The 120,660-nt window shown below is 51.7% G+C and overlaps 6 protein-coding genes and 1 non-coding gene across 18 annotated transcripts; 2 read left to right on the plus strand and 5 right to left on the minus strand.

The window, feature by feature from the left end:
- Positions 1–19,169: 19,169 nt before the first annotated feature.
- Positions 19,170–30,551, minus strand: SLC5A5 (solute carrier family 5 member 5). The gene is made up of 15 exons (XM_061188642.1): positions 30,195–30,551; positions 29,250–29,315; positions 28,821–28,872; positions 28,571–28,638; positions 27,499–27,653; positions 26,924–27,064; positions 26,714–26,843; positions 25,777–25,865; positions 24,944–25,056; positions 24,799–24,869; positions 24,250–24,336; positions 23,991–24,184; positions 21,326–21,450; positions 20,458–20,573; positions 19,170–19,334 (listed from the first exon to the last, which is right to left on the minus strand). The coding sequence occupies exons 1-15, from the start codon at positions 30,549–30,551 to the stop codon at positions 19,170–19,172; spliced, it is 1,929 nt and encodes a 642-aa protein (XP_061044625.1).
- Positions 30,552–36,062: 5,511 nt separating this feature from the next.
- RPL18A (ribosomal protein L18a) lies at positions 36,063–39,544 on the minus strand. The gene is made up of 5 exons (XM_061188643.1): positions 39,457–39,544; positions 37,937–38,116; positions 37,208–37,337; positions 36,432–36,541; positions 36,063–36,218 (listed from the first exon to the last, which is right to left on the minus strand). The coding sequence occupies exons 1-5, from the start codon at positions 39,472–39,474 to the stop codon at positions 36,126–36,128; spliced, it is 531 nt and encodes a 176-aa protein (XP_061044626.1). The 5' UTR covers positions 39,475–39,544; the 3' UTR covers positions 36,063–36,125.
- On the minus strand, positions 36,618–36,750 carry LOC133091608 (small nucleolar RNA SNORA68). Its single transcript, XR_009700942.1, has one exon. It is a non-coding gene; the product is annotated as a small nucleolar RNA SNORA68 (small nucleolar RNA).
- Positions 39,545–55,215: 15,671 nt separating the features above from the next.
- On the plus strand, positions 55,216–71,138 carry JAK3 (Janus kinase 3). 3 transcript variants are annotated; one of them, XM_061190252.1, is made up of 24 exons: positions 55,216–55,320; positions 57,613–57,809; positions 58,272–58,395; positions 58,716–58,827; positions 59,005–59,150; positions 59,558–59,852; positions 60,405–60,527; positions 60,627–60,784; positions 61,235–61,346; positions 61,533–61,719; positions 62,339–62,466; positions 62,696–62,827; positions 63,413–63,497; positions 64,312–64,439; positions 65,141–65,273; positions 65,356–65,507; positions 65,647–65,797; positions 66,444–66,583; positions 66,655–66,844; positions 67,353–67,477; positions 67,764–67,936; positions 68,260–68,377; positions 68,742–68,852; positions 69,802–71,138. In XM_061190252.1, exons 2-24 carry the CDS (start codon positions 57,626–57,628, stop codon positions 69,907–69,909), a joined length of 3,315 nt encoding a protein of 1,104 aa, XP_061046235.1. In that variant the 5' UTR covers positions 55,216–55,320; positions 57,613–57,625; the 3' UTR covers positions 69,910–71,138. The 3 variants fall into 3 exon arrangements, with proteins under 3 accessions (XP_061046235.1, XP_061046236.1, XP_061046237.1); XM_061190253.1 differs by lacking the exons at positions 57,613–57,809; positions 58,272–58,395; XM_061190254.1 differs by lacking the exons at positions 55,216–55,320; positions 57,613–57,809; positions 58,272–58,395 and adding an exon at positions 58,405–58,576.
- Positions 71,139–73,154: 2,016 nt separating this feature from the next.
- Positions 73,155–74,377, plus strand: INSL3 (insulin like 3). Its single transcript, XM_061188644.1, has 2 exons — positions 73,155–73,344; positions 74,166–74,377. Exons 1-2 carry the CDS (start codon positions 73,155–73,157, stop codon positions 74,375–74,377), a joined length of 402 nt encoding a protein of 133 aa, XP_061044627.1.
- A 2,954-nt stretch (positions 74,378–77,331) lies between these two features.
- On the minus strand, positions 77,332–93,987 carry B3GNT3 (UDP-GlcNAc:betaGal beta-1,3-N-acetylglucosaminyltransferase 3). The gene is given in 9 exon segments (XM_061188645.1): positions 77,332–78,510; positions 78,512–78,572; positions 78,575–78,795; positions 78,797–78,828; positions 80,307–80,783; positions 80,785–80,909; positions 81,960–82,155; positions 83,543–83,610; positions 93,837–93,987. Coding segments are annotated over 7 exon segments (1,278 nt in total). The 5' UTR covers positions 82,138–82,155; positions 83,543–83,610; positions 93,837–93,987; the 3' UTR covers positions 77,332–78,326.
- A 4,016-nt stretch (positions 93,988–98,003) lies between these two features.
- On the minus strand, positions 98,004–120,094 carry FCHO1 (FCH and mu domain containing endocytic adaptor 1). 10 transcript variants are annotated; one of them, XM_061188648.1, is made up of 26 exons: positions 120,039–120,094; positions 115,061–115,152; positions 113,921–113,995; positions 112,627–112,768; positions 111,320–111,433; positions 110,974–111,078; positions 109,825–109,923; positions 109,636–109,732; positions 108,499–108,543; positions 108,305–108,383; positions 107,543–107,567; positions 107,094–107,151; positions 106,433–106,611; positions 106,326–106,350; positions 105,900–105,951; positions 105,243–105,334; positions 104,562–104,837; positions 102,574–102,686; positions 102,377–102,464; positions 102,113–102,221; positions 101,238–101,393; positions 100,788–100,920; positions 100,146–100,345; positions 99,441–99,496; positions 98,762–98,926; positions 98,126–98,202 (listed from the first exon to the last, which is right to left on the minus strand). In XM_061188648.1, the coding sequence occupies exons 1-26, from the start codon at positions 120,063–120,065 to the stop codon at positions 98,183–98,185; spliced, it is 2,622 nt and encodes an 873-aa protein (XP_061044631.1). In that variant the 5' UTR covers positions 120,066–120,094; the 3' UTR covers positions 98,126–98,182. The 10 variants fall into 10 exon arrangements, with proteins under 10 accessions (XP_061044634.1, XP_061044638.1, XP_061044631.1 ...); XM_061188650.1 differs by having other exon boundaries at positions 104,562–104,723; positions 105,246–105,334; positions 111,320–111,472; XM_061188647.1 differs by having other exon boundaries at positions 100,146–100,324; positions 111,320–111,472.
- Between the last annotated feature and the right edge of the window lie 566 nt (positions 120,095–120,660).

Consider the following 120,660-nt stretch of genomic DNA (forward strand, 5'->3'; position numbering starts at 1 on the left):
TCTTGAAGGTAGATGTGATACCTGGACATGCAGCAGCCATTTTGCAATCAGAAGGCAACAAGCCTTGGGGATAAAGAGGACACACTAAAGATGGGGCAGCCAAAAAAGAAAAAGTCTGTGGTATCATGGAGTAGGTGAAAGGGCACCTGGAGCTGCCTAGTTCTGCATTCTGGACTTCTTGTTACATAAGAAAAATACGTCCATGTGTTTAAGAAAAAAAAAAAAAAAAAAAGACCAGAACGTGCCTTCCATCTTGGGTGTTCTCTCTTGGAACACTTATCCTAGTGGAAGCCAGCTGCTGTGTCATGAGGAAGCCCTGTGGAGCGAGTGAGCATGGAAGTGGATCCTCTAACCCCAGTGGAGCCTTGAACTGACCTCAACCCTGGCTGCAGCCTCATAAGAGACCTTAAGCCACAAGTACCCAGTGTGAAACTGAATAAAGGAAACTTCATTTAAAATGGAGTCAGGAGGCCAGAAGGGGGAGCTTTCATGCACTATCATTTGATGTCAATTACACATCCCAACAGGAAGAGACCTACCTTGCATTCCCAGCAGGAAAGTGTCTCTACTTTACTGCCCCAGCAGGAAGAAGGGAGTTTTCTTCTTGCCCAGCAATAGCCCAGCCAGTGGGAACTGTCACAACTTAGCCAACCAGAAGCCATCACTGCCCTGAACTCTTACTGTCCTCCAATGGACTGTCCTTCAAAGCAACCCCTCCCAACTTCCCCCTTTTCTCTAAACATAACATTCCTCTCCTTTGTTTGCTGGACTTGCCTACAGTTTTTGCTATGGCATGCTTGCCCCAAATTGCAATTCTCTGCTATTCCTGCATAAACCCATTTTGCTGGTAAAATAACTGGCTGTTTTATTTTTAAAGTCAATGCCAGCTAAGCCACTCCCAGATTCCTGACCCACAGAAACCGTGAGATAAATGTTGTTTTCTGCTGCTAAGTTTTAGGGTCATTTGTTACGCATCAGTAGATAGCTAATATAGGGCCTAATAAGCTAATATAGGGCTAATATAGGGACTATTAAAGAGGACTTCCCTGGTGGCGCAGTGGTTGGGAATCCGCCTGCCAATGCAGGGGACACGGGTTCGAGCCCTGGTCCGGGAAGATCCCACATGCCGCAGAGCAACTAAGCCTGTGCGCCACAACTACTGAAGCCCACGTGGCTAGAGCCCATGTTCCGCAACAGGAGAAGCCACCGCAATGAGAAGCCCGCGCACTGCAACGAAGAGTAGCCCCTGCTCGCCACAACTACAGAAAGCCCACGTGCAGCAACGAAGACTCAACGCAGCCAAAAATAAATTAATTAATTAATTTAAAAAAAGAAGGACTAATAAAGGGTTTGTTTCTGGGTGTTGCTATGGTGCAATTAGCCAACATAGCCTGTCCGGAGTCTTAAATTCTGCTGCAGAGCCAATTGTCTTGTCAGGTGATCCAACAACTGCAACCAAAAGAGCAGGAAGGGTTAACTCCATCCAACAACGTTTTCTGGATAACCTCATGAACAGCAAGATCTCAGCAGGGTGAGGTGCTGGATATCGTGGATTACTGTCCCACACCCTGACTTCATGTGTATTAGTCAAAAGGAGGGACTGAGAAAAAAACACAGCCTGACTGCTGTTAGCTGGAAGTTGATCTGGCTCTACCAGCTTGGCTAGCAACAATGTCACAGAACCTCAAGTGAGGCCACTCTGTGAGCAGCAAGATAGAAACAAGAGGCCTGTAATCGAGTCCCACCGCCTGAAGTCTAGTTAATTGTGCTGTGCCAACCTCAGTTTCCTGGTTTGGATAATGTACTAAAGTTACCTAAGATGTTACTATTGGAGGTAGCTGGGTGGTGGGTACTCAGCTCTGTACTATTTTGCAACTTGTTGTGACCTGTAGTCATATTAAAGACCTAGACTTAGAGAATGGACTTGAGGACACGGGGGGTGGGGGGCGGCAGGGAGGGGGAAGCTGGGGCAAAGTGAGAGTAGCAGCGACATACCTACACTACCAAATGTAAAATAGTTAGCTAGTGGGAAGCAACAGCGTAGCACAGGGAGATCATCAGCTTGGTGCTTTATGACCACCTAGAGGGATAGGGTAGGGACGGTGGGAGGGAGGGGATATGGGGACATATGTATGCATATGGCTGATTCACATTGTTGTACAACAGAAACTAACACAGTATTGTGAAGCAATTATACTCCAATAAAGATCTATTTAAAAAATACCTCTTCATAATCACGTCTGAGCACAGACAAAAACAAGAACACTGTGCAAACCAAAACTATGGCCAGAAGTCACACACCCTGGCTACCAGGAGCAACCATCATGTCTCACACTTACTAGCAGTAGCCTCGTGCCTTTCGTCCTGTCTCCTAGATAAAAATCAAGAGGCCCATGGGCTTCCCTGGTGGCGCAGTGGTTAAGAATCCGCCTGCCAATGCAGGGGACATGGGTTCGATCCCTGGTCTGGGAAGATCCCACATGCCGCGGAGCGACTAATTCCGTGCGCCACAACTACTGAGCCTGTGCTCTAGAGCCTGCGAGCCACAACTACTGAGCCCACGTGCCACAACTACTGAAGTCTGCGTGCCTAGAGCCTGTGCTCCACAACAAGAGAAGCCACCGCAGTGAGAAGCCCGCGCACCGCAACGAGGAGTGGCCCCACTCTCCGCAACCAGAGAAAAGCCCACGCGCAGCAACGAAGACCCAACGCGGCCAAAAATAAAATAAAATAAATTAATTAATTAAAAAAAAATCAAGAGGCCCAAATAGAGAATTGTTCCACTTTCTGTTTGTGCCCAATTCAGAGCAAAACTACACCTCCTTGTTATAATTTTTTTTTTTTTTTTGGCCTTGCCACACGGAGTGTGGGATCTTAGTTCCCCAACCAGGGATTGAACCCACGCCCCCTGCACTGGAAGCATGGAGTCTTAACCACTGGACCACCAGGGAAACCCCAAAACTACACCTCCTTGAACCCAAATATAAGAACAAGGCCCTTCTCGAACTCTGGCTGAGATGCTCACAGGTCCCCATGGTGTGTGTCTCCCTGGTTACGAGGAGCCAGTAACCCAACATACCTAGCATCCTTCAACCAGAGTTCCTGACAGGTCTGCCCAGGCCACTGGGAGAGGGTGCAACAGACAGCTGGTGCTGCCTGCCATGGTCAGAGCCTGGAGTGTGGTTAGAGGGAAAGGTCTTTACCCCTGAAGTCCCCAAATTCTAGGAATCTGACACTTAAAAACTCTAGATTCTTTTTTTTTCTTACATTGGGCTAAAATATACATAACAAAAAATGTATCATTTTAACCATTTTTAAGTGTACAGTTCAGTGGCACATTAAGTACATTCACACTGTTGGGCAAAACCATCACCTCTATCCATCCACAGATATTTCGAATCATCCCAAACTGCAACTCTGTCCCCGTTAAACGCTAACTCCCCATTTCCTCCCCTACAGCCCCTGGCAACCCCCATTCTACTTTCTGTCTCTATAAATCTGATTACTCTAGGGACCTCATATTAGCGGAATCTTAGAGTATTTATCCTTTTGGTATTGGCTTATTATACTTAGCATAATGTCCTCAAGGTTCATCCATGTTGTAGCATGTGTCAGAATTTCCTTCCTTTTTAAGGGTGGCTAATATTCCACTGTATGATATACTGCATGTTGTTTATCCATTCATCTGTCTGTGGACACCTGGGTTGCTTCCGCCTTTTGGCTATTCTGAATAATGCTGCTATGAACATGAATGTGCAAGAATCTGTTTGATATTTGCTTTCAATTCTTTTGGGTATGTACCTAGAAATGTGTTGCTGGATCATGTGATAATTCTATGTTTAATTTTTTGAGGAACCCCCAAACTGTTCTCCATGCTGGCTGTGATTCTTTTTATTTGGCTGCGGCGGGTCTTAGTTGCAGCATGTGGGATCTAGTTCCCTGACCAGGTGTTGAACCTGGGCCCCTTGCATTGGGAGCATGGACCTTAGCCACTGGACCACCAGGGAAGTCCCTGTGATTCTTTTTTTTAAATCAAATTATTTTGTTTATTTTTGTTTATTGAGGTGAAATTCACACGACATCAAATTCACCAATTGCAATGTAAAATTCAGTGACATTTAATACATTCATGATGTTGTGCAACCCTCACCTCTATCTAATTCCAGAATATTTTCACGACCCCAAAAGAAACCCAGGCCCCATTAGTAGTTTCTCCCCGTACCCCCTTCTGCAGCCCCTGGCAACCACCAATCTGCTTTCTGTTTGTATAGATTTGCCTGTTCTGGACATTTCATATGAATGGAATCACACACCCTGTGGTTTTTTGTGATTGGCTTCTTTCACTGAGCATGACGTTTAAAGGTGCATCCATGTTGCAGTGTCTATCAGTACTTCATTCCTTTTTATGGCGAGGGCTCTAGATCCTGAGTCTGTGGCTCTGAACGGTGCGTGTTCACCCACCACAGAACTACTGGCCCCAAGACTCAGGCCTGGAGATAAGCCCATGGGTCCAGCCACGTGCAGCCTCGTGAAGCCCGGGCCCTGTGCCTCGCTCCTCCTCCACCTCGGCTGTGGGCTCCGACCCTGGCTAAAGGGCATGAGGCCTCTGCAGGCGTCTTGTCTTGAAAACAAATGTTTGAACAAGGGCTGAATTCAGCAAATATGCTGCACCTTCGTGTGGATGTCAATGACCGAATGGGCTGGGGTGGGGAACCAGGCGTTAACATGTGACCAGCCCCCTCGAGGACACAAAGTCACTGTTTGCTTTCTGGGGTTGACCCTTCTCCCTGATAGATGCAATCTGTGGGTTCCCTGCTGTCCTTGCACACCTCGGGTGTGTTTTCACTTTGCCCCGATAATGGCCAACCTGGTGCCTCTTTCCCTACATCAAACATGGGCCTTTACCAACAACCCTGGGCTGGGGTCCCCTCAGACCCTGTGGTCACCCTGGCAATGCCTCCGGTCAAGGGCAGTGCTTTTACACTGCCCTTCGAACATGCACCCATTTTTATGCACCAGAAAACTGAAGCTTCTGGAAAACTGAGCTGCCCAGTCACTTTAGCTAGTAAACAGCAAAGTCAGGATTTGAACCCTACCCTGGCCTTACATTCAGAGTCCTCACCACCTCTCTGTGGGCCGGGATGAAGAGGGGAGGAAGGAGGGAGAGCAGGGGGTCGGACAGATTTTGTTCCAAGGCAATAAAGATCTATGGAGGGTGTGTGAGCTGGGGAGAGAAGTAGGCGTTAGATCCCTCGGGAGTGGGGGGAGGGCACGGTAGAGGACAGAGTGCTGGGACGAGAGACGGAGGGGCTGGTTCAGAGCTTGAATGACAGGGATCAGGGGACCAATGGGGGCTGGGAGTGGGTGAGAGAGAAGTTCATATTTCTCCCCTGATTGTGTTTTTCTTGATTTCATCAAACACGGTAACTGTGAGGGGCTATAAATTGTTGTAACAAGGCTTCCAGAACAATCTGGCTCTTTAAATCTAATATGGTGTGATAAAAGGTAACCAAAAAAGCCAAAGTTTTTATAAATCAAAAGATGAATAAGATTTACAATTACTGCTCATGAAACGTTTCTATGATTTACTTTTTTTAAAAAAAGTAATTTTTTATTATTATTTTTATTTATTTTATTTATTTATTTTTGGCTGCATTTGGTCTTCGTTGCTGCACACGGGCTTTCTCTAGTTGCGGCGAGCGGGGGCTACTCTCCGTTGTGGTGCGTTGGCTTCTCATTGCAGTGGCTTCTCTTGTTGCGGAGCACAGGCTCTAGGGCGTGCGGGCTTCAGTAGTTGTGGCGTGCGGGCTCAATAGTTGTGGCTCGCGGGCTCCAGAGCTCAGGCTCAGTAGTTGTGGTGCACAGACTTAGTTGCTCCGCAGCATGTGGGATCTTCCTGGACCAGGGCTCAATCCTGTGTCCCCTGCATTGGCAGGCAGATTCTTAACCACTGTGCCACCAGGGAAGCCCCTATGATTTACTCTTAAAGGAAAAAAGTAGATTTCATGGTAATGTGAATAATGTGATCCAGTATTCAGTTTTTTTAAAAGGAAAAGAAAATCTTTCCCTCTTTAGATCTTTTTTCATTACGTAGGGGCTTTGTGTTGCTGGGCTACTGTGAGTTTGACCTGTTCTTTGAGTGACTCATTGTCGGGTCAGGATTTGGAGGAAACAATGTGGATGACCCAGAGAGGGGCAGCAGACTGCACAGCAAATTTCATCAGGATTCTATACTGGGTGGTGGGTGGTGACCTGTGAGGTGAGCTGCCTCCTGAGGAGCTTCTGCTTTAGGGGGCATCCCAGGTCCCAGTCCCAGTCTGAGACCTGGCGCTGGGGAGGACAGATTTAAGGGCGGATCCTCCATCCTTGCACTGTTGTGCCCCAGGTGCACCTGAAACCAGCTGAACCTGAAGGTAACACAAGTAGTTGACCTGGCGAAGAGGTAGGTGTGACCACGCCAGTGGAAACTTACCTACTTCCTGTCCCAGGTCCTGTCTTCTGCTCAGTCTGGCTTCTTGACAACTCTCCCACCGCACCAGAACAAACAAGAATTTGGGTCCTCTGTCTTGGCCTCAGCTGCAGATGCCAAGATCAGCAGGGGAGACTGAGACACGCCTTCAGCCCTGGGGTGTGTGTGTAGGGGGGCGGGGAGCTGTGTGGCCTGTCCCTTCCCCCATTTAGGAGAACAAGTCAACAGGAGTGGGGGTGTAGATGGTGAGGAGGAACAGAAGGCTAGGTTGCTTCCTAGGGTGCCAGGGTGCATCAGAGTCGCTGGGGGGAGGAGCAGTTCTGGGAGGGAGGCTAGGGAGCTGCTGGCTTGAAGTCACCGGGTTGAACTCATGCAGATGTTCCGAGCATGTACAATGTACCTCCTCCCATGTACCCTGTGGGACTCAGCTCAGCTGCAGGCTATGGAGATGCCAGGAAGGGGTCAGGAGCCTGGGTGCATGCAAAAATGCTAAATAAAATATTAGCAAATTGAGTTCAGCTGCTTTTTAAAGGACAACATACCAGGGGCGTGCAAGGTATTATTTCAAGGAGGCAAGAAAAATTCAGCCTCAGAAAACCTCATTTACTCAATGAAGAGATGAAAGGAGAAAAATATCAAATGATCATCTCACTGTGCTGGAAAAACATTGGATAACATTCAACAACCACTTCCAATCTTTTAAAAAGTTTTTAGTAAATGGGGAATAGGAAGAAATTAGTCTGATCAAAGGTCGTCATTAGAAAGGAAACATGTGCATTGTGTTGGATGGTGAAACAGAAGAGGTAACATATTCCAGAACAAGGTATGGCTGCTAACAGTCATGGCTGATATTTAATACTGATGCAGAAGTGCTAGTTAATGCAATAAGATAAGAAAAAGAACTGAGACTAGATGATACAATCGTCTAGAGAAAATAAAAAAGATTAAGCAAACAAAAATGGATAGAACCTAATGAAGAGACTAAAGGCAAGTCCAATATAGGTGGAACACAGAGGATTTTTAGAGCAGTAAAACTATTCTGTCTGATACTGTAATGATGGAGAGATGACATGATGCTTTTATCAAACCCATGAAATGCACAATACAAAGAGTCAAATCTAATGTAAACTGTGGACTTCAGAGTTAATAATAATGTATCAATATTCACTCAGCAATTGTAACATTGGCACAATCAATTGTTCTAATGAAAGTTAAATAGGGAATTCCCTGGCAGTCCAGTGGTTAGGACTCCTCACTCTCACTGCCAAGGGCCCAGGTTCAATCACTGGCTGGGGAAGTAATACTCCACAAGCCGTGCGGCACGGCCAAAAAAAAAAAAAAGTTAAATATAGGGGAAACTGAGGGAGAGAGGGATGTATGGAAGCTCTCTGAAATTTCTGCTCAATTGTTCTATAAACCTAAAACTGCTCTAAAATATAGTCTATTGATTAAAAAAAATCAATAAAATAATTACCAAAAAAATGTGCTTACTACTGAGTCATTGCTAAATAAACATCAATATTCTACCATGAGTAAACTGCTTGGCACATAGTGTATGCTCAAGAAATGTGAACCATTTCAAAATATTCTTCTGATTATCAAAATTAATCACTTTAAAAATCAAATATACAATATGGGAAGGGAAACCTTACATATATCATCTTGACTCTTTGGGGGCATAGAATAGTCATGCTTAACCAGGGATGATTCCGTGCTCCCCCCAGACACTGGCAACGTCTGGAGACATCTTTGGTTGTCACAACTGGGCGGCGGGGGGCGGGGGTGGGGGGAGAAGGTGTTATTGATCTCTAGTGAGTGAAGGCCAGGGATGCTGCTCAACGCCCTACAATCCATAGGAGCATTCAGCCCAAAATGTCCACAGTGCCAAGGCTGAGAAATTCTGGCACAGACTAACTCTCTCTCTCTCTTTTTTAATTTTTTAATTTTTTAATCTAAGTGAGACCTGACTATTGATATCGCTGGGCAACTTGCTTTTTCTTCCTGTCACCTGGAGTCCTGGGCAGCCCCACCCTGATCTTTTTATCACCTGCCTAGTTTTCTGTCGCTTGAAAGCACCATGTCCTGGATTCCAGATTCTCAAGATGACCACCTGGATTTTCTTACTTTCTTTTTTTTTTTTTCCCTTTAATTTCAATGGCTTTTCTGAACCCTGTTGTGTTCTCCACATACACTGGCCCATTTCCTTGGACAAGGGTTGAGTAGCATCATTCAAAGGTTCGGAATCCCTGAGCCTTGCTGAGGCTTACCATAAAGTTATGGTAATCAAGACAGGTGGGACTGGGAGACTTCCCCGGTGGTCCAGTGGTTAAGATTCAGTGCTTCCACTGCAGGAGGCACGAGTTCGATCCCTGGTCGGGGAACTAAGATCCCGCATGCTGCGCAGTGCAGCCAAAAAAAGAAAAAGACAGGTGGTACTGGTATAGGCATACACCAGAAGTTCTCACCCAGGGGCGGTTTTGCACCTTCAGGGGATACTGGGTAATGTCTGGAGACATTTCTGGTTGTCAAGACTGGGGGGGGGGGGGGTGGCGGGGATGTGCTCCTGGCATCTGGTGAGTCAAGGGCAGGGATACTGTTAAATATCTGACAATGCACAGGACAGTCCTTGCCACAAAGAATGATCCAGTCCCAAATACCTGTAATGCTGAGGATGCAAAACTGTGGGATAGAGAAATAGACCAGTTGGCCAAAATAGAGAGTCCAGAAATAACCCCACACATATTTTGGCTCCTTGATTTTTTTTTTTTTTTGAAAAAGATGCAAATGGGACTTCCCTGATGGTCCAGTGTATAAGACTCCGTGCTTCCACTGCAGGGGGTGCGGGTTTGATCCTCGGTAGGGGAACTAAGATCCCACATGCTGAAGGGCATGGCCAAAAAAAAAAAAAAGATGCCAAGGTAGTTCACTAGGGATTAGAAATGGGAAAACTTTTCATACAAAAAGTTTAACTCTTAAAACAATGTAGTTTCTGGAAGGAAACAAAGGAGAATGCCTTAGTGATCTTAAATTGAGCAAAAATTTCTTAGAGTGAACACAATCAAAAAAAAAAAAAATTACATTACCCTGATACCAAAGCCAGACAAAGACACTATAGAAAAAAAGAACACTACAGACCAATATCTCTTATGAATATTGACGCAAAAATTCTCAACGGTATACTACCAAATTGATTTCAGCAGCACATTAAAAAATTAAACACCATGACCAAGCAGGATTTACTCCTGGAATACAAGGATAGTTCAACATACAAAAATATCAATGTAATATATCACATTAACAAATTTCTTTTAAAATTTATTTATTTATTTTTGGCTGCGTTGGGTCTTTGTTGCTGCACGCGGGCCCTCTCCAGCTGCAGCGAGTGGGGACCACTCTTCATTGCGGTGCCTGGGCCTCCCATCGCGGTGGCCCCTCTTGCTGCAGAGCATGGGCTCTAGGCACCCGGGCTTCAGGAGTTGTGGCTCACGGGTCCCGGAGCGCAGGCCCAGCAGTTGTGGTGCATGGGCCCAGCTACTCTGCGGCATGTGGGATCCTCCCAGACCAGGGCTCGAACCCATGTCCCCTGCTCTGGCAGGCGGATTCTCAACCACTGCACCACCAGGGAAGCCCCACATTAACAAACTGAATGATAAAAAACCATGATTGCCTCAAATGATGCAGAAAAAAAGCATTTGATGAAATTCAACACACTTTTGTTATAAAAACACTCAACAAACCAAGAATAGAAGGAAACTACCTTAATATAATAAAGACCATGTATGAAAAACCCACAGCTCACATACTCAATGGTGAAAGACTGAAAGCTTTTCCTCTACTATTAGGAATAAGACAAGGATGTCTGCTTTTGCCACTTTTATCGACATAGTATTGGAAGTTCTAGCCAAAGCAATTAGGCATGAAAAAGAAATCAAAGGTATCCAAATTGAAAAGGAAGAAATAAAATTATCTCTTCTGGCAGATGACATGATCTCATATGTAGAAAACCCTGAAGATTCTGTAAAAAACTCTTAGAACTAATAAACCATTTTATCAAAGTTTCAGAACACAACTTTGCAGGACGCAAATCAACACCCCAAAATCAGTTGCATTTCTTTTTTTTCTTATTGGGGTATAGTTGATTTACGATATTATATTGGTTTCAGGTGTACAACATAGTGATTCAAAATTTTTACAGATTATACTCCATTTAAATTACTATAAAATATTGCTATATTCCCTGTGATACAATATATCCTTGTAGTTTATTTTTTATTTTTAAAATTTATTTATTTATTTTTGGCTGCGTAGGGTCTTCATTTCTGTGCAAGGGCTTTCTCCAGTTGCGGTGAGCGGGGGCCACTCTTCATCGCGGTGTGCGGGCCTCTCACTATCGCGGCCTCTCCTGTTGCGGAGCACAGGCCCCAGACGTACAGGCTCAGTAGTTGTGGCTCACGGGCCCAGTCGCTCCGCGGCATGTGGGATCCTCCCAGACCAGGGCCCGAACCCGTGTCCCCTGCACTGGCAGGCAGACTCTCAACCACTGCGCCACCAGGGAAGCCCCTTATTTTATTTTATACATATTAGTTTGTACCTCTTAATTGTCTACCCCTATCTTGCCCCTCCCCATTCCCTCCCCCCAGTGGTAACCACTAGTTTGTTCTCTATATCTGTGACTATCTTTCTGTTTCATTACATTCATTCATTCACTTGTTTTATTTTTTAGATTCTACATGTAAGTGATAGCATACAGTATTTGTCTATCTCTGTCTAACTTACTTCACTAAGCATAATACCCTCCAGGTCCATCCATGTTATTGCAAATGGCAAAATTTCATTCTTTTTAATGGCTGAGTATATTCCATTGTATATATACACCACATCTTCTTTATCCATTCATCTGTTGATGGACATTTAGGTTGCTTCCATGTCTTAGCTATTGTAAATAGTGCTACTATGAACATTGGGGTGCATGTATCTTTTTGAATTAGTGTTTGTGTCTTCTTTGGATATATACCCAGCAGTGGAATTGCTGGGTCATATGGTAGTTATATTTTTAGTTTTTTGAGAAAACTCCACATTGTTTTTCATAGTGGCTGCACCAATTTACATTCCACCAATGGTGTACAAGGGTTCCATTTTCTTCACATCCTCTCTAACATTTTTATTTGTGTTCTTTTTGATGATAGCCATTCTGACAGGTATGAGGTGATATCTCTATGTGGCTTTGCTTTGCATTTCTCTGATGATTAGCCATCTTGAGCATCTTTTTGTGTGCCTGTTGGGGCCATCTGTATGTCTTCTGTGGAAAAATGTCTATTCAGGTCAGCTGCCCATTTTTTGATTGGGTCTTTTTTTTTGATATTGAGTTTTACGAGCTGTTTGTATATTTTGGATACTAACCCCTTATCAGTCATATCATTTGCAAATATTTTCTCTCATGCAGTAGGTTGTCATTTCATTTTGTCAATGGTTTCTTTTGCTGTGCAAAAGCTTTTAAGTTTAATTAGGTTCCATTTGTCTATATTTGCTTTTGTTTCTTTTGCCTTAGGAGACAGATCCAAAAAAATATTGCTATGATTTATGTCAAAGAGTGTCCTGTCTGTGTTTTCTTCTAGGAATTTTGTGGCTTCCAGTCTTAAATTTAGGTCTTTAATCTATTTTGAGTTTACTTTTGTATATGGCATGAGAAAATATTTTAATTTCATTCTTTATTAATTATTATTATTATTATTATTTTTGGCTGTGTTGGGTCTTGGTAGCTGCACATGGACTTTTCTCTAGTTGCAGCAAGCAGGGGCTACTCTTCATTGCAGTGCGTGGGCTTCTCATTGTGGTGGCTTCTCTTGTTGTGGAGCATGGGCTCTAGGAGCGCAGGCTTCAGTAGTTGTGGCATGTGGGCTCAGCAGTTGTGGCTCGCAGGCTCTAGAGCACAGGCTCAGTTGTTGTGGTGCTCCGCGGCATGTGGGATCTTTTTGGACCAGGGCTCGAACCCGTGTCCCCTGCATTGGCAGGCAGATTCTTAACTACTGTACCACCAGGGAAGCCCCTAATTTCATTCTTTCACATGTAGCTGTCCAATTTTCCCAGCACCACTCATTGAAGAGACTGTCTTTTCCCCATTGTATATTCTTGCTTCCTTTGTTGTAGATTAATTGATCATAAATGTGTGGGTTTTTTCTGGGCTATTTATTCTGTTCCATTGATCTATGTATCTGTTTTTGTGGCCAGTACCATACAGTTTTTATTACTGCAGCTTTGTAGTATAGCCTGAAGTCAGGAAGTGTGATACCTCCAGCTCAGTTCTTCTTACTCAAGATTGCTTTGGTTATCCAGGGTCTTTTGCGTTTTTATACAAATTTTAGAATTATTTGTTCTAGTTCTATGAAAAATGCTATTGGTATTTTGATAGGGATTGTATTGAATCTGTAGATAGCCTTGGGTAGTATGGTCATTTTAACAATATAATTTCTTCCAATCCATGAACACGGTGTATCTTTCCATCTGTTTTTGTCACCTTCAATGTCTTTCATCAGTGTCATAGGTTTTTGAGTACAGGTGTTTTATAGCCTTAGTTAGATTTATTCCTAGTTATTTTATTCTTTTTGATGTGATGGTAAATAGGATTGTTTTCTTAATTTCTCTTTTGGATAGTTTGTTATTAGTGTATAGAAATGCAACAGATTTCTGTATATTAATTTTATATCCTGCAACTTTACCTAATTCATTGATTAGCTCCAGCAACTTTTTGGTTTGCATCTTTAGGATTTTCTATGTAGAGTATTATGTCATCTGCAAACAGTGACAGTTTTTGTTTCTTCCTTTCCAACTTGGATTTCTTTTATTTCTTTTTCTTGTCTGATTGCTGTGGCTAGGACTTCCAATATTATGTAGAATAAAAGTAGCGAGAATGGACATACTTGTCTTGCTCTTGATCTTAGAGGAAATACTTTCAGCTTTTTACCATTGAGTATGTTGTTAGCTGTGGGCTTATCATATATGGCTTTTATTATGTTGAGGTATATTCTCTCTATACTCACTTCATGGAGAATTTTTATTATAAGTGGATGTTGAATTTTGTCAAAAGCTTTTTCTTCATCTATTGAGATGATCATATGATTTTTATTCTTCAGTTTGTTAATATGGTGTATTACATTGATTCATTTGTGGACATTGAACCAAACTTGCATCCCTGGGATAAATCCCACTTGATCATTGTGTATGATCCTTTTAACATATCGTTGAATTTGGTTTACTAGTTTTTTGTTGAGGATTTTTGCATCTCTGTTCATCAGTGATATTGGCCTGTAATTTTCTTTTTTGTGTGATATCTTAATCTGGTTGGGGTATTAGGATGATGCCAACCTCATAGAATGAGTTCAGAAGCATTCTTTCCTCTGAAATTTTTAGGAATACTTTGAGAAAGATAGGTGTTAACTCTTCTCTAAATGTTTGGTAGAATTCACCTGTGAAGGCATCTGGTCCTACACTTTTGTTTGTTGGAGTTTTTATTATTATTATTATTATTACTGATTCAATTTCATTATTGGTAATTGATCTGTTGATGTTTTCTGTTTCTTCCTTGTTCAGTCTTGGGAGATTTTACATTTCTAGGAGTTTACCCATGTCTTCTAGGTTGTCCATTTTACTGAGGTATAATTGTTTGTAGTAATCTTATGATCCTTTGTATTTCTGTGGTGTCAGTTATAACTTCTTTTTCATCTCTGATTTTATTGATTTGGGCCCTCTCTCTTCTTTTCTTCATGAGTCTGGCTAAAGTTTTATTGATTTTGCTTATATTTTCAAAACCAAGCTCTTAATTTCATTGATCTTTTCTATTGCTTTTTTGGTCTCTGTTTCATTTATTTCTGCTCTGATCTTTACAATTTCTTTCCTTCTTCTAACTTTGGGTTTTGTTTGTTCTTTTTCTAGTTCCTTTACATGTAAAGTTAGGTTGTTTATTTGACTTTTTCTTGTTTCCTGAGATAGGCTTTTATCTCTATAAACTCCCCTCTTAGAACTGCTTTTCCTGCATCAGGTAGATTTTGGATCATTGTGTTTTCATTTTTATTTGTCAGGTATTTTAAAATTTCTTCTTTGATTTCCTCAGTGACCCATTGGTTGTTTAGTAACATATTGTTTAGCCTCCATGTGTTTGTGGTTTTTTGCAGTTTTTTTTTTTTCTTGTAGTTGCTTTCTAGTCTCACAGTGTTGTGGTCAGAAAAGATGCTTGACATGATTTCAGTTTTCTTAAATTTACTAGGACTTGTTTTGTCGCTTAACATGTAATCTATCCTGGAGAATTTTCCATGCACACTTGGAAAAAATGTCTATTCTGCTGCTTTTGGATGGAATGTTCCATATATATATATATATATATATATATATATATATATATATATATATATATATATGGAGTCCTAGTGTGTGACACACATTTGATCTAGTGTGTCATTTAAGACCAGTGTTTCCTTATTAATTTTCTATCTGGATAACCTGTCCAGTGATGTAAGTGGGGTGTTAAAATCCCCTACTATTATTATGTTACTGCCAATTTCTCTCTTTATGTCTGTTAATATTTGGTGGGAATGTAAAATAGTATTTTAAAAATTAAATAGTATTTAAAACAGGAATGTAAAACAATATTTAAAAAATTAAACCAAATTACCATATGATCCAGTTTTCCACTTCTGGGTATAATCCCAAAAGAATTGAAAGCAAATATAGAACAGATATTTTGACATCAATAGTCACAGCAGTATCATTCACAATAGCCAAAAGGTGGAAACAATCCAAAAGTCTATTGATGGATGAATGGATAAACAAATGTGGTATATACATACAGTGGAATATTAGTCAGCCTCTAAATGGAAGGAAATTCTGACAGCTGCTTCAGCATGAATGAACTTTGAAGACATTATGCTAAATGAAATAAGCCAGACACAAAAAGACAAATAATGTATGATTCACTTATATGAGCTCCATAGAATAGTCAAATTCATAGACAAGGAAAATAGAATGGTGAGGAAATTCCCTGGCGGTCCAGTGGTTAGAACTCCAAGCTTCCACTGCAGGGGGCCCGGGATTGATCTCTGGTTGGGGAACTAAGATCCTGCAAGCTTCATGGCACAGCCAAAAAATAAAATAGAATGATGGCTACCAGGGGCTGGTGGGAGAGGAGAATTGGGAATTAGTATTTATGGGTATAGAATTTCAGTGTCAGATGAGTAAAAAGTTCTGGAGATGGATGGTGGTGATTGTACAACAATGTGAATGTACTTAATGCCACTGAACTATACACTTAAAAATGGGGGCTTCCCTGGTGGTGCAGTGGTCGAGAATCTGCCTGCCAATGCAGGGGACACGGGTTCGAGCCCTGGTCTGGGAAGATCCCACATGCCGCGGAGCAACTGGGCCCGTGAGCCACAACTACTGAGCCTGCGCGTCTGGAGCCTGTGCTCCGCAACAAGAGAGGCCGCGATAGTGAGATGCCCGCGCACCGCGATGAAGAGTGGCCCCCGCTTGCCGCAACTAGAGAAAGCTCTCGCACAGAAACAAAGACCCAACACAGCCAAAAATAAATATAAAAATAAATTAATTAATTTAAAAAAATGGTTAAAATCATGACTTTTATTTTATGTAATTTTTGCCACAAAGAGGAAAGAAAAAATTATAATTTTTCGGAAATCAAAACTACAATTCTGATCTTTCAAAGGCAGTATTAAGCAACTAAAGAGGCAAGACACAATTTGGGAGAAAATATTGGCAATGCTTATAACCAATGAAGAACCTGTATCCAGAATACAAAAATAATTCTTGTAACAATAAGAAAATAAAGAACCCAGTTAAGAATTGGGCAAAAGGTTTGAATGACACTTGGTCAAAACTATATGGATAGATAACAAGCATGTGAAAAGATGTTCAAAATCTTCAGTCATCAGAGAAATATAAATCAATACCACATTGAGATACTACCCCACACACACTAGAATGGCCAAAATTAAAAGGATGGACCGTGTAAGTTCTGTCAAGGATGTTGAGCAGTTGGAACTCATATATTGTTTGTGACAATGTAAAATGAGTCAACTACTTTGGAAAACAGTTTGACAATTTCTAAAATAAACATACACCTACCATTGGATCCAGCCATTTCATTCCTAAGAATTGACCCAAGAGAAATGAAAGTTCACACAAAAACATGTACACTAATGTTTTTAGCAACTTTATTTGTAATAGCCCAAAGCTGGAAATAACATGAATGTTAGTGAATGGATGAACAGACGGTGGTCCATCCATATAGTGGAGACCGATACACACGACAACATGGCTGGATCTCTAAAACAGCAGCCAGACCAGCTTGTTCTGTCTGCACTGGGAAGCCTCAGCCCTGCTCCCTGCCCCACCCCCAACCGTGCTTTGAGGAAGGACCATCAACCAGCCGAAAGTCTGGTTCCCACCTTAGTCATTGATTTAAAATTTGTGATGGTCATTTTTTTTTTTTTTTTTTTTTTTTTTTTTGGCTGTGTTGGGTCTTCGTTGCTGTGCGAGGGCTTTTAAAATTTGTGATGGTTATTTTTAAGTCCAAATCTAAAGGTCTCCATAAAACAGCCTGCACAGAGGGCCAGGTCTCTGAGTGGTCAAGAGAGGCCAGATCAGGAGGGGTATATTCATTTCCTGAAGCTGCCACAGCTTAACACAATAGAAATTAATTTTCTCGCAGTACTGGAGGCCCGAAGTTCGAAATCAAGATGTTGGCACGGCCGCGTTTCCTCTGAAGGCCCTAGGATAGAATCCCTCCCCTGCCTCACTCTCAGCTTCTGGTGACTCCAGCAATCCTTGGCATCCCTTGGCTTGTAGGTACATTACTCATCTCTGCCTCTTTGTCCACATGGTTTTCTCCCTGTGTGTCTGTGTCTTTTCTCCTCTTCTACTAAGGACACAGTCATTAGATTCAGGGCCCATTCTAATCAGTATGACCTAATTTTTATTTTTAATTAATTTGGTTTTTTTTGGCTGCGTTGGTCTTCGTTGCTGTGCGCAGGCTTTCTCTAGTTGCGGCGAGCGGGGGTTACTCTTCGTTGTGGTGCACGGGCTTCTCATTGTGGTGGCTTCTCTTTGTTGTGGAGCATGGGCTCTAGGCGTGCAGGCTTCAGTAGTTGTGGCACACGGGCTCAGTAGTTGCGGCTCGCGGGTACTAGAGTGCAGGCTCAGTAGTTGTGGCGCACGGGCTTAGTTGCTCTGCAGCATGTGGGATCTTCCCGGACCAGGGCTTGAACCCGTGTCCCCTGCACTGGCAGGCGGCTTCTCAACCACTGCGCCACCAGGGAAGTCCCAGTATGACCTAATCTTAACTTGACCAAGTACACCTGCCAAGACCCTATTTTCAAAGAAGCTTACTTTCTGAGTTTCCAGGTAGATGTGAATTTTGGGGCTACCCTATTGAACCTAGTGTAAGGGCCCCAACTGCCAGGTGAGCAGGGGACGCTTCCCTGGAGGCCATGGGAGCCATGGCAGTTGTGGGTAGAGGTGGGTACAGCCAGCTCTCAGGGTCACAGAAACCCCAGCGGCTGGTGCAGGGACAGTGTACAAAGGGCAGTGAGGAGGGGATGCTTTGGGAGGGAGTCAGGAGGGGAGAGAAGCTGTGTGTCTGGGAAGGCAGTGTAATGCACCCTAGCGTGGGAGTGATCACCTTGCTCTGATGCTTTAAATACTCAGGTTTATTCATCATAGGCTTGGGGATAGTGATAAAGAGATTTGCACTCAGATATGACTGAGGAGATCTAGGGTGACAGCCAGAATGATTTTTCAGAGAAGACAGAACATCAAGAGTCCATTTACTTGATGTGCATGGATGAAGTCTCCAACCAAGGGTCAGACGCGTCTCTGGTACATGAGCTCGCCTGTATACCAGCAACATATCGTCAACGGAGCCTCAGCATCATGCAGCATCCAGATCTGTCCCTGCCCTGACCCGACTCACTGTGTGACCTCAGGCAACCTCGCTGAGCCTCAGTTTCTTCCTCTGTAAAGTGGGCTCATGGTCCTTAATGGATGAGATGGGTAAAGTGTCCAGGCACAGAAGAAAGGCTGAAAACATTATTCCTCCTTTCTCCTCCCCTCCTCCCCACAAGATCAGAGGCCATGTGACGTCTGTCCCTCCAAAGGGAGGAAAACAGGGAAAGGATGAAGGAGGGAGAGCTGGTGTCCAACTCTCGATGAGTCTCTGGTTTGTTCTGTGACCTTGGCCAAGTCAATGCCCCTTTCCAGACCTTGGTTTCCCTACCTGTGAAGTGGGCACAAGGGGTTGGGCCTGAGGACCTCCAAAATCATTGTTAAGGTTCAGATACTTCGCAGGGAAGAACTGGGGTCTTTCTCAGACCCCAGTGTTGGGCCTGGGGATTTCCCATGTTGTCCAGAGGGGACTCCAACATCTTTCTCTTGTAGGTAGAGAAATATCTGGCCTTGTTTTGGGGGAGTGGGCAGGGGTGCAGCATCTAAGACTTGGGTCCAGCTGGAAGGAGGAGGCAGGATAAAATGACTTTCTGGAGGTGAGGCTTCACCTCTTCCCATAGAGCAGGGACGTGCAGTCCCAAGCTTGTTTGCATATGATGTGGCCTAGCCAATAGGAGCCCAAGACCATCGGCTCATGGCCTGGGATTGGCTCCCCTGGGGTTCCATCCCAGGCGGTCAGTCCCTGACTGTCTCAGAGGTCTGTCTCTCGCAGGTCAAGACCTTTGTCATGTTCACTGCCTGGGGTCCTGGAGCCAGCTCCATTCATCTCCTTCTGACCCAGGAAGAGCTGATGGTCCTCGTCAGGGGGCAGGAAGTCAGGAGGCCTCTTGGTTCCTGGGGGCAATTCTTCAGCACCCTGGGGGGAGGAGAGAAGAAAGACCCTGTCATAAAGACCACTTCTGCTGTGCCAGCTCAGATATCCTCCAGCTGGGGACAGAGGGCCTGGGAGGACAGAACCTGGGCAGAGTTGCACAATATCCCCTTGTCCAGTGCATAGGTCAGTCCTGTCCCTTCTGCCTCCAAAACCTCCATCCACTTCTCTCCCCCATGCCCGTGTCACCTACAGTCCAGGCCATCAGTGCGTCCATGGATGCCTGCCCACCTCCTCTCTCTGACTCTGCCTTATTGTTCTTCAAGAAAATAAATATTTTCCCACAGCAGCTGGAGGGAGCTTTAAAACACTTAAGCCAAATCCCCTCCCTCCCCAGCCCTCACCGTTGAGTCTGCTGTGGCCTCAGACCCTTTGCACCTGCTGTGCCCTCCACCACGAATGTCCTTCCCTCCCTCAGATTTCCCTGTGGCTGTCTCCTTCTCATTCTGGACTCTATTAATGTCACCTCTTCCAAGAGGCCATCCCCATCATAGTATTCTGCTTTATTTTCTTCCTGCTCTTCACCACCTGCTTAGATCCTATTCCTTTCTTGGTTTAGCTTTCTTCTGCTCCTGCCAGTACGGGTCTGGGTACACAGCAAGTGCTTAATAAACAAGGGAATGAAACAGGGAATCCAAAGCAAGAGCAGGCCTGGATCAGACCCCCCAGGGACAATGTTTCTTAAACTCAGGACATTCCAATAGCAACCACACGGCTTTGGCCAAGGTTGGTCTACTCCCTGTGGTGTTTCTTATGTAAGATTTTTCCTAAGTTGACTCACTTTTGAATTAAGCAATTTTATTTTCAGGAGACACTTTATATCAACACCAAAAGACAAACCAGTTTCACTTGCCATAGATTGGAAGTAATTGTAAAAACAGATACAATGAAAATGAATTCTGCTCAGTGCTTGTTAAAGGGGGTAATAGAAAGTGTTGAAGACACATTAGCTCCCAACTGAGCCTTTCCACTGGAGGTAAGGAGAAGTTGAGAAAGACAAAGATGGTGACTCACCCTGTCACTTCCCTCAGTTATGGCCACACACAGAGCACCCGAAGCCACTTCACTGCCCCTCCCCCAACTCCGGGAGCACAGCCCTGAGACTGACCTTCATCAAGCTGTCATCCAGGGTGGCCACTTCTTCCTTAGGGGCCACAGATGCTGTCTGCCGTGTGAGGTCCCACCACAGCAGACCAGGACCCAGGGCACTGCGCTTGGTGGGGCCTGAGGGGGCAGAGAGAAAATGGAATTATTTAGCGAGGGGTGGGAGGCTGGGACTGGAGACCAGGCCCTGGGGAGGGGAAGGGAGAGCTCTGATGGTTTCCAATCCAAGATCCGATAGTGACCCACTGGGGACACTGGCAAGCCTCTGCCCCTCTCTGGGATTCAGTTTTCTCATCTATGCAGTGAGGGGTTGTAATAGAACAACAGTGGATGGCCAGGAGGGTCTGGTCCATGGTTCTGTTCACTCCTATGTCCCTATCGTCTAGAATATTGCCCAACAGAGAAAGACTCAATAAAGGCCTGGTGAATGTAAAGTCTGAGACTCAGGAAGCGAGAACAGGTCCTATTATCTCTATTGATTTCTTTTGATCTCTTTCCACTTCTCCATGGGATTCAGAATTCCTGGAGGAGGGCAGAGTTGCTAAGGCCTTGATGAGAAGATATATCAGCACCAGGGACAGCGTCTCGTGGCTCTACCCGACTTCCTCTAGCAAAGACTTAATTTTGGGGGGCGAAGAGGGAATAGAGAGGTGGATAGGGGATGCCTCTGTCTCTGCCTTTGCAAAATAGGACAAGTCCCACAAGGTGGAGGGTTGTCCTGAAGGTGACGCAGCACAAAGAGTGTAGATGCGGCTAGCATACAGTGGCCACTTGGCTGGCAGAAGGATCCTTCCTTCCCTCCCTGTCTGGTGGGTCCTAGAGGCAGAGGGATGGTCAGGATGACCTCTAAGGATGCCACACGCCCTCCTTACCCGTCAGGCAGCTGACGAGGGCTCCACATAGCACGGTGCTCAGTGTGCCCAGGGCACCATAATAGAGATAGGAAATGGCGTAGAAGCTGTCAGCCAAGGTGTGTTGATCAGGGTCCATTTCGAGGCTGGGGGAGGGAGAGATGAGCATGAGTCTAAAATCCACTCCCAGTCCATTTGCTTCTTCCTGTCTCCACTCCCACGACCCAGCCCAGTCCTCCGTTATCGCTCGTCTGGACGTGTGTCAGTTCTCCTTCCCTGCTGCTATCCCACCAGCACCCTCAGGCATTCTGTACACACAAGCGGAGGGAGCGTTACTAAAATGTAACTCAGGGCTTCCCTGGTGGCGCAGTGGTTGAGAGTCTGCCTGCCAATGCAGGGGACACGGGTTCGAGCCCCGGTCTGGGAAGATCCCACATGCCGCGGAGCAACTGGGCCCGTGAGCCACAACTACTGAGCCTGCGCGTCTGGAGCCTGTGCTCCGCAACGGGAGAGGCCGCGATAGTGAGAGGCCCGCGCACCGTGATGAAGAGTGGCCCCCACTTGCCACAACTAGAGAAAGCCCTCGCACAGAAACGAAGACCCAACACAGCCATAAATAAATTAAAAAAAAAAAAAAAAGAAACAGTAACTTAAGCCTCATTAAAAAAAAAAAAATGTAACTCAGATCACCTCCTGCTACTGCTCATCACCCTGCATGGATCCCTATTGCCCTCAGAATCAAACCAAATTAAGCTCTAAGAAGAAAACAGCTGTGAATCTTTATGACCTTGGATTTGGCAATAGTTTCTTAGATATGACACCAAAAGCACAAGCAACCAAAGAAAACATAGAGGGAATTCCCTGGCGGTCCAGTGGTTAGGGCTCCTTGCTTTCACTGCTGAGGGTGGGGGGGGGGGCGGGGTTCAATCCCTGGTCAGGAAACTAAGATCCTAAAAACCACGTAGCACAGCCAAACAAAAGAAAACAAAGAAAACATAGATAAACTGGACTTCATCAAAATGGAAAACTTTTGTGTATCAAAGGATACTGTCAATAGAATGAAAGACAACACACAGAATGAGAGAAAATATTTGCACATCATACATCTGATAAGGATCTAGTATCCAGAATTATAAAGATATAAAGAATATATAAATTACAACTCAACAATGAAAAGACAAATGGCCCAGTTTAAAAGTGAGCAAGGGATCTGAGTAGACATCTCTCCAAAGAAGATATAAATATGGCCAGTAAGCACATGAAAAGATGGTCAACATCATTAGTCATTAGGGAAACACAAATCAAAACCACAATGAGATATCACTTCATACCCAGTAGGATGGCTAGAATTTTTAAAAGGGGAAAATAACAAGTATTGGAGAGGATGTGGAAAAATTGGAACACTCATACATTGCTGATGGGAATGTAAAATGATGTAGTCACTGTGGAAAACAGTCTGGTGGTTCCTCAAAAAGTTAAACATAGAATTACCATATGATCCAGCAATTCCACTCCTAGGTATACATCAAGAGAAATGAAAACATATGTCTACACCAATACTTGTACACAAATGTTCATAGCAGCACTGTTCACAATCACTAAATGTCCATCAACTGATGTATAACTGATTCACTTCGTTATAAAGCAGAAACTAACACACCAATGTAAAGCAATTATACTCCAATAAAGATGTTAAAAAAAAAAGGATAAATAAAATTGATCCACCCATACAGTGAAATATTACTCAGCCATAAAAGGAATGAAGCACTGATACACACTACAGTGTGCATGAACCTCAAAAACACCACGCTGAGTGAAGGAAGCCAGAGACAACAGGCCATATAGTGTACAATTTCATTCATATGAAATGTCCAGAATAGGCAAATCCATAGCGACAGAAACTGGGTTAGTGGTTGCCAGGGGCTAGAGGGAGGTGGAAATGGGGAGTGACTGCTAAAGCGTACAGAGTTTTATTTTTTGGTCTATTTTTGTTTTGCTTGTTTTTGTTTTTGAGGTAATGAAAATGTTCTTCAGTTAGTGGTGATGATTGTATAACCAGGGGAATATACTACGAAAAGCCACTTTTAAACGGCTAATTTTATGGTCTGTAAATGATATCTCAATTTAGAAAGAAAAGAATCAGATTCCTCTGGCTGGATCTCATCTCCTATCCTTACTCCTCCCATTAAATCCACCCCAACCTCACCATAGTTGGAATGCACTAAACTGAACCCTGGGGGACTTCCCTGGTGGCGCAGTGGTTAAGAATCCGCCTGCCAATGCAGGGGACACCGGTTCGATCCCTGGTCCGGGAAGATCCCACATGCCCCGGAGCAACTAAGCCCGCGTGCCACAACTGCTGAAGCCCGCGCGCCTAGAGCCCATGCTCCGCCAACAAGAGAAGCCACCGCGATGAGAAGCCCACGCACCGCAACGAAGAGTAGCCCCCGCTCGCCACAACTAGAGAAAGCCTGCCCGCAGCAAAGAAGACCCAACGCAGCCAAAAAAAAAAAAAAAAAAAAAAAAATTAAACTGAACCCTGGTCTCAGAGCCTTTGCACTTTCTTTCCCCTCTGCTGGGAATGCCCTTCCCTCACCTCCTCCTGCTCCCCGCTCCTCCTCTCAATCGGGACTCAGCTGAAGGATCCCTCCCTGGCCACGCCTCCCGCTCAGACCTGCTCGCTCACCTGGAGGCCCAGCTGGAGGCGTTGGCGGCGAGAAGCGGGTCTAGGAGGCCAGAGGCGTTGGCCGAGGGCACAGCACAGCCGGCGGCCGATGAAGGCAGGACCCCCATGGACTGTGCGCTAGGCGGGTACAGAGTGGCACCCACGGCCACCCACAGTGACAGCGCCAAGCCCACCGCCAGCCCGGACAGGACGCCCTGATGGGGGACCCAGTGTCAGTGGAGGGTACTCCCAGCCCCTCACCTCGCTCACCCCCACTCACCAGCGTATTGCAGGCAGGGAGGAACATTCCCAGGATGAAGGCTCCTAGGAGGGGGCCGCTGATGACTCCCATGATGGTGAAGGAGCCCTGGGAGAGTGGGTGGGGGTGAGACTGAGAGCAGAGCTCTCCTACCTTTCCTGTCCTCAGTTTACCCGCTGGGAAAGGAAGACCTGGGGAATTCTACTGTGGACCTTGAGACTCCTCTGTGCCCTAAAGGGGAGGGGACTCCCCAAAGGGGAGGGGACTCCTTGTGCCTGCCTCTCTCCCAAAGATGCTGATTCTCTCTCTTGACAAACTTGGTTCCACCTCCAGGCCAGGAGGAGGCCCTTCTTGCCCCCAGGCCACCACTCCCCCTCCTAGCTGTCCCCCACAACCCCCCCACCCCCAGCCCCGCTTCTGGCCAGGTGGCTGCAGGAAGTATCCTGCCTGTGGCATCAGTCAGAACTCAGTTCTGCCGCTGACATGTATAACCTTCTCGGAGCCTCATTTCAACGTGGATGTTGCCTCACCTCTTGGGGAGATTAGGGCAGGGTGGGGAGCGGGGCTCACCTCGAGAACGCCGCCCCCCAGCAGGGAGGACAGAGCTGCCACAGTGAGACAGGCCGAGCCGTAGATGAGTGCTGTAGTGGATGTGGATGGCACTGTCAGCGGGGAGAGGCTGCCCTGGCCCCCCACCCAGGTCCCCCCAACTCACACAGCCCCTTGGAGATGATGACAAGTCTCCGGGGGGTCAGACTCGGCAGCCGAGGTTTGATGAGGTCCTCCACAGTGACAGCAGCCATGGCATTGATGCTGGTGGATGCAGTGCTGGCGGGTACAAGGGAGGGGGGAGGGGTGTCCTCAGGCCACATCAAGGGATTGGCCACACACCCCCTGGGGCCTACCTGCTAGGCGAGGCCCCTAGCTGCCCACACTATCTGGCCTGCCAGGACCCCCAGCCAGCCCAAGGGCAGAGGCAGGGGCGACAGAATTCCTCAGGAGTGGAGATGTCCACAACCCCACACTCCCCCATAGACCTGAGACACCCTCGCAGGAGCAAGGACACCCATGACCAAGGACACAAATGACACAAGTTCTCATTACAGAGCAATAATGGGGTGCAGAGAACAGTCACATGGAACTCTGGTCACAGCAGGAGCAGGCCAGAAGCTGTGGAAGATTTGAAACCACCAGAGTGTGAGGCCCCTGAGGGCAAGAGTGGGGGACTGCTTGGCCATGGCTGTGCCCCAGTATTTAGAACAGCAGTACCTGCCATACAGGTGCTTAACAAACATTTGTTTGTGGGATGGAGGACAGAAAGAAGGGAAAGCAGTCTCGTGTGGTCCTGCCGGGCAATAAGAAGGTAAAGACTCCGGAGCTGGGGTCCTTATGCCCAGGGTGTGCCCTTTGCCAGAGCCCACCTGATGGGGACTGAGCAGTAGATGATGGACATGCCCAGAACATTGCGTCCCACAGGGGAGTGGCTGGTACAGACAAGGAGGACCCACGGGCTCAGATGTGGCCAAGTGAGCAAGCTGCGCCACTCACCTGAGGGTGCCACTGTAGGCACAGGCCAGAAAGAGCCCAGGGACTCCAGGCAGGTCCTCGAAGATGTCCAGCACCATCAGGGGCATGTACTGGGGGGAGTCAGGGGTCAACCTCCAGGACAGCAGCACCCCAAGGGCAGGGGCTTCTGTCTGTCCTTACACTGCACGTCCCCAGCACCCTGTACAGACCAGGCTCACAGTGGGCACTTAGCGTGTGTGTGTTTGTTGATTGACTTTGTGATACCATGCAAAGAGCCCTGGGACCTGAGTGAGGCAAGGTCCTGTGTCATCCCCACTTTACTGATGGAGCCAGTGAGACCGAAGAGGTACACACCTTGCTTGAGGTTACACAGTCAGACAGTCCAGGATCTGACCCCAGAGGAGGATCTGATGGGATGGTCTTGCAGCCTCTGCCAGCTCTGAGCCTCAGGGTCAGAGATCCTGCCAGGGTGTGCAGGTCTAGGTCTTGGCCCTGGTGCTGCCCCTGACTTGCCTGTGGACCTCAGGTAATTGCTCTACCCGTGACCTCCTGCCTCAGTTTCCTCATCTGTAAGTCAAGGGCCATGGCAACCTTGGCCTCATCACGTGTTGAAAGATTTGATGGAAAATTAACTGCTTGTGAAGGGAACAGCATGAGGCACAGAGTAGACACTTGGGACATGAGAGAGGGTCATTATGGTTAATGTCATCATTTCATGATGGACCATGGTCCCATCTCCTCCTTGATAGCCTTCAGGGAGTCTGAAATGCCCCTCCCCTACTCCCTCCCATGGCTTCCCATCGCCTCCCAGATCCTCCTGTGAGCTGAGCTCTTTCCTGCCTCTGGACCTTTGCACAGGCTGTCTCTACTTTTCCACTCTCACCTGCAGAGACTCATCCAGAGGTTCACAGTGGGGGTGGGTAGATAGAAGTGGCCTAGGAGCCTGGACCAGACTCACCTGGTCTGGGGCAGAGATACGCCCTGCCAGGAGAGGGTCACAGTCAAGGTAGAACGTGAACATGATGATACCACAGGCAGCAGCACTGGACACGATCAGGAACAGGCCCAGTTGGTTGATGAGCACGGCCCTGGGGGGAGAGGTGGTCTCAGAAGGGGAGGGGAGCAGCACGTCCCCGAGGTATCTGCTTTGCCCCTCCCAAATACTCACAGCTTGGCCTGTTTCTCTGTGCGACAGGCCATGTAGCGCTGCACCTGTGCTTGGTTCACACCATACATTGAGAGCCACACCAATGTGCCACCGACAACAAAAGTCCAGAATGTGTAGCGGCTCCTTGGGTCCAGGTCAAAGCTGGATGAGGGCAGGGCAAGTCAGCCATGTGGGGATGCCACACTGACTTCACCCTCCCAAAGTGCCCCAGATAGCCATTCTGGACCTTATGGACCTTAAAGGGATATTTGGGGTAGGTTCTGAAGTGTGAATAGGAGTTTGAATCATCCATGTATGCATTCAGAAAACATTTTTTCTATGTTCAGCTGGGAGCTCAGAGAGCCTGCAGGCCCCAGTCTGGGCTAGGGGGTGGGGTGGTGCAGAAGACTGGGCCAGATGGAGGGATGGGGGCTATGGGAGTACAGAGAGGGGGAGCCAGGGTTCTGTCTGTGGGGAGTCTGGAGGGGGGGAGCAAGGAGGGCTTCCTGGAGCAGGAGGCATTGGCTGGCTTCTCCCAGGGCAGACAGATGTCAGCTCCATCGTTTGGCAGTATCCCCCTTTATGTTTTCACTTACTCCATCAGGTTGATCCTGGAGTGGTTCTTGGCAAGCTCAAGTACTTGCCCAGGTCCACCCACGAGCATAGTTCCGCGAGCCAGGACAACCCAGAAACCACTCAGCATCACTAAGACCTGAAACACGTCAGTCCAGATCACAGCCTTCATGCCGCCCTGCAAGATGTGACAGAGAGGGAGACAGGGTGTCAGACGGGAATCTGTCTGGGGCCTACAGGACAGGGCAGAGGTAGGAGGGAGGAGTCAGGTGGCGGACCTGGCTGGGGCCAACCTGGCCTGGCCTCTAGCAGTGGTTGGGACCAATACCCCTCTCTGCCTCGGTTTCCTTATCTGTAAAATGGGGTTAATAACAGTACCTTCCTCAGGGTATCATTGTGAGGACTAAATTAGTTAATACAAGAAAAATATTTGGAAGAGCATCTGGCACATACAAGTGTTCAGTGAGTGATGGCTGCCACCATTATTATCATTATTACTACTACTGTTATTATTAGCTGTTGTTTTTACCCATCCAGCCTTCATGTCTTTGGCATGTTCTTCATGTTTTTGTCTTGGCAGCCCCTGGATTTTCCTTTGGAGAAGCCCCTTCCCCCCACTCAGGTCATTTGGGTGAAGCTAACCCTGCTCCCAGCTCCAGGAATAGCCAATCAGAACATCCTAGCTACCCAAACATCTGTGAATGGCTCATCCTTCACAGAATACCAGAGCCAGCCAAACAGAGCCCTTCGGGGACTTCAGCCAGCCCATCCTGAAATTGGAACTCACTTGCTGCTGGAAGGAAGCCAAAAGGGGTGGAAGCCTGGAGCTAATGAGGTCCCTAGAGATGGGAGAGGGACCCAGAGGACTCTGTTGTAGCCCCTGGATCCAGCCATGCCTGAAGCTAGATTGTCCTTGGACTTTCAGCAATAAACTTTTCAAATCACCTTTCATAATAAAGATGAGGAAGTAGGCCCAGTTGGGACACAGGCTTCCTCCGGAGGAAGGGAAGGTAGGGAGTGGATGGGTCTGCCCACAGTCTCTCCCACTCAGTGGACATGGAGCCCCACATCGGGTGGGGGTAGGGGGACATTCACCACAGTAGTGTAGAAGGTGCAGATGACTCCGGTAGACAGGAGCGATGCCCAGATGTCCAGCCCTGTCACTGCAAGGAGACCCTCCCATTAGGCCGCTGTGCAGGGTGTAAACTTGGCCTCCACTGTCTTGGGCCCTCTTCTCTCCAGGAGGATACTTCCCTCCCAAGTCTCTCCTAGGGCTGCCCCTTCCTTTCCCTGGTCCAGTCTCTAAGCTTTTGTCCCCTCCCCGTCACCCTCCCCCGAGTCAAACCTTGGTTCAGGATGAGCGCGGGGGCGTAGATCACGATGCCAGTGTACAGCATCTGCAGGTAGAGGGCAGGGGCAGGTGAGTAGGGGCGGGGGGATTGGGGGGCTCCTGGGTGAAGAAGGCATTAGGAGATAGGGGGAGAAGGGTGGTTGGGGTACGTGACTGGGGGCAGATGGGCAGGGCCATGTAGGGTCGCGGCGGGCTCGGGTAGCGCATATGCGAGAGGCTTGTGGGCCAAACTTGTATTATAGATGGAGCCTCTTGGGGGCGGGGCCAGAAGGATTGTGGGCGGGGCCTAGGCAAGGCTTTGCGGGGTGGGGGCGGGACCCACGGGGCGGGGTCGTGAGGGAAGGGAGAGGGCTGTGGGCGGGACCGACCAAGATTTGAACCGAGCCGGACCCTGGGGGCGAGGGCGGGGCCGAGGCCACTCACTGTAGCCACCAGGTACTGCAGTGTCCCGCAGAGCCGCACAGCGCGGCTGAAGCGCAGCTCCAGATACTGCAAGGAGGAGCCGAGGGCTCATGGTCACTTGGACAGGCCCTACCCAGGGGCCCGAGGCGTCTGGGGTCCTTCACTGGGCCTCTTGGCTTCTGCCCGCCCTCGGGAGGGCAACTGCGCTCTCCGCACTCTTGCCCACGGGGGCTCCCGCCAGGATCACACACTCCGACCTATCCGCACACACTTGCGCACACGCTCCATCCCCGCGCCTGTGCACATGGCGTGTGCCCAGGAGGACTGAGCCATCAAGTGTGTACACATCAGCCCCACCCACTCCCACTCATGTCTGATTGTCCCCCGGGGCTGCCGCCTCTCTGAGTCAACTTTGGCAAGATACAGACAGTGCCTGTAGCTGGCTGCCTACCGTACACTGGTCAAGATTTTAATCACTTTGCCTACTGCCCTGGAGGGAGGTCCTGTAATTAGCCCAGTTTGACGTTTGGGAAACCCGAGCAGAGAGGCAACCCCTTGCCGAAGGTAGGAGGAAGCGGGGATGTCGGATTTCGAATCCGGAGCCCGCCGCCCGGCGAGCACTCGGGTGTACGCAAGCCCAGGCATGTGGGCTGCAAGTGTGTGCCTGTTCGCACGTGAGTGCGCCCCTGGCCGAGCCTGGCCACGCCCTGACCGGGTTTCCACCAGAGAGAATCCGGACGCCGGCTCTTCTTCCTCCTTCCTGCCCCTGGCCCCAGTGCCTGGGGCTTCTTCCCAGAACCCTCGCCACCTGTCCGCCCGGGGGCCCCCACATTAAAGCACTAAGGAGCCCGCCTGCGGCCCCCTGCGGCCCCCTGCACAGCAGTTCAAAGCCTCAGGATCTCCCCCGCCGCGACCCTGCGTTCCCAGCCAGGCAGGTCCTGACGCTGCCGGGCCTCTGCCTGGTACCTGGTAGGTGCTGGTGAGGCCCAGGCGGTAGAAGACCGGCAGGAAGAGCAGGGCAGTGAGCAGAGAGTTGAGCAGCTGTCCCAGGCACATCCAGAGGAACTTGAGGCCGTAGCGGTAGGCCTCGGCCGGCACGCCCAGCACCTGTACCGCCGACATGAAGCTGGCGGCCAGCGAGAGGCCAACGGGCAGGGCAGTCAGGCGCCGGCCCCCGGTGAAGAAATCCTCGGCGCTGCGCTGCCCGCCCCGGGCTAGCCCGACCCATAGCCCGATGCCAGTGGACACCAGCAGCATGAGAGCGAAGACCCCGTAGTCCCAAGCTCCGAACGTGGCCCGCGCCCCTGCCTCGACGGCGGCCATGAGGTGTGGGTGAGGGGACCAGGCGTGTCCTCCGCCCTTCCAGCCACCCCGCGTGTCTCGGGTAAGGGAAGTTGGCAGTGGCAGAGGAGGCAGGACTGCGCAGAGGTGGGAGGATGCTCGGCCTCGGCAGCTACACTGCAAGCCTGTCCCCTTTGGTCCCCCGCGGGGCCGGGGCTCCCTGGGCAAGGAATCTGTGGCTCCTTGCTGCGGTCGCCTGTCTCCCTGTCCCTCCTCTTCGTCTTCGTGTCTGTCTCCACCGTCTGTCTGTCTGTCCACCTGGCCTCCCACTCGGTCCGATTGCCCGGTGCAGCTGTGCGTCCACCACCCAGACGTCTGTCCCTCTCCCTGGGAGCTGTGCTCAGCGCTGACTGCAGGAGGTCTCGGTGGGGCTTAAAGGGGCAGCTCGCGGCGGCGGGCTGTGGATTTATTGGGCTCCCGGGTCAGCGAAACTCCGCCCTCAGACGTGGGGGCGGGCAGGACCCGCACCCTTTCCTCCCTGGATTCGATCGGATAAGCCAGGACAGGACACGTAGGTGGCTGCTGGGGGGGTGGGGGGGTGGAGCTGGGGAGGCTCCCAAATGCCCACCCTTGCTTCGTGTGGCACTTTCCGCTGACCATAAGCTGTTAATGCCTCCCTTTGACAGGTGGGGAAACTGAGGTTCTGAGATGGCATGTCACTCACCCAAGGCCACACAGCCTGGAGCAGTGGCTGCACCATTCAAATCCCCACTGTGCTTTTTGTACCTTGAGCTACAGGGAGCTCACTCACTCACAGGAGTGGGGTTTACTTTCAAGGTTGCAGGGTCCCATAAGGAAAGTTTGCTCTGCTTGAACCACCGCCCCCAACTGGCACCGTGACCCACTCCCTTTCTCTAGAGCCTAGAGGGAGGGCATCACCAAACCCCGCCCTTAGGCTAAGTTGAGTGGGAGGCATTCAAGTCCTGAATGCATACATATTTGAGGAAGTCTTTGCTTCTCTCTGGGCCTCAGTTTCCCCATCTGTAAATGGGGGTAAAATAGCCCTTGCCTCAGAGGAATAAATTGAACCTGCATAACAAAAGCCTGGCACAGAGTAAGTACCTCATTCATTCATTTCTTTATCCATTCGTTGGTTCCTTCACCAAACATGAACTGAGTGTCTACGCTGTGCCAGACATTAAGTGTATAATGGAGGTCATGGGGGAGGGATTGTCTGTGGCCATGAACCTGAATAAATGGAGACAGGACTACCTGGGGAAGTAGTGTCTGGCATGTCCCTATCGCACAAATGAGGAGACCAGAGGTACAGGGGAAGGGGAAGTCCCTTGTCTAGGGTAATGCCATCAAGAAACCCAGACACTGTCATCTGGAGGCTCTGACCTCTGGGTTCAAGTCCTAGCTTGACCTCCAAAAGCTGGGTTCCCTCCTCCATAAGCGAGAAGGATCTAAGAATTTGCCCGGTTTCATGCTAGGGCACTGGAACCCTCCCCAGCCTCTGCCGCCCCCTGGTGGCCTCTTCTGGCCTACACACATCACCCAAGCTGGGTCCAGCGTCCCCCAGGCATCCTCACGTTTCGCCCAGGACTGTCTTCTCACTCTCTCTCCGTGCAAGGGTGCAGAGCCGGCCTGCTCTTCCCTGCATCTGCTGCCTGCTGGTGTGCACCTTTCACCTGTGCCAGGAGGATGGGGAGGACACCGAATTCCTCCTCCTTCTACTCCCCTGCTGCATCCTCCTGGAAAACCTGGTGGGAAAGGGGAAATCCAGGATTCCCACAAAGCCAAGCAAGAGAATGCAAGTATATGCAAATTGATGCAAACTCAGGCAAAACCTGTCCTATCTCCCCAGGGAGGTTCTAGCAACAGGACACTGGGGACACAACAGGTTCCAGGTGGACCCACCCCGCACACGGCCTCATGACTGACCAAGCCAGCAGATGAATACCCATTTCAGAAGCTAACTGATGACAAGAGTGAAGCAAGGTCAAAGATGGAGACGGCCTGGTGGGGCCACTTAATGTGGGGTCTCAGGGAGGGGCCCTGCAGGCAGAGAATGAGCCAGGCTTCGAGAGAGCTGGGGGGAGGGCCCTGAGGTGGGAAGGAGCAGGACAGGGAGGGACACAGTGGACCTTGAGCTTTGGCAAGGGGTCTGGGTTTTATTCTGAGGGCGCTGGTCAGTGGGGGCGGGCCGCACTTAGAGAGTCTGGAGCAAATGAGGAACCTAACGAGAGTTCTAGGTTCTGAAAAGCCCACCATGTCCAAGGCAGGGATTGAGGGGTGGGGAGAAATGTGTGGATTCAGGACATGTTCTGGACTTCCTGCACGGGAGGCCCAGAGTTGGAAGCCCTGCAGGGTGGGTGGTGGAGGAGAAAGTATGGAGGAGGGCAGGGAGCAGAGAGGGGAAGCAGTCACACTTTCCCTGACTGTGTGATTTGTCATGGAATGGGAGGAGGGCAGGCAGGACCCCAGGACCCCCTGTCAATGGGGGGAGAGGAGCAGGGCGATCCCTGAAGACCCAGCAGCAGCAGTCTAAGCAAAAGGGGCAGGAATGTCGGGGTGCTGGGTGGGTGTCTGCTGCCCCCACTCCTGACTGCTGCCTGGGTTCCAGCGTTCCCACGTCTCCCTGGAGACACGGCAAGGGGCGGAGATGAGAGGTCATGAGGTACTCTAGCCCCAGCATGACCTGCTGGGTATCTGTCCTTGAATCTAACCCTGCACTCAGTAAAAGCAAACCTTTACTACCACTGGTGGCTGTCATGGTCATTGTCATTGTGAGATTCTCTGATTCCAAGTCCTAAGGATTCTGATCCTATGATTCTCAGTCTCTGGGTGTCAGGATCTACTACAGGTCTCCTGGGGCCCCCCGCCTCGTCTTGCCCTGACACCTGCACTTGGTCCTGACACAGGAGTGAGGTGCAGGGTAGGTCAGGGATGGGCGGCTCTTCCCCAGGGCTCCCAGCCCTGCCCAGTTGTGACACCCAGCACCTGGACAAGCCCAGGGGTGGGACCTGGGAGTGCCTCAGCACCTGAGGGGAAGGGAGGGGTCCACCAGGCCTCTCGGGTTCCAGATTCCTGCCCATCCTTGGGCTGGCTGGGTGAGCCCGGGCAAGAACCTGTTCCTGGGCCCCAGCTGACCACAGAGAGGAGTCAGTGATCCAAGTGGCCAGTCCTGCCTCACAGACCACACATGGATGGGCCCATTTCCTCCTAGCTCTGGGCCTTTGCGCTGGTTGGTCCTGGCATCTCAACTCCCACTGGCGATTGAGGGTTCAGTTCAGTGGTCCTCACCTCCAGCCAGCTTTGGATGGCTGCTGTAAGCAGGGTTTGTGGGGGAATTGCCAGATGGGTGGCTACATGGTAGGGGGTGACAAAGTTACAAGAGGATGAGTAGATGGCAGGGTGGGTGGATGAATACGGGTGTGGGCAAACTGGGGGCTCACTCATCACTTGGTTCAAGGCCTCCTCAATGAAACTGACCCCATCCCTTAGCTGGCTGGGGCAGAGCCCTCCCAACTGGTTCCCAGGCTGTAATGTGGATGAAGCCTTGGTGGAGCTTCAAGGTAGGGATGGGGGTGCATGGGGGACATTTGCGGGGCCCTGGCTTTCCACTTTCCTGGTGGCGCGTTCTCCCACCTGACACTCCTGGCCTCTCAATCTCTAGCTCATCTGAAGCCCTCACCCCCAGACCTGAGGGATCACTATTCCCACTTTACATAGGAAAAACCTAAGGCTCAGAGTGGGCCGTGACTTGCCCCAGGCACAGGCATCAGGAGTTCCAGATCATAGCCTACAAAGGTGTTTACTTCTTATGTTCTAGTCATACAGACCCAGGGTAAAAACAGCTGCTGGAGTACCAGCCATTGTGCCTATATTCTAGCCAGATGGTAGTTCCTGGAAATGGCACACATCATTACTGCTAATATCACATGCCCATCCCTAGGTTAAAAGGCTGGGAAACTTTTCTGGGTGGCATCTAGATATGGAGATTCCTTTTACTGAGGAAGGAGAGAAGGAATATTTAGGGCAACCAGGAATTTCTGCCAGAAAGCACAGGGTTAATGAAATCAACTAGGGAAACATAAAGAAAAATTTGGCCTGGCCCCCCAAAATATACCTTAAACATCAGAAAGTACCCTGAGGAAAAAAGTATTTACAACATATGTAGAGATTTTTTTCAGGCTTTTGCCCCACATACCTGAGCTTTTTTTTCGGGAGGTGGGGTGGGTACATACCACACAACTTGCAGGATCTTAGTTCCCCGACCAGGGATTGAACCTAGGCCCCAGAGGTGAAAGCGCCGAGTCCTAACCACTGGACTGCCAGGGAATTATGATACCAGAGCTTTTAAAAAGTGATTCAACTTTGTAAGACTTTTTTCTTTCGTGTAAACGATTTTTTTATCAGGGCAGAATGCTTTCGCATAAGGAAAAGCAAATTCAAATCCTAAGATGTAGTTTTTTTCAGCCACCGGCTTGCTAACCCAAGTTGTGGGCAAGGCTGGAGGAAAACATGACCCCTTCTTGTTAAGTGTTGCTGAGAATGAATTGGTACATCCGTGGAAGACATTTTGGCAGAGTTAACATCAAAAATTTGGCCCAGCACTGCCAGACCCAGGACTTTTCCCCACGTGGTGCAGATACAGGCAGAGGGATATTCACTGGCCATCACTACTCTTCTCAGACTTACTTAACTCCTCCTGGTGACGCAGTGACACGTGCGGTCCCTGCCCTCTCAGACTCCGCCCGGTGGGGGACGGAACGCAGTGGCTTACAGTCTTCAGCGAGGCAGTGACGATCTGTGGAGGGCAGTCTAGGCACAGCGCTCAGCACATGCAAAGGCCCGGGAGGTGGGAAAGAGGCGCCGGTGTTGCAACGGGCAACGCAGCCAGCAAGGACCCAGGGCCTGTCTTTCCCATGAGAACGGCTAGCTGTGCCTGAGCCCTGCCTTGGGCACCTCTCCAAGAACAGGTGGGGTCTGAAGTGAGCTGGTTTTCTGGAAACCACCCATGACCTTGACCTCCTCGGGCAGGATTAGGACAGCTTCATTCAAGGGGCCCCCAGCTGGCGAAGGGGAAACAAGCTAGCACAGCAGGCTCATGACCCTCTTGGACGCCCCCTTGTGTCTGCTGTGAGGATCTTGACCACGGTTGTAGGCTGGGTGGGGAAGGCCACACACAGAATGAAACCAACCCCATCAACCTGATCTCCCTCAGGGTGCAGCTGTCATCTCACCACCACAGAAATGGGGGGCGGCGGGGGGAGGCACAGAGCTGAGAATTGTGTCTAACAAGGCAGGTAAGAAAGATTTGGGGGCCAAACCTGTGGCCTACAGCATACCCCAAAGCTCACGGCACAGAGCTGCCTGCTGGCACTGAGACAGCTGAGGGGGGCAGGGGCTGGCCATTCCTAGAGCTCCCCTTCTGGAGAATCTAATGTCAGGGCCCTACTAGAGGAGAGGAGGACTCCTCCCAGAGCACTCACAGCTTGGCTGCACCCTTTTGAGTTCTACAGGGTGTGCAAAGAAAACAACTGCATCTGAGTGCCCAGTTTTCCCAACGAGTTTTATTTGGGCAGACCTGGGCACAGGGAGGCCCTGCATCTAAAAGAAGGTGTTGGGCCTCTTGGTGGTGAAGCGTGGCTTGTGCTGGCGACGGAGGACCCGGTGGGGCAGTGGGAATTTGATCTTGGAGTCCTGTAATATGAAAAGGCAGGCAAGGGTGTTGGGGGGAGGCTCTTAACCTTGTCTCCCAAGGACCACTGAGGTGTGGCCACCCCCACTGGGCTCCTGCGTCAAACCCGGTGCTTTACTGCATCTCCCAAGTCTGGAGGAGCTGCCAGGCCAGTCTGGCGTTCCAGGGCAGCCGCCTCAGCCCAGCCTGCCCAGCAGGGCCCCGAGGGCACTCACGTGGAACTGCTTGACTGCTGGTCGGCGGCACTTGCTGGCTGCGATCTCCTCCACCTTCATGATCTGGATCGAGTGGGCCCGGGCACGGTGCCGGGCGCCCATGTCTCGGTCTACAGGGATCAGGAAGAGGGGCACTTGGGGAACGAGTGGCCACAGCATCTGGTCCCAGCAGGTACTGGCTACCAAGTGTGTAGAACCTCCAAATTCACTTTGAGGGGCATGGCTGCAGGCCCCCAAAGGCGACAAGATCCACTTGCTGTTAGCACCTCTGTTTAAACTGCTGTTACAAGAAACAGCAGTTCTTGGGTTTAGGTGCTTGGACTCTGGTCCTGGTAGGTGACCCACCCTGGGAGCACCTGGGGCTGCGAATGGCAGGTCCCAACACTGGACAGGGGCTGGACTAGGTTCTGAGCAGCAGTTGTCTCTACACAAGGGGCTGACCTCAAACCTCAAGAAGGAGGTTCCAGATGCAGTTGGTGGTGGGTGACTGAACCAGCTCAGGAATGACTCGAGGACCCTCCCTCCAATCTCCTAAGTCCACTTGCTGCCAAGGTTCCAGAAAAAGGTGTGCTTGGGGCATCCTCTCCACTCCTCCTGCCCCCAAAGCAACACCTCCTGTGCCTCCCCTGTCACCATCCCTGGGACTCCCACCTACCCCCAAGAAAGCTCTTGCGTTTGTCCTGCCTCAGTCTGGCAGGAAGGATGTCAGACTGAGCTACAAGTGCCTGCTCTGTGAGCCTAAAGGAGGGACCTGGTTTGGGGACCCGGCGGCTTACAGCACTGGGTGACAGCGCCGGCTGTGGTCAGGTCCCGGTACTCCCGGTACATGTTGTGGGTGCCACTGCGGGAGTCATAGCGCAGCCAGATGCCGAAGTTCTTCACCCGCAGGGGAGATTTTTCGAACACCTGCCAAGGAAAGGAGACCAGCTGAGGCGAGAGCACCAAGTGGGCTTCAATCAGACCCCCTCCATCCCTGAACCTCTGCTCCCGCCCCGCCCCGCCGCTCCAAAGGACAGCCCAGCCCCCAGGCCTCTCTTGCCTGTTTCCCAGTCCCCGCACCTTCAGACATCTGAGGGGAAATCTGCTGTGCAAGGGAAATTCCCATGGCAACAGCAGGGGTGCAAAGCAGTCCAGGCCGAGATGCTTCCCCCATGGGGACCGACACAGCTCCAGACCACCCCTCAACACAACTCTCCTGGGACCATCTGGGCCCAAAACCACCTGCTGCCCAGTGTAGCCTCACAGTGCAGAGTCCAGCATCTCCCCCCCACTTTACAGATGAGGCCCAGCCTCAACCAAGGGGTCCCAGCAGGCCTTCCCTGGGCCTTGGGCTTTCTCATTAGGAAAAGGGCACCGAGTCACCTATTCCATCCCAACCTAGGGCCTGAAGAGCACAAGGGAACAGACCAGAGTTTGTAAAGTCCGCTAATTCTGTGGGGTGACAGCTGCCCCATGGGAGGGTGTAAATCCTCTCCGGATCCCACCCAGCCTCAGACACCCCATACCTGTCCACAGTAGACAATTTCCCCTGAAGACTTCTTCATCTTCTTCAGCTGAGATACAAAGTACCAGAAGCGGGACTTGGCAACAACATGGTTAGGCGCAAAGATCCGCATGCGATAGAGGGGCGGCGTGCGGCACTTGGGGGTCGGCAGGCAGCGCCCCACCACCTTGTATTCTCGAAGCTGGAAGAGAAATGGGGGTGAGGTGGGGCCAGCACCCAAAGCCCAGAGGTAACTGTGGAGACTCACGCTGCTCCCCTTCCCAAGCCTGTTGACAACTGGATCAGGGGACAGAGAAGGGCAAGTCCCACCCCAGGGCCTCCATGTGAAATCTGGCTGACTGTGGGTCATGCCACTGTCTGAGCCTTCCACATAAAAGGGAGTGAGAGTGGGGAGGATTAACCAAGGTGCCTGTGTGCCCTTTGCCCTGGCTCAGGAAAGCTGGGTGAGGGTCTCAACCCCTCCCTTCCTCTCCCTTTCTATGGGCTGGCCTGGAACAGTCAAGCTGTCTCCTTCCTCCAGAGCATCTCTGCAGCTCACAGTAACTTGCCAAAATCCTCTTTCATTCCAGACCCCAGAGACAGTGACCAGCCTGGGATCTCACAGCCAACTCCAGGCAGAACCAGGACAAGAATCCAGTTCCCTGCCCAGCTCTGGGCTCCCTGCACTGCTGTCATGACTTGCAGCTGCCTCAGTTTTCCCAGCTGCAGTCCAAGGGGTTTGGACTCCCAAGTGTAAGCTCCCTGTTTACACAGATGCAAAAGGTGAAAACGTCTGCCAGGTCCAAATCCTGTGGTATACGAGAAAGGAGCCACCTCCATAAGATGACCCGTCACCATTTTACTAGTATCAACAGAAAATAACCCCAAACCTCACAAACTCGGTTCCTACTTCTATCTCTCAACCTGACTCATCGGCCTCCCGGACCATCCATTCAGGAAGGGATACCGATGCGGTCGGCCCCTTTTCCAGTGTGGAAACTGGGGCTGGAAAGCTGAAAATGACCCACCCATACTGTTTCTCCCCAGGGCCTACTCTTCCATCTCTGTGCTATTAACACTCTCTGATTTTGCCCAGCACCCTCCACATGGATAAGGCTCGCACTCTCCATGTCAGCTCAGACTTACAAATTTCTTCTATTTCTCTCACAGCCATGCCAGGAGAAACAGAATTCTATTGCCCTCCCCCCGCTCCCACCACCTTGTCCACTTTGCTGACAAGGAAACTGAGGCTCGGAAGCTCGATGAGGTCCTGCGGCGCGTGTTTCCACGCCGCGCAACTTGTCCCTTCCCCTGGAAAAGAGACTCGGCCTCCCCGGCCTCCGCGATCCCCGAGCCGGCCCGGGCCATGCACCGGTCGCCCCACGCGGCTCCGCAGTGGCCGCCATGTTGGCTGCAACTGGGGACGGCGGCGCGCGGGACCTAGCCGGAACAAGCACTTCCGCGTGTCCCATGCCTCCTCCCGTGGCCCACGATTCGGTCCGCTTCGCGTTCCCACTCCCTGCCCCACCGCGCTCGTCTTACCGTGCCCGAGGCCTTCATAACGCTCTATCCGCGCTCGCCGCCACCCTCGAAAAGGAAATGACCGCCCTCGCGCAGCCGCTCATCTCGACTTCGTGGCCGGAAGTCCCTCCCATTCGAGGGCCGCGAGCCCATTGGCTCGTCGGCCCCGAGCTCAATAAGATCTGCTTCTTCATTGGCTCCAGATCCACCAAACTCTCACAGCCCGGCCTCCGTTTGCGGCGAGACTACAACTCCCAAGACGTGGGGAGACTAGCCCTCCTGTTCAAACGCGACGTAAGGGAGCGTCGGCGCGCGCGCATGCCGGGAGTTGTAGATACGCTGGGAGGTCTCGGTGGCCCGTTCCGGGTTCCACTTCCTCGGGAAGCTTATGTACATAGAAGCACACCTCGTGTGGTCCAGGGGCAATGATGAGGTCGCGGCGCTTCTTCCCACTCCGGGTCTGTTTTCTCCCGGAGGTGTGTTACGGAGTTCTCGAGTTCTTTTCTGTTAAATGGGAATAATACTGGTGTTTTTCCTCCTAGAAATGTTACAATAATTAGATAAAATAGGGCTTCCCTGGTGGCGCAGTGGTAATCCACCTGCCAATGCAGGAGACACGGGTTCAAGCCCTGGTCCGGGAAGATCCCACATGCCGCGGAGCAACTAAGCCCGTTAACCACAACTACTGAGCCTGCGCTCTAGAGCCTGCGAGCCACAACTACTGAACCCGCGAGCCACAACTACTGAAGCCCGTGTGCCTAGAGCCCGTGCTCCGCAACGAGGGAAGCCACCGCAATGAGAAGTCTGCGCACCTCAATGAAGAGTAGCCCCTGCTCGCCACAACTAGAGAGAGCCCGCGCACAGCAATGAAGACCCAACACAGCCAAAAAAAAAAGATAAAATAACTCGTGTAAAACGCCAGGCACAGAGCAATTAACAAGCGCTAACGTTCATTAAGAGATGGAATGGTAGTTATTATTATTATGGTGGGGTATCTGATTTGTGTTTCATAGTAGCAGATATTCAAACCTCATCTGCTTGCTTCCAGTACAGATCCTGGGGCGACGGGGGACGGGGGGGGGCGGGGCGGGGCGGGGCGGGGGGGCGCTAGAACCGATCAAGGTGCAGCCCCACCTTTGAGGGGCTCCGGGCTTAGCAATTTGTTGGGGCAAAAAGAGGCTCTCCTGGAGGGGAGACCGAGAATGGAAAAGGAAAGAACCCACGATGTCAGGCTGTGAAGAAAAGCAAAGAGGAAAGAGGGTAAATTGGAGGGTTTATTTTAAGAGGGAGGGCTCTTGGAGGAGGTGACAAATGAGCCCAATTAGAATTTTTTTTTATTAAGTAAAAAATTAATAACGGCTTAATTAAGATATAGTTCACATGCCATACAATTCACACATTTAAATTGTACAATTCAATGGTTTTTTAAATTGCATTTACAGATATATATATATGTGTGTATGTATTTATATATATATAAACACACACACACACAGTTGTGCAACGTCACCGTAAAATTTGGAACATTTCCATAATCCCCCAAAGAAGCCCCTTACCCTTAGCAATCACTTTCCATTCCTTCCCCCTTCCCCAGCCCAAAGGTACTAAGAATCTACTTTCTACCTCTATGGATTTCCCTATTCTAGACATTTTACATAATTGGAATCATACAAAGTGAGATCTTTTGTGATTGGCTTCTTTCACTTAGCATATGTTTTCAAGGTTCATTCACATTATATCATGGGTCAGTACTTCATTTCTTTTTATGGCTGAATAATATTCTATTGTATAGATATATTTTGTTCATCCATTCTTCAGTTGATGGACATTTTCGTGGTTTCCACTTTTTGGCTATTGTAAATAAGGAGATAATGACAGTTGCGTGCAAATCTTTGTGTCAATGTATGCTTTCATTTCTCTTGGGTATTGCTAGAGGTGGAATTGCTGGGTCACATGGTAATTCTATGTTTAGCTGCCAGAGTATTTTATAAAATGCCTGCATCATTTTACATTCCCATCAGTAATGTGTGAGGGCTCCAAATTCACTTCCTCACTGACGCTTTTAATTATTTGTCTTTTATTATAACCATCCTAGTGGGTGTGAAGTGGTATCTCATTGTATTTTTTATTTGCTTTTCCCTGATGACTAATGATATTGGGCATCTTTTCCTGTGCTTATTGGCCATACGTATATCTTCTTTGGAGAAATGTCTATTCAAATTCTTTGCCCATTTTTAAATTGAGTGTGTTTTTTAAAAAATAACTGAGTTGTAAGGGTTCTTCATATATTCTAGAGATTCATAGTTTCTTATCAGATATATGATTTGCAAATTTTTTTTCATTCTGTGGGTTAACGTTTCACTGTCTTGATGGAGTCCTTTGAAGCACAAAAGTTTTTTTATTTTTTAAAATTATTTATTTATTTATTTTTAAACATCTTTATTGAAGTATAATTGCTTTACAATGGTGTGTTAGTTTCTGCTTTATAACAGAGTGAATCAGTTATACATATACATATGTTCCCATATCTCTTCCCTCTTGCATCTCCCTCCCTCCCAAGCACAAAAGTTTTTAATTTTGAAGTCCAACTTATCTATTTTTTCTTTTGCTGCTTGTGCTTGTGGTGTCATGTCTAAGAAACTACTGCCTAATCCAGAGTTATGATGTTTATGTCTATGTTTTCTTCTAATACTTTTATAATTTTAGCTCTTATATTTAGGCTTTTGATCCATTTTGAGTTAATTTTATGTATGATATGAAACAACGGTCCACTTCATTCTTTCACATGTGGATATTCAGTTGTTCCAGAACCATTTGTTGAAAAGATTATTCTTTCCCCTTTGAATTGTCTTGTCAAAGATAAATGTGTTTATTTCTGGCTTCTTAATTTTGTTCCGTTGATCTATATATCTACCTTTATGCCGGTACCACATTGTTTTGATTGCTGTAGCTTTGTAGTAAGTTTTGAATTGGGAAGTGTGAATTCTACAGTTTTGATCTTGTTTTTCAAGATCAAAAAGGCTATTTGGGGTCCCTTAGATTTTCATATGAAGTTTAGGATTAACTTATCAATTTCTGTAAAGAAGCCAGCTGAGATTTTGACAGGGATTGTTTTGAATCTGTAGATCAATTGGGGGAGTGTTGTCACCTTAACAACAGTACATCTGCCATTTTACTTTTTGTTTTTCTATGTGTCCCACATCTTTTTTGTCTTTCCTCTATTCTTCCTTTACTGCTTTCCTTTTTTTCCCCAGTTTTATTGAGATATAGTTGACATATAACACTGTATTAGTTTCAGGTGTACAATATAAGGATTTGATATATGTATATATTGTGAAATGATCACTACAATAAGTTTCGTTAACACATCCATTACCTGACATAGTTACCATTTTTTTCCCTTGTGTTGAGAACTTTTAAGATCTATTTTCTCAGCAAATTTCAAACATACAATACAGTATTGTTAACTATAGTCATCATGCTGTACATTACATCCCCAGAACTTATTTATCTTGTCACTGGAAGTTTGTACCTTTTGACTCCCTTCACCCATCTCCCCTACCCCACCCCCACCTCTGGCAACCACCAATCTATTCTGTTTCTATGAGTTCATTTTTTTAGATTCCACATATAAATGGAACCTATGTGTGGTATCTACATGTAAGTGGGGATCATACAGTATTTGTTTTTCTCTGTGTGACTTATTTCACTAAGCATAATACCCTCAAGGTCCATCCATGTTTCTGGAAATAGCAAGATTTCCTTATTTTCAATGGCTAATAGTCCCTTGTATACATATTCCACATTTTGTTTATCCAGTCGTCTGTTGATGAACACATAGGTTGCTTCCATGTCCTAGCTATTGTAAATAATGCTGCAATGAAATGGGAGTGCAAATATCTTTTTGAGTGAGTGTTATTGTTTTCCTTCAGATAAATATACAGAGGTGGAATTGCTGGATCATATGGTAGTTCTAATTTTAATTTTCTTTAGGAACCTCCATACTGTTTTCCATAGTGGCTTTGTCAATTTACATTTCTACCAACAGTGCAAGAGGGTTCCTTTTTCTCCATATTCTCACCTCCAATTGTTACCGCTTGTCTTTTTTTTTTTTTTTTGGCGGGGGGGGGGCGCACCGCAGGCATGTGCTATCTTAGTTCCCCGACCATGGATCGAACCCACGTCCCCTGCAGTGGAAGCACGGAGTTTTAACCGCTGGACTGCCAGGGAAGTCCCACTCTTGTCTTTTTGATGCTAGCCATTTTAACAGGTGTGAAGTGGTATTTCACTGTGTGTGTGGTTTTTTTAAAAATTAATTAATTAATTAATTAATTAGGCTGCGTTGGGTCTTCGTTGCTGCGCGCGGGCTTTCTCTAGTTGCGGTGAGCTGGGGCTACTCTTCGTTGAGGTGAGTGGGCTTCTCACTGCGGTGGCTTCTCTTGTTGCGGAGCACGGGCTCTAGGCGCGTGGGCTTCAGTAGTTGCGGCTCACGGGTACTAGAGTGCAGGCTCAGTAGTTGTGGCACACGGGCTTAGTTGCTCTGCAGCATGTGGGATCTTCCCGGACCAGGGCTCGAACCCATGTCCCCTGCATTGGCAGGTGGATTCTTAAACACTGCACCACCAGGGAAGTCCTTTTTTAAAAAAAAAAAAAAAAAAAAAAAAAATTTATTTATTTATTTTGGCTGCACTGGCTCTTAGATATGGCACGCGGGACCTTCGTTTCGGTGTGCAGGATCTTCAGTTGTTGCATGTGGACTCTTAGTTGCAGCATGCATGCAGGATCTCGTTCCCCGACCAGGGATTGAACCTGGGTCCCCTGCATTGGGAGCATGGAGTCTTACCCAGTGGACCACCAGGGAAATCCCTGCCTTTTCATTTTGTTGATCGTTTCCTTTGCTGTGCAGAAGCTTTTTAGTTTGATATAGTACCACTTGTTTATTTCTTTACTGCTTTCTGTTGCATGAAGCGACTATTTTCTAATGTAACATTTTACTTCCTTTAATGATTTTTTTCACTATATTTTTTGAGTTATTTCCTTAGTGCTTGCTTTAGGGCTTACCGTATACATCTCAACTTAGAATCTCCTTGGATTTACGCTGCCTTAATTTTAAGAACATACAGAAATGTTGCTCCTACATAGCTCATTTCCTCTTCCCCTTTTTGTCCTATTATTGTTATTATTGTTATACATATTACATCTACATATGTTACAAAACAAACAATACATTGTTATAATGATTACTCCATGCAGTTATATGTCTGTTAAAGAATCCAAGAAAATAAAGGAGGGCAAGTATATATTTATAGAGTTGTTATATTAATTTTCTCCTTTCGAATTTCTGGTTCTCTTCCTTTGTTTTTGTCAATTAGAGTTACTGAAATGGAGCAGGACCCTATAGTCCTTCCCCCCCATGTCCTCTGCTTGCCTTTTGTCTGTGATAAAAACTTTAGCCAAAGCATAAGTTTAATCAGAGAAGTGAGAAAAATGCATAAACAAAGGAAAACTTCCCAACAAGACTAAATAATAATAGTTTAGTCAATAAACATAGTCAAGGACCTTTAGTTCCTCTTCATGGCCTATAGATAATATTCTGAGCTATATCCTGTGAGCTGTCTTATAGGTACCAAAATCCCCACCAGGTGGAAGAAGTTAACTATATGATGACCAGACTGTAGCCATGACATAAGCTGCCACATTCCAAGAATTGGCCTCAAGGAAATGGGAGCAAACCGACCCTGGAACTGAAAATTAACTGTACTTAAAACAATCAAGATGACGCTGGTCAGACAACCGCGTGACCAATTTCAAGACGACTGCCAGAGCTGACTGTGCAATTTCTGCACGTAGCCCCCTCCCTCTGTCTATAAAAGCTCTTGCCCACTGATTGTCAGTTGGGGGGAGTTGGCTTTTGGAAGGAGTTCCCCCCCTCCCCCCCGCCGCCACTCGGTTGCCGGCATCCAAAATAAAGCAAACTTTCCACCAGCTTGCCTATTATTTATTTGTTTGTTTGTTTATTTATTTTTGGCTGCGTTGGGTGTTCGTTGCTGCACGCGGGCTTTCTCTAGCTGCGGCGAGCGGGGGCTACTCTTCGTTGCAGTGTGCGGGCTTCTCATTGCGGTGGCTTCTCTTGTTGTGGAGCACGGGCTCTAGGCATGTGGGCTTCAGTAGTTGTGGCACGTGGGCTCAGTAGTTGTGGCACATGGGCTTAGTTGCTCCGCGGCATGTGGGATCTTCCCGGTCCAGGGCTCCAACCCGTGTCCCCTGCATTGGCAGGCGGATTCTTAACCACTGCGCCACCAGGGAAGCTCTAGCTTGCCTCTTTATAGGCGTTTGAGCAGCGAGCAGCCAGACTGCACTTTCAGTAACCTGGTGTCATTTCCTGACTTCAATACAGCTTTGTTCCTCTCATCTCCTTTGCGCTATTATTGACAAATATACTACATTTCTATATGTTATAGGCCCCCAAATAAAATTAATATATATTTTTATACACCCGCTTTTTAAAATCAGATGAGACAAAAGGAGAAGAAATATGCATGTATGCTGTTTATTATAATTAAAGAATTACCTTAATCTGTGGTCTTTAATTGTTTTGTATGCATTCCAATTAATGCTTTTTATTTTCCCCCCCGCATTTTGGGGTCTTTCTGTGCTGAAGAAGTCGTGAGCCCAACATGGGCAGGAGATTAGTTAGTCCATGTCTTCCAGGTGGACACTTAGGTTGTGAAAATTGGGAAACTTGGTGGGAGAACATGATGGAGGAAAGGCGGTCAGGGCATCAGGCCTACACCCTCCTGGCTCTGGCCCCTTGCCTGGGCCGTCCGACAGGCGAGAGGCGACTCCACCCGAACAGCGCTGCCACAAGTGTCCACTAGGTGGCAGCAGAGCCCTTGCCCGTCTTTGCCGGGTCGAGGCCAATAGCCGGGGACATCTGTGTGGGATAGGCACAGGTTCGAATCCCACCGAGTGTTTCCTGGCGCATCACTGCTCTGGGCCTCAGTTTCCCTATCCGTAAGGTGAGATTAATAATAGTCCCCAGCTCTTAGGATTGTTGGGAGGTTTAAATGGCGTGTAATTGTTTGGACTGGGGTGGCAGGGGCTCTGCCTTTGCTGGCTGTGCCCTTCCCACTGTGCCTGAACTCTAGGCCTCGGTTTCCCCAGGCTGCGGGGAGGGAACAAGCGGTGGAAAGAGGTCCTGGAGCCTGGGGCACAAATCGAGTCCTGGGAGGGCAGGAGAGGGTCCAGAGGAGGGGAAGTAAGGACAGGGGAGGAGAAGGGAAAGGGGAGGAGGATGAAGTAGAGAGGGAGGGTCACAGGCAGAGCCCTGGCCTTGGACCTGGCGCTTCTATCTCCAAAGCCTGGGTCACGGTGACCCCTGCAGCTAGGAGGAGGAACGAACGTGTGGGGGGTGTGTGTGTGTGTGTTCTGCCTAAAAACCTTTTTTTTTTTTTTTTTTTTGGCATTTTGGTTCTGCCTGGCAAGTTTTGCCATGGTCTCCGCCACGCCCCTGACCCACCCTCTTGCGCCTGCGCACCCCTCCCGGCTCCCCCACCTCGCGCCACGCAGGAACCCTAGCCGGATAAGCTGGTGCTGGACGGGGGATCTCAAGCCAGACGTCCCTCCGTTTCTGTCATCACCATTCAATTAGGTGCAGCCAGGTTCCTGGTTCGAGAGGCGGCCCCTGAGCACCCGGGAACAGTTTGTTAATCCAGGCTTCTCGGGTGCACCTCGGCTTGCATCACCAAGTAGCCCCTCCTATCTTGACTGTCACCTTCGGAGCTCCCCTATCTTGCCCACCCCCTTCTCCATCTCGGCTACTGGCACCTCCATCCTTCCAGAGCTCGGCTGGCAGGAGTTCTGCTCCTGTCTTTTTGTCCCCAAAACGTCCCCAAGACATCCACTCCCTTGTACCCCAGGTGCCACCCCATCCTGGCCCTAGCCTCCTGCCCCCTCCTCTCCTGTCCCCAATTGTCCCTACTCCCAACTTCCTAGGGCTCCTCCGCCAAATTCATTCATTCACTCATTCATTCATTCATTCATTCATCAGTGCTTACTGTGTATCGGGAACTGGGACACAGCCCTGACAAGGATAACCAAAATCTCCAGCCCTGGGGGAGCTGACATACTAATGGGGGAAATGGACAAAAACAAGATAAATAAGAAAAATGCATGCCACAGCAGAGCGTGGTGTGTGCTGGGGAGAAAAATTAAGTGAGGAAGGTGCTCTCTGTGGGCTCTGTGCAGCTATCTCCCCCCAACCCACGCCCAGGGGCCAGACCCCCATTTCCCTTTCTCAGCCTAATTTGGGGTGGGGGAGTCCTAGGGCGTTGTGAGGTGGGGAAGCAAAGCAAGCTGGAGGCTCCACTTCCCCCAGCTTCAATTTTCCCATCTGTAAATGGGAATCACAGTGCACACCTCTGAGGTTGTTTTGAGGATTAAATGAATTGCTATGTGTCAAAAGCCTCAGTGGGGGGCTTCCCTGGTGGCGCAGTGGTTAAGAATCTGCTTGCCAGTGCAGGGGACGTGGGTTCAATCCCTGGTCAGGGAAGATCCCATATGCTCGGAGCAAGTGAGCCTGTGCACCACAACTACTGAAGCCCGCACGCGACAACTACTGAAGCACGCGCGCCTAGAGCCCATGCTCCGCAACAAGAGAAGCCACCGCAATGAGAAGCCCGCGCACTGCAATGAAGAGTAGCCCCTGCTCGCCGCAGCTAGAGAAAGCCCGCGCACAGCAACAAAGACCCAACGCAGACAAAAAAAAAGAAAAAATAAAATAAAAGCCTCAATGGGTGCCTGGTGTACTGGTGAGCGCTTGATATGTGTTTGCTGTTCTCATTATCAGTGATGGGTTTGGTTCATGGTCAAGCTCCGAACAGCAGCTCCAGGAATTCCCATTTCCCCTCGCAATCTATGTAGTTAAATATGTTTCATTTTTTTGATCAAACGCTTAACTTTTAAACACTATTAACAGATACAAAATTCAACAGGCACAAAAAGGTAAACAACATAAACTGTCTCCCTCTTTCACCTATCATGACTCCCCGGTTCTCTGCCCCAGCGGACACCATGGGAACAAGTTGTTTATGTTTCCCTGCAAAGAGAGTCTTCACCAATACGAGGAAATCTTCATTGTCTCTTCTCTTTCTATACAAACTGAAGCTTCCTGCCCAGACTTCCTGCACCTTGCTTTTTCCCTCACAGAATATCTGGGAGGTCTTCCCACACTGTCAGCATTGGGCTACCTTATTCTTTTGCATATCTGCATAATATTCCATGCTGAGAATGGCCATAGTTTATTCAGTGAATCCCCTGTGGCTGGACATCTAGGTTGTTTCCAACTGATTGCTGTTATAAGAGTGCTTTGATGAATAAATAACAGTGCATAGGTATCATTCCTGGAAGGCTCATTTGCTAGAAGGAGACTTGCTGGGTTTCGGGGCAATTTCTTCAGCTTCGTCTGGTCCCTTCCATTGGGCTGGGTCATTTCCACTTTTTTCTTTGGCTGTGCTGCACGGCTTGTAGGATCTTAGTTCCCCAACCAGGGATCAAACCCACAGCAGTGGAAGCGAGGAGTCCTAACCACTGGACCACCAGGGAATTCCCTCATTTCCACTCTTGACAGCAGCAAACGAGAATTTGTTCCTGCAGACCCTCAAGAATATACCAAGTTCTCACACTTTTCATCTGTGATGGTCTGACAGGTGGGAAATGGCCCTTTGGTATTCCTTCCTCCCTACCACCCATCTTTTCGGCTTGACTGAAGTATAATTGGAGTCCACAAAATTGCACTTATTTAAAATGCACACTTTACATAGTTTTGATAAGTGTGTAAATCTATGAAATCATGACTTCGATCAAGATCATGAACACCGGGCTTCCCAGGTGGTGCAGTGGTTGAGAATCGGCCTGCCAATGCAGGGGACACGGGTTCGAGCCCTGGTCCGGGAAGACCCCATATGCGCGGAGCAACTAAGCCCGTGCGCCACAACTACTGAGCCTGTGCTCTAGAGCCCGCGAGCCACAACTACTGAGCCTGTGTGCCACAACTACTGAAGCCCACACGCCTAGAGCCCGTGCTCCACAACAAGAGGAGCCACCGCAATGAGAAGCCCACGCACTGCAACGAAGAGTAGCCCCCACTCGCTGCAACTAGAGAAAGCCCCCGTGCAGCAACGAAGACCCAACAACGAAGACCCAATGCAGCCAAAAATAAATAAATAAATTTATTTTTTAAAAAAATCATGAACGCCATCCCCCACAGTATCCTGCACTCCCTTTGCTGTGCTTTTTCTCCACTTTCATCCCCAGGCAACCCTGATCTGCTTTCTGTCACTAAGATGAGTTTGCACGGTCCAGAATTTTATATGGAAGCTTCGTGCTTGTCTTCTTTCACTCAGCATGGTGATTCAGAGATTGTTCCATGTTGTTGTTTGTATCAATAGTTCATTCCCTTTTATTGCTGAGTTGTATTGCACTGGATGGCTGGACCACAGCTTGTTCATTCATTCACCTGCTGATGAACTTTTAGGTTGTTTTCCGTTTAAGACTATTACAAATAAAGCTTCGATGAACGGTGGAATACAAGGCCTTGCATGGACATCCATTTTATTTTCTCTAAATACCTAGGAGTGGAATGGCTGGGTCAGAGTGTAATTCTATGTTCAGCTTTAAGAAACTGCCAAACTCTTTTCCACAGTGGCTGCATCATTTTGCGTTCCCACCAGCAATGCATTGTCAACACTTGTTATTGTCTGTCTTTTTAAATTTTTCCCATTCTAGTGGGTGTGAGATGGTATTTTCATGTGGTTGTTTTTTTTTTTTTTTTTTTTTGTGTGTGTGAGAGAAGATCTTGTATTTGCGAGTTCATGAAAATAGGATCATGCTAAAACCACTAAACGCCTGACTTTGAACAATACGGTAAATGTGCTAGCAAGAAACATAACACTTACCCATCTCTGGGAAATATAGTATGGGCATAAAGATAAACTACACACAAATATATTAAACAGGGAAGGGTTTTCATGGTGTGAAAATATTGTGGGATTTGAAATACAATTTACTTCTGTTCTACCATTGTCTCTAAAATTTATCAAAGTGTATATACAAGCAATTCCAATTCTGGTAATGTGCTTGACAGGTTTATATATGAACTTCAGCAGACCAGTAAATGTACATTCATAGTAGGACTGTTCCCTAACCCAAAAAACAAAACTCAAAAACTGGAAAGACTAGAGTTCACTTTGTCAACACACATACAGATGCAATGATGGTTAACAGTCCAAAACCAGAAAGTGAACATGGGTACAAGAGGTTAATCCCTAGGCTGGGGTGGGGTGCAGAGTTTGAGGGTAACACAGGTAGAAAAGGCTTTTGTCCTATCCTTGATTTTTTTTTTTTTCCACACACACTGTATTTTATTTTTACAAGAGATAAATAGACTGACACCAAGCATTGTACATGGATGACCACAACAAAAGCAACAATTTCATGTGGTTTTGATTAGCATTACCCTGATGGCTAGCGATGTTGAGCATCTTTTCATGTGCTTGTTGGCCATTCATACATCCTCTTTGGTGAAGTGTCTGTTCAAATCTGTTGCCCAATTTCTTATTGAGTTGTTTGTCTTTTATTATTGAGTTGTTAGAGTTATTGATATATTCTGGATACAGGTACTTTGTTTATTTAATATATGCATTGCAAATATTTTCTCCTGATCTATGTCTTGCCTTTCTGTTTTCCCAGTGGTGTCTTTTAAAAAGATTTTTTTTTTCTTTTTAAGATTTTTTTTTTTTGATGTGGACCATTTTTAAAGTCTTTATTGAATTTGTTACAATATTGCTTCTGTTTTATGTTTTGGTGTTTTGGCCATGAGGCATGTGGGATCTTAGCTCCCTGACCGGGGATTGAACCCGCACCCCCTGCCTTGGAAGGCGAAGTCTTAACCACTGGACCACCAGGGAAGTCCCTCTGTGTGTCTTTTGAAGAGCAAAATGATGAAGTCTAACTTATCAATGTTTTCTAGCTGAGACAACTTTGCCTACCACAGTTTGCAAAAATTTTTCTTCTATGTTTTTTTCTAGATGTCTTATACCTTTAGGTTATACATTCAGGTCTGTGATCCATTTTGAGTTAATTTTATGTATGATGTGAGGTAAGGGTTGATGTTAATTGTTTCCCATATGATGTCTAGTTGTTCCAGTACTGTTTGTTGAAAAAACTTTCCTTTCCTCCATTTAGTTGCCTTAGTATCTGTGTCAACAATCAACTGGCTATATTTGTATGAGTCTGTTACTCTAATCTATTCTGTTTTATTGATCTACCTGTCTATCTTTTCACCAATACCAAATTGTCTTGATTACTCTAGCTCTATAATAAGCCTAGAAGTCAGGTAGAATAAGTCCTCTGATTTTATCTTCTTTTTAAAAGTCACCTTGGCCCTTTGCAATTCTATATGAATTTTAAAGTCAGTGCCAGTTTCTATAAAAAAAAAAATTCTGCTGAATTTAGATTGGAATGACATTGACTCTGTAGACCATTTTGGGGAGAACTGATGTTTTAATAACATTGAGTCTTCCAACCCATGAACATGGTATTTCTCTCCATTTATTTATGTATTCATGAATTTCTCTCAGCAATATCTGTAGCTTTTAGTATAACAATCTTAGACTTCTTTTGTTAGATTTATTCCTAGGTATTTTATCTTTTTGGTGCTGCTGCAAATGGCATTTAAAATTGTTTTCATTTTCAGTTGTTTCCTGCTAGTATATAAAAATTCAACTGAATTTTATACATTAATTTTTTAACCTGTGAACTTGCTAAATTCATTAGTTCTAGTAGTTGTCATAGATTCCCTTGGGTTTTTTATATAAACAATCATATCATCTGCAAACAGGGACAAATTTACCTCCTCCTTTCCAATCTTTAAACCTTTTATTTATTTTTCTTGCCTCATTGCAATGGTTATGACCTCCAGAACAATGTTGAATAGAAGAGGTGAGAATGGACATCCTTGTCTTTTTCCCAATCTCAGGAGGACACAATTCAGTCTTTTACATTAAGTATAATATTACCTGTAGACTTTTTTGGTAGGTATTCCTTATCAGATTGAGGAAGTTCCCATTTGCACATGGTTTGCTAAGACTTTTTATCATGAATAGGTGTTGAATTTCATCATTTCCTGCATCCATTAAAATAATCATATGGTTTCACTATACAGTTGATCCTTGAACAACTTGGGGGGTTAGGGGTGCTGACCCCCATGCATTCAAAAATCCATGGATAACTTTATATTCAGCCCTCCATATCTGAGGGCCCACTGATTCAACCAACTGCAGAATGTGTAGTACTGTAGTACCTATTTATTGAAAAAAATTTGTGTATAAGTGGACCCTTACAATTCAACCCCATGTTATTCAAGAGTCAATCCTGCTTTTAATTTGCATTTCTCTTATTGTGAGTGAGGCTGAGCATCTTTTTCTGGGTTTAACAGCCATTTGTATTTCACTTTCTGTGATTTCTGGATTCATATCCTGCTAAGTCATTGGCATTTTCTTATTGTCTTCTAGGAGTTGCTTATATTATGAAGATATTTTATCCATGACATGAGCTTACCTTTGTTTCCAGTTCCATTTGTTTATTCTTTGTATTTATGGCTTTTTGCCTGGAGAAAATTTGGGATATTTGCATCACTGAAGTTTCCAATTTATTCTTTTTTAAAAGATTTAGTTATTTATTTATTTATTTTTGGCTGTGTTGGGTCTTCGTTTCTGTGTGAGGGCTTTCTCTAGTTGCGGCGACCGGGGGCCACTCTTCATCGCGGTGCGCGGGCCTCTCACTATCGCGGCCTCTCTTGTTGCGGAGCGCAGGCTCAGTAACTGTGGCTCACGGGCCTAGCTGCTCCGCGGCATGTGGGATCTTCCCAGACCAGGGCTCGAACCCGTGTCCCCTGCATTGGCAGGCAGATTCTCAACCACTGCGCCACCAGGGAAGCCCTTCAATTTATTCTTGGGCAAATTCTGGGCTCTGCTTCCTGGAATCTCCTCATGGAGACGTCACATGCCCCTATCTGGGACTGATGGTGCCACCTTTGTCCTGACTCTGTTCCCCTTCTACTCATTCTCAACATACCACAGTGACCATAGAGTTGTCAGGGGCCTAGAGACTCACTGTCCTTCCTGGAGGGCAGGAACCTCCCTCTCAGGGCCAGGGATGGGAGTACACGTTTGCATTCTTCTCTGCTGAAGCCACCCAGGAAATGAAAGAAAAATACTATGGCTAAGCTCCCATGCAGCACTTCCTGCCACAAGCCTGCTCTGGCTCCCACTGTGCTGAGGGCACAACTCATACCTCTTCCCTCCACCCACAAGGCCCCACTGATGCCTCCAAACGTCTCAGCACACCTTTTCCCTGCCACCCTGTCCTTCTCAGGAATGCTGTGACCTTGCCCAGCTTCTCAGCCTTTGCCTGGGCTGTTCCTCTGCCAGAACTCCCCACGCCTCCAGATCACTCTCTGGTTAATTCTACTTGTCCTTGGATTTCAGTATCAAAGTCACTTCCTCCACGCATCCCTCCCAGACTCAGTGTTTCTCCTAGCAGCCTGGCACCGAGGGCCACTGAAACACTGATTCGATAATAGTTTATTTATTGTCGTCTCCCCCACTAGACTGTTGGCTCCACCAGGCAGAGACTGGGTCTTCTCTGTCGCCTGCTGTGTCCCCAATGCCCTGCAGACAGGAAGTGCCCAAGAAGTGTCTGTGGGTGACTGAATTAAAGCCAACAAAATCGTACCAAAGCCATTTTTGTGCCAGGGCTTGTGACGGGATTACAGAGATGAAAGGGTCCTCTAAAATCTATCCCCAAAGCTCTACTTTCTGGGGTTTGTATCCTACTAAGGACACTGGCCCCGCTCTGACCTGGATACTGCCCCTCTCCTCCACTCATGACAGCCTCAGGGGTGTTAAAAAGCATCCATCAGACCCCGCTGTGATCTGGCCCCAGCTGACTGCCCTGCCATCCCCCTCCCTCCTCACTGCACCCAGCCACGCCCTTGGGGCCATAAACAGCTTGACTCACTCCCACCTCTGGGCCTTTGCGCTTGTAGTGTTCTCTGCCAGGAGCCCTCTTTGTCCTGCTTCAGATTCCTGCTGGATCCATCCTGGCCTCTACACAGAGCCTCCGGCCCGGCCCCCCGCACCGGAGCCCCAGCCTGTGCTTGTCCTGTTACCTTGGTTTTCTTTGTTATCCATAATGATTAATTGCCTCCCTGCCAGACCAGATAGTGAGGTGAGCCTGAGGGCAGGTCCGGGTCTGTCTGGTTTTCACAGTTTCTAAGGCTGGGCTTAGGGCACAGAGCACAATAGGGGGCTATTATCCCTCCCAGGGTCTCATGGGAGAAATACCTTGAAGGAGAACTTGACTTTTGTCTGGGGCAACTTCCCTGCCTCCTTCCTGGGCAGATCCAGCCCAGTTCCCTTCCTTAGGCGCGAAATTAGTTCATCTAGGTGCCCAACCCACACATGCCACAGATGGGTAAACTGAGGCTGGAGAAGCCAGGGTGTTGCCAGGGCCCCACAGAGAGTGAGTCCTGGAGCCTGCTGAGACACCCCTGTGTGACCTGGGCCCTTCTCTGTGCTGTCACCCCTTCCCTTAGGTCTGGGGTCTCCAGCAGCCTGTCTGAGCAGGACTGTTGCGGCAGAGGCTTCCGGAACTTTCTGCCCCTCCCCGCCACCCCCCCCAATCGCCCACATGGCCATGACTTTCGGTAAGTGACAGCAGCTCAGGAAGCTGAGGGGCCCACACAGGAAGGAGCGAGTGGGACTTTCCTCCCGCTGTTGTTCGCCTCTGCCCTCCCGTAGCTGGCCCAGAGGTCCTCACCTCCAGGTAAGAGCTGGTGGTGCCACAGGGCTCTGGTCGGGGATGGGCGTGGGAGGAGACTGTGTGGACGGTCGCAGCTGGGGACAAAGGCAAGTTTGCCTTTCAGGCCTCTGAGGAAAGCTGCCAGATGTGAGCTGGGACAGCTGGGTGTGTGGCCTCTGGCAAATCGCTCCCCTCTCTGGGCCTCAGTTTCATCCTGCATAGGAGGCCTCGAATTCCCGGGTTCCTGGACTTGAAAGAATCATTGCGCATGCGCCCAGGGCTCCCGGTCCCTGAGGGGACAGTTCGAAGCCCCTACAATCCCAGGTCCCAGGTCCCATGCCGGAACACTGGGGGACCAGCCAATCTTCCCGGCATGTGGGACTTTTGGTGTTAAGACAGGGGCATTTTTCTGGGCCCCAGACAGACTTTCTTTTTTTACTTTCAATATTTTAAAAATCATGTTTCTTTTTTTTTTTTTTTATAAATTTATTTATTTATTTTTGGTTGCGTTGGGTCTTCATTGCTGCGAGCAGGCTTTTCTCTGGTTGCGGCGAGCGGGGGCTACTCTTCGTTGCGGTGCGCGGGCTTCTCCTTGTGGTGGCTTCTCTCGCTGCGGGGCACAGGCTCTAGGCGCGTGGGCTTCAGTAGTTGTGGCATGTGGGCTCAGCAGTTGTGGCTCACGGGCTCAGCAATTGCGGCTCGCAGGCCCAGTTGCTCCGCGACATGTGGGATTCTCCTGGACCAGGGCTCGAACCCATGTCCCCTGCATTGGCAGGTGGATTCCTAACCACTGCGCCACCAGGGAAGCCCTAAAAATCATGTTTCTTTAAGATTTACTTTAAACACAAGACACGCTGTGTGATTCCGTTTATATAAAGGTGCAAATTTGGGCAAGATCAGGACGACTGTTAGACATAAGACTGTGGGCACCTCTGTGGGGAGTGACAAGATGGGGTGGTGGCGGGGAGGGTCAGAGCTCATGGGATGGGAACATTCCAATTCCTGGTCTGGGAGCTGGTGACAACGGACTGTCCCTTGGGGAAAGTTCTCTCTCCCCCACACCCTGCCTCCCTGATGGTAACCCCCAAATCACTGTGCTAAGGGACCTTCCTGTCTGGTTTATCTGGAATTTGTCAAGTGCTTGCTGGGCATGTCACCAAGGATTTGTGCCACTTAGCGTGGATTAAACGTGTTGACAGCTCAGGCTGGGCTCAGCAAACCACCTCACTGAAGCAGGTGGGAATCAGCACATTTCACAGCTGAGAAAGCTGCGTCCCAGCAGTGGGAGCCCTGCTGGGGTCATGAAACCAGAATGCGGTTGGGCTGGGATTTGAACCCAGAGCCTGGGGTTTTTACCTATCCCCAGTCCCAGGCTTATATTCTGGGTGTGTTAAAATCTCATTAATGCTATCAGCCCCACTCCCGCTATTATTTTGGAACATAGTTTTTATCCAACATTCTCTTTTTGTATCTTCTTCATTTGGGTCAATTTACGTGGATCTTCTCTGTCTCCCCCCTTTTCCTCATTGGGTTTGAAACCCAACTCCTCCCTCTACCCAGCCAGGGGTCCTGAGCTCTGGGTCCCCCAGGGCGACAGAGGTCTGGAAGTTGGCTGGTGTAGAACGCCTGGGAATAAGGTGGGCGGTTTCCTCCTGGGCCTATCCCAGGGAGGGCTTCCTACTATGGGGACCTAATGGTGGGAGTGATGAAAGGAAAGGAGATGCAGGAAGCAGGGGAGACAGACACAGAGATCTCTGTTGACTGAGTCATCAGTCTGGATCTGCCCCCAAGGCATGCATCACACCAGCTGCAAAAGCTTCTAGCCCCAGCCTCAGAAGTGCTTGACTCCTCCAGCTTCACAGGGAGGGATGGCCACTTCTATCCCCACCCATGTGCACAGGCCAGTATCTATCTGCTTTCTGGTTAGCAAATCCCTATATCTGTGATTGACTGGTCATGCCTGTCTGGAGAAGGGTTGGGGAGGTGGTATGTGTGGAGGCTGGAGATCGACTAGAGATGTCTGCCCTGGGCACCAAGAGTCTGGAGAGTGAGTTCACACAAAGTTGTGTGACTGTCTTCCAGCCTCCCAGCACAGCCCTCACCTGGGGGGTTATGGTTCCTCACCCACCTTGCACACTCAGCTCCCCCTCTCTGTCTCTCGCCATCTCTGAGTTTCTCTCTGTCCCTGTCTCCTCCCTCTTTCTCCGGCTTCATCCCTACCTCACCCATCAGCATCTCTGCCCCCAACCCCACCCCAGAAGCTTTGTAGCCTTGTCCCCTGATCACAACTGAGGGGCTGCCTCTTTCTGTGTCCAGGCAGGCAGCACTCATGGCACCTCCAAGTGAGGAGACGCCCCTGATCTCTCAGCGCTCCTGCAGCCTCTCCTCTTCAGAGGCTGGTGCCCTGCACGTGCTGCTGCCCCCTCGGGGCCCTGGACCCCCACAGTGCCTCTCCTTCTCCTTTGGGGACCACTCAGCTGAAGAGCTATGTGTTTGGGCTGCTAAGGCCAGTGGTGAGTGGGTCCCTAGAAGGCTTGGCCAGAGGGAGGGGTAGGACTGTGCAGAACACAGATTGGGAGCTGGAAGAACTGCCAAGTGGAGTCATCATTGGAGCTGGGGTTAGAGGGATGAGTAGGGATGTGGTAAGGGAGGAGGGTGCACAGGAAATGGCACGTGCAAAGACTCAGAGGCGTGATGGTATACTAGGGGAAACAGCTGGTCATCCCTCGAGGTAAACTGTACATGGAAAGAGATGCTCTGGGGAGAGGGGCAGGGAGCCCTGAGAAGCAGACTGAGCACATGGCTTCTCTCCTAAGGGCAATGGGGAGCCCTGGAATGGGTGCGAGCAGGGGTGGGACATGGTGTCAGAGCTGAAGGTGAGAAAAAGCCTGTGGCGCTGCGTGGGGATAACATGGCAGCCCTGCAGGGGACAGATGGGGAGACTTGGGAGGGAACTGATGGGGGCATCCCCTCAGGCATCCTGCCCGTGTACCACTCCCTCTTTGCTCTGGCCTTGGAGGACCTGTCCTGTTGGTTCCCCCCGAGCCACATCTTCTCCGTGGAGGACGCGGGCACCCAGGTCCTTGTCTACAGGCTCCGGTAGGAAGTGTCCCCTGCCCGCCCCCCCCACAGGTGTGGGTTAAATAATACCGAGAGGGCATGCCTTTGGCTGAGGGCTTTGGAAATGGGAGTTTAAAACAACAGTGACCCTTCGATCACCATCTCCACACACCTCCTGGTGGGTGCCCCAGGGAGGGCGTGATCACTGCTCATTTCACAGGTGAGGAAACTAATGCCAGAGAGGGTGGGTCACTTGTCCAAGGTCACACAGCCAGTCAGTGGCATAACCTGGGCTCTGTGAGGTCCTGGCACAGTCCCTCCATCGTATCCCCACTCCAGGGTTCTCCCCTCTTGCACAGCTTTTACTTCCCCAACTGGTTTGGGCTAGAGAAGTGCCACCGCTTTGGGCTACGAAAGGACTTAGCCAGTGCCATCCTTGACCTGCCAGTCCTGGAGCACCTCTTTGCCCAGGTAGGGGTCTGCCTGGGGCTCAGCCCAGGGGTGGGGTCCACGGGGCAATATCAGGGCTCGTGGTTGGGCAGCCTCGGCTGACCCTCCCTGTGGCAGTCCAGGGGTGGAGGTCAGCCCAGGTGTGGGGGTCTACAGAGCAACATCAAGGCTCACGGTTGGGCTGTGACCGGCCTGCAGCACCGCAATGACCTGGTCAGCGGCCGCCTCCCGATGGGCCTCAGCCTCAAGGAGCAGGGCGAGTGTCTCAGCTTGGCTGTGCTGGACCTGGCCCAGATGGCCCTCGAGCAAGGTCAGCGGCCCGAGGAGCTGCTGAAGACCATCAGGTGAGGGCTTCCAGGCTGTGGCGCCCAGCATCTACCTGGGAGTGAGCCAGCATGGCTCCACCAGAGCACTGCCAGAGTCCAGGCCCACCTTGGGGCTTCCCACCTACAAGCCGCCAGTGTGTTCATGTGACCCAGCCCACACCCCTCCTTTCAACACAGTCCCACTGAGACTCCATTGTCGGGCTTCAGGCAGCTAAAAGGACTATGTGTGTCCCTGTCTGTCTTATGGGCCCCAATGGCCCTTCCTATAGAGGCCCTACGCCCATGCCTGTCCCTGAGTGCGTCTCTGTGCCCCCCTACTGAGGCGACACTCCAGCCCCTCAACTAAAGTCTGGGTTGATGTACGTCCCTGCCCTCCCCGCGGAGGCCCCTCTCCACATTGAGGGCCCCACTCCCCCCGCTCGCAGCTACAAGGTCTGCCTGCCCCCCGGCCTGCGCGACCTGATCCAGGGCCTGAGCTTCGTGACGCGGAGGCGTATCCGAAGGACAGTGCGCCGGGCCTTGCGCCGCTTGGCCGCCTGCCAGGCTGATAAGCACTCGCTCATGGCCAAGTACATCATGGACCTCGAGCGGCTGGACCCAGACAGGGCCACCGAGACCTTCCGCGTGGGCCTCCCCGGAGCTGCTGGTGGTCAGGATGCGCCGGGGCTGCTCCGCGTGGCTGGCGGCAGTGGCATCGCCTGGAGCCCGGGAGAACACGAGGTGCGAGGTCGGCTGGGTTGGGGCTCTGGGCAGGGCCAACGGCGGGGGCGGGGCAAGGGGGCGGGGGCAAGGAAGTGGGCGGGGCTTTGAGGGGCGGGGCCGAAGAGAGGAGGGACTGTGAGAGGGCTTGTGGGGGAGGGCACCCGGCTGAGTGAGGTGTAGGGCTGAGCGAGGAGGCGGGATTGAAATGGGCGGGGCGTAGAGGGAGGGGCTAGTTGGGTGGGCGGGGCTCAGAGTGGGGCTAACTGCAGGTTGAGGGAAGAGGCCGGACTGAGGGTGGGTGGGGCTCCCGACTGTACTAAGAGACACCGCGAGATAAAGTGGAGCTAAGTGAGGGAGGAGCTCGGGGTGAGGTGGGCTGGGGGACCTGCCGAGAGAAGGAGGCGGGGTTTGGCAGTGGTGGGGTGGGAGAGGGATGTGACTGGGTGAGGCTGAGAGGGGCGGGTCTCATGAGTATGGGTTGTATGGGTTGGTGGGGTCCAGGCTTCCAAAAGGGACTGGGGGCTCGGAGGGGGAGGGACCCCCAGCTTCAGTCCTCCCCCTTCTTCCCAGGTCCTCCAGCCCTTCTGCGACTTTCCAGAAATCGTGGATATCAGCATCAAGCAGGCCCCGCGCATTGGCCCCGCCGGGGAGCACCGCCTGGTCACCATCACCAGGACAGACAACCAGATCCTGGTGGGTGCTGGACCCCGTTCCCCTCTTGCCTTACCCGAGGGCAGGGACGCGGGACTGTCACCCTCGGGCCGCAGCGTGCGCTGACGTGGATCCTCACAGGAGGCCGAGTTCCCGGGGCTGCCCGCAGCGTTGTCCTTCGTGGCGCTCGTGGATGGCTACTTCCGGCTGACCACTGACTCCGGACACTACTTCTGCAAGGAGGTGGCGCCGCCGCGGCTGCTGGAGCAAGTGGCTGAGCAGTGCCATGGCCCCATCACGTAAGGACCCGCCCCCCTGTGGCCAGACTCACCGGGACCGAATCTCGGTCACTCCCCTTCTTGGAGCCTCTGTGTCCTCGGCTTTCAGGAGCCCTGGACAAGGGATCAAGTGCTTGAACAGCGCCAGGTGCATAGTTGGCGCTCAACGAGGCTGGGGTCTCCTTTCTGCTTCCAGGGCAGCCGCTTCCCTCCTCGAGGCCCCAGAGCCATTTTCTGGGGATGCTCGCGGTGCCCGGCTTCACCTGCAGCCTCCTCTTTAATCCCTGAGGCAGAAGCCCAACTTCTGGCTCAATTTATAAATGGGAGGGAGTGAGGGAATGTTACCTGGTGACCTTCCCAGGGCTTCAGAGAAACCAGAATTAGAACTCAGGTTTAGTTTGGTTTCTCTGCCTCTATCTCTCTGTTTCTCTCGATCTTCGCATCTCAGTTCCCTCCCACCTTTCCCCACAGCTTGGATTTTGCCATCAACAAACTCAAGACTGGGGGTTCACTTCCCGGCTCCTACGTTCTCCGCCGCAGTCCCCAGGATTTCGACAGCTACCTCCTAACTGTCTGTGTCCCGGTCAGTCTACCATAGGGGCCAGGAGGGCAAGGAGGGCTTCCTGGAGGAGATGATATTTGAGCATTACTTCCTGAAGAAGGGGAGGGAAAAGGCATTCCCAGTGGAAGGAACAGCATAGGCAAAGGCTTGGAGATTTGAGGGGGAGGGTGCCGCCCACTCCCACTCAGGGACCACTCCTCTTTGCAGACCCCCCTGGGCCCTGATTACAAGGGCTGCCTCATCCGGTGCGACCCCACAGGAACCTTTTCCCTGGCTGGCCTTGGCCGTCCCCACAGCAGTCTTCGAGAGCTCCTGGCAGCCTATTGGGATGGTGGGTTGCACGTGGATGGGGTTGAGCTGAACCTCACCTTCTGCTGCAGCCCCAGACCCAAAGGTGAGCCTGCCTTCTCCCCTGAGCTGAGTGATCAATCTGGGTCCCTGCCTTTCTGTGTCTGTTCCAGCTCTTGTATGGCAAGTGGCAGAGACTGCAGGTCAAGGTAGTTTAGGAGGGAAAAAACGGTGATTCGGGACTCGTGGGATAGAGGCTGCTTTCAGGCATGGTTAGATCCCGGCACAGCTGGATCTGAATGATGTCACTAGCACTTAGCCTCTGTCCATCTCTTGCCTCTTCCTGTGGGTGAATTTTGCTCTCAGACAAACCCCTTCGATGGGACAACTTTGAGGTGTGAGTTCTCCAGAGTCTCCCAGAATCCCTAGCAGGACTGATGAGTTCTCCAGAGTCTCCCAGAATCCCTAGCAGGACTGAGATCAGGCTGCCCACAGCATCACCTGCTCATTAGCACCCCCTGCAGGGTTCCTTCCCTCTCTGTCTCACTCTCCCACCCCTCACTGGGACTTCCTGGAGTCTCCTTTCAAATAAACCATGCGCCCTGGAGTCCTCCTCTTAGTATTGGCTTCTGAAGAAGACCCCACACTGAGACAGGGAGTGAGCAAACCTTTGAGGACCTTTTACCTCTGACCTCTGGTTTTCTTCCTCCATCCACTCCCCATAGAAAAGTCCAATCTGATTGTGGTCCGGAGAGATTGCAACCCACCCACATCATCCCCTGTTCAGCCCCAATCCCAATGCCAGCTGAGTCAGATGACATTTCACAAGATCCCTGCTGACAGCCTGGAGTGGGTAAGGGGCCCCAGGAAATGGGGGGGATACCTCAGTTGAGATCCATAGAGACCAGGTCTACATCCATCTCTTCTGTGTGGCCTCAGACATGTGATGTAACCTCCCTATGCCTCTGTTTCATCATCTGTAAAATGAGTCCATTGCCTGTGCCTTGCTTGGACCAGGGCTAGGGGATTGGATCCATGGGAGCCCCCTTACTGGCCTCTCATGTTGCCCCCTCACTCTCCAGCATGAGAACCTGGGTCACGGGTCCTTTACCAAGATTTACCGGGGCTGTCGCCATGAGGTTGTGGATGGGGAGGCCCGAGAGACAGAGGTGCTGCTCAAAGTGATGGATGCCAAGCACAAGAACTGCATGGAGGTGAGCAGGGTGGGACCAGGCCTCTTGGATCAGGGCCTGGGTGGAGAGAGGGTCATGGATTCAGAGAAATTTGAAACACACAGGGTCTTAAAACAACAGAAATGTAGCCACAGCATCTCCATGAAATATAGAAGGGTCGGGGAAGTTAGATGCAAACAGAAAGAGTACACCAGACAGAGGGAACAGCCAGTGCAAAGGTCCTAAGGCAGGGCCAAGCCTGGCATGTTTAAGGAACAGCAAGGAGGCCAGTGGGTCAGAGAGGAACCAGCAAAGGAGAAGAGAGGAATGATGCGGATGGAGGCATCAGCAGGGGCTGGGCAACACAGAGGAAGGTTTGAGCCCTTCTCAAACCCCAAATCTCCCACTTGTGTGAGAGATTCAAGGTAGAATACAGTGGGGACTTCCTGCCTCCATCAGAAAATCATGATACAGAGTACTATGTGCACTAATGGTGGACTCCAGGGCCAAAGGAGGCTGGCGACCAGGTCTCCTAAGGCAGGTGTGAGAGCAGTAAGTTTGGGGTCCTTGGTCTGACCCTGAAGTGGAAGAAACCCACGCATCTTCTCTCCCTTCTTTCCTCCCCAGTCATTCCTGGAAGCAGCGACCTTGATGAGCCAAGTGTCGTACCAGCATCTCGTGTTGCTCCATGGCGTGTGCATGGCTGGAGACAGTGAGAGACATTCCCCGCCCCACCCCTGCCCTGCCTCATTGAGCCCATCTAGAGCAGCAATAGCCGTACACATCCAGAGCCTGCCCTGGCTGGGGCTCCGTTCCATCAGGGTCTATCACCCTCCCCCTCAAATCTCCAAGCCTGTACCCATCTCCCTGAATCATCACTCCTTGGGCAAGCAACTCCAGGCTCCCACCAATACCAGCCCCCCAAAATTATCTCAAGTCAGGCAGACCTGGGTTCCAATCTCACTCTGTTGCAGCTTTGCAAGGTCCACGCTACCTCTCCAAGCCTTGGTTCCATCAGTTCAGCTCAGCAGCTATTTATTGGGAGCCCAGTATGTGCCAGGAGCTGGGTGCCTAGCATAGAACATGATAAGCTGAGAAGGATGATAAATGATTTTGTGTGATGGGGGCAGCGCAGGGCATTGTGGGTGATCAGAGGCAGCCAACCCAGCTTGGAGGTCAAGCAATGATTCTGGGTAGGCAAGGATAAGTTCTAAGCTGGAAAGGCAAGGATAAATAGGCATTAGGGAAGCGAAGGAAGAGGGATGTTCCAGGCAGAAACACAGAACATGCAAAGGGCTGGAAGTGGGTCATGGAGAGAGCTTGGCACCTTCCAGGCATTTCAGACAAATGGTTCTGAGATGGGAAATGGGGAGGAAGAGAGGTGAGTAGGGTAAGAATGGAGGAATAGGGGAGGGAAAAGTCAGAGCTGAGAGTTCAAGGGACCCTTGAAGGTGGAGCTGGGGCAGAGCCTGTTGAACACAAGTGCAGTCCTACCTCCCAACCGTGCCCCTCCCTACTGCCACCAGGCATAATGGTGCAGGAATTTGTATACCTGGGAGCGCTGGACACATATCTGCGTAAGTGTGGCCAGCTGGTGCCGGCCAGCTGGAAGCTACAGGTGATCAAACAGCTGGCTTATGCCCTCAACTATCTGGTGAGTGCTCCTCTGCTGCTCCAGCCTCCATTCACAGAGTGTACGGGGCTTTGAGAGTGGGCTCTGTCGTGTGGACAGGAGTTTGGCAAGGGTGCAAGGGGAGGGCATTTTAGACTGAGGGAACAGCATATAAACAGGTTCAGAGGTGTAAGAGCAGAAGGGAACAGCTTGTAATTCATGGAAATTGAGGGGAGTAGTGAGCAATGAGGCTGGCCAGGGGGGCAGGCTTCCCAGAAGAAAGAACATTAGAGTTGGGACCTTGAAGATTAAGTAGAAGTTCATTAAGAGGAGAAAGGAAGGAGGGCATTCAGGCTGAGGGAACAGCCTGGGCAAAGGCTGCAGCTTAGAAGGTGTGTTGCCTGTCCTGGGGTGCACCAGGCAGGTTGCCTGGCAGGAGACCAGAGTGGAGATGTGGGAGAGAGAAGCTCATGGGAAGAGTGAACAAGAGCTGGATCTCAAAGGGCCTTGAGTGCCGGGCTGAGGACCTTTGACTTTATCCTGAAGGGAGTGGGGAGCCATGGGATGGGGGAGCAATGTTTGAGAAGAGGGTGGGACACGGGGGGTGGACTGCTAATAGTCTAGGGAAGGTGCTGAAGTATGGCCTGAGCAGTACCAGGTGGGCTTTGAAGGATGTGCAGGAGTTCGCCAGCCAGAATACTCATTCATCATTCTTGGCATTTTCCTATGCTTGGTCCACTTAGGAAGACAAAGGTCTCCCTCACGGCAATGTCTCAGCCCGGAAGGTGCTCCTGGCTCGGGAGGGGGCTGACGGGAACCTGCCTTTCATCAAGCTGAGTGACCCCGGTGTCAGCCCCACTGTGCTAAGCCTGGAGAGTAAGTGCTGAGGGGTGGAGGAGGGAGGGGCCTAGTGAGGCAAGGAAGCAGATCCCTGACCCCATCCTTGCCCCTCCACCAGTGCTCACTGACAGGATCCCCTGGGTGGCCCCTGAGTGTCTCCAGGAGGCCCGAACACTTGGCTTGGAAGCTGACAAGTGGGGCTTTGGTGCCACAGTCTGGGAGGTGTTCAGCGGTGTCACAATGCCCATCAGCACCCTGGATCCTGCCAAGGTCAGAGCACGAGTATTGGCTTCTAGAGCTCTCATTTGACAGAAGGGTAGACTGAAGTCCAGCTTGGGGAGGATGGGGATGTCTGGGGGTGCCTTCTGAGGGTGCACTGGGTCTGACCAGCCCCTCCTCCTGCCCTCAGAAGCTCCAGTTTTACCAGGAACGGCAGCAACTGCCTGCACCCAAGTGGATGGAGCTGGCCCTGCTGATCCAACAGTGCATGGCCTATGAGCCAGGCCAGAGGCCCTCTTTCCGCGCTGTCATCCGTGACCTGAACAGCCTCATCACTTCAGGTGCCCACTGGGCCAGGCAGGGTGGGCAGGGCCGGCATGTCATATTGGACCCAGTAGGAGAGCGACGTTTGCATGTAGAGCCTGCCCTGTGTGCCTGGCAAGGTTGGAATGGTTGGTGACTGTGACAGTCAGCACGAGTTTCACCAGCTGCTGTAACAAACAGGCCCCTCAATTCAAGGTTGAACATGATGGATGTTTAGTTCTCATTCAATGAGGGTGTCCAGGTCAACAAGAAACTCTCCCTTTGTGGTTCCCCCCATCCCATGGCCTCAGGCCCCTGCTGGATCCTCTGCAAACAAGAGGGAGAGTGTAGAAGGTCCCACCTAGGTTTCCATGGGCCGGGCCTAAGGGGGCATTCAGCATGTCTCTGTCCCCTATCAGCCTGAGTTCAGTCATTTGACCATACCCCATGGCAGTGGAGTCTGGGTAATGCCCTTCTGTCTGTGTACAGCATGTGCACTGCATAAGAGGGCTGCCTTTGCCCAAGAGCACCTTTTTCCAGCCCCACAAAGTACCTCTTGGCTTGCAGAGGCCCTGCCATAATGCACAGAGAGGCTAAGCATTCAGATGGAGGTCACACAGCAAGTCAGTTAGGAGTGGGGGCTTAGGGCCCAATGCACTGCTCACTCACTGCCTGTGCCCGCAGATTATGAGCTCCTCTCAGACCCCACACCTGGTGCCCTGGCGCCCCGTGATGGTCTTTGGAATGGTGCCCAGCTCTATGCCTGCCAGGACCCTACCATCTTTGAGGAGAGACACCTCAAGTACATCTCACAGCTGGGCAAGGTGAGGAGGGTTAGGCTGGGGTGGGTGAGGTAGCACCCATGCACGTGGACACCAGCCCTGCTGTCCCCCAGGGCAACTTTGGCAGCGTGGAACTGTGCCGCTATGACCCGCTGGGCGACAACACAGGTGCCCTGGTGGCCGTGAAGCAGTTGCAGCACAGCGGGCCAGAACAGCAGAGGGACTTCCAGCGGGAGATCCAGATCCTCAAAGCCCTCCACAGTGACTTCATTGTCAAGTACCGGGGTGTCAGCTATGGCCCAGGTGAGCCACCTCCCAAGTGGATGCTCTTCAAATCACACATCCTCATCCTTCTGCAGTACCATTTTAGGGTGGTCTGAGAACGCCAGTGCGGGTGCTACTGACTGGTCTCTTTTTTTTTTTTTTTTCTTTTAATTAATTTTTATCGTATAGTTGCTTTACAATGTTGTGTTAGTTTCTGCTGTACAGCAAAGTGAATCAGCTATACATATACATATATCCCCCTGACTGGTCTTGTTTATCCAGATCTAGACTGCCTTGGGATCGACAATTTCCCCACCGGAAAAAATGGGTCATTATGAGGTTTAAAAGAATCAATGAATATTGTAGAAAGTACTCAAAAAGACATTAGCGATAAGCGTCACTGTTGCCGTTCCCATTTTACAGAAAGCAATATTGAGGCCGGGAGGGACACGAGGTCCCACTCTGAACCGGGAAGGAGAATGGGGAGGGGGAGTAGACAAAGTTAGGCCCTGTGGTGACTCCTCCCTGCCTCCCCCACCTCCCCTAGGCCGCCTGAGCCTGCGGCTGGTCATGGAGTACCTGCCCAGCGGCTGCCTGCGCGACTTCCTGCAGCGGCACCGCGCGCGCCTTGACGCTGGCCGCCTGCTCCTCTACGCCTCGCAAATCTGCAAGGTGCGGGCCGGAAGAGGGCGGGGCGCCCGTCAGACCTGCGGGAACTGACCTGGCTCGACCTGGGCAAGGTCTGCGTGGATTCGCCAGGAAGGCTGAGGGTTGAAGTTTGGGGTCCAGGTCAGGTTGGAAGTGGGGTTGAGTTAGGGCTAAGGTCAGGACTGGAGTGCAGGATGGGTCAGGGGTAGGGTTAGGCTTGGGGTCTGGACTGGGGCTGGTGTTGGATTCCATGTCAGACTGGGGCCCCTGCGGAGTCATCCTGGAGTCCGTATTCCATGCCCTCCCGCAGGGCATGGAGTACCTGGGCTCCCGCCGCTGCGTGCACCGCGACCTGGCAGCCCGTAACATCCTGGTGGAGAGCGAGACGCATGTCAAAATCGCCGACTTCGGCCTCGCCAAGCTGCTGCCGCTCGACAAAGACTACTACGTGGTCCGCGAGCCAGGCCAGAGCCCCATCTTCTGGTAGAGACCTCGCCCCTGCCCCACCCTGCCTCCCCACTACCCAGGCCCCTCCCCTGCTCCCCCCTTCCTGGCCCCGCCCCTCCTCCCCAGGGTCTGGGGCCAGCCCCGGCCACGCCCCCACGGCCGCGGCCCCTTCCCGACCACGCTCCTTTTCTTGTTCTGGCTCCGCCCTGACCCCGCCCAGGCCCCGCCCTGGGGCACCACAGGGTTGGAGACTTTCTCATAACTCCCACCTACCGTGACCAGCTACCCCAGTCCGAGGCTGCGCCCTTTCCCGTCCTCTGCCTTACTGTCGCCCCCAAGGCCTCCCTGTTCCCCTCCAGGTACGCCCCAGAGTCCCTCTCGGACAACATCTTCTCGCGTCAGTCGGATGTCTGGAGCTTCGGGGTCGTCCTGTACGAGCTCTTCACCTACAGTGACAAGAGCTGTAGCCCCTCAGCCGTGAGTCGGCACCCCTGGATCCCCAATACCCTCCTCCCCCCCAACCCCTTCCTGGCCAACCCCCGTCCTGTTTATGCCCGCGTCCCTCGCTTGCTCAGGGTCCCCTGGTCCCAGCATTAGAGGCTCCAGTAGGACCCCTTTTCACTATGGCTGGCCCCCACCTCCCACACCACCACAGGCAGCCCCTCCCCCATGCACCACAGACAATTCCTCCTCCTCCATTAAGAAGGGCCCCTTGCCCCACCACGGGTGGGTAATTCCCTTCCTCCCTTCACTATGGCTGACCCCCACATCACGGGCGGCCACTCCCCCTTCCATCATGGATGGCTCCTCCCCCACCTCGGGCCCTCCCCCTTGGCTCCAGGAGTTCCTGCGGATGATGGGATGTGAGAGAGATGTGCCAGCCCTCTGCCGCCTCCTGGAGCTGCTGGCCGAGGGCCAGAGGCTGCCCGCACCTCCTGCCTGTCCTGGTGAGGTGAGCACTGGAGGGCCTGCCTCAGTTTCCCACTTTGTAGGTTCACCAGGGGGCCTGGGCAAGCCTGCTGGTCCCTCTGGGTCTCTCCACCACAGATATCTCTTGATTGAGAGCAGGGACCAGAGCATGAGGCTGAAGGGGATTTCTGGCTCTACTTTGCTGCTCTCTCACTGTATGGCAAGTCACAAACACTTTCAGAGCCTCAGTTTACCTGTCTCCAAAATGGGAATAACAATGCCTTATAGGGTGGGAGAGGATCAGATTAGCTAACATCTCTCCATTGCTCAGCTCTGAGCCTGGCATACAGTCGGTGCTCAATAAATGATGGTGACTCTTACAGTTTCTCATCACAGCTTTTGTGGAAGTGTCTGACATGTGGTTGGTTATTCACAAATTAATTTGTTCAGGCCACAAACATTTATTGAGTGCTGACTGTGTGCTGGCTCTGTGCTGGGTGATGGGGACCCAGCAGGGGACAGAAGAGATACTACCCCTCCTCCCTGTAACCAGCAGAAGCTAACAAGAACATTCTGGTGGTGATCAATGTCTGGAAAGAGATGGGGGAGTGTGGTCAGGGATGGCCTCTTAGAGGGGGAGATGCCTGAAGGAGGAAGAGGATCTCACCCATGGGGAAAGCTGGGAGAGGGCATTCTCAGTGGAGCACACAGCAGGTGCAAAGGCCCTGAGGTGGGAATGAGTTTGGTGTATTTACAAAATGAGATGGGGGCAGATGTGGCTGCATGGAACAAGAGAGGAGGTGATGGAGGTGATGGTAGAGGGAGGGAGGCAGGGGAGGAGATGAAATTTTGTTCTAAGATCCATAGGGAGCCATGGGAGGCTTTGGAGCAAGGGAGGGATGGAGTCTAATTTATATTTTAAAACTGTGAACAGGAGTCATGTCCTTCCTACCACTCACATGTGACCCTGTTGTCTCTTCCCACCCCCTCAGGTTCATGAGCTCATGAAGCTGTGCTGGGCCCCTAGCCCGCAAGACCGGCCACCATTCAGCGCCCTGGGCCCCCAGCTGGATGCACTGTGGAATGGAAGCCAGGGATAGTGTCCAGAGGCATGAGACCCTCACCTGCCCTGCTTGTCTAGAGGGAGAACCCCATTCTCTGTCTTTTTTATATCTCCTGCACACAGACCTCTGGGTTCTGGTCTCCATGGACTGGCTGTGTGACCTTGAGCAGGGACCTACCCCTCTCTGGGCCTCCTGCTTCAGAGACCCCCTTCATGGAGCAAATGACATTGCACTTGGGGGAGCACCCCTGGCTTGTAGAGCAACAGCAGCCTCGTAGCATTAGGAACTTGTAAAGATTCAAGACAGATGCAATGGTGGGGTCTACTGAGCCCCCCCCACCCCAGAATCGAGGGACCAGAGTTAAGTCCCCCCCATCTTCCCAACCTCTCAGGGCCTGGCCTGGAGCTTCCTGTCTCATTTCCAGAGGAGACATTATATAGCTTTAAATATGTGATCTCAGGCTTCTATTCCCCCCTCCCTCTTTAGCTGGAGGAAGCCAAGGACAAGAGAGCTGCCCTGGCTGAAAATTCACTTTTTGGGGGGAGCCTGTGTGACTGTTCAGAATTGTGTAAGAGACCAGGAGAAGCTGAGGCCCCAGTCCACACTAACTGAACCTGAGGGTTCCAGGGCTTCAGTTTTCCTGCCTGTACACTGGGGCCCTTTCTGTCCAGACCAGAGGATCACACAACTGATGACAATGGAGCCTAACAGGAGCTTTTCAGTGGGTGAAGGAAGGAAAGGCATTCTTGGCAGAGGGAACAGCATGGTGAAAGGAGGAGGCTCAGAGTACAGAGGTTAAGCGTGCAGGTATTGGAGCCCACGGTTCTGCCACTTATTTGCTGTGTGATGGTGGGAGAGTTGCTTCCTCTCTCTGGGCCTCAGTTCCATCCTCTGTATAATGGGCAATAGTGTTGGCCCTTTGGCTATACAGAGTCAACTTCTGGAGGCTTGTGAGAAGGCATCTTGTGCAGGTTAAGCTTACCCCACCACTCCTTCACACCAGCCTGCAAGGTTTTTCTGCCACTTTTTGCCTCCCTGGAAAACTCTTATTCATCTCTCAGAACCCCAGCTATCACCTCCTTGCAGCGTTCCCTAGGGTTCTCCCACCACTCCCAGTCAGCCCTGTACTTCTGACCCTAGGGCTGGGGTGGTGTCTGCGTCCAGCTCTGTCTCTTCTGACGTGGAGGCTCCTTGGGGGCTGGGCTGGGCACAGAGGGGACTCTGGGAGTGTATGTTGAATGAATAAAGAAGTTCAATGAAAAGGATGGTTTGTTGCTGGACTTGGGCAATGGGGATCCTTGGGGATGTGTGAGCCGGGGAGGAATGTGCTTAGGGCTGGGGGATAGAGACCCCTGGGGGCCACAATGGGAGCCTCAGGGCAGGCTGGGGGAGGAGGGACAGGAGGATGGGGCCCTCGAGGACAGAAGCCCTCCCCCCAAGCCCCAGCTGCTGGCCTTGGCACTGTCCTGGGGAGCTGATTACAGGCTCTTGGTGGGTGGAGGGAACAGGCTGCTCTAGTGGGGGCCAGAGGGCAAGGCCTGGTTGGGAGGGTTAAGCTATGGGGAGGGGTCCAACATTAGCGGGGGCCAAACCAGTCCCTCGTTTGCTCCTCAGGAATGCTGGAAAGATTTGGAGAGTGACAGAGACAGAGAGAGAAAGGCCAAGAGAGACTCAGAGAGAGACAGAGGGAGCAGGGGAGAGACAGAGACAGAGATCTCTGTGCCTACTGTCATAGCCTGCTTTGGTGAAAAGGGGGAGGGGCTGCAAGACAGGGTTTTCAGCTCAGGGTCTCACCCGCGTTGGGTTGAGTAACCTCCCTCTCTGCCTTAGTTTCCCTCCTTGGTAAAACTGGCACCCAGACTGGCACCCGGTAGAGGCCCTCCATCCCCTGCCCAACCCAAGGAGACCCTGATGTGGGAGAGGCGGAACCGACCAAGACTCGCAGCCCCAGGGCCCAGCCTCTTGTGACCTTGGGCAAGTGTGGGGTCCCCTCTCTGAGCCTCAGTTTCCTTATTTGTCCAGTAATAAGGACAACATGATTCTGAATGGCCCTGGTCTCAGTTGGCTGGATGCCCACCGCCACCATCCCATGGAATTATTAGTTCTCAGTTTTATCTATTTCTCCTCTTTAAAATGGTTAAAAAATAAAGACTCCTCAACCAGTGGTCCCCCTGGGAGAGATATGCCCAAGGCCCTGGCTCAGGGAGAGAGACCATGGCTGTTTTGTATGGACCTCGGCCTATCAATAATCAGTAATCAATGTTGGGCTTCCCTGGTGGCGCAGTGGTTAAGAATCCGCCTGCCAATGCAGGGGACACGGGTTCAAGCCCTGCTCCGGGAAGATCCCACATGCCGCGAAGCAACAAAGCCCGAGCGCCACAACTACTGAGCCTGACCTCTAGAGCCCGTGAGCCACAACTACTGAGCCCACGCGCCACAACTACTGAAATCCGCACGCCTAGAGCCTGTGCTCTGCAACAAGAGAAGCCACCACAATGAGAAGCCCGCGCACCGCAATTAAGAGAAAGCTGCTGCCCACCGTAACTAGAGAAAGCCCATGCGCAGCAACGGAGACTCAACGCAGCCAAAAAATAAAATAAAATAAAAATAAATAAATTAATTAATTTAAAAAAAATCACTGTTGTGGCTGGACCGGCCCTTGAGTTCTTATTATGATTGAAAGATGCCATTCAGCAACAACCATCAGGAAACTTTGAGAAAATAAAGGTTTATTACTTATAAATTACACAGCACACCTGGAAATTACACAGCACTCCTGGGGTCACAGAGCAAGGTCCTGGGTACAGAGAGCAGTGTGGGCCTGGGGTCCTGCTTTTATTGGGGTCAAGGGTGGGAGCCTAAGAGTTGTGGGCTCACTCTTTATTGGTGAATTTAACATAGGTTGGAATTTAAAGCATAAGAAGAGAAAACAAAACAAGCAACCAAGTGGCCCAAGTGGTAAGTGACTGAAATCAGCCGAGATGTGTAAAACAAAGGTGCCTCAGTGGGAGGAGGTGGCCTGGCCCTTTACCTAGTCACATTTATTGGGGAGCCATCTATGAAGCCGATGCCTTGGCAATCAAAGGTTGTCAGGCACTCATATCATAAAAAAAAGGAAACCCAACTATCAGGGGTTCCAGTATGCTTGCCCTGACCCTGCCCTTGACCTTCTCCCTGGACCGTCCTGCAGGAATGCTCTGTCCCCCCTCCAAGGCTCCCAGCTGGGGCGGGCCAGCGCCTATAAGGGGGATCCCCGCTGGGGCCCGGTGCCTCCCGCCGCCATGGACCCCCGTCGGCTCACCTGGGCGCTGGTGCTGCTGGGCCCGGCCCTGGCGCTCGCCCTAGGCCCTGCCCCCGCCCAGGAGGCGCCCGAGAAGCTGTGCGGCCACCACTTCGTGCGCGCGCTTGTGCGGCTGTGCGGAGGCCCGCGCTGGTCCCCCGAGGATGGGCGACGTGTGGCTGGCGGCGACCGTGAGTAGGGGCGGGCGAGGACTGTGCTGTGGGGTCTCTGGGGCCGGGCGTGAGGCAGGTGCATGCAGATGGGTTTGCATGCACGTTCTGGGGTCCACCTGCCGGCTGCGCGGGTGTGTGCAAGTCCGCGGGCGATGCGCCCCCTGCCAGGCGCGGGCATCAGTGCGCGGCGAGCGAGGCGAGCGAGTCTGAACAAGTGCGTAGCCAGATCATATCCTGTCTTTATTTACAGTATCAATATTTTGATCTTCAGGAATTTCTGCATTCATTTGAATTTTAAAATATTCCGTTACAATATGTTTGATCTTGGTTGTTGAGGTTTTTTGGCGCCCCCTTAAAATTGTGCGCTCCAGGCCCGCGCCTGGCTGTCTTCACCCTAGTTCCGGCCCTGGTGCAGGGAGTATCACACAGCTTTGTGTACAACGTCTGTCACATGCGTGTGTGTCCTGTGTGTGTGACACGGGTACAGATGGGTGTGCAGAGGTGCGCAGGGAAGTGGGAGGGGCTATGAGGGTGTGCGCCTGCGTCTGTGTGTACATGTATACGTCGTATGTCACCCCTTCTGTCATCTGCTCTGTGAAGTGTCTGTGCCTTCTTACCATAGGTGACACGTGGGAGTGTGCATAGCTGGGGACTTGAGTGTGGTGTGGGTCAAGACTGCACACGTCCGGATGGGGGATTCAATCTGTGCCTGGTATACACTGGGCACTCAATAAATGCTTACTTTCTGTTTCTGTGCATGATGAGTGGAGGCTGTGTGTGCAGTGTGAGTGGGGTCCTCTGGGGTCCCCCCTCTATGCTGAATTCCTCCCTGTCCCCAGGTGAGCTGCTACAGTGGCTGGAAGGACAACATCTCCTCCAAGGGCGGATGGCCAGTGGGGACCCCGTGCTGGTACTCGCCCCACAGCCCCTGCCCCAGGCCTCTCGCCATCACCACCACCCCCACCGCCGGGCAGCTGCCACCAACCCTGTCCGTCACTGCTGCCTCAGTGGCTGCACCCGGCAAGACCTGCTGACCCTCTGTCCCCACTGACCCTCCTGGGGTGTGGCCTTGGGGGAGCCCGAGACCCACAGGGGTCCGGTCTGGTGAACTCCTGATGCCACACAGCACCATGAAGCCCCATGTCTGGGGGGGGGACTTTGTTGATTACCTCCTAGGACAAGGCACTCACCACCTCACCCAGGCCACCTCTCCTCTGGGGGGCCAACTGGGGAAAACACCAGATCCCAAACCTTGGAGTTTCCTTGGAGGAAACTTGGTTTCCTCCAAAACCTTGGAGGATCCTTGGTTTTGTGGAGATGCCAGACACCTGTTCTCAAATGTTCTCACCTCAGAGGAGCCCCAGTTACCCCGCTCCCTGCATTTGACACCCCTCTTGCTGTCTTATCAATAGTAAATAAATAAGATGTCTGCAGAATCTGAAGAAACTTTTTGCATTTTCTCAAGAAAAAGGCACAAGCCTGGGTCAGCCTTTGTGTGGAATTGTCCTCTGGCAGCCGTGGACCCACCAACACTTCCTTTCCAGAAACTTAATAACAATTGAAGAATCATCACAATACAAAGTGGGGAAACTGAGGCCAAGGGAGCTGGCTGTTTGCCAAGGTCAGACAGGGAGGGAATGGCCAAGTTCAGGATTCGAATCCAGGTCTCTGTCATGGCTCATGGGGGGCCTTAACCTCACTTAACGTCCACTTATCAGTGGACACAACACATGAATGTCTGAATGAGTCACAGTGGATTTTTTTTTTTTTTTTTTTGGCGGCGCTGTGGGGCTTGTGGAACCTTAGTTCCCTGACCGGGGATTGAACCCGTGCCACCTGCAATGGAAGCGTGGAGTCCTAACCACTGGACCGCCAGGGAATTCCCCTCACAGTGGATATTTAGTGATCCAACTCTCACCATTCTTTTCACTTGCATCCTCCTTTCATCCTGAGATAAGAATTGTATGATTTGACCCTCTTGAAAAAAATGCTCGGGCATTTGACTATGTGATCTGTTCACATGTGTATTAGTTTCCTAAGGCTGCTGGAACAGCCACAGACTGGGTGGCTTAAAACAGTAGAAACTTATTCCCTCCCAGTTTTAGAGGCCAGAAGTCAGAAATCAAGGTGTTGGCAGGGTTGATTCTTTTTGAAGGGCTCTGAGGAACATTCTGTCCGCCTGCCTCTCTCAACTCTGGGGGGCTACTGGCAATTCTTGGCTTGTAGGTGCATCACTCCAAGCTCTGCCCCCATTTTCACATCGTCTTCTTTTCCATGTCTCTCTGTGTGTTCATTTCTGTCTCTTCTAAAAGCACTCTCATTGGATTCAGAGCCCACCCTAATCCAGGATGATCTTATCTTGATCCTTACCTTAATTACATCTGCAAAGACTCTATTTCCAAATAAGGCCATATTCTGAGGTGCCAGGTGGATGGGAACTTTTGTGAGACACTATTCAATCCGGTGCAGCAGGGGAGCAGCACTCTTTCCCAAGGGCAATGGGGAGACACAGAAGGTGTTTGAGCAGGGGCAGGATGAGGTCAGATCTACCTGGTAGAAACCCCTGCAGCCCCTGCCTCATCCAGGCCTGCCTCCTCTGGCTTAGGGGCTGCCTCAGCCTCCACCTTCCTTTTCAACAGTCTCCATGGCAGCTGCAGGGCTTCTTAAAACTTAAAAATCAATCATGTCGGGACATCCCTGGTGGCACAGTGGTTAAGAATCCGCCTGCCAATGCAGAGGACATGGGTTTGAGCCCTGGTCCGGGAAGATCCCACATGCCGTGAAGCAACAAAGCCCGTGCGCCACACCTACTGAGCTCGCGTGCCACAACTACTGAAGCCCACACGGCTAGAGCCTGTGCTCCGCAGCAAGAGAAGCTACCACAATGAGAAGCCCGCGCACCGCAACCAAGAGTAGCCCCCGCTCACCGCAACTAGAGAAAGCCCGCGTGCAGCAATGAAGACCCAACATAGCCAAAAACAAATAAATAAATAAATAAAATTAATCCTGTCATTTCCTTGCTCCAAAGATGCTGTAACCCTCAAAATAACACCCTCTCTCCTCACCCCAACCCACAAGGCCCCACGTGACTAGTCCCTGTGATCTCCTGTCCCCTCTCCCTCCATCTCCTCCTTACCCACCTCCAGTCACAGCTTCCTGGCTGCAATTTAAATGCTCTCAGATCATCTCACCTCAGGGCCTTTGCATATGTTGTATCCTCTGCCTGGAACATCCTCCTCCCAATTCTCCCCAAGGCCATGACCTCCTCCTTCAGGCCCCATCTCTGCAGTCCCAACCCCCTGACTTCCTGGCTAGCTCTCGTCCCCATCCCTGTGTGTCCAATTACCTCATTTTAATTCTCCTCAAAGTTCTTACCACTTCTGGTAACTTCCTGTTTCATTGTTCACAGGTTTGTGTCCTCACTATGAGGTGGGTCAGTGCCCACTGACCTTTCCCATGGGGCTGGGAGGAGGAGTACAGGGCAAGGTGTGTAGCACACAGTAGGTGCACAATAAATACTTAAAGAAGGGACACAAGGAGTGGGACAGAGGACAGTAGAGCTGTAGTCCCAGTGAGAGGAGGTGAGCCCGGGGAAAAGAGGGGAGGCTGCGTGCTGGTGGGGTGGGATTCAGAAGGAGCCTTGCCAGAAGCAGGTGGGTCCAGCGTCCCATGCAGCTAGGAGTAGTATCACCCCTGTGCCTCTCTCTCCGGAGCCTGCCATCAAGCTGGAGTGAGAATCAGTCTGCAGGGGGAAATATAAGCTGAGGGCAATAGGGAGCCATGGAGGGTGTGGGGGGGGGCAGGGGAGGATGATGTGAGATCTGCCTGATAGAAGCTTCCATAGTCTCTACTTCATCCTTGCCCTGTTTTACTGGTGTATATTTTCTTCTGGAAGTGAGATTTTAAGGATGAATGTAGACTGATCTGAGTTAAAACTTGTAAATCACTTAAAAAAACAAAAAAAAGACCTCTAAGTCTTTGCAAAACATTTTATTCCCTGAGGACCTGGTCTCCAGTCCTCACTCTGCTGTGTGAGGTCCCCTTTACCACTGCCCTAATCCCTGTGAAACCTGTCTCAGACACCTGTCCGAGGGTGGCAGGGCTGGGGGGTCACCAGTTCACTTGGATCTCCCCAGTCTGAGAGACACACAGGGGCGGGGGCCAGTCCTGGGTCCCGAGAACTTAGGGTTCCCCAAGGACCTGAATATCCCCCTTCTCTGGGCACTAAGGTGTGTGTGCTGGCCTTGGGCCCAGTGAAGACCCCTCTTGCCCCAATACTCTTTCCTGTATTGTCGGGGAGCACCGGTGTGGGGCTGGGTCCTGTCAGGGACTCCAGAAACTCTGAGCTCCCACAGCCTGAGACAGATAGCTCCCTCCCTCCTCTGCCCAATGTTTCCACCATAAGAGCGCTTGAAGCCACAACCAGGGAGGGGGCGGTCCCATTCCCAGACTCTCTGGCCCCTCCCACCATCTGAGGGGTCCAAGATCCAGGGAGGGGTGGAGAACAGAAACCCTCTCTTCCCAGCTGAAAAATCCTTCTTGCTTCAGCTGCGTGTGGACCCAGGTGTCCTCAATTGGCCTTGAACCATTGCAGGAATTCACCCACCATTGCAGGTTCACAACCAAGGAGAGGCTGGTCACTGCTTAGGCTTTAGCCCATGATCAAGGTCAGGGCTAGGAAGTGGGACATGGAAAAGGGATGGATGCAGCAGCAGCAGCTGGGACCCTAGCAGAAGTGCTTCTGCCATTAGCTGACATGGAAAGAGATGGTCCTTCCAGCTGAGAGTCTAGGGAGGATGATGGAACACGGTCTAGGCAGTACTAGGTGAGTTTTGAAGGATGCGTAGGAATTCACCGGTCAGACTCATCCAACCTCCCTGGTACTCGCCTAGGTCCTGCCCACTTAGGAGGACAAAGGTCTCAGCTTCCGGGGAGGAAGCTGCTGCCCTTTCTATGGGGATGGAGACAGTAGCCTCGAGGCTGGGGGCCCTGACTCCACCTCAGTAGATCTGTGTCCGCTTGTCACAGGTGAGGTTGGGCTGGTTCAGCACGTCCCACATGAGCAGCATCTCGTAGGGCAGGAAGCGGTGCACCAGCGGCAGCTCTCGGTAGAAGCAGGGGTCAAAGGAGGACAGGCAGCTGGAGGGGGCCTGAACACCAGCCGTGAGGATACCACTGTGTGAGGCCCTCCTGCTTTTGGCACATGCCCAGGAAGACATCAACAATGGGGAAGAGGTCCAGGGCGGGGGGGAGTGGCGCAGGGCGGTGGCTGTGAAGCAGGACAGTAGGGAGCCACCACCCCCGCAGTAGGGCGGGTAGTGTTCCTCCTCTGTCACCACCTTCAGCACATAGTACTTGCTCCAGGGAAGGCAGACGGGGCACACACTGTGGGTCAACTGCCCCACAGAGAGGTGGTGGTCAGAGTGGGCAAAGATGTCATCATCCCAGTTGAGCATAAAACTGGCATGTGCACCGTGTCTTCTGCCACTGTAGGAAGAGCACCTGCAAGGGGGAGTGGACAGGGCACACGGGCTTGATGCCTGGGGCCATCAGCTTTGGGTCCCTGTCGGCCACCCCAGCCCAGCGAGGCCAGGCAAGGATGTGTTTTCCAGTCAGGCTATTCTGGGTTAAAGGACTCACTCTGTGGTCCTTTGCAACCAACTGCCCCTCTCTGTGCCTCAGTTTCCAACTTCCCAGAGAGGACACATCATGGGACCTGCCTCCAGGAGTGTTGGGGATCTACAGAGATGACGCTCTGTAAAGCATCAAGAAGTGCTTGAAAATTGTCACATTTACATTTATTGCTATTCCTTCTGACTCTGCCTTGCCAAGCACTACCATTAAATAATTACTTGTATGATTGTTATATAACATCTACCTCCCCCACCAGACTCTGGGGTCCCCCTGGGTGGGAGCTGTGTCTCTCCTATGTGCCATCTCTTCAGCACCCATTATGGGGTCAACACTTTGTAGGCACTGGATTCATGTTTGTCAAGTTGACGTTTATCACATGCTTTTGTGTTCTGCGTTAAGAACATGGCATGTTAAGAGGTTCTGGGCCCTCTACCCGCCTTGGCTTCAGTTACCTCCATAATAACTTTGGCTGCATGCTAGGCACTGTACTCAGTGCCTGCCCTACCTTGAATCCTTAATACAATTTTAAGAGGCAGGTGTGGTTGGTCTTCAATCTCATTTACAGATGAGGAAATAGAGGCTCTCCAGAGAAAGTGCCTTGAGCAAGGTCATACAACAGAGAAGGTCTGTTGTTCAAAGTCTTGAACCCAGACCTGTCTGTACTTACTATGAGCAGGAACCTGCACTGGGCCCCTTTCAACTTGTGTCTCTACTCAGCTTACTCCATCCCCACCCCCCCCACATCCTGGGTGGGTCCTTGGAGCCTTCAATTCCTCCTCTGAGCATGGGCAAGATTCTGTCTACCTCTCATGGTTTCTTTTCCATCAGAAAGGTCTTTGTTGAGTATCTAACACACAGACCTGGGCCTCATGGGGAGACAGAACCAGAACAAAGAAATAAGATGTGTTCTGTCCAGCGCTCCCCATGCGCCATTGCCCATGTTATCTGAGCACCTGGCACTGGTCCAGGTGCCTTATGAATATCATCTCATGTAATCCTCACAGCAGCCCTCAGAGGTGGGTGAGTTCAATTAATATCCCATTTCCCTGATGAGGAAATTGACGCACAGAGAGGTGAATGATCATCCATGGCAAACAGCTGATAAGAAGCGGAGTCTGGATTTGAGCCCAGGTCATCAAGGCTTGGAGAGCCAGGCTTGTTAAGTCCTTTCTCCCTGCCTCCCTTGGACAAAGAAGACTTCGGATCACCATGAGGACAGTAGATGGGGTGGGGCGAGGTTGATGGGAGTTTCTGGTCCCCAGAGCTCCTCAGAGGAGGTGGTAGCAACTTTGGGCAGGAAGGAGAGGTGGCCCCAATCAGGTGACACCCTCCCTCCCCCAGCCCACCTGTTTGAGCGTGAGGTTGAAGAATGAGTCGTAGAACTACCACTGCAGGATGTCACCGTGCATCCGCGCCTCCATGGCCTACAGCCGGTTGACCTCGCGCGCCTCCAGCGAGTTGGGGTCCGTGCCCACCAGGAAGAGGCGGCGCAGCTGGACGCCGCGCACCTGGCGCTCACGGCCCCACCTGCACCGCACCAGCTCCCGGTGCTCGTAATTGCTGGGCGAGGACTTGATCACCAGCAGCAGAAAGACTGGCTGCACGCACTTGTCAGGCGGCACGTCCTGGAGCAGCACGAAGTCGCGGCAGTGTTTGTACAGCAGGAAGTTGCGGATGTGCTGCGGCTGCCTGGCGAAGTCCGACAGGGCGGCCATGGAGGTGTTGGCCAGGCAGGGGGCGGGCGGCGAGGGCCAGACCAGAGCCACGGGGGTGCCCGGCGGCTCCTTCAGGCCTGGGCAGGTGGGTGGTGACGTGCAGATTGATGAGGAGGAGGAGGGTGAAGGTGCCCAGAGCCACAGCCAGGCCCACCTCTGTCCGCAGGGGTTGAGAACACCTCATTCTGGTCCGCCTGAGTTTGGGATTGGTCCGAAGAGACCCCTGGGCAGCTTCTGCAGACAATAACACTCACTGAAGATGCCTGAACATGCCAGATGGGCCAAGCACTTTTCCAGAGCTACCTGTGGACCCCAACACCTGGTTGCAGCCCTATAGTTGCTCAAGTTGGAAAAATACTGAAATTCACCCCCAGAGATTCCCCTGGCTCCCACCTCCTCCAGTACCCCATGTTGGCTCTGACTGTTGCCCAGGCCCTACCAGGGATCAATATTTACAGAGAAAACAGGCATGGAGATGCCAAGGTGAGCCTCCCAGATTCAGTGTGCCCAGAATCCCACCCCCCCCACCCCCGCATCCAAGCTGGTCCTCTTTATGTCCCTCTCTCAGAAATGGCCCAGGAGCCTCCCCGAGAGAGGCAGAGAACTCCCTTTTTAGCAGTTGAGAGCTGCTGGGATCCTTCCTGCTTCCCTTTTCACTTGCTCCTCCAGGAAGTTCTGAGCTTCTGGGATTCTGATATAACCATCACTCATTCTTGACTATTTTTAATGGTCCTGTGAGCTGAGCATGGGCCCTGGCTCTTCACAGAACCCTCAGGTCCAGCATGTCTCAAACAAAGCTATCTTCCTTGGCAAACTCCTCTTCCTCCTTTAAAACCCATCTCAAATGATCCATTCTCTGGGAAGTCCTCTTGGACCTCTCAGGAAGAGTCCTGGTTTCCTAGTTAGCCCTGTCTCCCTCTCTGGCTAGGTCATTGAAACAGGAGGGAAGGGGGCAGGGCACAAGCTTTGAAAGAATGACATAGCCCGCAGACATGACATAAACTTATTAGAACCAAATGGATCCACGATGGCAGACAAGTCAACTTCCACTAGACCTTGAGCCTCAGTATACACTCACCGTAACACATCAGCAAGTTAAATGACACTATAGGCACCATGACAGTTCCAAGACCGACCATAAGGATCAAAAAGTGGGCGGTGGCCCAATTCTTGGAAATCCCCGCCCTTTCCCAAAATAGCTGGAATACTCCTCCCACTCATTAGCCTATAAAATTACCCACCCCTATAAAAACTGACAACCCCATACCCTGGTGCCTTTCTCACCTGATATGGTGTGTGAGCTCAGTTGGAAGACTGTGGGTTTAGGCTGGGTTCGGGTCCCAGCACGTGGGTTCAAGTCCCAATCTGAGGTGTACGGTTTCATCATGATCTCTGACTTTTTCTTCCCAAGACTGGGGGCTTCTTGAGGGTCCTGGCATTGCCCAGCATGAGGCAAACACATGGGGGAAGCAGAGAGTGTCTGAATGAATGAATTTATGAATAAAAGTAAATTCATTAAGTTTCTCTCTGGCACACTTTTTTTGGGCGGGGGGGGGGTGAAGTAGAAAAGAAGAGCTTTATTGCTTTGCCAGGGAAAAGGGGGAAGCAGCAGGCTCGTGCCCCTCAAAACTGTGTGTCCCAACCCAGGAGGATTTGGCAATGGTTCAAGGGCAGGGTTGCTGATAAGGATTAGGGTGTGTGCAGGGCCTGCACTCCTTTAATCTGGTCTCAGGTAATCTCTTGATGAGTTTCTCTGGTTCCTTTAATCTGGCCTCAGGTGGTCTTTTCTGGAGTGAAGAATGGTAACATCTTCCATTTGCTGGGGGTTTTAGTTCTGGTCTCAGGATTTAACAAAGCTCAGGTTCTTGATGTCTCGTCACAAAGAATTCAGCGAGAGACAAAGTGATAGGTAAGAAGTGGATTTAGGGCTTCCCTGGTGGCACAGTGGTTAAGAATCCGCCTGCCAATGCAGGGGACACGGGTTGGAGCCCTGGTCTGGGAAGATCCCATGTGCCGCAGAGCAACTAAGCTGTAAGCCCTAAGCCCGTGTGCCACAGCTACTGAGTCTGGGCTCTTGAGACCATGAGCCACAACTACTGAAGCCTGTGTGCCACAACTACTGAAGCCTGCGTGCCTAGAGCCTGTGCTCCGCAACAAGAGAAGCCACTGCAATGAAAAGCCCTCGCACCGCAACGAAGAGTAGCCCCCGCTCTCTGCAACTAGAGAAAGCCAGCGCACAGCAACGGAAGACCCAACGCAGCCAATAAATAAATAAATAAATAAATAAAATCTAAAAAATAATTTAAAAAAAAGAAGTGGATTTATTTAGAGAGAAACACGTTCGACAGAGTGTGGGCCATCTCAGAAGGTGAGAGCAGCCTGGCACACTTTTATTTATCCATCAACCACCTCCCCCCCCACCGAAGATTTCCTTTTCCATATCTAGGCAGAGCCCTTGGTCTCCTGTCCACATCCCTTTCCCAGGCTTCCCTGGACTCCCTCAATGTCCCTTTGTCTGGAAAGGTGGTATCTGTGCTGTGTTCCAGCCCTAAATTTGAAGATCTATTTTCCAGCGCAGCATGAAAATGCCAGATTAGATCCAAGGCAGGACTTACTAATTCAGTAAACACTTATTGTCTCACCTCAGAGAGGTGCCCTCTGGAGCCCAACTCCTGGGTTTAAATCCCAACTCCATCACTCCCTGGCTGTGTGCCCTCCATACCTAGGGTCTCAGTTTCCTCAGTTATAAAGGGGGCATCTGAGCAACTCACTAGGTTGTGCAGGTGTGAAGGGAGTTCCTGGCACCTGGTACCTAGTGGGTATTCAACAAGTATTTGTTGAATGAATATGTGAACCCCAGCACTTACCTCAGATTGCCTCAGGATGTCTGTGCTCGTCTGGGGCCTCCTCGCTCTCCCCTCTGGCACCTGAAACACTGTGGGGTAGTCAGTGGATTCTGGTAGGCCCCTCGAGCTCCAAGCAACCCCACCCAGCAATTGCCTGGGAGCAAGAAGAGAGTAGTTTCCCATTTTATCTAGAGCCACAAATGGGTGCTGGTGCTGGGGACAGAGGCTCCTGCCCTGATCCATGAGGCCATTTCCCCAACGTGCCCATCACTGTCTCTGCACATTGCCTGGCCAAGGCCTCTCCAGCCAGGTGTCTCCCCGAAATGAGGCTCAGATCCCACTCCACAGGTTCTGCTGTGTGACCTTTGGAAAGAAGCTTGACCTCTCTGAGCTTCAAAGTAAAATGGGAATTAACCCTATGTAAGAGTGTGGTTGGGATTTTAACCTCAAACATGCTGAGCACAGTCCTGCCTCAGGACCTTTGCACAGGTTGTTTCCTCTGCCTGATTCTCCAGATTTCTATACAACTCCCTCCTCCCCCTCCTTGCCTTTGCTCAAATGTCCCCTTCTCAGGAACACCTCCTCAGGACACACCATCTCACTGGCAGCCCTGATCCCCCACCCTAGCCTACTTTTTCTTTCTTCCACAGCACTTTTCACCTCCTAAAATAAAAACTTAAAAAATGGAGCTTCCCTGGTGGTGCAGTGGTTAGGAACCCACCTGCCCGTGCAGGGGACACGGGTTCGAGCCTTGGTCTGGGGAGATCCCACATGCCGTGGAGCAACTAAGCCCGTGCGCCACAACCACTGAGCCTGCGCTCTAGAGCCCGCGAGCCACAACTACTGAGCCCATGTGCCACAACTACTGAAGCCCGTGCGCCTAAAACCCGTGCTCCACAACAAGAGAAGCCACCGCAGTGAGAAGTCGGCACACCGCAACGAACAGTAGCCCCCGCTCGCCACAACTAGAGAAAGCCCGTGCGCAGCAACGAAGACTCAACGCAGCCAAAAATAAATAAATTAATTAATTTTAAAAACCTTAAAAAATGTACTGCTTCTCATCCATCTTCCCCACCAGAATACAAGCTCCATGCAATAAGTCTTATTCATCATTTTATCCCCAGCCCCTAGAACTGTGCTTGGTGAGTAGTAGGTGCTCAGTAAATGTGTGTTGAATGAATGAATGAACGAACGAATGCTGGGATGCCACAGCATCTGAAAAAATATTGACTCTTGGGACTTCCCTGGAGGTCCGGTGGTTAGGACTCCGTGCTTCCACTGCAGGGGGCACGGGTTCGATCCCTGGTCGGGGAACTAAGATCCCGGAAGTCGCATGGCGTGGCCAAAATATATATATGTTGACTCTCAGAATGAAGTTATACATTCATTCATTCGAGCCAATACTTACTGTGCTTCTCCTGTGTGCCAGGCACCTCCCGGGAGCGGGGACACAGTGGTGAACAGGCACAGGATACCTCAATGTCTCTGCCACTCTGGGGCCCACATGCTTGAGGGGGAACAAACACTAAATAAAAACCTCGGTGAAGAGATACAAGGGGATGAATGCCACGGGAGGAAATGGGGTTGGGTGGTGGGCGTGGATTTTGAGGTCTGGATGACACTTAAGCTGGGATGTGAATGGCACAGAGGAGCCATCATGGCTGAGGTTGTGAGAGAAAGATCCCCAGGGAGGGAACAGCAGGTGCAAAGACCCTGAGGTAGGAATGAGCTGGTGGAGTCTGAGCAGCTGGAGACCCTGTCTGCGGGTGGCACAGAGCCTGTCTTGTTTCCATGGCGTCCCCGGGTTAGCTGCCAGCCTCAGATGGTGGTTCACCATCTGGAGGGCAGGTCTGGGAGACCCAAAAAGGCAAATCACAATCTTGAGAGGAGACTGTGAACTGACAAATGATGCAAGAATGAACAGAATCCTAGAAGGACATTTTCCTGAGATGAAGAGGGGCCCGAGTCCAGAGTGGACCACAAGAAAGGAGCGTTCCCAGGTGAACCTGGCAGATCCCTGAGCTCCGAGGACGGGAAAAAACTCAAGAGCTGCAGTAGAAAGCCCAAGTCACCAAAAATAAGACCAGAGATGTCACAACATTCTCTTCGGTGACACTGGTGGCCAGAGACCCACAGATGCTGGAAGACAAGGGTGTGCCTGGGACCCTAACTTCTGGCTAAGAGACACCCTCATTCAGAATCCCATGAAAATTTAGAGGGTGATTCCCCCCTACCCCATCTGCAGTTTAGAGTCTAAATCAGTTTTCAATCAGGGGTTATTCTGCTCCCACGGGATACTTACTGGGCAATGTCTAGAGACATTTCTGGTTATCATGATTGGGGCAGGGTGGAGAAATGGGACTGCTAATGGCATCGAGAAGATGGAGGCCAGAGATGCTGCTTAAATTAACATCCTATAGGGCACAGGACCGCCCCATGACAGAAGATGATCCAGCATTGTCAAGATTGAGAAATCCTCGTCTAAATAAACACAGAAACCAGAACAGAGAACTCAGAAGGAGGAAGGATCCAAAGAGGAGAATGAGGGACTGAACAAAGAAGCTTGATACAGGTTTAGTTAAGTTCATTAGATGGAGTATTTATGAGATTTATTACTATTTAAATAGAAAATCAAACCTAAATGGCCAAGGATCCGTTAGCTGGGAATGTGTTTAGTGCCAAACAAGAGCTCCAAAACAAAGAAAGATACCTCAACAAATAGGAATATTTACAACTCAGCCAAACCTGGACATTGGGGAGGGGGAAGGTGTGAGAAGAGGTAAAATGACTAAATGGCTCATATCACTGGGATCAGGGTATCTGGGCAAAATAGAAGCTCTTGGGGGTGGCCATTTGGTTTTAATTAAATCCATTAATGCCTGTTCTTTTCCTTGCATTTTCTTTCTTGTTTATTTGTAAGATCCCTTTGCATATGAAACACTTAATCTTTGTTGGCTACCTGCATTCCCAACTTTTTCTTGCCAGGTCTCCGGTTTCTTTAAATGGAGGGATCTTACAGCGACTTCACCCTCCCAGTCCCCATAAGGCTCCTGATTGGGGTCTGAGAGCTCAAGTTGGGGGTGGAGGGGATGGAGGCTCACGTCCCCTTCCCCTTACACTAGACCTCTATTAATGCATCCCAGATCCCCTTCCCTTTTCCAGCCACCAAGGCTACCTCCATCCCTAACTCATGGCCCCTTAAAACTTCAAGCAGCAAATGTTTCCAAACTCACAACATCCCACACCCAGACTGGCATAAAAAAGAAACTCCAGGCCCCGCTTTCAGCCAGGCTGAGAGTGCTGGGGATTCACTGGTCCAGGATACCTTGCTGGGTGTCTCAGTGGGCTGTATCCCAGGTAGTCCCCAACCTCTCCTTACAGGCCTTACTTTCTAAATGGGCTGGGACCTCACACCTACCGTGGGAAAAGCTGGGGCTTACGGGCTCCACTTAGCCAAGGACGGGAAGCCTCTTGGTATTACTTCCTCCTAAGCGACTGTGCGGCAGCTCTGGGGACTTTGCTGGTGGGGCTGTATGGCTGGTGAGAAGTTCCTCTCAGGTCTGCTTTCGATTCCCTGACCCCACGCAAGATTCTCCTGTCTACCCTCTCCAGTTCTGGAAGGATTGGGCTTGTGGAAGCCCAAACAGCAGCTCACTCTGAAGTCTGTGAGGTCTGAATAACTCTGGGGGAATCCCCACCCCCATTTCATAGCTGGGGAAGTGAAGCTCAGAGAGTTGTCCCAAGGTGGCCCAGTGGGTGACTCACATTACCACAGAAATCCACATTGTCTCCAAGTCCTTCAGCTCTGAGAACGGTCTCAGTGGCTCTTATCTCAAAACACATATATGAAAACTATTCATTCATTCAACAAATAGGTTCTGGAGGAATCGAGAAGCCTCAACCCTGGGCCTGGCCCCCCAGAAGCCCTCAGTCTGGGGGAGACAAATCCAGACACCTGTGGGATCAGGGCTGGGCCAGAGAATGGATCAGGATATTGAAGCTGAGGTTTTGAAGGATGCATATGAGTTCACCAAGGGGAGTTCAGGTAGCAAAGAGAGCAAATGCAAAAGCAAGGAAGGGAAAGAAAACAAAGCCTATTCAAGGAATCATGTGTAGTTTATTTTGCTGAAAAGCAGAATTTGGAGAGGGGGTGATTTCTGAGGCTAAGAGGTGGGGCCAGACCCTGTAAAGATCTTGAACACCAGGCTGAGTAGTGGGGCTGTTTCCTTGGGGCATGGGCGAGCCATGGAGGTGTGTGAGCAGGAAGAAGAGAGGTCAGATTCCTTGTTGAATGGTACCTCTTTGCTTTGAGTTGACGTTGGTGAGTCACTTCCCCTTGGGAGTCTATTTCCTCATTAGCACATGGAAATGCTGAGAATACTCCCTGCCCTACAGACACACAATGGGTCACTTTCTATTGAGTATTAAAGGGCTTGGCATACATTGACTATGCGATGACAACCCCAGTGACCTTGGTTCATTGTCCTGGCTCCTTTAGTGCCCCCACTTACAGATGGGGATATTCAGGCTCAGCATAAAGCAGGAGTGTCTATGAACATGTACGAATCCAACTGTTTTACTTGTTGCACTGACTTGTGGGCCATAGAGTATTTACTAAGCACCTACTGTATGCAGGGTGCAGGGGACACAGTCATGGCCAAGCCAGCCCTTCCTTTATGATATTAATACATGAGGAAGTGATTTGTTTAGTCGCAGCTGCGATAAATGCTGTTGTAGAAGGAGGGATCCCTGGCAGGGGAGGGACCTGACCAGCCTGGGGACATCCTGAAGGATGAAGGGATAATCACCTGGGCAGAGCCCCAGGGGAAGGGCATTCTAGGCAGAGGGCACAGCAAGCACAAAGGCCCTGAGGTGGGCACAAATTTAGGTTATCAAAGGGAGAGAGAGGAGGCGGTGTGGTTGGAGAAGTGGAGGAGGAGGGAGATAAAGGCAGGGTTGCCAGATGATGGCAGGGGGAGGCTCAGGAAATGGGGCAGACCACAAAGCAGCTCTTATGTTGCAGGTGAGGAGCAATGGGGAGCCATGGACGGTGTGTGAGCAGGGGAAGGACAAGATTGAGTTATGCTTTGAAGAAGTCCCCTGTGGACACTGAAGGGGAAAAGGCAGTCAGGGCAGGAGTTAGAGGCCAGGGCAGCAACCAGGAAGAAGAATTTGGGGACCTGGATAGGGGCTGGCTGGCAGGGTACAGGGACGTGGGTGAGTTCAGCAAATAGGATGAAGGGAGTCATCAATATTTAGAGCCTGGGACTTCCCTGGCGGTCCAGTGGTTAAGACTCTGCACTTCCACTGCAGGCAGCATGGGTTCGATCCCTGGTTGGGGAACTAAGATGCCATATGCAGTGTGGCATGGCCAAAAAAAAAAAAAAAAAAAATTTAGAGCCTGGATGTGGGGGACAGAGAAGGATGGACCAGGGAGAACAAAATGTGAGAAGTCTCTGAGCCTTTCACAAGGGGACATTATGGGGCAGCAGGTGACCCAGGTGTGGTATCTGGGCAAGAGCCTTCGAGACACGATGCCATGTAAACCAGGAAGATCCATCAGGCATTTGATGGATGAACACATCCATATATTGCTTGCACGTGGCAGGGCCTCCTCCATGCTCCTCCCTGCAGACCGTAGTGCCATGGTGTACAGAGTCACAGCAGTGATGTCCGGGCTGACTCTCAGGGCCCATCACCCAGTCCCCCCACTGCAATACTGGCCAATCCTGCGCAGGGCTTCCTGCAGCGCACACAGCAAAACCACTTGTTTTCGTTGGCTGCAACCCCAAAGCCTCCCCCTGGGGTGCTCTCAATCTCCTTCTCCTCCCCCCCCATGACCACCGCCCCCTCTCCTCCACTCTTGCCACACCAGCCTCTTCACAGCTCCTTCAAATACCCGGGCTCAGCCCTGCCACAGGACCTTTGCACCTGCCTTTCCTTCCACCTCGGACGCCCCTCTCTCCTGCTCTTCTCCCTGGTTCTCCTTGATCTTCAGGCTTCCGCCCAACATCATCTCCTTAGAGACGCCCCAACCTTCCAGCTAAAACACCCCACCCCGGCTCTGCTTTCCTCTGTTGCTCTCACCACCATTAGACAAAACTGCTCACTTCCGTCCTGTCCATCTCCCCAGCCAGCCTGGAGCTCCAGAGGTGGGGCCCAGCATCTTGGCCCTCACAGCTGTGTCCCCAGTTGGTACTCACTGTTGTTTGTTGCATGAGGAAAAATGCTAACAACGACTCACATATTGGCTATTTCCTTGTGCCTCATTTCAGGCTAACCCCATTCTAGGCAGCAGCTGCCACCGTCCCCTACCTGGGGCTTTGGGGATGGAGATGATTCAGTCCTGATAAGTCAGCAAGCACATCCTTGGAGCCAAGGGGGCAGGACCAAGAGGCACTGAATATTCCTGACTCCGAATATTCCTAATGTGCTAAAGGGCCAAATATTCACGGCACTGAAATATTCAGGATGCATTTAATGAGCAAGAAGCACTGAATATTAGTGAGGTGCTGAATATTAATGATCTGTTAAATATGCAGGAGGCACCCAGTATTTATAATATATGAAATAATTATAAGGCAACAATTAATAGTTGCAAGGCACATTTGTGATGCATTAATGAATATGCATATTATTACAATGAATATATGAATGAGCCACTAAACAACCCTGAGGCACCAATAGACACAGTCACTGAATAGTCATGATTCATTGTATATATATAAACACAGTACTAAATATTAATAACTCACTGAATATTAATGAGACACTAGATGTACGGAAGGGGCTGACCACTCAGCAGAATCAATTAGGGACCCCGGCTGGTGACAGTGCTCTAGTCCCCCAACCTCTGCCTACACCCCCAAGTGACAGCCAAGGTCTGTCAAAGACCCAGGCACGTATGGCTCCAGGCACCTCTGTCCCCCTCACCTCCCCTTGGGAGGCCAGGAAGGCAGAGAAGCTGAGACACATGGGGAAGTGAGAATGTCACACAATCCAGGTGGCAACGCCCTACCCGTTAGCACCCTTGGGGGGCCTGGACCAGCCCCCCATCCCCACCCTGCACTATTTCACAGACAGTGGGGGCTTGCCTGACACTGACTTGGAGGCCTCCATCACATCAAGGTGATTCCCCACACGATGCTCCCAATTTCCAGATGAGGAAACTGAGGCTTGGAGAGGGTGAATCTTGGGTCCCTCTCCAGGCCTGTCAGACACACACCCACCCGCCCCCCTCCTTACCCCAGCTCTGGGGACCCACAGGCCTGGGTGCTCCCAAACAGCCCAGTCACTGGGGCTCAGTTTTTGAATCAGGAACATGAGGGCTCATTCCCCCCCCTCACCCAGCAGCCGTGAGGACCAAGAGAGCTGATGCTCCTGAGACAGCCACCGTGGCCCCCGGGGAAGTAAGGCCTGACCCGGCTACTGGTCATCTGTGGACTCGGGGCAAGTAGCTTCCCCCTCCCCGCTCCAGGCCTCAGCAGCCTCATCTGCAAAGCTGCCTGGTGTCAGCTGCCCACTCACGGTTCGCCCCCAGCAGGTGCTAAATACCAGCTCCACTGTGGCTTTCATTGCTCCTCCACTCCCCAGCGACCCTCAGCTGGGATCTGGATGGGGATGGGGGCCTGGAACATTCTGGGGCTGCCAAAAGGAGAGGTGGGGGGTGACAGGAGAACCCCATTTGTGTGTATAACCCCCTGAGCCCTGGGAAAGGCTAGAGGACTAAGCGGTGACCTTTTCTCCAAGTCACACATATACGAAGTGCCAACAATGACGATATTAGTATCGGCGGCAGCAGCTACCGCTATCACTTGCACACTGGTCACTGCTCTGAGCTGAACACCCGGTGTGTACCACGCCCTGGTCTAGGTTCTGGGCACCCAACCAAGTTGATGGAGACAAACCACCATGTTTGGGGAGCCAATGGCCTAATGGGGAACAGAGGCAGCGAATGAGACAATTTTCCAGAAAAGGGCAAGTTCCAGGAAGGGGGCAGGGTGACACACACACTTTAGACCCTTGAGTCCTCTGTTTCCAGGTCCCAGGGCTCCCAATGGATGACTCATTGGATGAGCCTGCCCTCCCCCACTGCAGAAACTGCCCGGGGTACCTAGGATGGGTCCAGGAAGGATTCTGAGGCTGGATGTAGGCCCCTGATTAAATGCCAGCCCTGTCCCCAGCTGAGCCTCAAACGGCATCTCTGGGCTCATTTCCTAGATGGGGAAACTGAGGCTAGGGAGGCAGGCCGTGCATCGCAGTTCAACCTCAGAATCTTCCCGTGATCCAGGGCTGATGTGCAAATTGAACCTCTGGGAACCTTCTGGAGGACCTCCACACCTGGTCAGGGCCCTCATCCAGGCTTTGTCCGACATAATTTCTTTCATGCAAAGATAAATATCACCAATGAGCCACATATGATTTTGCCAGATCCTGCATGCAGCCTTTCCACCATCAGCTCATCGACACCCCACACTTGCGCTGGGAGGTAGGGCTATGTTAGCCTCATTTTTATTGATGGGGAAACTGAGACACAGAGAGGTCAAGGAACCCATTCAAAGGAGGTCAAGTGGTAGCCCAATCCCTGCCTTTAACCACCACCCGGTGGGACCTCCTTTAGTTTGTTATCTTGGTAGTGAGTTCCCCTATTATGGTGGGCAATCAAGCTGAGCCAGACTCCCATCAGGTGGAGGGACCACAATGGGCATCCTCCCTGGCTCATGGGGGGTGGGGGGCACGTTATTGCCCCACTCTGGGCCTCAGAGGCTGTTGGCAGGAAGAGAAGACGCTCAGTGACGTCTTATCTCCTCCTCCTGGGCTAACCCAGCCCAGCCCCAGGGTCCCTGGGCCAAGCTGGCTTGTCTGGATTCCCCAAGCTCTGGCCTGGAGCAGAGAAGCTCCAAGGCCCCTTCTCAGTTTCCTCACACCCAGAGTACCTGGCAGGAATCATTCTCTGCACCCTGGGGGCGAGGGAGAGGGGAAGGGAGGGTGTCCAGGCTGGGCTGGGCAAACATGAGCTGCTCACCTAGGCTGCTAAGAGGTGGGGGCCCAGTGACCTGACGCAGGGGCCACACCTCTTCCTCTGGACTCTTCCGCCCTGTCTGTCACGGTGGCCACCTTGGGAACTGAAAGGGCCGTGGAAGAAAGTGGTGGCCCCAGGGCCAGCCCCAAATCCAGCAAACTTCCTCTGGACTCTGAATTCCAGATCTGGACAACAGGGAGGCCCTGGCCCCAGGGGGTGGGAGGTGAGGGTAGGGGGGAGGGAGAGGGGGGAGGGGAGGGTTGGCTTGGGGGGAGGGGGATGGGTCCTCAGTTTCCCCATCTGAAAAGTGGCCATGAAAAAAGAAATCTGACCCAGAGGGAAAGTTGGTCGAGAACCTGGAAAGGTGGCTAATGACGTAACTGTAATATACTTATGGTGATGGCTGACATTCTGTGGGCCCCACTGAGTGGCCATTGCACTTACTGACTTATTTCACCTTCACCACAGTTCCGTATCATGAGCCCCACTTGACACATAGCAAAACTGAGGCTCAGAGACCTACAGTCACTCACTTGAGGTCTTTCAGTGGCCAGAAGCGCCCCCATCATAACAGCTGCCACTGCCTAACACCGCAGGCATCCTCATGGAAGCCGGGTCATTTTGCTACCTCACAGAGGGGACACTGATGTGCATTCAGAGACCAGGAGCAACCAAAAGCAAGCAACACAGCCAGGCACTGGCTGAGCAGGGACCTGAATGGATCCCAGAGGAAACTGTGAACTGGGGTGCCCAGGCCGGAACCTGGTCCACCGCCTGGCAGCACTGGGGTTCAGCAGTGGTTCCCTCAAGAAACAATAATAAACCCAACCTGGGAACCCGGGTGCTGTTCCTGCCTATACCCTCTCAATCAGTATGCTAACAATCTCAACAATAACGATAACAGTAATAGTAACGGCCAGCGCATACAAAGCTCCCTCCACTCCTGGGTTCGGGGATCCAGGGTCGCTTCACTGTGTCCACGACTGCGACGGGACATTGTCCAGGATCAGGGATGCCACAGCTCCACGTGGCCTCGGTCTCCCCCCATTCCCCAGGCGTGGGTGAGGCTTCCTTCCCGGTCAGGACTGAGCCGGCCTTGGGAGGCTGGCGAGTACTATTACCGATGGGTGAGGGCAACAGGGTTATTGAGACCCGGGGCTCCAGGATCTCCCTGCCTCTTCAGGGTAAACGCGGCAGATACCCGACCCCAGGGACCGGCCGGGGCTTCCCTAGAGCCCCAACTGCGTCCCCCACCAGGGTTCCGCTAGATCCTCCGGGGCCCCCAATACTCACCCCCAGACAGCCGTCCAGCCTCCGACCCCTATCCCTGCTCCTCTTGGCTCACGAGCAGGAGGAAGAGTTTCACCTGAGCACGTGCCCCCGCCCTTCCCGGCTTCGCTGCTTCCTGCCTGCCTCCCGCCGGAACCCCCACTCCCAGCTGGGCCGTTTCTGCAGGGCCCAGTACAAGTTCTCCTGCCGGCCCCTCCCTTCTTCCCTCCCCGGCCCCGCCCCTTCCCCTCCACTGACCGGATCGCACCACCCAGGCTGCTTCTAGCCTCCCCCGCCCCTATCCCGGCTCACGACCCCACTTGAGTCCTGCCCACAGTCAGGGAGTGAGCTCCCCGCGGCTGGAGGTGTGCAAACAGCGCCTTCTTCGGCACAGGGCCCCGGGCAGGGTTGGTCCAACGTGTGTTCGATGAAGAAATGATTAAAAGAGGGGCAGGGAGGCAAGTTGAACCCAGTGGCTCTTCAAGAGGTTAGAATATTTCAGAACCCGATAACCTATCCTGAGACCCCAGACGTCTGGATGCAGTGGGCTGGCATTTTCAGAAGTCAGATTGGAAGATTCTTGGGATTGGGGCTGGTGAAGATTCGAACCCTGCTGTGTGCTGCGTCTGAGTCTCTAGAAGTTTCTGGTGTTGACACGTTACAGTTGGGAGCTCTGGGGCGGGGGAAGATCCAGGTCCACAGGTGTGAGCCGGGTGATGGTTCAAGTCATCCCCTGCTTCCTCTCCCATTGCGATTTCTTCCCGTGGAGGAAAAGGGGCAGGTTCTGGCTGTGCCTCAGTTTCCTCGTCTGTAAAGTGGAGGAACTAAACCCCGGTTCCTCTAGCTGGGACAGGTCTGGGGAGCAAGGTCAGCACAGAGCAACTGCATGATGTACACTACAGCGGTTGAAGGGCGATGACATTAAATGTCTGCATCAAATGGGGGCACTTCAGGCCTCAGAGGCCCTGGCTCATACACTTTCCTGCGGCGGCAAACCCTTGAACTTTGGAGCCCATTGAGGTTTCCTGGGCTTAAGGTCTTCTCCTATCCTACGGGGTCCCCTTGGGTTTCCTGTGTTCATGAGCCCCATAAAAGAGCCAGAATCAAACACCGGATTTGGTGGGCGTGGCTCTGCCCATCTACCTCCACATCAGGCAAGGGCCCCTTCCTGTGTCATCTCCCGGGGAATGTGAGGGTCCTGGGAGCTGGGTCACACCCAGCCCTGCTTGCAACGTGGAAACAGATCTGCCTCGTCAGAAGTTTGAGTCTGGGGGCTTCCCTGGTGGTGCCGCGGTTGAGAAACCACCTGTCAGTGCAGGGGACACGGGTTCGATCCCTGGTCCGGGAAGATCCCACATGCCGTGGAGCAACTAAGCCCGTGCACCACAACTACTGAGCCCACATGCCACAACTACTGAAGCCCGCGCGCCTAGAGCCCGTGCTCCGCAACAAGAGAAGCCACCAGAATGAGAAGCCCGCGAACCACAACGAAGAGTAGCCCCCACTCGCCGCAACCAGAGAAAAACCCGCGCGCAGCAACGAAGACCCAACGCAGCCAGAAACAATAAATAAATAAAATAAAATAATAAATAAATTTATTATATTAAAAAAAAAAAAAAGAAGTTTGAGTCTGCTATACTGCCAGAGTGGCTTCAAAAGCGTCAGGTCAGAGTCTGGGGCTGGAGGGCCTGGGTTCAAATACAGACTAGAATTATCATATGACCAGGAATTCTACTCCTAGGTATCCACCCAGAAGAATCAAAACCAGGTGTTCAAATAGGTGTACACCATGTTTAGAGCAGCATTAGTCGCAATCACCAAAAGGTGGAAACAACCCAAGTGTCCATCAACAGATGAGTGGATGAACAAAATGTGGTATATTATTCAGCATTATATAGCAAGGAATGAAGCACTGACACATGCTGCAATGAGGAGGAACCTCAAAATATGCTGAGTGAAAGAAGCCAGACTAGAAAGACCACATTGCGTATGATCCCATTTATACGAAATGTCCAGAATAGGCAAATCCATAGTGTCAGAAAGCAGATTAGTGGTTACCAGGGGCTGGAGGGAGATGGGGAATGGGGAGTGACAGCTAATGAGAATGGGTTTCCTTTTGGGGTGATGGGAATGTTCTGGAACTAGATAGAGGGGATGGTTGACAACATTGTGATTGTGCTATATGCCACTGAATTGTTTACTTCAAATCATTAATTTTCCATTATGTGAATGTCACCTCAATTAAAAAATTATCTCAATTAGGCCATTCACCTACTGGGGGTGGCCTCTGGCTGGTCACTTAATTGCTTTGTGCCCCAAACTGAGGTTTTGGGGCATCCCAGGTGTAGGAGACCAGGGCGTTGTAAACCACCAAACGACAACCCACCTGCCTGGGGTTGGCCAGTTAAATGGGGATACCACCTTCCCTCCTGGGACTCACCCTGCCAGGTAGGCACATGTCACACCAGCTCTGAATGTCTGGGCACTTAAGAGGCCGCGCCCAGAAAGGACTTCTGTGTTTTAAAGGTTGCCCAGCCTCACTGGTGACCCAAAGAAAGCAAATGAAAGCCACCAGGAGGTGCCATTTTCCTATCTCTTATCAGATGGGCCAGAACCCAAACCCAGATAATGCCCAGAGCCGTGGCAAACAGTGTCTCCTCACTCAGTGGCCCACAGCATGGATATGGCACCCTAGCCACTCAGCCACAGGACCAGCAAAGGGACCGTCTTAGAGGGCTCAAAGCCACTGAGCGTGCATGCACTCATGCACGCATGTGTGCAGAGACCTGGATGGAGGGGACAATCCCATAGGCTCAGATGTTTGATTCTAGCTTCTTTATGGGGCCCATGAGCTCAGGGAACCGCAGAGCCCCATAGGGTGAGTGTGGACTATGAACTTGCAGCTGAGGAGCTGAGGGCCGGAAAGGGGAAGGACCCACCTCCACTGGCTCCAAAGTCCTAGCTGTTGGAGGCAGTGAAGTGTGTGTGCTGGTGACATCACTGCCTGAAATGCCCCCATTTGCTGCAGGGACTAGTGTAATTGCCCTTCATACAGACAGTGTTGATCGTGTACTTGCTCTGAATTGAGGATGCTCCCCAGACCTCTCCCAACTAGAGAATTTCCCCCCATTTTACAGAGGAGGAAACTGAGGCACAGCCGGGCCCCTCTCACCCCCACACACCCTGACTTTGGAGGACAGGGTGGGAGGATCAGAGCATACAGGCCAAATCCTGCTTTCTGCTTCCTGAGCTCCATCTGGCCCTGGCTTGGTCCCTGGAATCTGCATGGTCTTCAGGGTCAGGCACCCAGCATACCCACATGTCCACTGGGACCCAGGACTTTCCATCAAGCTCAGACCTGCTCTCCACCACAGCATGCTGATTACCACACCTGTCCTGGGCCCCCCTCGGGCTACCCCTTGCCCAGCTGCACTTAGGATCACCCTCCACCCCAGGACCCCCAATAAATAAAAGAATACCAGCACTTCTGGGGTGCTTCTGTTCCCGGTACTCTTCAAAGTATGTGACCTCTTCACAACCACCCAGTGAGGTGGGTTACAGATGAGGCCCCGGGGAGGTCAAGTCACTGGTTCAGTCATGCAGCCACTGGGGGCCAGGCAGGCTCTAAACCCACACCTTTTGACTTCACAGCCTCACGGCTTCTAAGAGCTTTCTCCTGCTCACAGCTGTGGCTCTACAGCCTGGCATACAGTAGGTGCTCAATCAGTGTTTGTGGACTAATTGCTTTCTCACAGAACTCACAACTCACCATCCTTCTGCCTGGCATGCCCATATCCAGCCTGCAAACTCCTACTCAAACCTCAAAGCCCCATTTATAATGCCTTCTGCTTAGGAAGTCTTTCTGGCATCCCCCTCTAGGTTCCTCTAGTCCTTGTTCTCTTCCACCAGCCCACAGGACTGGAGGTGTCCATGGGGCTGGGGGTGTTCACGTCTGGCTTTTTCTCCCCCAGTATCGCCCCGCACGGGCTAGGTGGGGGTGGAGGGGTAGGGATAAGGATTATTAAGGATATTAGATTTCTCCCACCCATCCGTCTTTTCTTCCTCTCCTCTCTGGCGATGTGAAGGAAACTTCCTGGAGCAGGAAAAGGCTTGTTATTTATTTTATTAGAAAATAGAGTGTTTATTTAAAGAACATTAAAAGGCCAAGGACCTGCATGAGAGTTGGCATGAGCAGGAGTGGATCTCAGGCTCAGCCAGACTGAGCGTTGGGATCCTCTCCATGGAGTCAGGGCCTCAGGGGAGGCCAGGGTGGGGGACCCTCGGGTCTAGCAGGAGGGCAGGGAGCAGTCAGTGAGCACCAGGGCGCAGTGCAGAGCTGGGGCCAGTGGTGCTGGTCGGCCTCTGCAGGCTCAGCTCACCAGGTACATCCCTGTGGAGGCAGGGTTGTGAGGGGTGCAGGGGGGGCCCTTGCCCCTACCCTGGGATCCCCCAATCCTCTTCAAAACACCCCTGTAACTCACTGTTCCCACTGCCCCATGGACCCCAGCAGCCCGTTGTGGGGACGGGAGAATGGGGGTGGGGATGGGTTCACCAGAGGGGCTTCTGGCTCCCTGCCTTGGGTTCTTGCAAGGATGCCGGCCAGGGGACACTTCTTTTGTTTTGGCTGCACCCACAGCACATGGGATCTTAGCTCCCCGACCAGGGATCGAACCCGTGCCCCCCGCAGTGGAAGCTCGGAGTCTTAACCACTGGACCGCCAGGGAATTCCCGTAGGGGACATGTCTTGATCCCTCTCATTGGGGCCCTGACCACCCCTCTCTCCACCTGTGCCCCCCATCTTGGGTTTCCAGGCCCCAACACCCACCTATCCTTTCCAAACACCCCAAATGCCTCTCCCACCCCCGCACCCTGGCAGAAGCAGGGAGTGGGGCTCGGAGCGCGGCCTGGTCTTGGCTCCGGGGATGCGCAGCGGCAGGGCGAGGGCGTACCTGTGGCGAACCTTCTCTTTACCAGTGACATGCGGTAGCCACTCCCCACCAGCTCCAGGTCCACGCCGGACAGAGTGGCCCCCTCGCTGGTGAACTGAGCAGCCACAGGGCTGGGTGTGCTGGGCCCCGAGCATGGCTCCCAGCTGGCAGACAGGCGGCCAGAGCCTGAGGAGGTCTGAGGTCAGCTGTGTCCTGTCCCCGACCCCAGTCCTGCTGTGACCTGGGCTCCTCCTCAGCCCTGCACCCGAGCCCTTTGATCTGTGGCTCTGTCTGTTCCGTTTGACTTCCTCTTGTGTCCTGCACCCTTTTCCTTTGGCCCCACGGGGCTGTGTGTGGTTTGCAAAGGAATCCTGCCTCAGGGCCTTTGCACCTCTTGTGCCCACTCCTTGGGATGCTCTCTCCTCCAGCTTTGTCAAAGCCTTTTCAAGCTTTCCTTGATGCCTACACTGCCCTGCTCCTAGCACATCCCCCAATCCTCCCCTAATTTGTTTTTAAAATTTTTTTAGCTGTGTCGCGCAGCTTGCGGGATCTTAGTTAACCAACCAGGGATCGAACCTGTGCCCTCGGCAGTGAAAGTGGAGTCCTAACCACTGGACTGCCAGGGAATTCCCTCTCTTCTAGTTGAAATAAGCCTCTCCCATTTGAGACCCCCAAGACCTTATGCACAACCATAACTCACCCCCTGTCTCGGACACATCCGGAAGCTTCCATAGGAGCCGCTTCTCCTCCAGGTTCCTGGCATCAAGAGAAGCTTGGTCCGGTCTCCACCAGAAAGGACATTGGGAGCCCAGGGTCCCAGCTCAGTTGCCTCATGGCTACATGACCCGAGAAAGCCGGGTCTCCTTCCTGGCCTCAGTTTTCCCATGTGTGAAATGGGGGTGGGGTATGGAGCAGCTAGTTCCTGAAGGCTCTACAGCCTTGCAGCACTTTTAGATGATGCATTCGGCCCTATTAATTTGGCTTCTTGGTGGCAGGTTCTACCTTGTGTACAAAACAAAGGCAACATTGTGCAGTGACTAAAAGCCAGGGGCCACGAGTGGGTGGCTGGGTTGAAATCCTGGTGTGACCTAGGTAAGTGACTTAGCCTCTGTGTGCCTCAGCTCCCCCTCCATAAGTGGGGATGATGGTGGCCAACCCCTTGAGGGATTGCTAAAAGCTCCGAGCCTGTCAGTGTGTGCAGAACACATGGAACAAGCCTGACATGTGGGAAGCTCTCGGTGTCAGATATCATTATTGCTAGTAATATCACCCTTAGCTCCAAGCAAGGTGAGCCCACAGTGAATGGTCAGGCCTAAGATGGACCCTTCGGTTGGCGTATCAAAGGGAGGTCTGCTAGGTTCTGGGGGCACTGCTGAGCTTCCCCAGGCCTCCCACACGCGCTCACCAGGTGGCAGCCGGCTGCAGGCGGACGTTGGTCACAGGCTCCCCTACGGGCAGCAGGATCTGGACATTGGTGAGTGGCGTGGGCACGGCCGTGGCACCAGGCCGGTAGCTGTACTCCACCGAGACCTGAGTGAGGGTCGCCCCGCACTGCCAGTGGGTGCTCAGCTGCAGAGGCACGGACTGGGCACCGGGGCGGGAGAACTAGGGGAAGGGAGGACAGGAGAGAGGACACGGCTTGAGCCGTCCTGTCCTGCCACACCGCACGCTATTCAGCCACACTGCCCCTGCCATGCCACCCGCCATTCAACCGACCTGACTGCACTGCCTTAGGACACCCCAGGGGCTCTTTGTTGATGAGAGGTTGTGTTACAACACGTCTCCAGCAGAGGGCAGAAGAGTGCCCCATTCTAACGAAGTCTTGGGGACAGGTGCCAGCTGCCGGGTCCTGGGATCGGACCTCTTCTAATCTGCACGATGGGGCCATCTGCACTAGTGCAGGCCAGGCCCCCCTACACTGCCCACCCCGCCTACAGCTCACCCCACGCTCATTGCTATCAGCCTCCATTTCTGCTGCCTGCTCACCCTCTCCCCACCCACCATCCCCTCCCTGCCCCCTCTGCCCCGCCCCATCCACCTGGCCCACCTGGTACCGCAGCAGCACTACGTTGTAGTAGGAGGCAGCTGGATTCTGTTCTGCCTGACGCTGCAGGGCTTCAGTCAGAGCCGCCATGTTGAGCCAGAAGTCTTTGGTCTCAGGGTCGCTCTGGGAGGGGTCACTGCAGAGACCGGGAATAATCACCCCAACCCTCGGGAGATGCCGTCCCAAGGGCCTCCAGCATCCCACCTACACCAAGGGCTTCCTAAAGATGCAGATTCCCAGGCTAACCTTGGGACCAGTAAAGCATAACTCCCAGGGAAGGGCGAGGGTGGGAAGCAAAAGACGGAAGCAGAGTGAGTTTCAGAGAGGGAGAGCAGCTTGCCCAGGGTCACACAGCAAATCCCGGGAGGCAGAACAGGAATTCAGAGCCGGGGCGCTCCTGGCCCCCACCAGTCCCTGGAACCCCTTAACTTGTCTCCCTTTCCTCAGCAGTACCTGAAGAGCAGGTCAGCATTGGGGTGGAAGTGCTCAATGGGGGCCGTGTGCACGAGGCGGAAGCTGAGGACCGGTGGGGGCGGGGTTCCGCTGAACACACGCACGATACCAGCAGGGAAGGTCATGGTCAGCTCCCCAGTTACTCGAGCCAGGCAGCTGGTGGGGGCGGGTGGTGAAGGCACTGGGCATTGGCTCAGGGCTCTGCCTGGCACCTCACGCTCCCCTCTCTCCTAGTTTCACTGTAGCCTGTGGCTCACCAGGTCCCTCAGAATCAGCAAGGCTCTGACCATGGCCAGCCTCCCAGCCCCAGCCTCCACCTCTTGTGTCCCTGCCTGGACAGCAATCCAGACACCAGCAAGAATCCACACTGGGCTGAAGGAGACAGGAACACCCACTTCTCCAGTTCTCTTTTCCCCAGGCCACCAGGAAGCTCAAAGCAAAACATTCAGTTTTGTAACTGTCCTCAGCTTGGGTTTCCGGTCCAATACTCTCCTCCTCTTTGTGGTTTGATCTTAAGGTCTTTTCGGCTGGGCACCGCCCCCAGATTATCCCTGGTCCCTCAACTCACCCTTAACCTGCCCCCTCCATGGGCCTGGCCTCTGGTCTTGCTCCTTTCAGTTTGACGCCCACAGCAGCCTCAGAGGAGTTCCTCTAAACCGTGGCTACATCAATGCCTAGCCCTGCTCAAACGCCTTCCATGGTTCCTACACCCCTCAGGATGGGTCTGGTTGTTCAGCTCAGTGTTCGAAGCTGTTCCGCGGTAAAGCAGATCATGAAACCCACTTGAAAGCTGTCCCTGCCGGAACCTAGATGCACAGCCCCCAGGGAGCCCTGTTTGCCTGTCACCATCTGCACTGTGCCCCACCACTGTGTACCTGGGGTTGTGGCCACGGAAGTAGGCGTGGACATACTCAGTGAAGGCAGTGGCCACGGGCAGGGCATCCTGGGAGCCCAGGACCACAGGGCTTGGGCCCCGGGAGACTCCTGGGGGTGGCAGGGAGGGAACGAGGGACAGGCCGAGTGAGCACCGGTCCCAGGCTCCAGAACCCGCCCTCTGCCGACACGGCCTCCATTGTGTCACTAAGCCACACACCCGGACCAGAGAAGGTGAAATTGACACCCAGAGAGGACCCACGTACCATGTCCTGCCTGGAATGAGAAGCTGGGCCGTTCTGGGATGTTGCTGGGGGCTGAAGAGCCCAGTGGGGAGGGGCTCAGGGAACGAGACTGGAAGGGAAGAAGATAGGCCGGCCCGTGAACACCCTAGCAGCAGTGCCCCGATGCTGACCCTGGAGGCGACCCCCAGCCCGGCTCCTGCCACCCCCCCTCACCCTACCAGGTCCCCGTTGCTGCGCATGAGGGGACAGGATGCTTTCCTGGAGCGAAGTCTCCGGGGTGGGGCTGCCAGGCCCTCCCTGGCTGCAAGGTCAGCAGGTACAGGCATCAAGTCTGGGGAATGAGCATAAGAACAGACATGGCTGAGCTGCTGCCTGGGCCTCTCCAACCTCCCCAGGGGAGGAACTCAGCCCCAAACTGGGAGTCGGGCTTATAGGAGGAGACACCCTGATGGTTGGGAGTCCTAGGGTTACAGAGAAGGTGCTGGACAGGACTGTATACACCATCTGCAACCCTGAGTCTCCCAGACACCAGACTGGTGGCCCAATAAGGGGTGAGCTCCCCATCACTGGGGGTATGCAAGCAAGGGCTGGATGCTCAGGAGGTAGGCACTCTACGGGGGAGTGGGGATTTGGCAGAGGCATTTTACCCAACATTTGGCAGTTCCAAGGGTAGTCTCCCACCCTGGCTTGTGTCTTGAGTCACACCCTTCTAAATTAACTAATCATGATGTAACACCTAGGTTCCCCTCGCTCTCTTGCTTCCCTAATGTCCCTGCTTTGCTCCATCTACAAACGCTTACTCGCCCACCTCCCCTCCTACCTACACCCCAGGCTGTGCCAAGGTTCTCAACAGGGTTGGATCCTTCATGATGCTGGGGCCGCCCTGCATACTGTAGGGTGTTGAACAGCCTCCCTGGCTTCCACCCCTCAGACGTCAGGTATACCCCGCCCCCAAGTGGTGACAATCAAGTGACAGTGGTGACATTGCCAAGTGGCCCCTGAGGGGCATAACTGGCCCAGTTGAGAACCTTAGTTCTACAGTAAAGCGCAGACAACTTTATCTGTCTACACTCATGGTCTACACTCACTCCCTTGAGCCCTCCCTTGAACCAGCTCCAACCAGGCTCTTTCTTTAACCACGGATGGTACCAAGCCCCCCACCCCACCCCCCGCCACCCCGTCACCACTGCTGGGGACCTCATGTGGTCACAGCCCACAGTCCCTCTGACTCAGGCCCCCAGGAGCCAACCAGTAGCCAATCCCCTCCTTCCTCCCCCCTCTAGCCCTGCCCCTGCTCCACCCTGGACGCTCTCCTACCCTCTCCCTGGGCAGCCTTCCATCCCACTTCAGCTTGATGATGTCTTCATGCAGCTGTCCACAGGGTGCTCCAGCCTGGCCTCCCCCATCCACCTGACACCTAAAGGCCCAGCCTTGACACGCCCCCACCCCAGCTTCTTCCGCCCCATCTTCCCTGCTCTTTCTGCCCTTCCCTCTCCTTTCAGCTGCCCTCAGGTCCTCTGCCCTGATTCCTCTGTTCTCTGGGTCCCGTGACTGTCTGCTGGCCTTCTCCCCACTGTTACCCCATCACCACTTAGCTGGACTCACCTCCCTGGTCTCTGGCTCTCATCCTTGCCTACCAAGCGGTCAGAGAGAGCCTGCAATCCGAGCAGGTCCCACCCCTTCTTTGCTCACAGCCCTCCCTCCTGTGGCTCTGACCCTGCTAGGGGTAAAACTCACATTTCTCCCTGGGACCACCAGCCCCCACCTGATCCCCTCTCCCTGCCGACATCTCCCCCTCCACTCCCTCCTTCTCCCTGTCATCTCTCTGTTCCACCCACACTGGCCTCCTAACTGTTCCTCAAAGGGTCTTGCCTGTTTCCACCCCAGGACCTTTGCACAGGCTGTGCCCTCCGCTGGGAATGCCCTTCCCCCCCGTGTCCATATGGCTGCGTCCTCACCTCCATCAAATCCCAGCTCAGATGTTCCCTCCTCAGGGAGGCCCTACCCTTCTGAGTCCTCACCAGGCACCTGCCACCTCCTGCCTTGTTAAATATCCGTATCACTATTGTCCCTGCAAGGGTGAGGGTTTCTGCCTGCCTGGGTCCCGGCTGTGTCCCCAGCACCCTGTTCAGACCCTGGCCACATTAGGTGCTCAATCCTCCCCCAGGACTCAGATAACTCTCAGACTAGGGGTGGAGGAACTCACCTCCTCCAGCCACAGCCTCCACCCCCCAGGGACCCGGGGATGGTGCAAGGGGCTGTGGTGAGTCTGATGGCAGCAGGGGCTGCGTCCCCCTCGACTCTGGGGGCGGCACCCTACAGGTAGGTGGGCTCTGTGGGGTGCCCGGGCGGGGAACCCAGGAATCCGGGGAGGGGCCGGGTGCCGCGTGGGACGGTGAGTCCAGGCCGGAGTCCTCCACGTTCTCGGGCGACGAGGAAGAGAAAGGCGAGGGGCTGGAGGTGAAGCCAAGACTGCTAGAGCCTGGGGGAGGGAAGGGGGCAGCCAGCTCCAGACCCCACTCACACGGAGTCCCGTCCATCCTCCCGCAGGCCACGCCCATGTCGAGGAAGGTCCGCCCCCATTCGATGTCTCCCTCACCCCCCCTCCACCCCAGGCCATGTTCTCTGGCTACTTTCACCTCCACTGATGCCTGCCTATCCACTCATTGTCATCCTCACTCCCACGAAGGCCACACCTTCTCGCCGGCTCCGCCCACTCGTGCCATGGCCTTGCCCACCCTCACTTTGACCCACAAAGGACCCCCACGTCCTCCCTCTGGCCTCGCCCACGGTCCTGACTACCGACTACCAGAGCCTCCTATCCTTGCAGTGGCCCCACCCTTCCTCCTGCTGGCCGCTCACGTCCCCGAAGCCCCACCCCCATCACCTGTGAAATCTTCATGGTCAAAGGCGGACTCTAAGGGAGGCCCAAAGAGGTTCCTGGAAACCTGCTCATCCGATTGCAGCTTCTCTGCACAGCTGGGGACAGGGAATGGAAAAGAGGGGTGTTTCCATGCCTCCTCCCACTTCAGGACCTTTGTACTTGCTGTTCTTGGTCTTGAGCTCTGTCCACCAGATCTCCCTACAGCCCCCTCCTGCTCCTCTTCAGGGCTCAGCTCAAAGTCCTCCCCACCTCCCCTGCTACCCCTCCACCACGGCCCCAACTAAAGTCACCCACTCCTATTTTCCATCACATTGCCTGCTTTAGTTTCTTCACAGCACTTGGAAGCATCAAATATGCTCTAAATTATTTACTATTTTAAAAATCTGAGCCTCTAGAACGTGACCCTGAGAAGGAGGACCTGTCTTGGTTATTTATCTCCAGAACCCAGAATAGCACAAGTACACATAAGGTGCTCAATAAATGTTCATCAAGTGAATGACTAAGTGGTCCCTCAAAAATGGCACGCCCTTAACTCCCTGCCAGGATAAGAGAAGGGGAGTCAGAGACATGGGGAGGCAGCAGGGGAGGAGAAGAGAGGCAGGGATGGCCCTCACCTGCCCACTCATGTGGGCCCAATGCCCCACCTCCCATGGAACCCACCTGCCAGCCCTTGGGGCAGATCGAGGCCTCTGTAGTTTCCCAGCAGTGTCCCCTGCAAGAGATGTACCTCCTTGAGCCTTTCTGTCGCCAGGCCTGCACTGCTTCCCACTCCACACACCAAGGAGACCAAGGTTTGGAGCTGTCTAGTCAGCTGCCCAAGGTGACCAGCAAATCAGGCAGAGAGGGGTTCGAACCTGAGCCAACTTGTCTCCAGCTTTTGGCTTCTTTCCCAGCCCCAGCGATCCCTTCTGGCTCTCATTTAATTCTCATAATGACCCCATTTTATAAAAGGAGATCAGAGTGGGTAAGCAGTCTGCCCCAAGTTACAGAGCAGAGCTGGAATTCAAACCCACACCCACACTCCAGGCCCAGTCTCCCTTCCACGTGCTCCTCGTCAAACTGAAGACCCCTTAACAGGCTACTCACGTGAAGAATGGCGTTTCATGGTGCCCTGTGGACAAAGGGGTGGCATCAGGTCGGTGGCATCCAGCCAGCCCCACCTGCCCCACACACAGCACCTCCCCACACCTCACCCCTGGGCCAGGAGGAAGGATGAGGCTGCCAGCTGTGGCCCTAAGCTGTGCTGCAGCTGCCTCGGGGCTGCAGGTTGGGGCCCGGGCCTGGGCGGGCTTGATGTGCACGTAGAATTTGCGGGGCTCCTCATCATCAAAATCGGAGTCGCTGGATGAGAAGCGGGAGGGCTCCGCTGTGCGTGCACTGCAGTCAAGGGGCCAAGCGGATTCCAACACAGGGTTTCCCTCCAGTCAGCCCTCAAATCCATCTCTTCCTGCTCACATCCCTTCGAGGCGCTGCACAATTCCATCTCTCACCACTTGCCACCCTTGCCTTGACACCATGTATTTGCCATTCTCCTCCCCCCACAAGCCTTCATACAAGCATGCCCTGTCCTAACTAGTAAACTCCTATTCAGCTGCTAAACCCCAACACCGGTGACCGTCTCCTCCAGGAAGTCCCCTTGGCTCCCCTTCTGGGGTAACCAAGCTCCCCCCTCTCCCTCTTGTTCAGCCCTGACCCCGCAGGGCGAGTGTCTGCATTTGAATCTGCTTGGTTCACAACTGGAGGCTCCCCTCAGGATGTACACAGAGAGGGTTGCTAATGGTGGGTGGATCACTGTGGACAGAGCTTTGTCCTTGCTGTGCCAACAACTGCCCCCAGAAGGCGCCAGGAGGATATTGTTCTGGGTCACATCAGGCCGGACAGTGAAACCTTCTTCATCCACCTCTGGACATGTCTGGGGGGACAAGTGGTGAGTTAGTCTTTCTGGTACCAAACCTCCCATCTCACCCTGCCATGCCCCCCCTCCACCTCTGGGCCCTGACTCAGACCGAGAAACAACCCCAATGGCAATAACGATCTTCTCGCAGTTTGTGGGCAGGTTCTTGGAGGAACAGAACATGCCGCAACCTGTCCTGAGGGGCAAATTGAGGCTAAGAGGGGACATCGGTCCCTCCCACGTGGTCCATGGGAGTTTGCAGCCATGGTGGGATTTGAACTTGGTCCCTAAGCTGTGCTACCTCTTGCCCCTTGAGCTCCAGGCTTGGCTTCCAGGCCTGGGTGGGGGGCCAAGGTGGGATGGACCCCTCCCACTTGCAGCCCGGCCTGGCCCCTCCCATGGCACTCACCCCTGAATCGGGCTCCAGGGAATCTCTGGGAATGCAGAAGGAGGTGTCAGTGTCAGCTCCCCCACCTCCTCTGGCCCTCCCCTCCGCCCCCAACACCGGACATGGAACCTGGGGCCAGCCCCTGGGCTGCTATGTTGTCCCAAACTAGCCCTGCAGGTGGTGGGAACTTGGGGCTTGCTTGGGGCCGGGGCGGTGAATTTGGAGTTAGCTGAGCATGGGGTGTTCTCAGTCAACTTGGAAGGGGAGGAACCCTGGAATTAGTCTGAATGTAGGGCTTACCTTGGCAGGGAAATAATGGGGCTAGCCTTGGCAAAGAAAAGAATCCTGGGCTAGCCTGGGCAAGGGTAATCCTGGGCTAGCCAGGGAGACCATGGGCATAGGGAAGAATGTGATACTAGTCTGGGCAGGGAGACTCTTGGCTCGTCTTAACAAAGCAAGAATTGCCAGGCTAGATTAGGTGGGGAAACAGTAAGGCCAGCCTTGACAAAGGGAGAAATCCTGGGCCAGCCGGGGCAGGGGCAACAGGCAGGCCCTGGTCTAGTCTTGGCAAAAGGAGAATTCTGGGCTAGCTTGGGCAGCGGTAATAGTGAGCCAGTCTGGGACAGAGGAGCTCCTGGCCTAGCCTGGGTGGAGGGACTCCTGGGCTAGCCTGGAATACGATTCTCCTGGGCTACCCTAAGCAGGGGCCTTCTGGGATACCCTGGGCAGGGTGAGGGATCTTGGGTTAGCCTGGGCCAAGGCTGGGTTGGGGTGCTTCCTCACACAGCTGCAGGTGGCTCCCGCTCCCGCCGGCTCAGTCCTGGGAGGCGAAAGGCCTTGGCTCCCCGCAAACGTTTCACTGCTGAGGACAGATGAGGGGGATGCAGCTGAGCCCTGGGGGGGTTCCCCTTCCCATTCAGATCTGCCTCCCTCATCCCTGTGGTCCAGCCTGGGCATCCAGGCCCAGACGTACTTGCCTTCCTGCAGGGCAGCCGCACTGTACGCCTCAAAGTCCAAAGGCCCTGAGACAGAAAAGATTGAGAAACTCAGCTGGGCAGGGAGACTGGGCCTGGCGAGGGTAGCAGTATATCTTTGGCCACACAATGGCACCTGGATTTGAGCTCAAGACCAGTCAGGGTCCAAGGCCTGAGCCAAGATGCTGAACCAGCCCCAGAGATGGTCATGAGTGGGATGGGCCAAGAGTTCTGGTCCTGCCTTGGATGGTTGCCACCTTGGGATGGACTGGAGAGGGCACTGCCTGAGTTATTTCTTCTACTTCCAGCATTTCTGGGTGGAACTGGGGTGGTTCAGGGGATGGACCATAAGTCTGTGAGGTGGGCTGAGCCTCAGGTGCCAGGATGATGACCTGGGACTCTCTCTCAAGGGTGATGGGGAGCCATAGAGGTTATATGAGCAGGAGCAGGACATGACAAACCTGGAGCCAGTGAAGGGCAAGAGTGGGGGCCCACACAAGGAGAGGTGGCCTGAGCTGGTGCTGAGCTATAGAGACAGGAGGGAGAAAAGACAGACCCTAGTGGTTGACTAGAGCTAGGGATGTAAACTGTGTAGCAGCATCTACTGAGTGCCTACTATGTGCCAGGTACACACTTTGCCCTTTATCTGCATCAAATTACTGAACATTCACAACACCATTAGGTGGGGGTTATTATCATCCCCACTTTACAGATGAGGAAACTGAGACTCAGAGAAGGCAAGACAGACGTCCAAGATCACACAATGAGCGACAAAGAAAAGACACAAACCCAGATGTGACCCCAAAACTCTTGCTCTCAATTCTTCTTCAACTCTGTATCTGGACATATTCAAATTGGTCTTTTGCTCAACAACCCTCAATGGCTCCCTTGGGCCCTCAGGGGAAAGTCTGAAAGGCTGAGCTTGGCATTCAAGGCCCCTCTGGTATCCAGTTGTAAGAGATTTACATATAAGATCAGGCAGCAGATCCTCTTCCTCTGTGGGCTGCTGAGTTAGATTTGTCATCAGCCCATTTTTCTGATGAGGAAAACGAAGCCCAGAGAGGTTCATTCTCTTCCCTCTTGAGTCCTGTTCCTTCCCTACAGCTCCACAGCCCAACCCCCACAGATGCCCAGACTCACCAGGCTTCTCCTGGCCTGTGCCCTTGCTCTCTGCAAACTTCCTCAGCAGCATCTCCACGCTGATGTTTTCTATGTTCTGCTTAAACTCCTCATGTACCTGGGCCAGGCGGACGGAGTGTGTAATCAGGCAGGGCCAAGGCCCTCTTGCCCAGAACCCCAGCTTCATTCCCCACCCCTGGTCCCACTCACCTGCCCAATCTGCACATGGGTGTCCTCCACTGAGTGAGCATAAGAGCCCAGCAGTGCCTTCATTTGCCGCAGGTGGGTCTCCTCCATGGCTTGGAAGCGCTGAGGCAGGAGGGAAGGGGCAAATGGGAAGGTGGGGCCACAAGGAGTGGCTATGTGACCCAGCCTGACCAATCAGAATGTTCCAATCCCCTGGCCTCAGTGATTGGTTTGGGGAAGAGCTCTGGGACTTTTGCTGGAACCATGGAAAAAAACACTTTCATACCCTGAGTCAATGTGTTGGTGGATGCATGTGGGGGCTGCTGGTGGCTACTTTGCTACACACACACACACACACACACACACACACACACACACACACATCCGGGAGGGCATGTCTGCCTGGGAGTAAAGCCCTCAGGGAGAAAAACAGACTTGAGAAGCAGAGAGGCACAACTTCCTGCCAATGCCATTTGAGCACCTGGATCCAGCCATACCTGAAGCTCTGCCCCCTGAACTTTTCAGTTCCCTGAGCCTATACGTCTCCTTGTCAGTTTGAATGAAGATTTCTATCACTTGCAAACTTTCTATCACTGCAAAATCAGAAAAAAAAAATCTGATTCTTAATCCTGAGATCCCAATCTGCTTTTCAAACATTTGGGTAGACAGAGACCCAGAGAGGTGCAGTGCCTTGCCAAAGGTTGCAGAGCTGGTGAGAGATGGAGGCTGGACCAGGAATCCAGGCTTTTCAGCTACCATGACATGTCAGGAGACTCTTGGCTTCTAAACCCTACACTGTCTTTCTTTAAAAACCTCATCAGTGATAATAAAAATAATAATACTAATACTTCATAGAGTGGTTTCTATGCACCTGGTACTAGTCTGAAAACTTCACATATGGTGACTCATTTAATCTTCACAACAATTCTATGAGGCAGGTACTATTACTGCCCCGATTTTACAGATGGGGAAACTAAGGCACAAAACTGATTTGGATTTTGAAACAATAATAACAGTAACAATAGCTAAGTGGCTCTAGAATTCTACGGCTTTAAGCCTGTGATTCTCAGGCTTCTGGAGTCGAGGGTTTGGAAGGTTCTGGACTTCTGGGGCCCAGAGCATCCTGGGCCCAGGAATGTGTAGGTCTCCAAGGTACAGATGCCTGATTCTTACCAGAGCTGAGTCCAGCATCTTCTGCTCGAAGTCAGCACGGGCTGAGTTGTACTTCTCCACTGAACGCCGCAGGCTCTCTGCTGCCTTCTTGGTCTTGGTCTCTGCCTAGGAGGCACGGGGAGGGGATGGGGTTGAGAGGGTGACACTCAGGGCACTTCCCCTGGCCCCATCCCCCAGCACGTAGACGCCTTGGGGTGCCCAGCATGTATGTGGTTCATGCAGGTTCAATGACCATCGCTCTGTGATATGTTTTCACTCTCCCAGCAGGCAGCTCCGTCACCCCTCGGCAAATTCCTCCGACCTGTGTGGGCCAGCGGTGACTGGGGACCTGCAGCTGTGTGCCCACCTTGTCCATCTCCTTCTGGCTGGTGCTCTCCCTCCGCAGCCGCTCCTGGTCCATGCAACGGTTCAGGTAGTTCTCGCGGGACTTGGGCAGGAGCTGGCTGACGCCTGCAAGGACCTGCACAGCGTCCAGGGTGCCCACCGCTTCCTCTTTGCACTGTGGGGGCGGAGAAGAGCATGCGGGCCACCTGAAGCCCCTGCTGGGGTGCAGGACCTGAGCAGACCCCAGGTGTATGCCGTGAAATTCCCAGCTTCCCAAACTCTGTGGGATTCCAGGTCCTAGAGAATACTTTTTCTGAGTATTCTATGAATTTCAAAAATTTTAACTCTTTAAATAGGTGATATTTACACATAATTCACATTTCAGAAAGTTTTAAGGGATGAGTTCAGGTAAAAGCCTCCCATTATTACCATGATACTTCTCCAGAAATAACTGGCACATGGACCATCAAATATGCCCATTTTTTATAACAAATGCCAACAGTCCATACTGTTAAACTCACTGCTTTTTCCACTTAATAATTCATTCCCAAGATTGATCCATATCAGCCTGTAGAAAACTTCCTTGTTCCTCAATTTTTAAAAAACTGTGGTAAAATACATATAATATAAAAGCTGCCATCGTAACCATTTTTAACTGTACAGTATGAAGTACTACCAACTCCCTTTTTTAACAGGGGTTACTTCCCCGGGCAGTCCAGCGGTCAAGACTCCGCACTTCCACCGCAGGGAGCGCAGGTTCGATCACTGGTCAGGGAACTAGGATCCCGAAAGCAAGGTACGGCCAGAAAACAAAACAAAACAAACAAACAAAACCCCCTGCAGATTCTAGGGATCTGTAAATGCAAAGCCTTTATGACTCTAGAATTATAAGCTTCAAATATTTTGGGATCCCGAGAGTCTAAGGTCTGGCTCTTCCAGAGTCTAGAAACGTCAAATAACAAGATCTGTAGCTCCTGATGCTCTAGATCAGGGGTCATTTTCACACAGCACAAAATATTCTTCTTTTGATTTTTTTTTTCAACCACTTAAAAATGGAAAAACTATTCTTAGCTCGAGGGCTGCACAAAAACAGGTGGTGGGCTGGATGTGGCCCGCGGGCCATAGTTTGCAGATCCCTGCTCTTGAATTTTGAGACTGAAATTCACCAATGCTCAGGTCTGTGAGATTCTGAGTTTGATGTCGTGGAATTAACAGAATTCTCAGAGGCACACACCAGGGGCTGGAGGTTCCAAGGCCCCAGGAGTCCTGGGATCCTGGGAGCTGCTGGCATCCCCCATCCACCAGCCTTGCGGTACCCACAGCACACACCTTCTTCTGTGCCTTAAGCTGTTCCTCGCCGTAGCGGAGCACGTCCTTGATGAGGTCCTGCAGCTTCCGTGTCAGCTCCAGGTGGCAGAGCGCCAGCTTGTCTGAGGAGACTCGGAAGACCTCCCAGAGTGGGGCGAAGGTCCTGGAAACAGGTGGGGTCACACATCCCGGGCCCAGCAGGCCCAACCCCCCAGGGACCCCCTCATACAGCATGGCTGGCATTGGCTCAGGCATCTAATGTGTGCCGGGCCCTGCTAAGCATGAACACATATGAATTCATTTAATCCCCACTGCAGTTGTGTGAGGTGGGCCTGTGGCAGATGGGGAAACTGAGGCATGGGAGGCTCCATAACTCACCCAAGGGCCCTCAGCAAATGAATATCAGAGCTGGAATTTAAACCCAGGCCGAGGCCCCGCAGTCCTCTGTCTGGACTCCAGGCCCCGCCTGATACTCACAGGCAGCTGAGACTCAACCTGCCCAAATCAAGTTTGCGGGGCTTTCCCACCTCGACAGAAGACCCCTCTGGCCTCCCCACTGCCTTCGCTCTCTGCTGCCGCCATTTTGGCCCCCGACAGAACCTTTGCCCCACAGGAGTCACAGGGAACTTTGTAATGCCAACGGAACCACATCACATCCTGGTTTAAAAGTCACCTGTGTGTTGGGGTCCTGTGGCCCCTTCCCTCTAGTTCTCCCCTACTTCATCTCCACTCTGTCCAGGCCCTGCAGCCATGCCAGCCTCTTTGCTCTTCCTTGAACACGTACGGTGCGTTGCTGCCTCAGGGCCTTTGCACTAGCTGAGCCACCTGCCTGGGTCTCTGTCCCGCAGACACCCCCATGGCTGACTCCTTCGCATTATTGAGGTCTTGGCTCCAGAGATAGTGTCCAGCCTCTAATCCTCCTATTTTGTTCTCTTCCTAGCACTTTTCTCCCTGGGAAAGGACTTTGTGCATGTTTGTGGTTAACAACCGTCTTGTCACACATCCCAGATGTACACCTATGAACAGGGCATGAAGGTGACTGGAGGCTTTATCTTTCTTGATTACCCCGGGCCCCCTGGTGCCTTGAACAGTGCCTGGCACACAGTATGTGCTTAGTAAATATCCAGTGAATGAATGAATGAACTAGTGAATGAATGAACTATATTCCTCTGTCCAATGAGCCCCATAAGCAGGGGGATGACCCCCTGTTCCACATATCACAAGCATGAAGAGATGTCCACCCAACGGCAGGCTCCTGTTGCCCCCCAGCGCCCCACACCCTTGGTCACTCCTGTCCCACCCAGAGCCCACTCACCCCACCGAGGTCCCGTTGCTGGCCAGCTTGGAAAGTTTTGCCATTGCCTTCGAGTAGGTCTCCTCGATGGTGGCCCTGGGTAGGAGGACAAGGCAAGGATGGGGAAGGTTCCGAGCACACTTGGGGAAGGCCCCACACCCCTGGGCCTCAGTTTCCCCATCTCAAACATCTGAGCAGTGGCTCTCCAGGAGAATGATACAGTCCCCTGACAGGGGGAGGTGTTCTGGAAATTCATGGGAGAAGTTTTTATCCTTAAGTAAAACATCAGTAGTAGTAGCAGCAGTAGCAACAGCAGATAAAAAAATTTGTAAGCACATAATATAAATGTTTTATATGCTTTGTCTCATTTAATTGCAGAAGACAAACTCATATTTCCTTTTTCCCTCTAGACAGACACTGCTAAATGCCTACCTAATATCCACTCACATTTTCATCCTAATAGAACCTCAGTTTTGTTTGGGGTAGCAGTGTGCCCAGTTAAAACCAGTTACCCATTGGGGTATTTTCTGATAGAGGCACCCATGGGGTAGCATAAGCAACAGTGGATGGACCCAGGGTCTGAAGGTCCATAAAATAAAGAGTGGCCCCTGTCCTGTATGGCTGCGACAGGTCCCACGTGACAGCCACAAAGGGAAAAACCTGGTTAATAATCCTTTGGACTTTCTGCCCAGATTTAACGGGCGTTCAGCTGCTGAGAAGCTGGGGAGCAGAGGCTGCCTTGCAATTTGAGTTTATTATGTTTTCTCAGACGTCGGAGCATTGACATGCTGAGATGTAGATTATTTCATCATACATGATTTTTCTTTTATCATACTCAGGGCCCGAGACTGAGTTTTCAAAATTCTTCTTGTAAGTAGGTCGTATTAGCATCTCTTCAGGGGGAGGCGTTAGAACCTGGTGATTGTCATTTAAGATGGGGCACGTGGCTGATAGTGTTGAGAACCGTTGGTTTGGAGGGTCTTCAAGCCCATTTGGTTCCTGGAAACCCCAGGGGCCTGGATCCTTTCTGGCAGGGTGTGGTGTGGTGGGAGGATGGAATGGGCAAGGGAAAAGGGGGCACCAGCGTTGGGGCACAAGATGAGCATGGCTGTGTGGACTGTGGGACATGGCCATGGGGTGGGTGGGGCTTGGGGACCTCACCTCTCCCGGATGAAGTCTGCCAGCTCCTTGGTGGAGATGGGCCCCTGCTTCACACTGTGGTACAGGACCTCAAAGCCATGGTTCTTCTCTCCCTGCAGGCAATGGGGGTGGAGATTGAGAAAGGGGATGGAGAGGACATCAAGGTTACCTAGCAACAGGGGCTGGGCTGAGGAGCTAACCAGAAGAAGTCCATCCTTTGGTTGTAGGGATTGGTTCAGGCCTGAGCCAATCAGCCTGTTGCATTTCCCCCTGGTCACAAGGATTGGTTCATGGGCCTTAATTTGGCCCAATCAGAAAGAAGCCTGGGTGAATTCCCTGGCGGTCCAGTGGTTAGGACTCTGCGCTTCCACTTCAGGGAGCCTGGGTTCCAACCCTGGTCAAGGAACTAAGATCCCACAAGCCACGAGGCGTGACAAATAAATAAATAAATAAATAAACAAAATTTTAAAATAAATAAAATAAAAATTTAAAAAAAGAAAGAATCCTGGGATTTTTCTCCCATAGTGGAGGGAGAGACATTCTCATTCACTGGTTGTCTCTCTCTGTCACTATCTTTCTGTCTTTGTGTGTGTGTGTGTATCTCTGCCTCTGTTTGTTCCTTTCTCTATCAGTCTCTTCCCCTGTTTTTCTCCCTACCTTTCCATAAATGATTATGTGGTCACAGGAGATACTGGAAACCAAGTGGAAACCATGAACTTTGGAAAGAAGCTGAACCTGAGAGGGTCTGAATAAAAAGTGTGTTGAGTAGAGTTGCTGGATCAAACCAACCCTGAAAGCCACACTACTGCACAACTTTTCAATTTTATGAACTAATATGACCCCTGTTGCTTAAGTCACTGTAGTTGTGTTTTTTGTTCTCTTCAACATGAAAACTCCCTCTCTGAGAACCCCACAAAGCAGGATGCAGGTCTGACACCTCTCTCAGGACCCAGCAATATCCAGTACAGGGTGGGGCACAGAAAGGGCATTTCAGTTTGTTGAATAGATGGACAAAAGTTATTTTGCTCTTACCTGGGAATGGTGGGAACAGAGCCTCTACCCTGGTGCCTGCTGATGCCTTGCACCAAACCTCTTTCCTCCTAGTTCTGGGGTCACCATGGTGGGAGAGGCCAGGGCTGTGCTGTGTGATCCAGATCAGTCACTGTCTCTCTCTGAACCTGTAGTGGCTCCTCATTAAGATGGGGGCAGGGAGTCACCTACCTCTCATATGGGGATGAAGTAAATAACAAGATGATCCACATCACGGTCTCCTAAAGCCCCAAAGGCAACCCTAGTTTTTTTAATTCATGGTATTACTTAGTTATCATTTTGCTTTAAGGTTGCTCTTGTTTCTTCTCCAAATATATTGATTTAAAAGGGCAATGCTTACCACTATTCTCTTTTTTCTTTTTTTTAAAAAATTTTTTCTTATTTTTAGGCCACACCACACGACATGTGGGATCTTAGCTCCCCGACCAGGGATCGAATCCATGCCCCCTGCAGTGGAAGCGCAGAGCCTTAACCACTGGACTGTCAGGGAAGTCCCTACCACTATTCTAAGTGGAAAGCCAGGACCCCTTGCCATAATGAAGTGGACGGGAAAAAATAAGGCAACAACTATGTTTTAGTGCCAGCCAGACCCTGTCACACGTGAAAGGCAACATGTCTGAAGCTGTCAGTTAAAAAGGGCGATCAGCTGGGGTCGGAGGGAAGTAGAGATATTTTAGCACCAAATGGGACCTTGTAATTAGACTGAAAGAGGAAGCTCACGGAGGGATCCAATGTTTTTTTTTTTTTAATTAATTAATTAATTAATTAATTAATTATTTTATGGCTGTGTTGGGTCTTCGTTTCTGTGCGAGGGCTTTCTCTAGTTGTGGCAAGTGGGGGCCACTCTTCATCGCGGTGCGCGGGCCTCTCACTATCGCGGCCTCTCTTGTTGCAGAGCACAGGCTCCAGATGCGCAGGCTCAGTAATTGTGGCTCACGGGCCTAGTTGCTCCACGGCATGTGGGATCTTCCCAGACCAGGGCTCGAACCCGTGTCCCCTGCATTGGCAGGCAGATTCTCAACCACTGCGCCACCAGGGAAGCCCCAATGTTATTTAATTCCCAACACAAATCACTAAAGTGATCCCTTTGCGAGCACATCACAGACCCTCTGGAAATGATGGTTTCCTCCATCCTCCTCCAACCTGAGGGGTTCACCCTCCCAGTTACCAGGAAGCTTGAAGGATAAAGCCAGAAGTCACCACCAGATAATCCCTCTTGCTGTGCAAATGGAAAAATGGAGGCCAAGACTGGGGAAGACCCAGGACAGCCTCTTGGCCTCGCCAGCAAATAGCAAATGGTGCAGACATGCTGCTCTTTCCCACCACGGTATCTTTGCTGGGGCTGTTACTGTCACCTGGCTCACTAGCCTGCAACTTTTTCGACCCATCCAAATTCTTCTACCTCTCAAGGATCACTGCCAGGCCCTCCTCCTTCAGGAACATTCTTAGACTCTCCTCAGACCCCCACTTTCCTAAACATTCATTGTTGATCCCTCCAGCTCCCCAGGAATATATTTTCTCTCTTCTCATGTCTAGAACTATACTTCTTTTTTTTTTGTTTTTAATTTAATTTTATCTTTGGCCTCGGCTTACGGGATCTTAGTTCCCTGACCAGAGATTGAACCTGCACCCTTGGCAGTGAAAGCTCGCAGTCCTAACTACTGGACCGCCAGGGAATTCCCTAGAATCGTACTTTCAAGGCTCAAGTGTCAAATCCTCCTTTTATGCACTGGGTCACTCTGAGCCAGTGTCCTCACCTCTCTGGGTCTCAGTTTCCTCATCTGACAAATGGGGACAATGACAGCACTCACCTCCCAAAGGTCTTGGTGAGATGAGGCTGGTACAAGACACAGGGCCTCCTGCACAGTGCTGAGGGCTCAGCAAACAGCCCCAGCAGGCCCCCGCCCACCCTGCCCAGGGGATCCTCGGGTGAGGCTGCACCAGGCACCGCTGCCCAGGCCAGCATCTGGAGCTGACTCACAGCCAACTGCTGGCCCGTTTCCCAGACCTGGCAAAGCCCCCAGCAGTGTCTGGCTCTCTCGGGCTGGGCTGGCAGCCGAGTGTCCTGGGAGGGGCTGTCTCGGGCCTGTGTCTTCTTTCAGAACCTCTGGACTCCAATCTTGCTCCCACGCCAGCCCCAGAGAGATCTTTCTAATACAGCTTGATCACGTCCCTCTCCTGCTCACACTTCCCCCGTGGCTCCCCAGTGCCGTCCATGCCTCCAGACCTGACTTGGTCCAACAAGACCGGGGCATCCCTGTCTGGCTTGATTTCTCCTGACTGGAGCCTCCTTCAGGCCAGTCAGGGCCCCAGCGTCACCCAGCAAAGAGTCACCAATACTAACAATAGATTAAAAAAGAAACATTAATTAAAAGAAACAGACATTCCAGGGGTACTGCCTTAGTCCTGGGGAAGCAGGAGTTTCATCCCTCTTTCCCAGATGCAGAGACTGAGGCTTTGAGATGCAAAGCCACCTGCCCAAGAGCTCCCAGAAGAGCCCAATTCAAATCCCAAACTCAAAGCTCTTATCCACTGTGTACCAGGCTATCTTTGGAAGGAGGAGTTGGGGGTGGCTTCTATTTTCTCTTTGCCGGTCTGAATTTTCTGCAGCGAACTTGCATGCCTCATACAATGAAAAAGAATTTAAAAGAAATGTAGGTGCCGCATTCCATTAAGAGAAATTTAAAATAAATGTAGGTGCCGCTGTCAGGGTTCCAATACTTGGGCGACCACCGATCCTCAAACAGCTCAACCCCCTTACACAGATCGCCACTAGGGCCTCAGAGAGTGGCAGCCCTTTGATGGGGTCACACAGCCATTCAGAGGCAAATCCAGGGACTCTGACCCTTGGGAAGGAGGTGGAGGTCCGTCGTACACCGCCCCCCCCCACCCCACCCCCCCAGCAATTGGCAAAGAAATGCGGCCCCTTTAAGAAAGCAAGTGCTAGTAAGAGGAACCCCAGCTGGGGAGGGAGAAAGGCCTGTTGCCATGGGCAACCAGTTGCCTAGCAACTGGGCTTCCTTTGCAAGCTCTGGGCCTGCAACTGAGGAAGGGGCTTTCTGCCCTGGTCCTTCCCTGATTCTCCTGTTCACACATCCTCTGTGGCTCCCCATTAGCCTAGCTCTGCGGGAGGAGTCCTTGTGCCCTCAACTGGCCACCCAGTGTCACACCTCTGGATTTCTGCCCAGGCTGTTCCCCCTGCCCAGAATGCCTTTCTGACATCCTGGAAAATCAGCCTTCAAAGCCCATGGCAAACACAGCTCTGTGTCCTTGCTCCTCCTCTGGGCATACCCAAGGCTGGGTTCAGCCCTGACCCTACAGGGCTGGGTGTATCTTACTGGCTCTGTGTCCCCCAGACAGGGGGCTTCTCAGGGTCAGGGCTTGGATGGAATCTCTTGGGGGCTCCAGCATCTCCCAGAGTTGGCTGGGTGTGGGGTGGTGGTGACAGGGAGGGAGGGAGGGAGTGAATGAATAAAAACAAGTCTGTCTCACTTGGCTCCTTGCGTCACAGTATGTGGTCCCCAGCCTGGAGGGCAGACAGGTGAGAGGGTCCCTAGGGGTCAAGTGAAGAAAACCCCCCAACTCTCCAGGATGGGGAAGATGTGGAAATTCCCTGGTTGGAATGATCCTGGATACTGAAAGTTCAGTCTGGCCCTGGGTTTGAGCCCTGACTCTGCACTTTCTCACTGGGCAACCTCAGGTGAGAGATTCCTACTCTGGGCCTCAGTCTCCCTGTTCAACCTGTGACTTGCCCAAGATCACAAGGCCTATGACGTCTGGGGGTATAGATTCAAACCCAGCCTGACTTTTCCCACTTTAACTTCTACCCCCTGCAGACCCTCCATCTGCCCAAGACTCTGCCCACAAGCCCCCAGGTCCCTCCATCTCCATAAAAGCCCCCACAGCCCTTCCAGGAGTCCCCACCAAAGTAACAGCGGATCTTACTTACCCAAAAATACTCCCCAAAATACGACATCCTGATGGCCTCTATGGAGACCCCCGAAGGCTCCTGTCTGGTGCCTATCTGAAGAGAGAGGCAAGTTTGAGCTGTAGTCATAGCCAGCTTGGGCCTGAGGAAGGGAAATTCCAACTGCTCTCCTTGTGGAGGAGGGAGAAAGAGGATGGAGAAGGAACCAAAAACCTCAAGGCTGGGAGTATGCCAGGGCCCCTGAAATGATACAGCTCTGGGCATGGTCCTCAAGTAGCTCCCAGCCTGGGGGGACAGAGCTGGATACAGATGCCCAAGCCCTGTGGGGTCAGACTAAATGAAGAGATATGGGCTAGGGGAGCCTAGACTAGAGGAAGGGGCATAGGGGTTGGGGTTTTTAAGCATGAATAGGAGTTCATGGTCGGGGATGGGTAGAAAAGCTCTAGGCCATTTCACAGATGGAAAAACTGAGCCCTTCCCAGAGGGGAAGCTACTTGCCAAGGTCACACAGACAGGAAATGACAGTGGATTTGCACTCGGGCCAGCTGAGTCCCAACTTGAGCACTCAGCCCCACGCTGGGCAGCTCCTGTAGGAAGAGGGTCTGTTGAGAGGTGGACAATGGGACTGTGATAGGCCACATGG

The sequence above is a fragment of the Eubalaena glacialis genome, chromosome 4, assembly GCF_028564815.1.
Source record: "Eubalaena glacialis isolate mEubGla1 chromosome 4, mEubGla1.1.hap2.+ XY, whole genome shotgun sequence".
NCBI classification, from domain to species: domain Eukaryota; kingdom Metazoa; phylum Chordata; class Mammalia; order Artiodactyla; family Balaenidae; genus Eubalaena; species Eubalaena glacialis.

What these genes read in the sequence shown, in the direction of transcription:
- JAK3 (XM_061190252.1), top strand. Translation starts at nt 57,626, where the DNA reads ATGGCACCTCCAAGTGAGGAGACGCCCCTGATCTCTCAGCGCTCCTGC. An exon ending in TCCTAACTGTCTGTGTCCCG is followed by an intron (nt 61,347 to 61,532) that starts GTCAGTCTACCA and finishes TCCTCTTTGCAG; the next exon opens with ACCCCCCTGGGCCCTGATTA. An exon ending in CGTGTGCATGGCTGGAGACA is followed by an intron (nt 63,498 to 64,311) that starts GTGAGAGACATT and finishes TACTGCCACCAG; the next exon opens with GCATAATGGTGCAGGAATTT.
- INSL3 (XM_061188644.1), top strand. Translation starts at nt 73,155, where the DNA reads ATGGACCCCCGTCGGCTCACCTGGGCGCTGGTGCTGCTGGGCCCGGCC. An exon ending in ACGTGTGGCTGGCGGCGACC is followed by an intron (nt 73,345 to 74,165) that starts GTGAGTAGGGGC and finishes CCCTGTCCCCAG; the next exon opens with GTGAGCTGCTACAGTGGCTG.
- SLC5A5 (XM_061188642.1), bottom strand. Translation starts at nt 30,551, where the DNA reads ATGGCCGCCGTCGAGGCAGGGGCGCGGGCCACGTTCGGAGCTTGGGAC. An exon ending in GCCTCACCAGCACCTACCAG is followed by an intron (nt 29,316 to 30,194) that starts GTACCAGGCAGA and finishes TCCTCCTTGCAG; the next exon opens with TATCTGGAGCTGCGCTTCAG. An exon ending in TCCAGGATCAACCTGATGGA is followed by an intron (nt 27,065 to 27,498) that starts GTAAGTGAAAAC and finishes GCCCTCATCCAG; the next exon opens with CTTTGACCTGGACCCAAGGA.
- FCHO1 (XM_061188646.1), bottom strand. Translation starts at nt 120,065, where the DNA reads ATGTCGTATTTTGGGGAGTATTTTTGG. An exon ending in AATGCTGACCTGCTCTTCAG is followed by an intron (nt 100,921 to 101,237) that starts GTACTGCTGAGG and finishes CGGTCTCTGCAG; the next exon opens with TGACCCCTCCCAGAGCGACC. An exon ending in TAGTGCTGCTGCGGTACCAG is followed by an intron (nt 100,346 to 100,787) that starts GTGGGCCAGGTG and finishes CCCTTCCCCTAG; the next exon opens with TTCTCCCGCCCCGGTGCCCA.
- RPL18A (XM_061188643.1), bottom strand. An exon ending in CGGCGCTGTCACCCAGTGCT is followed by an intron (nt 36,542 to 37,207) that starts GTAAGCCGCCGG and finishes TGATCCCTGTAG; the next exon opens with ACCGAGACATGGGCGCCCGG. An exon ending in CAGCAGTCAAGCAGTTCCAC is followed by an intron (nt 36,219 to 36,431) that starts GTGAGTGCCCTC and finishes TTCATATTACAG; the next exon opens with GACTCCAAGATCAAATTCCC.